Source organism: Panthera pardus, unplaced genomic scaffold (assembly GCF_024362965.1).
Source record: "Panthera pardus isolate Hobbes unplaced genomic scaffold, ASM2436296v1 HiC_scaffold_8, whole genome shotgun sequence".
Lineage (NCBI taxonomy): Eukaryota > Metazoa > Chordata > Mammalia > Carnivora > Felidae > Panthera > Panthera pardus.
In genome coordinates, this window is record NW_026527013.1 from 910,377 (window position 1) to 1,047,988 (window position 137,612).

The following is a 137,612-nucleotide window of genomic DNA, read 5'->3' on the forward strand; positions in this document are numbered from 1 at the left end:
GAGACAGAATCCCAAGCAGGCTCCGCACTGTCAGCGCAGAGCCCGATGCGGGGCTCGAACTCACCAACAGTGAGACCATGACCTGAGCTGAGATCAGGAGTCGGGCGCTTAACCGACCGAGCGGCCCAGGGGCCCCTGTATGCATGTCCTTTATAAGGATGCTCGTCATGAGACTTGGGGTCCGCCTTAACTCAGGGGGAGCCTCAATTATATCTGCAAGATCCTTTATCCAAATACGGTCCATTCGCAGGTTCGGGGCCATGACTCAACCAGTTCAGCCGCGATCCTCACCAGAGCCGAGAGCGTGGAGAACCCGTTTCACACGTGGGGAAACTCCAGGCAGAGCGAACCGGAGCCCCAGGTGTGTGTGGCTGTTCGAGACCCACCCCGGGCCCTGCAGCCCCAGGTGCCGCTGGTCAGCTGGAGGGGCTGACGCGGCCACCACTCCCTGGGGACCTGCCCACGGGGTTCCCCATCCATCTGCCCCTCCTGTTGCCCCACCTGTCTTCCGGAGCCCCCGCCTCCTCCTGGAAGCCCTCCAGGTGGCTCCACCACGCCTTCCTAGCTTTCCTAGCAGGCTCTGTTCTGCAGGCCCCTCCTCACCGCCCACTGAAGCCAGCAGCCCGTGGGCCCCTGGCTCCCAAGCTTGTCTCCAGAGCAGTCCTGGGCCCTCCCTGTCACCGCGTCCCATGCCTCCTACCCCACCCTCCACTCACTCCCGAGCATTCTTCCTCTCCTTGGGAACTCTGGTGGCACCCGCTGACTGCAGATGGTCCGACCCATGGTCCCACAGTCCCGACTCGGGCCAAAGTCAGTCATCTAGTGGCCCCCCTTGCTCCCCACTAGACCTGGAGGGTGAGGGATGGCATGTGCGGCTACAACTCAGACATCCTTTGGGGCTGGGAGGTGTTAGAACCCATGCTGCGAGTGGGGCTCCCAACCTGTCTCTCCTTCTGCAAAATGGGCCGGGAGACCCCCCGCACCCCCCCCCCCGCCCCGAGCCTGGCACCCCTCCCTCCACAGCAGCCAAAGCTGGTCCCATGGTCAGCTGCCCCCTGGAACGTGGGGGCCCTGAACCTCAGGAAAGGGGACCTGGCTGGACCACCTTCTCCGCAGACCCAATGCTCCCGTCTGGAAGCAGACACGGGGCCCGGCTTCTGGAAGAGCGTGGCTTGGACATGGGGTATCCTGAGTCCAGATGCCTTTATCTGGAAGATTAGGGGGTGAAGGGGCCGGATCTGAGCACCCCCGTCCCCCAACCCTCCCCCCCACGCCCACCTGCCCCACACCACGCCAAGGGCTCACAGGTAGCAAAAGGGCTTTATTAAGAAGGCTTTAAAGTCAAAAAATAAAACTCTTGATACAATTTTCTGAACCCTTAAGTCAGCTCAGCAAATATATAATCAGTAATTTAGCTGTGTAAGATGAAAGGTCCGTTACTTTATTTAAAATAAAATATATTTTAGTTCTTAAAATTTATTCCATAAAGTACATATTTCCCTATAAATTCCCTACATATACACAAGAGGTAAAAAGTAAAAGTTTTAAAAAAAACACAATTTAAAAAAATGTAAAAACTGACAACAGAAACCACAGCAGAAGGGTATTAATAATTAAAAACACAAAGTTAGAAATTTCTGGTTGGGACCCTCCCCACCCCCCCCCACCCTTCCAGCCTGTCCCCCGCTGACGTACAAAAGGATAACTGGTGAGCCCCCCCACAGGGAGTAAAAACGTCGCATTCTCCTCCTAGGGGCCTCTGCGGAGGCTGAGGCCGCCTCCCAGGCCAGCAGGTCCCGTCTGAAATCCGCCAAGTCCCAAAGGACAACCGGAAGTTGTAAAAATCGGGTGTGTGTGTGTGTGTGTGTGTGTGTGTATATATATATATATATATTTTTTTAATCTTCGTAAAAAGATCACCCTGGGGGCCGGGGAGTCTTAAATAGAAAGTGCAGGCAGACCTTTTCTCTCTGGTTTATTTTAACCTGTCGACTCAATACTGTTTATTGGTTAAGAACTGTGGTGCCGTCGGGCGGCCGTCTCCACGCCTGGGACCGAGTTAAAGCTCGTCTGTGAACGCTGGCCGCGCCGCCCCCCCGCCGCCCCCGCGCCCGCCGCCCCCCACCCCTGCCCCGGGCCGCTAGGAAAAGATATGAATGGCCTGGGTGGCGGGCGTGCGGCAGGCGGGGCACTCGGGCTCGCTCTTGCCGCAGATGCGGACGGCGCAGTCCATGCAGAAGAGGTTGTGACCGCAGGGCACCAGCGCGGCCATCACCTCGCCCTCGGCGCACACCACGCACTCGCGCGCCAGGGCCGGGGCGGCGGCGGCCGGGGGCTTGCGGCCGCCCTCGGAGGGGCTGGAGTCCAGGGGGGGACACGCCGCGGCCGCGGCGCCGCCGGGCAACGAGGCGGCGGCGGGGAAGGCCGGCAGCGAGCCCGGCGCCGGCCGCCAGCCCAGGGCGCCCACCGGGTCCGCGGCGCCGCCGCGGCGGGCCAGCGGGAGCTCCAGGCCCAGGGCCGCGGGCTCGGGCAGCGTGGGCGAGTGGCGCGGCGAGCCGGTCCCGCTGCTGCGCCGGGCGCCCGGCGCGGGGGGCGCGGGGGCCCCGTTGACGGCCGAGCAGCCGCTGAAGTTGGGCAGCGGCGCGGGCCCGCTCGAAGGGGGCCCAGATGGTGGCCGCGGCGGGCACGGTCAGGTCCAGCGCCAGGAAGTCGAAGCCGAAGTCACAGTCCTCGGGGCGGGCGGCCCCGAGGGGGCCCCCGGGCCGTCGCCGCCGAAGGAGAAGCCCCCGTTGCCCGAGCCGCCGCCGCCGCCGCCGCCTCCGCCGCCACCGCCGCCGGCGCCGCCGGCGCCGGCCGTAGGGGCTGGCGGGGCCCCGCCTCGGGCACTGGCGGCCCCCCGCGGCCCCCCGCATAGAAGGCCTCGGGGCCCCCCCGGCGCGCCCAGGGCCGCGTCGCCGCGGAGACCAGCCGTGGGCGCCGGGGGCCGCCGCCCCGGGTTGGGGGCCTTGGCCCAGAGGCCGGCGGCCGTCCCGAGCAGGTCCAGACACACGTCGGTGCCGTTGGCGTGGAAGTCGCTGTCGGGGCCCGCGTCCGTGAAGGCGCCCGTGCGCAGCGTGATGTGCGCCTCGATCTCCTCGCGCGCCCGGTCCCACGTTCTCCGGGCATGCCCGTCACGGCGAACACGGGCTCCTTGTCCCGCCCCGGCGTCACGATGTAGGTGTGCGTCCGCTGCTGGTGCGCTTGATGGTGGCGCCCTTGGGCCCCACCACCAGCCCCACCACGCGGTAGGGCACGCGCACCTGGATGGTGGTCTGTCCCGGCAGGTGCGGCGGGCCCTGCGCGGCGCCCGGCAGCCCGCCCGCCTTGCTGCGCGTGGCGCGGATCACGGAGAAGTGCTCGGCGGCCGACAGGATCTCGCGTTTGGCCATCTCCACATCCTCCTTGCGGCCGGTCACGATGAAGACGGGCTCCTCCCCGCGCACCGGCGTCTTGATGTAGGTGTTTGTCTTGGCCCGCAGAGCCTTGATCTTGCACCCTGGGGGTGGCGGTGGGGAGAGACAGTTAAGGATGGGGGCCCCTCCCCAGGGCAGCCCTTGGAGGAGCAGCTGCGGGGCCGGCCGGCGCGGTGGGGGCTGGGGGGAGGGCTGGGAGCCCCCACCCCCGCTGCCCTCTCCACCCTGGCCTTTGTCCTCAGACACGCATCTCGGTTTCCCCTCTGGTCCCAGGCTGGAAGGTGGCGGCAGCTTTGGCTAGAAGGCAAGGAGGACCCCACTGCGGGTTGAATGGTGCCCCCCGAAAGTCACGTCTACCCGGTCCGTGTGAACAGGACTGTATTTGGAAAGGTCTCTGCAGGCGTAATTAGTTAACAGGAGGTCGCACGGGAATGGGGTTAGCCCTGAACCCAGTGACAGGTGTCCTTATAAGAGGGACACAAAGACAGCGATTGGGACGAGGCAGCCACAGGCCCGGGGCGCAGGGGACCGGCGGCCACCACCAGAAGCTAGGTGAGCAAGTTCGGGAGACGATCCCCCTCCTCCTGGAGGGAGCGTGGCCCAGCCAACACCTTGCATTCGTATGCCCGCGCTCCGTGGGGGGATTCGTTTCTATTGTTTCAAGCCACCCAGTCTGTTCTGTCAGTCCCAGGGACACTCATGCAGACCCCCGACACGGAGTCCCCATCAACGCCTGGATTTTCTCCTGGCCAGCTGACCCCCCCCCCCCCCCCCCCACGCCAGCCCACAGGGAGCCCAGGTCTCACTCAGTCTCTTGCACCCTCACTCTACCCCGAAGGTCCTGTGGTCCCAGCCCCCGAGGAGATGATGCTCACGGACACAGCACTGCGCTGTCGCAGGCCGGGCGGGGTCCTGACACTGTGGGGGGCACCGGAGTATCGGCGTGCAGCGTGGGCTGAGAGGCCCGGGCTGTGACGGGGTGCCTGTCCAGGCGTCTGACACCCCCCACCTCCTCTCTGGGGGGCCTTCTGAGACATCCTGAGTCTGGGTGACCCTCCCCCCCCCCCCCCCCCCCCCCCCCCCCCCCCCCCCCCCCGGCTCTGGGCGGCAAGAGGGACACGGGGATACTGTTTCAATACAGAGGGCGCCCCGGTGAGGGATAACACTGTTGCCAACTTCTCAGGTAGAAGCTTACAAAGCTGGGGACCAGCGCACCTGCCCTGGAAGGAATCCAAGACGCACCAGACCGGGCGGGGGGGCGGGGGGGGGGAACTGCTCGGCGCGAGGGAACCCTGGGAGGTGGCAGGGTTGTCCCAGGGGCAGCCCCACCCTGAGCCCAAGGACAGCAGGCCCGTCCAGAGCTTTGAGCAAAAGCACAGCCAAGTGAATGGGGTTGGAACCCTCCCGGGGAGGGTGGAGGGTGGGGCGTGGCCCATCCCCTGGGTCCCGAGCCCCCGCCCCCGTGTCCTCCCTCAGTGGCTCACCGCCTCACTGGCATCCCTCCAAAACCCACCCTGACCCGGACCCGTCTCCACTTCTGTCCAGATGGTCCCCTCCCCACGTGGCGGCTGGTGGGTAAGCTTTCAAACCACACGTGTCAGTCCAGACCCTCTCCGGGAGCTCCGCCCACCCTGGCCTCCCTGCCCCCACACGGCCTTTACCCTCCTTAACAGCGTCCTCAGTGCTGCCTGCCTGCACCCCCCTTCTCTGCATCCAGTCACCGCCCAGCACCCCTTCCTCCAGGAAGCCCATACGGACTGCACCAGGGTCCCAGCACGCACTTCTCAGCCTACTTCCTGAGCTCCCCCTGCTGGTGTCCTGTGAGGATCAGCGCACGGGGGTCACAGGGGCCGCTCAAAGGACCGTCCCGTGTCTGTTTCCTCACGGGTAAGAGAAGGGCACAAACTGACCCGGCCTCATGGGTCTGGGGCCACAAGGGCCGCGGACTGGCAGGCGCCCCCAGGCAGGTGCCCAGCCGTCACCTGCGTGTGCACGGCCAGCAGGCCCGTGCAGAGGACAGGGAACAAGGCCGGGAGAAGGGGTGGGGGGTCACCGGAGCCAGGGTGGGAGAGGAAACCGGGGTGGGGGGGCGCCCCCTGCGCAGGGAAGCAGCCTGGTTCCCCTCACACAGAACTGGCACCCATCCTGCCCCCCCCCCCCCCCAAAAAGGTGGCCCTGGACGGAGCCTCCAGCGGCCAAGAGGAGACGCATTTCCGCGGTGACACCATTGGAGCCAAGCCCCACCCTCGCCGAGACCCCAAGAAAATGACAGAGTTTGAGGGGAGGTGGGGCCGCCAGGTCTGGGAAACCGAGGCCCCCGAGCGTGAACCAGCTACCTTCCCGCCCTGGTGGGTACAAGCCAGTGAGGCCAGAGTGGGTGATGGCAGGGACCAAGCCTCCCGCTTGGGGGGAACCCTGGGGCCACCACTTACGGCTGGTCCCGGGCTGAAATGCAGACTCCCGGGCCCTGCCACCCAGGAAGCCACCTCGGGCAGGTGCGCCCGGGGAAAGGGGGTGACCGCCCTGAGGCTGTCTCTGCCCCGCCCCAGCACCTCCCACCTCGCTGCAGTTGGGCCCCCGCCCTCGTATGGGGTTGCCGAGGGTCCCCGTGCAGAGCCAGGTCCCAACCCTCATGTGACCTCATTCTGGGGTCCTGGCCACCCGTGTGCTGCCCCAGGGACCCCACACAGAGACCACAGACAGGCTGGCCCCTGCAAGGACCCCCCGAACCAGGGGAGGACTCCCAGGGTGCCCGGCAGAGGGAACCGTGGGGGCAGAGTTCGGAAGGACAGGGCTGGGACACATCCTCACAATGACCAGTGCGGTGCTGTCCCCAAGGCAGGGCCCAAATGGGCTGCAGTCCTGTGGGGGGAGGCCGTGTCACCGTGGGGCGGTCCATTTGGTGGGCGGGGGGAGCTGGCCCGTGCGGGCGACGCGGGCACGGCAGGCCAGGTCTGCGCTCACCGACACCAGGAACCCCCAACCCAGAGCCAGGGGACCGCCTTCTTTCTGCGCCCCACAGCGGACACACAGAAACAGGGGGGCCTGGGCCCCAGCAGAGCCCCGCAGCGCCCCCAACTGCCAGTAAGAGCGCCGAGGCCCGCAGCGCTGGGGCCGGGCTCGGGGGGGGGGGGGGGGGGGGGGTCGGCGCGGGAGAGCAGTGGGCAAAGCAGGCTTCCCCCCACTGAGGGAGGCCAGCCCGAGAGTGCGGACCCCAGCCTGACGGCAGCAGAGACAGAGGGACCCGGTGTGGCTGAGCACCAGCTCGTCTCTGGTATCACTCACTCCTTCCTGACCCAAACCTCCAGGCAGCTGCCCACGACTTTGACCCAGCCCAGCCCAGCCCAGCCCCACAGGGACACGCCCAGCAAGGGTGCAAGCTAGCCGGAGGCTCTGAGGAGGACCGGGCCCAAGGTCATACCTGGGGCAAGTGGGCACCAGCCCCCCAGGTGACCTTTGCTGACAGGCTGGAGGGAGACCACCCTGACTCTTTGTGGAGTCGCGCTTTTCCTGCCTGTAAAATGGGGTCGTGTCCCCCCCAACCCCGGAGCCGTGGAAGGTAAAGTCCTCTCCTGGGCCCCACCTCTGTTCCCTGCGGCGCAGACCGAGCCCAAGGGACTAAGGTTCAAATCCCAGCCCTGCCGACCCGGCCTTGGCCCGTGTCTGTCCCCCCTGACCCGCAGCTACAGGGAACCTTCTCTGGGGGATCTCTTGAGGCTCAGCGGGGCGGGGCAGGCCGAGGCCCCCAGGCAGGCACCTTGTAGGCGCTGCAACCCGAGGGAGGAGAGCGAACTCTCGGCGTCTGGGGTCGCTTACCCTGTCCCCGGAGGGTGCGGGAACCCACTCTAAGATTGAAAACACAGCTCAGGTGAGGGCCGGGGGAAGGGTCGACCCCAGGCCTGTGCGATGCTGGCCTGGCCACTAGGGGATGGAGTGAGTGGTCCCGGGCCGGTCTTGAGGAGTTCAGGGCCTGCGCTGGTGAGGGCCTGAACAGTAGGAAGGGGCAGGCTTCGTGTCCGGGAACCCACAAGGTGGGGGGCAGATGGGGGAGCGAAGTGGGGGGGGGGGGCAGGACTGGGGCACAGTCTTCCAGGCTGTGCTTGGCAGCTGGGCCGGAGAAGACGGCAGCCACAACTGGTCCTAGAGCCGAGAGATTCAAGGTGCCAGCCAGTCCCGAGGTCACGCTTCCCTACCGGATACCCCGCGTCCCGCTTACGGGACGTACCACACGCCAGCCTGGGGCCACGCTTACAGCCCTCCGGCTTGAGGGGCGCCAGGCGGGCTCTGTCGGTTTAGCGGTTTAGCGTCCGACTCTTGATTTCCGCTCGGGTTATGATGTCACGGCTCGTGAGTGCAAGGCCGGGCACGGAGCTCTGTGCTGACAGGGCAGAGCCTGCTTGGGGTTCTCTCTCCCTCTCGACCCCTGCCCTGCTCAGGTTGGCCCGCGCGCAGCTCTTTCTCTCTCCCTCTCTCAAGATAAACACATAAACTTAAGCACCAAAAGCGCTCTCTAGCTTGGGAACCCTCACAAATCCCCCGAGGGAGGTGCTGTCCCCCCGACCCCAGAGAAGAGGTCCCACCCGCCTCGGGTCACGGGGCCGGCCCAGTCTGCACCCCGACAGCCTGCCTTCCTGTCTGCCACCAGCAAGACCCCAAACGGACACCCAATAAACGGGTGCCAAAACACCACCCAGGAGGTCGGGCGGCAGCTTGGTCCTCTACGACCAAAGGCATAGGTCGGGGCGCTCTCTGCTTGACTCCCAAGAACACTGGTGTGGGCTCGGCCTGTCTGGAAGGACCCCCCAGGTGCCAGGACACGCGCGTTCACGGGGAACATGCCCTCGTGCTCTGGGGTCGTGTCCCCCCAACCAGCCAGCAGATCAGCCTACTGATTTTGGACAACAGCCCCCGGGGCTGGGTTTCCACGTCTGCCCCACCCCCCAGCCCCCAGCACAGGGCAAGGTCTGGTTATACCTCCCAGGACAGGTGTGGGGGACCGGGGCTGGGAAGGGACTGCAATAGGGTGGCAGCGGGAAGCGTCAGGCTGGAGTCCTGCTGTGCTGGCTCCGAGACCCGCCTGTCCCCTCCCCTACCCCCCAACTCCTGGGCCCTCACCCAGGCACGACATCTGCACGGAAAGCAGACTAACTGGGCAAACCACCCTCCCACCCGGAACTCCCAGAGGGCAGCGTGTCGGGGGCGCCCCTGTGGTCCCTCTGCCCCTGGTGGCAAGGTGACAAGTCACCGTGCGATTCAAGCCCCCCCCCCCCCCCAGCTCCTGTTACTGAGCCGGTGCTCCAAGGCCAGCCTGTCCTGCAGCACCATCTCAAACCCCGCCCAGACCCCACCCCACGTTCTAGAACCTGGCCTCCAAGCCGGGAGCGGGGCACAGAGAGGTGCAGGCAGGAGAGAGCTGGGGCTGGGGGCTGCCGGCTGAAAGGGTGGGTGGGCGTGTGTCCAGAGGAGCACTGCCCACCATCCTCCCGCCCGCCCCGCAGCTCCAGGGCCAATGAGCGGCCGCCGGCCTGATGTCACCCTGCAAATCTCAGACTGGCTCTCTAACAAAGAGAACAATGGGGCGGCCACAGGGACTCTCTGACAATGCTGTTACCAGGACCCCCACACCCCGGGGTCTGCTGCCACGGCCTGCCAGGGGAGGGCTACGAGGCTGGACCCCAGGAGGGCTTTTACAGCTGGTCCTTAAGCATGTCCCCAAATCCCCGACTTGGGGCTGACAGTGGGGTGGGGATCCTCATCCTGTCCTCCGGCCCCACACCCCCAGCAGGGCCCCCCAGGCTGGCAAGTGGAGATGTATACCCTCTTTGTACGCCCAACTTCTGTCTCGACCCTGCCTGAGCACCCCCCCCCGCCCCGCCCCCAAGCCCCCCTCAAGCCCCAGCGAGCCCCGCCCCATGCCTGCTTTGGGTGTGGAGCGCCCCACCGCCCAGCCCAGCCTCCTGGTCCTCGGATGCCACCGCTGGCGACCCAGACCTGGGCAGAGGTGCTGCACTGAGGACCTTGACCCGGCTGGGGGCGTCCAGACAAAGGCAGCGGCGGCCGGAGCGCAGAGAGGAGGAGCGCGGGCTGCGCCCAACTTTCTCTCGCGGCCCACGGCAGGACAAAGGCGCACAGGCGGCCACTGAGGCCCGGAGCCCACACGCGGGGCGTGGCCAGGGTCTGGCGTCCGGCCGCGGGCAGGGCTGGGCTGGGGCGACCCCCTCCCCAGGGCGAGCGGCGCGGGGACCCCGGGAAGCAGGGCGCGGCGCCCCAGACGGCGGCCACTCACCCTGGCGACCCACGATCTCGGCGACGTGCTCGGAACTGGGCACGGGCACGCACTCGGTCATGTTCACGCTCTTCTTGCGGCTGCCGATCACGTTCATCTGCTCGGCCAGCAGCGTCGAGGGGCCGAGGGCCGCGGGGTGCGGCGCGAAGCCAGCGAACACGTCGGGCGGCGACGGCCGGGGCGGCGGCGGGCTCACGTCGGGCTCCAGCAGCGGCAGCGAGCCCGGCGCCACCGCCTCGGCCACCGCGGGTGCGCCCGCCTCGGGCCCGTCGGGGGGGCGCGGGCTCGGCCGCCGCCCCGCCGTCCGCGCCGCCCGCCGCCGCCGCCCCGCCGTCCCCGCCGCCCGCGGCCGCCCCCCTCGTCGTCCGGGCCGCCCGCGCCCCCCAGCCCCAGCCCCGAGAGCTGGTCCAGCGCCAGGCGCAGCGCGGCGGCGGCGGCGGCAGCAGCCGCGTCGTCGGGCGCGGCCTCCTCGGCGCCCTCGGGCAGGGGCGGCGGCGGCGGGGGGCGGCGGGGGCGGCGGGGGCGGGGGGGGGCGGGCGCGGCTGGGGTCGCCGCCGCCGCCGTCGGGCTGGCCGGTGGAGCCGGGCATGGCGGCGCTAGCGCTCGGGCCCGCGCCCCTGCCTCTCGGCCGCCGGCCGCCCGCGCCGCCGCCGCCGCCGCCCGCGCCGCCGCCGCGCTCCGCCTCTGAGAGCTGGGCCGCCGGCCCCCGGCATCCAGCGGCGGGGCGGGCGCGGCGGGCGGGGGCGGCGGCGCGGGGCTGCTCGGGCCGCGGGCGGCGGGGCGGCGCGACTCTGCTTGCTGCTCGGCGGCGGGGGCTCGGCGGCGGCGGCGGCGGCGCGGGCGGCGGCGGCGGCGGCGGCGCGGACGCTGCTTCCCTCCCGCCCGCCGCCCTCCTCCGGCCGCCGCCGCCCCGCCCCGTGACGCGCGCGCGGCCAACAATGGGGCGCCGGCAAGGCGCACGCGCGCGCCGGGCGGGGCGCGGTCACGTGGCGGGCGCGGGCGCGGGCGCAGGTAGGTGCCCGCGGGCCGCGGCCCCCTGCGCGCGCGGCTCCTCTCGCTGCCCAGGCCTCGCACGCGCCCGCTGCCCCCCTCCCCGCGCACGCACCCGCCCTTCCCCCAATTCCCCTCCCGACCTCCGGGGGTGCCCCAGCGGGGGGGTGCTGCCAGAGCCCGCGCCTCCGCCACGTGGGTGGCGGTGTTTCCCGACTGGGGGCGCCCTGGCCCGCGGGCTCCCGAGAGCAGCCCGGTGCGCCCACCCCCAAAGCCATCGTGCGCCCGCGGCCCTTCCTGTAGCGGCCCCTCGGGTGCGGGAAGGAGCCCTCCGGCGTCTCCCCGTGCGGTTTCTCACGCTAAATGAGCTGGGGGCAGCCTCCGAGCGGACCCGGCCTGGGCTCCTGCCTGGCTGTGGAACCTCCTCTGGCGGAGGACACAGGTTCCCGAGGTGGGAGAGGGAGCGGCTGGCCCCTTTTGCCTGCCCCCGGCTCTCCCCCCTGACCGGGGTACCCCCCACCCTACCCCATGCAGGGCCTGAGCCACAGCCTCCTCCACCCCCTGTCAATTCTCCCCACACCTCAGACTTCCCTGACAGGCGCCCCTGACACTGCTGCCTGGGTGCCCACGCCTGGAACCTTCCCCACCCTAAAATGTCTTTTTTCCTGACCCCCAGGTTCACATCCAGCCTAAGTGTCTCTCTCAGGGTCCCAGACTTCTCTTTTGTGCACTTGAACACTCATGAGTATTTAATCACTTGTGATAACTTATGTCCAGTGCCCTCCCCATGGGACCAAGTCCCCCTAGCAGTGGGGGGGTGGGGGGGGGGCCTGGAGGGACCTGCAGATGAGCAGATTGGCACTCCCGCTCACCCTCCTGGTCTCCCAGTCACAGGCCTTGTCCCTATCACTCCCACAAAAGTGTCCACTGGCTATAGCCACCCACCCACATGACCTGTGCTGGCCCACTGGGCCAGCCTCAGGTCCCCCTACCCCTCCGTCGCCAGCACTCATCATCAATGCCTTTTCTCGGGGCCAGGCCTTGGCACATGCTGATCCCCCTTCCTGGGGCCCCAGCCAGCGTGGAAGGAGGTGGCCTGTCCTTTTGGCCTGCTGGAGGGGTGGGGAGAAGTCAGACATGTTTCAGCTGGGGGCAGGGACAATAATAGTGGGCGAAAGGAGACTCATTTCGTAGCGACAGGTGGAGAACAGGCCACAGCGTGGCCTGCTCCGGGGCGCACTTCTGGAGGTTATGCACCAACACACACGTTCCTTAACGCACCTCCCGGCCCCATCAGTCCCTGCAGAGAGGGCTTCAGACAAGCTGGGTGCAGGGTGGCTCACGTCCTGGGCTAGGCACTTGTGTGCCCAAGATGGCCGTCTCTTCCCTGCCTCTCTGCTTTCCAGTTTCTGCTCCTAGGCCCCATTCACATGTCCTGTCCTTCCCTCCGGGGGACTTGGGAAGGGAGGCAGCATCTAATGATGGGGGAGAAACAGCTACAGAGTGGCCTGGGGGAAACCGCCCCCAGCTCCTGGCTGCCGCCCGGAGACACCAGTGTACCTGGGGGTAGGGGGTGTGTGCTGGCTCTGCTCACACAGGCAGGCATCCAGCCAACGGGAAGGTGACGAGGACAGAGAACAAGAGAGGGCTTGGGAGTTAGCACAGTAGCTGGCATTAAAACTTCAGCAGGAAGTTAGTTGGAAGACTCAAGTTGGAGAAATCTAGAAATTCAGGCAAAAAGAATTGGGAACTGGAGCGGAGGGGGAGAACAGGAATAAGCCAGGGATTCCAGAGAGAGCAGAGGGGAAGTGGAGGGAGCTGTCCAAGAAATAATGGAAGGGGACGGTGGGGCCAGAGTCTCTGGATAGCCGGGACCCCGCAGCTTGTCCTCGGAAGACTTGTCAAGGGTCCTGGGACTCCTAAATGCTTCCAGGCCATATTATAAATAGCCCGGAAAAAGAAGGCCTAGGTTCCTGGGGAAAGTGGTGGCAAAGCCGAAGGTTTGGGAGGAAGAATCAAGAGGTTTCATGCCAGCCGAGTCCGCACAGATCAGCTTAGCAAGATGCACTCCAGCAGAACGAGGGAGGAAGTTAATGAAGTCACAGGCGCTACCACGGGAAGGGAAGCGAGCAGGAGAGAAAGCCACGGAGGCGCTCCGGGAAGCGGGACTGGGGGATCACCGAGCCACTGGGCTGTGGGGAGGCGGCCACTGGGAGCAAAGACAGCTGCCAATTTGAAAAGGAGGACCTTCCGGCAAACGCGTTCGGAGTCAGAAGAACGGAGGGAGCGGGGGCTCTAGAGTCTTCGAATCAGCATACCATCAGGACGCGTAAACGCTGCCCTGTCTGGTGTTGGCATGGGTGCTCAGCCACGGCCCCGTGGTGATGCACTTTAGAAGTCCTTCTAGAACTGTAAGCCGCTGACCTCCGGGCAGCGTGCACGATGCAGCATTTGGGAGGCAGAAGGCGGTGTCCGCAGTGTGGCTTGAGACACAGCAGGAATAGGACAGAGGGAGGGAGGGGCGGATGTGGATGGTGCCATGGGTGAAAGGTTGCTGGTAAACCCTGGGACAGGCTTTCTGCCCTGTGCTGCTGACGTCCAGGGCGGGGCCTTCTCTGGGGGGTGCTGTCCCGGGCACTGTGGTACGTCCAGCCGCAGCCCTGGCCTCTGCTACTTGATTCCAGGAGCCACCGCCCCCCCCTCCCCCGGTTAGTTTCCTTTGGTCTCAGCAAATTACCGCAAACCAGGTGGCTTCAAACACCAGTTTATTCTCTCCCAGTCCCGGGGCCTAGGAATCCCAGGTCAAGGTATGGCGGGACTGTGGCTGGCGGGCCTCAGCGTGCCGTGGCCGTGGCCGCCTCACCGCAGTCGGCCTCCGTACTCCCGTGGCTTCTCCTTGTGCCTCTGTGTCCACGTCTCTCATGAGGACAGTCAGCGGCCATTGGATTCGGGGCCACCCGCTCCAGTGTGACCGCATCTTGATTCATTACATCTACTTCCAAGCAGGATCCCGTTCACAGGTTCAGGGATCGCAGCATGGACGAATCCTTTGGGGGCACACAGTGCACCCCACAGAACCCCCCCCCCCCCAGGCAGGACGACCGAGAATGTCTGCAGACAGGTCCCCTGGGTGCACGGTCACCCCGCGTGAGAAGCGCTCACCCTTCCGTGCCGACCCGTGTGCGGTCGCTGTAGGCGGTGGGCTCGTGAGGGTCATTGCAGAATTCCCTGGACTCTGTGCTGAGCTGAGCTGAAGTGCCTCCAGTGGGGTGTTGGAATGGAACCATGCGGCAGCGGAGGGGGCGGTTCTGGGGGGCGGCAGGGGCCCCGAGCATCCTTCCTGAGGCTGGTGCCGGCACGTGGGTTTCATTTGTCTATTTGGTGTATTTCAAAACTTTCCATAATAAAAAAAAATATTTTTAAAAGTGGATTTATTTATTTATTTATTTAGAGAGAGAGAGAGCCGGGGGGGGGGGGGGGCGCGCAGGGAGGGGCAGAGAGAGAGGGAGAGACACAATCCCAAACAGGCTCTGTGCTGTCAGCACAGAGCCTGATGCGGGGCTTGAACACACAAACCATGAGACCATGACCCAAGCTGAAGTCCCTTTACCAACTGAGTCACCCAGGTGCCCCCCCAAATATATATATACGTATATATATATATACGTATATATATTGTTTTAAGTTTACTTTTTTTTAAAGTTTATTTATTTTGAGAGAGAGAGAGAGCATGAGCAGGGGAGAGGCAGAGAGAGAGAGAGAGAGAGGGAATCCTAAGCAGGTTCTGCACTGTCAGTGCAGAGCCCCAGGCGGGGCTCGAACTCACCAACTGTGAGATCATGACCTGAGCCGAAACCAAGAGTTGGATACTTAACCAACTAAGCCCCTATTTTTAAGTTTAGAAACTATCCTTTGAGGGGCGCCTGGGCGGCTCAGTCGGTTAAGCATCCGACTTCGGCTCAGGTTATGATCTCTCAGTTCGTGAGTTCGAGCCCCGCATCAGACTCTGTGCCGACAGTCGGAGCCTGGAGCTTGCTTCCGATTCTGTGTCTCCCTCTCTCTCTGTCCCTTCCCCATTCACGCTCTGTCTCTCTCTCTCTCTCAAAAATAAATAAACATTAAAAAAATTTTAAAAAGAAAAAAGAAACTGTCCTTTGAGAGATTCCTTTGGAGAGGTCTGGAAATGAAAACAGCATCCAAATCCCCCACGGTGGGTTGGGGCCCACACCCGCTGCGCCCCGGACGGACCCCGAACACACGACGCTCAGGGAGGGAACCAGACACGAGAGGCCACACGGGGTGTGAGTCCACGTGTGTGAAACGTCCAGAATAGGCTCATCCACGGACAGGAGGGGGGCTCGTGAGGGCCGGGGGACTGGGGGGTGACTGCTGATGGGGACGGGGCCGAGACGGGGTGGGAGTTTGGGGGACCGAGAAGGATAAAACGCAGCATGGAGGAAAATGCCAAAAGAAATCGGCATAACCATTGGAAGAGGTTCTCCTCTGGGGAGCACAGGACCGGGCACGGCTACTTTCCATCAAGAGGATTTTAGGGACATTGACCTCTGCATTTTTAACTATATGCTTTTTTTTTTTTTTTTTTTTTTTTAACAGTTCTTAAAACGTGCTTGGGAAATGCTGTGATAGAGACCCTATTACACCGGCTCCCGGGACCCTTCACCGGGCTTGAGTGGCTTGGCGGGGGGAGCCCGGGTGTGTGCTCCTCCTGCTGTGCTCCCCTTCCAGGGCTGCCCTCCTCCGTGGGCACATTTTGAAAGAAGAAACAGTCAAGGAAAAAAAAGAACATTGCCAAAGAATATAAAACCACAAAACTGGCCTTCCCTGGAGCTTGTATTTTCAGCCTTCTCCCTTATCACGATAATGTGTGCTCACGGCCGGCGATTTGGGACTTAAGGTAACGTTTGTGGATCAAGTGTTGTTTGAGACGGAATTTACGTGCCACGAAACACGCTTTTTTTTTTTTTAAGTTTTTATTTTCGTTCCAGGCAGTTAACATCCAGTGTTATATTAGTTTCAGAAAACACACCCGTTTCTACCGCCAGGTTGATGAACTCCGCCTGCCCAGACCTGCAGCCCAGAGAGTCCCCTCCCGCCCCACTGCCGTCCAGCCCCCGTGGACCAGTCTCTTCCCGAGCGCCACGTCAATAACGGGCTTGCTTTGTGCTGTCTCCTGTAGCAAGTTTCTTGCCCTCAGCCGAAGTTCATTTTTGTCTTTTTTGTTTGTTTTTCAAGATTCCTGGCCCAGCAGCTTCGTGTCCCCTGCAGGCCTCCGGCTCTCCCCTCCCCGATGGCCGTGTAGGCGCCCGCGGTCTCCCTGCAAACTGGCTGGGATCTCATCTCTCTGCACACACTTCAGGTTCCTGAGACCCTGAAATCTTTTTATTGTTAAAACTGAGATAATTCATGTGCATCAAAGTTTGTCCTTCTATTTATTAAAACATATTTTTTGAATGTTTATTTATTTATTTATTTATCTTTGAGAGAGAGAAACAGGCTGCGAGCAGGAGAGAGAGAGGGAGACACGGAATCCACAGGAGGTTCCAGGCTCCGGGCTGTCAGCACAGAGCCTGACGTGGGACTCGACCCCGCGAACCTCCAGACCATGACCTGAGCCGAAGTCGGACGTTCAACCGACTGAGCCACCCAGGCGCCCCGAAGTTTGCCCTTTTAAAGTAGACAGTTCAGTGGCTTTTAGGAAGATCAAGGACTTGTGCAATTATCACCACTGTCAACTTCAGAACATTATCATTACCCAAACAAGACACCCTGTCCCCACTAGCAGCACCCCCCGCCCCCGAACCCCCAAGCCCCTGGCACCCCTGAATCCACTTTCTGTCTCTATGGATTGCCCTCTCCTGACCTTTCACTTAAGCGAGTCCCGCTCTGGCCGTGTTAAGGGCTCTCCGGGCAAACGGAAGCAGTGGGGCCCACGGAGAGATCTCTAAGGGGAGACAAGGGGACTGGCTCACGTGGTTATGGAGGCCAAGAGGCCCACGGCCCGCCGTCCACAAGCGGGAGCCCTGGGAGGGTCGTGACCCGGCCGGAGTCTGGGGGCCTGGTGCCCGCGTGCGCTGCGCAAGACGGCCGTCTCAGCTCAGGAGGAGAAGGCGACACCGTTTTGTTCCATTTGGGCCCCTGGTGGACTGAGCGAGGCCCACGTTGATGAGCGAGATCCCTCTACGCTGCCTGCCGGATCGAATTCTCATCCCTTCCAGACACGTGCGTGGACGCACCCAGAACTAACGTGTCCCAGCTACCTGGGCATCCCTTGGCCTCGGCAAGTTGACGCAAAATTAACATCACGTTTGGGAAAAAAAAAAACCCACGGTGGCCTCTTGTGGCTGGTTCCCTCCCTGAGCGTCGTGTTCAGGGTTGTCCGCGGGGCAGCCGACGTGGGCGGCTTGCGGCCGAGGGACGTGTGCGTGCGTGAACGTGTTTTCTGCATCCATTTATTTGTTGATAGACCCTTGGGTTATTTCCATTTTTTGAGTGCCTTGAGTCTCGACCAAGACTGGCCCAGTCTTACTGGGGATGGGGGTCTGGGCAGCCCCTAGCAAAAGCAAAGAGCCCCTGTTCTAGACTTTTTTTTTTTTTTTTTAAGTAGGCTTCATGCCCAAGGCGGGGCTCAGATCACGACCCTGAAATCAAGACCTGAGCTGAGATCAAGAGTCAGGCACTTCAGGGGCGCCTGGGGGGCTCAGTCAGTTAAGTGGCCGATTCTTGGTTTCAGCTCAGGTCATGATCTCGTGGTTCGTGAGACTGATCCCCACGTTGGGCTCTGCGGTGACAGTATGGAGCCTGCTTGGGATCCTCTCTCTGCTCCTCTCCCCTGCCCTTGTTCTCTCTCAAATAAATAAATATTAAAAAAAAAAAAAAAAAAGTCAGACGCCCAAACCAACTGAGCTACCCAGACGCACCTAAGAGTCTCTGTTATAGAATGTGTGTTAGAAATTTCCAGATGACAGAACGTTCTCCGTCTGCTCTGTCCAGTTCAGTAGCCACCAGCCCCGTGTGTAAGGAAGGGGCTGTTTAATTAGTTGTAGCCACTTTGAACTGAACTGCCATATGTGGCTGGACTGGACCATTCCAGAAATCTGAGCGAGCTGGTCCCTCTGCCCCAGTCCTGCCACCACTTGACTAATAAAATCCCAACTTGTTTTGTTAGGAGCCACTGCCTGAGGTCACCCGAGGCTCCCTTCCTCCTCAAACTCCGTGGGTCCTGAGCTCGACCAGCTCCAGGCCTTGTGCGGCCACTGCCGGCCTCCCTGAGGGACGCGCACACACAAAGGCTGGGCGGCAGGAGTGAGCTTGGACAGAAAGGTGAGATGGCCAAGCCACGGGGCCAGGCCACGCCGCGCTGCAGGCTTCCCGAAAAGACCAGGGATCTTACTTCAGGGTAGGGAGTTCAGAGGCAGAGAGACGGATGGATCCGCGCTGCTGGCTGTGACGACGGAGAGGCCACGGGCCAAGGACGCGGCGCCTCTGGAAGCCGGCGAAGGGGGGAGATGGGGCTCCCTGGGGCCCCGGCCCTGCCCACGCCTGGGTGTTAGGACTTATGGCTCCAGGACTGTCAGGGAATCAGCGTGTGGCGATGCGTCACAGCGGCCCTGGGAGGCTCTCGCGGTTCAGGAAGTTCTATGCCTGCCCCGGACTGGGGACAGCTGGGCACCCGGTGGAGACACGGGGGCGGTTCCGGTCTGCAGGGTGGAGATCCCTGAGCTGATGGCACCCGACAGGTGGCACTGGGAGAGTTTGGAGCCGGACGCATCCTGTGACTTGTGGCCCGGGATCGCCCTCCTCAGTCCTTGCACCACAAGTCTCTCTGGGGACAGGAAAGAATTCAGGAGCGGCCCTCAGGCTTGCAAAGAGCCCCAGCTCAAGGTCAGGATGGGCTCGGGGCTGTGTGGAGGCCCTACTGTGGGGCGGGTAGCATTGCACCCTCGCGCCACCGTCCCAGTCCGCTGTGTGGACGGACACGTCTTCTGTACCCATTCATTTGTGGATGGGCCCTTGCGCAGGCACCCTGGACACCGTTCTCGCTCCTGAGGTCCCGAGGTCAGTGGCCACTCAGGGACTCTCTGGGCCTGGGGTCGGGGAGACGCAAGTTCTCCACCAGGCTGGATGTCTTTCCAGCTGGCGCCCCCTGGCAAGGTGCTACCCTGTGCCGGTTTCCCTTCCGGGAGCTGGGCTCTTCCAGGAGGGCAGGACTGACTGCAGAGCAGAGTGAATGCACGCGGAGACAGCAGGGTGTGGGCGGGAGAGACAGAAGCCCCGTGTTGCAGGAGTGTGGAGCGGAGGGGCTCCGGGCCCAGGCTCCAGCTGCAACACGGGCACGGAAGACCCAGCAGGGGATCCGGGCAGCTGCCACCCTGCTACCCCAGGCAGGGGCCTTATCATGCAGGGCCCCAGTCCCCAGTCCCCTTGGGAGCCGGCCAGGACGCCCCCTACCTGAGCTCCCGGCACAGACCCCCACGCCTGAGACTTGGGCTTTCTCCGGTCCCGGCAGCAGGGGACCTGGGGGCTCTGAGGCAGTCACAGGGACTCCTCTGGGCAGGTGCTCAGCCCTCAGGAAGGCTTCACCAGACTGGCTCTTTCACCAAAAGTGGGAGGAGCTTCTGAGGCCTGGGGGGACTCCGCCCTCCCTGGGAAAGGCCACAGGGGTCCTCGGATTCCCCAGCCCCCGCCCCCCCCCCCCCCCCCCCCCCCCGGGTCTCCAGCCCGTGATAAGGCAACAAACACAAGAGCCAGCGCTGAAGGCCCAGGCGGGGGTCCACCCTCCCTGGACACAAAGGCCCTAGGTATTCAGAATTAAACCAAGGCTGCAAACCACACTCACCGAGATGGCTTTATTCAACGGTTGCCCACCGACAGGGTGCCTCCCGGGCCCCCGCACTCAGGCCCGCACAGGGGCCAGCCCCGGACGTAGCTCCCTCTCAGTGGCCGTGGCCCCCCGGGAAGGGCAGGATGGCTTGCGGCCTCGCGGAGGGACCTTCCCCTCACCCCCCCCCACCCCCCGGCCGGCATCGGCACCACAGCCCATGCGGGGCACCCCGTGGGTGGGTCTCGAGGGTTTGTGCTTTGACTGGGCTTGAGAGATGCTGCCGGTCTGACATCCTCGGAGGCGCAGGTGGCTCCCACCTCCCCCACCCCCTGCATCAGCCAGGGTGACAGCCGCACGGGGCAGCGACCCGGGGCCTTCCCAACAGTCTCAGGCTGTGGGGCAGGGCCGGGCAGGGCCAGGGTGGCTCCCCTCACCCAAGGCACTCAGGGTTGGAGGGGACGGGGATTAAGGACCACAATTCTGACGCCCTGTGTCCAGGGCTCCCCGGAGGCTGCTGCTCGGGGCACCGGGCGCTCAGGGATGCTGGGCCGGAAAACACGCCCCAGGATGGGAACTCGGGAGAGCTTTGGCCCCGAGAGCCGGGAGTCACTGTCCCTGCTGCACGGGGGAGGGAGGAGACAAGGAGGCAGTTGGCCGTGAGCAGTTTCTTTCTGCGGTGGCTGAGCCTCCGGCAGGGCAGGTGTCCACAGTTCACGTCCACGTGCGGCCAACACAAGGCTCGAGCCGTTACGCGGACGTCCCGCCTCATCCGTGTCCCGGGTTTACTGAAGGAAAACGTCTGGGTGGCCCCACTGCCTCCGGATGAACTCCGGGCCATCATGGCTGGGGAGCCATCCCGCACCCCTTTCCGGAAAGGCCGGTGTGCTGGCCCCGGACCATCATCCCTCGTGCAGGGATCGGGGACCAAGACCGTTCCAAAAAACGTTTCTCTGGCCCCTCGAGCACCCTCGCGGGCCGCCTGGGGGCAGCCGTCCTGTGTGAGGCAGCTGTGGGGACGAGGCCAGCCCCGAGTCCGCCGCGGAATGACAGCGACGGCTCCAAGCGGGGGCCTCCCGCGGGCAGGGCCCGGGAGCGGCTGGCACTTCGGGTCTCACGTCCTCTGGAGAGGAGCAAGCGCGGCAGCCCGCCGGGCAGGGACGGTCCTCCAGCCGTGCCCCCGGGGACCCCGGGGAGGGGACACGCCTGGGAAGACCTAGGAGGGGCCCCCTTCCTCCCGGGCCGGGCCCGGCCACGGAGCCCGGTCCAAGCGTGGAGACGGCGGGGTCGGCAGGCGGCTCCCCGCGGGCAGGGCCTCCGCAAGGACGGGGAGAGGGCGCCATCGGCGCCCTGGCGGGGAGCTGCCCTCCGGGGACGCCGGCACAGCCGCCGCCCTGCGTGGGGCACGTCCCTCACCCCTGCGGGCCCTGCCCGCGCGCGAGCTGTGGACCGGGACCCGCCTGGCCGGCGACCTGCTCTACACGTGCTCCGTTTCCTGGTCCTGGTCGGGCTCCTCGTCGTCATCCTCGTCGTCCTCGTCGTCGTCCTCGTCGGCGCCCGTCTTGTCCAGCGGGGCCTCGCCGTCCCGGGCCAGCTCCTCCACGTGCGCCAACATGTCGGCCATGAGCGCCTCCTCCAGCCGCTTGCGCACCTGCTGTACCAGCTCTTCCTGCTTCCTGGGGACACAGGGGCTGCGCTGGCTGCGGCACGTCCCCGCCTCCGGGAAGACGGCGCGAGGCCAGGAGGAGAGCGCGGGCAGGCGTACGTGGGCGGGTCACCTCCGGGGCCCTCTGTCCCGCATCCTGGCGGCGACCTTCGCAGAGCGAGCCGCCCTCCGGCTCAGCTTCCGTGTCCTACGGTCCGTCTCCGCCCGGGCGACCCCGGGGCTGGGGGCTCAAGTCCCCAGACGCGTCCCCCCCCCCCCCCCGCCCCCGTCTGCCTCTGCCCCTCCCAGCGGGCCCCGCAGGCCCAGCCGATGGGTCACCGCCTGTCTGCTTCCCCCTGGGGTCCGGCGCACGGGCACACGGAGTCCCCGAACCGTCGCTCGAGCGGGGTTTGCAAAGAAAAAGCAGACAACGGTGTCTGGTCACCGCACCCGGCCAGAGTGTCACTCGCCCCGTGGCTGATGGGAGTTCTGCAGGCGCACAATTCTAGGTGGAGAACGGCGTTCTCGGTCTTTCGGCTTCCGCTACCACAGCCTAGAAAGCCGTCAGCCCAGACTGTGAGAAGGCCCGCCTCCCCTCCCTCGCCCGAATGTGACCCGGCACGCGTCCGTCCCCGGGCCTGGCAGACGCTGGCCCCGGCCCGTGCCGCACCACGCCGCCGGCCGCCCGTCCCCTCTCCAGACACGACCGAGTCCACTGCCTGACCCTCCCTCGGGACTGAGCTTCTCCCAGGTCTAGAAGTTCTGCTCAGCCGTAAACACCCATCCAGCCTTTCCGGATGGTCGCGTTCTTCCCTTCTACCTCCAACTCCCTGGCAGCGCACTCCTCTGCGGGGCCGCGGGCTATTCCCCAGCGTCACCCCGCGGGGCCCGGGACTCGGCTCGGTCCTGCGGCAGGGCGCCCGCCCACAGGCCGCTCCGCCGCGGTTCCGGCCCCTTCTCTGTGTGGGGCCCACAGAGAGCCCCTACCTGCCCTGACCTCGGCTGTGTGTTCACACCTCGGTTCGAGAGGACACACGTTCCACGCTGCCGGCTCAAACGTCTCGCCGGGACGCCTGCCCAGATGGTTCCAGCAGACGGACGCCTCCCGCCACGAGCCCGCCTGCACCTGGACACCAGCTCGGCTGGGAAACCCTCCCGAGGCGCCCCAGCCCCCGGCCCAGCCTGGACCCGGCCGACATCCCAGGCCCCGGGACGTGTCTGGGGCTCACGGCACTCTCTGCGGCACCCCCCGGCAGGCACCCCGAAGGCCTCACGTGCCCGAGACGGGCGGGCCACACTGTGAGCGTGTCCACCCGGGGGAAGAGCCACTTTCTCTTCCCAAGAACATTCCCAAACGGCAAGGATGCTTCCCGTTCCTTCCGCAGGCCGCCTCTGGTCTGCCCTCGGTCGAAGACTCGCGGAAAAGCTCCCGTGGGTGCTTTCCACACCCGCGCCCTCGCGGTGACCACATCCACTTCGACCCCCAAAGAACGCCGGCGGAACAGCGGGGCCGTGGGGAGACCAGAGCTCTCACACACGGGGGCCACGCCGGCCACAGGCAGGAGCCGGACGGGGGCGCGCACGGGCCGGTACCTGATGTCCTCGTCGGTCACCATGAAGGCCTTGCAGAGAGGCTGGGCCGTGTTCAGCCACACCCCGGGGTTCTTCTCCACGGCGGCCGAGAGCTGCCCAGTGATGGGCATGGTGCTGGTGTGCAGGGCGCTGGCGATGGCCGACAGCAGGGTCTCGTCCGTGCAGCCGGGTCCCACGCCTACCAGGGGGCAGGAGGGCGCTCAGCACCGGGCACCCGAGGCCGCTCTCCCTCAGCCTCTGGTTTCGCTCCCGAGTCTCCCATCACGGGCACACGATCCCTCTCGTGACAGCAGCAGAGGCTGTGACTCACGGTTACAGCGTGCTTGTGTTTTGACGACGCGCGCGAGCAAAATCACACACATCTGGGCCTCTTAGGGACCGCCCCGCAGGACAGCCCTCGTGCCGCACCCCCGCCACACCCACCCCTCCACCCCCGTCCTTCCCCTCCACCCCCCCACCCTGCCCAGCCCCACCCCTCTCCTGGGATTACCCTGCAGGCCTTTGGGGAGGTCCATGGTTTTCACAAGCTCCTCGGCGATGTCGAAGGCGTTCAGGCCACTCAGCTTCTTCTCCCAGAAGAGCTGCCACCGGACAAACAGACGTGAGGCCGGCGGACGGCCAGCTGTGCCCCCACAATAGGCAGCCGTGCCCCGGGGGGAGAGCTGGGGCGCATCCTCGTGGAGGGTGGCAGTCCCGGCGTGACCTCTGACCCCCACACCTGCCAGAGTGCCTCGCTTGGGAACGAGGGTGCTGCTGGCCTCCGCCTGGTCCTCCCGGGGCCGGAGAAGCCCCAACCCGGGAAGCAAGACTTGCCGTCGGCATTGGCAGTCTACGGTTCCCAAAAGATGGCCCAACCCCAGCGGGGCAATGCCCCCCTCACACTGACGTTCAGAAGCGCAACGTCCACCCAGAGCTGAGCTGTGAGGCCCATCAGAGGCCCCGGGCGCAGGGGGACGGACCCAGTCAACCCACCACGACCGGCACCATCGACAGGCAGGGGACGGACCCGGCAGCCCCTGAAGGTGTGTGGAGCTCGTGCCCACAGACGGCACCGGGGACTCTGGGGACAGTGCACTGAGAGGCGTGCTCCAAAGCAGGAGGCAGAGGACAGGTCTCTGAGTGGTTACTTAGTTGGCTACAATCCAAATGCCACCGAGGGCGGTGAAGACGGGGGGCCCCGTGAGCGGCTCCCACAGCCTCCTGCTCCCGCCCAGGCCGCACGCCAGCTACGTACGGGCGTTTGAAAACACGCACAAAAGCACAGGTGATCATGGTTTTTAGAAAGCAGTTATAAGGCGGCACGTGTGCCCCTACAGGACGCAAGCTAGGCTGCCAAACGGCGGCCCGGGAAGTGTGGGGGCAGGAGGCCGGGCCCGTGGGCTCACCTGTCGAGGCTGCTCCACGGCCTTCTGGGGGTCACTCTTCACTTTGTTGCTGGGGTGGTTGGTGATCTTGGTCACCGGCTGCTTGAAAATGGAAGCCGTCTGCCTGACGGGGAGGGCTGTGTTGAGGTCGGGCTTGCCCTGCAGAGACACACAAGCTGACACCGCAGCCCCGGGGGCCTCAGCGAGGGCCCGTCTGGGGGCCTCGGGGAGCAGAGCCCGCGTCTCTCGGTCACCAGCATACCCCGTGGCGTCCACAGATCTGGCCCAGACCCTGCCTACCGGCCGTGCCCCTGTCCTGTCCGTGGGGCGTGGCCCAGAGGGCACCCTGGCTGGCACTGTCCTGTAGCCAGGACCGCAGCTCATCCCCCCCGCCCTCCCGGCCAGGCATCTATTGGAGACTGGAGGACACATAGTGTCACCGGGCGTCGGCCGAACATGTGCTGCTTTCTGGTCCCGCTGCTGGGCTGGGCGACAGACTGTGACAGACACGCCAGATAGCCAGGGGCAGCGGGCCCGTGGCCTCTCCCAGGGACAGAGTGCAGACGACATCTTCCCTTCTTTCTCCTTTTCCGGGGCTTCCAAATTTCCCTCAACAGATAGGACTTTAGCGCGATTCAGGACGAGTGGAAACCTCTCTCTCCCCACCAAAAGCGTTGATTTTTTTAACGTTGTTTCTTAAATTAGGCTTTTCGATAAACCCTAAGCCCAACGGGGGGCTCAGACTCATGACCCTGAGACCTGGACCCCCACGCTCCACCGACTGAGCCAGCCAGGTGCCCCCAACAGTGGCTCTGAACGGCGAGCCCGAGGCCGGGCGCTCACCTTGACCTGGCTGGAGGAGTCGTAGCGGACCCTCTGCCGGCTCCGGCTTGCCTTGCTCATCAGCAGCTTGCCTGTCCGGAAGTCAAAGGTGCTCAGGTCCATGGAGCCGCCCAGGTAGCGGGCCAGCTGCGGCTTGCTCCGGAACTTCTTCCCGCTGGGGCTGCGGGCAGAGAGGGGGTCAGCGGCGGGCAGGCGCGCCGGGCCGACCCCTGCCCCCAGCGCCGCCTCTCGGCCGGGGCCCCCGGCAGACGCCGGCACCGCGGGAGGAACGCACCGACGGGACAAGGCTGGGGCCCAGCCCTGGGAGCCCGGCTGGCGTTTCAGAACTCCCGGAAGCAGGATTAGGCCATGTTCTGGAGAAAAGAGCCCGGGATAGCAGGTGCTCTAACAACAGTCTCCTTCTCGTGGGTACCACGTCGGGGACTGGGGTGTCCTGGGGGTGGGACCCGTCAGGAAACCGGAAGACCAGGTGCCACGAAGCCCCGGCCGTGAAGCTCTGCGCCCTTGCTCACCTTGTGGACGGACCGGGGGCCACCTGCCTGTCTGGGGAGCTACGGACACGGAGCACAGGGCTGCAGTGCCAAGGAGCTACAAAGGGCCCGCACGGGGCCCGGAGGCGTTAGGGACGACAGCTGGGATCGCCGACCGGCGCGGCCACTGTGGACGAGTCAGGCGGCTCCTCCAACGACCGGACGGCAGCCCCACGCCCAACATCTACCGCAGGCCGGGCAAATACACGTCCTCGCAAAACTGCCACCCGGAGGTGTTCGGAGCAGCGGGGTCTGTAGCAGGCACGAAGTGAAAACAGCCCGACTCTCCGTCGATGAACAGACATCATGTGTCCACTGTGCACAGTAATGTCCCTCGGCCGCCAGCAGGAGCGAGGCGCCCACACCCGGTGCCCCGAACGCACGACGCTCAGGGAGGGAACCAGACACGAGAGGCCACGCGGCATGTGAGCCCGCGTGCGTGAAGCGTCCAGAACGGGCTCATCCACGGACGGGAAGGGGGCTCGTGAGGGCCGGGGCTCCTCTTGGGGGCAATGGAACGTTTTAAAGTTGGCCGTGGTGATGGCCGCATGACTGTGATATACCACAATCTATCGGCTTGCACACTTTAAGCAGGTAAGCTGTGCGGTCTGCGGCTCGCCTCTCCCTCAAGCTGCCAGAAGCAGCACTTGTGTGGTACCCAGCAGGCCTGGTGCCTTTCCAAGCACGTCATTGCTGCCAACGCGATGAGCAGTCACTCTCCGTAACAGCTCATCAGTCTGAGATCGGTGAGGGTTTATTTTGTTCATCTCCCCTGCAGAGGCTCTGGGATGAGCCCCTAATTCAAGCAACTGCCTGTCTGCTCCCCGCCCCCGCCACTCTGCTAGGGACAATGGAGGGTCGTGGGACCTGGTACGGCCAGAAGGAAGCCCCTCCTACGACGCCAGGACCCCAGCGTGTGGCCAGCTGCGCTCTGGGAACCCCCACCAGGAGCTCCGCACAGGCAGGGCTGCGGCTGCAGACCGTGCTGTTCCCCTGGGCCTGGCCACGTGTGCCGGGCCCAGGCGCCCAGCACAGAGAGCTCCTGGCGGCCCGGGGTCCCAAGGCTGCTGGGGACCCTCCGGGAAGATTTTCTTTTCTAGGACGCTGTGCTGGTTGATGCGACCAGAGCCTATGGTGCCCAGGGCCGTGGGAGGGAACCTGGGTCAAATACAGCCGCACAGAGGGAGGAGGGGACCCCGCGAAACACTCGCCAGCATCTCTTGGCCTCCAGTCACCTGCGCTTGCTACACGAGAACAGGAACTAGACACAGGGCACAGAGAAGTGGCTGCTTAGAACTGGCGCGTGGCGGCATTGGGCACTGGTGGCTGGGGGGTCTGGGGCTCTCTTGGAGAATGTTCTAAAACCGACTGTGGAGGTTGCCGTACCCATGTGTGAAAACTATTCAGTCGCGCATTTTAAATGGATGATCTATGAGGTGTAGATCCTAATCTCAAAAAAGGTGTTTAAGAAAAAACAAAAGAACAGACAAAAAGTGTGTTAGTAGATTCCAGAGGCTGGGGGAGGCATGGGGGGGGGGGGGGCAAAGCTAACAGGCATAGGCCTCATTTTGGGTGATGGAATGTTCTAGAACTATGTAGTGGTGATGGCTGCACAACTTTGTGAATGTACTGAAAACCACCGAATAGGACACTTTTAAAGGATGGATCAGAGAGAATGTGGATTATGTCCCAACTTTTAACAAAGGTTCTAGATATCTGTATTAACAGAGGAAGACGTCCCTGATATTTTATTGAGAAAAACACACACACACACACACACACACACACACACACACACACCCCTAACAACCCTGGATTTAACAAAACTGCACACACAGGAATAAAAGAGCACAGACCAGGGGCTAGAAGCATGGGGACGGAGTGGGGACGGAGGGCTGCGGGCTGGCCCCTGTCACGTGGCTGGCTGTGGGGACACCAGCCAGCACCGAGCCCAGAGCCTCAGGCCAGAGGAGATGGACGCAGGCCCAAAAGGCAGCCCCCCTTCTCGTCTGTAGAAAGGGCTGCTGTGAGGGTCGCCTGGACCAGAGAGTGGGCACTGACACCCGTGAGGCCCTGACAGCAAAGTGCACCTGCTTACAGCCAACCTCACCCTGCTGCCCAAGGAAGGGGGGGGGGGGGGGAGGCGATGTGCTAAGCACCTTCTGCTCTTCCTGAGCAATGAGATCTTCTGGTGGATTCCTCTCTACTCTACACTCCTCCAAAGAATGAGCCCTGAGGACAGGGTACTAACATCCCACAAACCCTCAGCTTCCTGCCTGGGCAAAACTGTCACGCGGTGAGCTTATTTTCACGATACAGAGGAGACGCGGCTGCGGCCTGATGCTCCCGCCGCCCACCCCCCAATCTCAGCAGAGCCCGGTCTTTGAGCTACAACGATGGGAGTGGTGTGAGGTCACCCCGCCTCTCCTGTGTGACAATCTGGCAAAGCACGCACTCGCTTCCTCCACTCTCTGGACAAGGAAATCGAGACCCACCGATTCCTAGGGACAAGGCTTGGATCCCAATCCAGGCCTGACTCAAAGCCCTTATGTTCTGCCTTCCCTCTGCATTAAGAGATTTCGAAAAGTCCATCCGTGCTCTTGCCTGGTTGCCTGGTTGAGCGGGAGCCCCAACAGGTGAAGAGGCCACAGACACATGTTCCACAAAACATCACGGGTTCCCGATCACATCCCCCCACAAACCTCCTACCCGTCGGGAGGGAAGGTGACACCCACCTGCCTGGTGGGTCATCCAGACCAATGACTTGGGGACGGCGTTGGACCCTACCCCTTCTTCCTCCCCTCAGGCCCACCTCTGGGTTATCCGTCCGGCCCGTTTGGAGCTTTTCCCCACCGCCAGAACCCCAAGCTCAGGTCTAGGGCCTCAGAGTAAGGTCCCATTTGGCCGAGGCCCAAAGAGGCCCACACACAGGCGGGGACGGAGGCAGAGCAATGTTATTCTCAAGGTTTCCGGCCATGCTGACCTCGGCTCGGCCTCCCAGGTTCTCTGCACAGGATGCCCTCTGCCTGGAGAGCTCCTCCCAGCTCCCCTGTCAGTGCTCAGCTCCGCGTCACCTCTTCAGGGAGGCCCTCGCTGAGCTGCCCCAGCCTCAACCCAGCACCCCATTACTGGTCCTCACAGACCCCTGGACTTCTCAGTGTAGGCCACCACCTGTAACTACGGGAGTAACAGGGTGCCAGCGGATGCTGTCACCCAGGGGAAGAAGGTCTCACTCCCAACTGACTGAATGGCCAGGACCCAGCAGGTGCTGCAGAGGGTGTCTGTTAAATTAACAAAGGACTAGAGCTAGAGAGACCCGCTTCTTTGGCCTTTACACCTAAAAAGAAAAGCCGACGCACAAGCATGCTTGGAATTAAACCAAGCAGGTGGTTCCCAAACTGAGACCTCCTCACTAACCCAGCAGGACAGAACCGCAAAGATTCAGGCTTTCTAAACAGTCAGAAAGAGAGTGACGTCGCAGACCGCAGCAGTGGACATGTCCCCAAGAGACGCTGCTTGTGGCTCCACGAGGTCAACGCTGGAAGTCACAGGGTCCCTGCTCTTTTTGGAACCCAGAACCTGAGCGGGTACTGGACGAGCTGCCATTCCTTCCCTGCTCACTTCCCTCACTCCTTCCCAAACGGGGCTGGCAAAGGCCCACGAGGGACTCAAGTGCTGGGTGGACAGCACAGCACTCCCGGCCCTCTAGGCATCACCCGGGCAGTTTCTGGGCCCTTGACCAGTGGCACGACCCCCAGCACCGGCCCGCCTTCGACACGTGGCGGGTGTCCCTCTTTACTTTGTTAGAGACCTGAACGTGCCCACCCAGGATCCTGAAGCCAGGGGGAGACAGCCATCAAAGCTGGCTCAGAAACAAAAGCATCTTCCACCAATCGGAGAGAAAAAACGAGGGAGAAGGAAAACAGCAGGTGGCCAACTGTCTGGGGCTGGGCTGCCAGCCGCCCACTAATTCTTTATTCCGCCGAGAACCTTCCTCGCCATCTCTCCCCGGCCAACGGCAGCCCCTCCTTGCAATCTGGGGGAGAGGTGCTCACGAAGTCTCGCGCCTCCTGTCTTTGAGACTGGAGGGGCCACGACTCACGGGAGCGGCGGTCTCGGAGGGGGCCCGTGGATGGCGGAGGGGCGGCCCCTTCAAACACGCGGCCCCGGGGAGGGCCCCCGCCACCCCGGGAAGGGCCCCGGCCCCCCAGAGCGTCCCCGCCTCGGGCTGCGCGCGCCCCGCCGATCCGAGGGAGAGCCCAGCCCCCACCCCCGCCTCCCAGCGGCGTCTGGCCCGCGCCGGGCGCCCCTCGCCCCGCCAGCGGGCCTGCTGCGGCCGCGGGAACAAAGGCCACCGCCCGCCCGGCGCCGACCCGCGCTCCACGCGGCCGCGGGAAGGGGGGGCACGCACGCGCACTGGACTGGGGCCGCCGCGCGCCGGCACGCACGCACGCACGCACGACGCACGCGCGGGCCCAGGCCGCAGCCCGGGTCGAGGCGCCCAGGCCGCCGCAGAGGCCGCTGGGAGGCGCCCGTTGGGGCCCTGCCCGGCCGGCACGTTCATTCACCTATAGTAAAAGACATCCCTGTGGCCGGCCGACAGCCCCGACCTTCTGGGCACTTCTTCCCTCTCCCAGCCCTGCGGGAGCGCCGGGCACTCCCACCTCTTCCGCTCCATCGCGCCCGGCTCCTCGGCCCGCCGCCGCCGCCGCCGCCGCCCGGACCCCCGCTCGCCGCCGCCGCCTCAGCTGCCTCCGCTGCCGCCGCCGCCGCCACTTGCCGCGGCTGTTCCGGCCCGCGGGCCCCCGCCCTCCGCCCCCAGCCGGGCACGCGCCGGCTTTGCCGCCCTCTCGGCCCCCTCCCCGCGCTCGCCAGCCCCCGCTCGGGGGGCCCGCTCCGCCCACCCGCCCGCGCGGGGCCCCGTGCTGCGCAGGCGCCGCGCGGGTCCCACCCCGCGGCCGCCGGCCCCGCCCCACGGCGGCGGCCCCAATCAGCGCGCGGCCAGGGGTGGGGCCGGCGGCGGCGCGCGGTCCGCCCGCCCCGCCCCGCGCCTGCGCCCTCGGCCCCACGACCTGCCAGCAGCCGGACCGCCCCGCGCCCGCGCGCTGTCCGGTCCTGGGTTCTGCCTCTCGTCCCGTGCCTCCAGGTCCCCGCTCGAATCCCGGGTTACCCGCTCCAGTGTCGGGCCTCCATCCGTCCCACCGTCCCCCTGGTCTCCCAGCCTCCGGGCACCGTCGGTGGCCGCCGCCCTCCACGCCCCAAATCGCTCCCACCGCCTTTCTAACGCCTCCGAATCGAGGAGTCAGCCCCCCTCTCCCGGCTCCACCTTTAGTACGGAGGCCTTCCGTCCCCGGGTCTGGGACCTTCCTACGGAATCTCTCGCCTCCACTTTTGACCCCTCCCCCCAAGCCCTTCCTGGCCGCGGCGAGAGACCCGGTGGATTCCCCCTCTCGGCCCCTCCTGTGGCTGGCCCAGGGCGGGTGTTGAAGGAAAGACGCTTGAACGAGTGGACAGGGCTGTGACCAGTCCCGGGGGAAGGCTGAGTCTCCCGACGGGCCTGACCTGGCGTCCGGTCCCTGTGTGAGAGAGGAGCAGGGCGGGGGGTGGGACCTGCTCGGCTGAGGACGGCGGAGGGCCGGGGTCTTCACTGCCCTGGAGCCCTGTGATCACGCTCGGGTCGGAGCCAGGTCCTCGTCGGGCAGCCCCAGACCACCGCGTGGAGGGCAGGAGTAACTCGTTTGCTTCATGTTTTGAGGTTAAGTGTAGCTTCTGACAGTTCCTTACGCCCCCTTTCTTCCTGCGGTCTCACAGGTAAAAGGGCAAAGCGGTCAGGCTGGCACGCTGAGCGGTCACCGTGCAAAGCTGGTTTGGGCACTGGTTCCTGGCTGGAGAGTTCAGGCCAGGACCCTGGCCTTTGTGGAGGGCAATACTCGTTAACTACAGCGGGTCTTTTTCTCGCTTGTACGATTTTATTTAAGAACTAGTTAAACAAAGGTATGGGTGGTTATTGCAGTCAGTGAACCCACGTGAAGGCACATAAAGGAAAAGGTATGAACGTTCTTGTGTCAGAGGCCCCTGGTACCGCTCCCAGGCCCTGCTTTCTAGTTTTGGGGTGCATATCCAGAAGTGGAATTGCTGGGTTACATTGTAATTCTAGGTTATCTTTAGAACTGTCCAACTGCTTTCCACGGCACCTGCCCCACTTCACATTCCTGCCAGTGATGCATGAAGGCTCCCTATTTTGCCACATCCTTGCTAATGTTATTTTCTGGGTTTTGATAGTACAGTATTGATGGATGTGTACCGTGGGGTCATAAGATTTGACCTTAAGAACCACCATTGAGGGGCGCTGCCCGGCTGGCTCAGTCAGTGGGGCATGTGGCTCTTGATCTCAGGGTTGAGTTAGCCCTACATTGGGTGTGGAGCCTACTTATAAACAGAACAAAAAAACCAAAACACCACCACAATAAAGAAACAGTCAAAAATGCTCCCTAGGTAGCGCCCCTCCACCCTTCTCCTCGGGCATCCAGCCTGTCAGCCCTCGCTTGCTTCTCAGGGAATCTGACCCCCTCAAGCCCAGGCTGTCTCCAGAGCATAGACACGGGGCCTGTGAACATCGTGGGGCCCAAGCCCCTGGGATTGCCCCCTGAAGGGCTGGTCCAGGGCCTTTGTGAGCAGGCACGGAATTTACGGGGAGGGTGGACATGATGGGGGTGCCAGCAGAGAGGAGAGGCTGGGAGCCCTAGGAAGGGGGACGGGCAGTGGTGCTCCCCTCCTGGCTTGCTGGAACTTTGCTCTTTGGAAACGAGCTCCCTTTCCTGGGCTGGCGCAGGCCCCAAGCAGACACCCTCTCCTGCCCATCTACACAAGGCAAGAAACAGAAACCAAACCAGCTGACATGTGAGGAGGCAGGCCTCTCCCTTCAGTACTGTGAACACTGGGGCTGGGTGACTGGGGGCCATCCTGGTCACCACGGAGCGTTGAACAGCATCCCTCACACCACCCAATCGATGCCAGCACGGATGTTCCCAGCCCGCAGTCCCTGAGCTGGTAGGAGGCCTGCCTGGCACTCAGCAGGGGTGTGGCATGGAAAGCTGTGCCAAAGACCTCAAGTCTGCTGTAACTACTATAACCAGTTAAGATGAATGCAAAAACCCGTGGCACACGAAATGCCAACTTGTATTTATTTATAAGTGATCTCTACAGCCAATGTGGGGCTCAGACTCATGACCCTGAGATGAAGAGTCACAAGCTCTACCAACTGAGCCAGCCGGGCATCTCCAAGATGTCAAATTTTTGAAGGATTGAATAGCGCTGTGCTGAGCCATTTTGGAGCCCAAGACAAAATGAAAGAGTTGTGACCCCGCCCCCCTCAGGACTTAAAGTGGTTGGGAAAGCATTAAAACACTGAAAAGTTGTACGGGTGCCTGGGGGGGCTCAGCCGGTCAAGCGGCCGACCCGATTCCAGCTCAGGTTATGATCTTGGGGTTCGGGAGTTTGAGTCTGGCAAAGGGCTCTGTAGTGACAGCATGGGGCCAGCTTGGGATTTTCTCTGTCCCTCCCCTGCTTGCTCTCTAAGTCAAGTTTTAAGAAATACCGAAAAGTTGTATTTTAAAAAAATATTTATTTTTGAGAGCGAGTGAGCGTGTGCAAGCAGGGGAGGGACAGAAAGAGGGAGACGGGGGAACGCTGACAGCAGAGAGCCAGATGTGGGGCTCAAACTCATGAGCCTGAGCCAAAGCCAGACGCTTAACAGACTGAACCACCTGGGTGTCCCTGAAAAGCTGTATTAAAACTCACAGTAATTTGTTTAAATATTGTATTTATAACAGAGTCTGAGTTAGAATTCGACTTCTCTGGCTTTCATGGAAGCAAACTCAGCTATATTTTCATTAAAACCATTAAACATTACAAAAACACACAAAATTGTGGGAATAGGGGCACAAGTTTCTTTCTGCTTCAGGTCATGCTACGACTCAGCACAGCCCTGGGGCTGTGGACTATCCAGCCCCTGCGTCAGTTGGGAACTGTTAAAAAAGCAGAAGCAGAAAAACTTAGCAACTCACTCATCTCAGAGCTGTTCACTTGTGTTTAAGCGACAGACATTATTTATACGTGTGCAGTGACACTGTGACACAGGTGTTGTTATGGCGGCATCGACAGGATTTAACAGACCAGTTAAGTGTTGGTACTAGGCACCCATCTCACAGCCGCAGACATTGTCTGCGGTGCTACGGGCCCCAGGAAAAGGGCCTTGGCTAAAAAAAATGATGTGCAGGGGCGCCTGGGTGGCGCAGTCGGTTAAGCGTCCGACTTCAGCCAGGTCACGATCTCGCGGTCCGTGAGTTCGAGCCCCGCGTCGGGCTCTGGGCTGATGGCTCGGAGCCTGGAGCCTGTTTCCGATTCTGTGTCTCCCTCTCTCTCTGCCCCTCCCCCGTTCATGCTCTGTCTCTCTCTGTCCCAAAAATAAATAAAAAACGTTGAAAAAAAAAAAAAAATGATGTGCAGAAGAGGGGATCACAAACGCCAGTACTTGAGTTGAAACGTCCAGCGGTTCTGAACGTGTCCTCCGCCACGTCGATTCTGTGCTAAAGCTCTAGTCCCGAGTGTGGCTGCTGGAGACGGGCCCCAGGGTGTGTGATGCGGGGAAAGCAAGGTCAGAAGGGTCAGGCCCTGTCCAGATAGGGTTTGCGTCCTCAGAGACTTGCTGTCCCTCCCTCCCTGCACAGGTGCACTGAGGAAAGGCCACGTGAGGACACAGCAAGAAGGCAGCTGGCAGTCTGCAACTCGGGAAGCAGGAACTTCCTAGAAACAAGCCCTGCCAGAACCTGGATCTCAACTTCCAGCCCCCAGAATGGAGAACATTTTTATCCTGTTGCTAGAGCCACCCAGTCTGGTGTTTTGTAAGGGCAGACTAACAGAACAGCTGTGTTCACAAATGTGCACGTATGTGCACACTGCACTGTTTCTAGAATTTTCCAGAACTGGGCAGGAGGGAGAGAACGGACTGTGTGCCACAGGTCCTTCTGTACCTGCTCATTTTTGTGACCTTCATGTGATGGGTTAACATGTCTGCAAGGTCTGAGAGTCTTCCCAAGTTCTCCTCCCTTGGAGTGAGGATTGGATGTGGGCTCGTGCTTCTGACAGGTGTGGACGAGGTGATGACGGAGACACTTCTGGGGAAAGGTCACTAAAGACCCATGGTGTCCACCTGCAGAGATGAAAAGTGGCCCCCAAGGTCCCTACAGGAGGGCACCCACGCGAGCAGCTCCTCCCGCCCCGGTCCAGCCTCGGATGCCTTAACTGCTTCCTCCTGAGCCATCCGGAGCCGGGACCACCCGACTCAGTTACTGCTAAATTCTTGCCCACAGAAACCCAGGGGTAATAGATGTTTGCTGTTTTACACCAAGTTGTGGGGAAATTTCTTAAGGTAGCGATAGGTACGCTTTACAGGTATTACCCATTAAGCATCTTAAGTAACCAACTTCTGCCGGCCATTGAGAAATTTCTAATTTGCAAAATTTTGGAACTGAAAGGACCCCAGGGGTCGGTCACTCAAGCCACCAGGGCTGCGGTGAAGGTTACCAAGTCGCCAGCATGACCACGTCGGGTGGGGGGCGGGTTTCAGAGCACGGTTTAATGCTGTGTGCATTCAAACATGAAAGCTGTTGTCAGAAACAGAGTCCTGAGTCACGCTGGGCTGTTCCAGGCACCACAGGACCTCACGTGGGAGGGGGCAGCACCGCAGACACCTGGAGGGGAGACGGCAGGGTGAGCCCCCGGCTCCTGCTCTTGTAGGAAAGGAGGCGCTGAGTGGTGATGAGGGACAGACGCCACTGTCGGGCTCCAAAATCAAATCCGGTGATGCCGCTTGGCTGCCGCAGGCCCGGGGCCCTTCTGGAAGATGGGGACGTAGGAGGCGCTGCAGCCTGTCATGCGGACTGCAGACTGGCACACAGGCAGGCCAGCAGCGGTGGGTCAGCTCCCCCCTGCCCCGCTTGTAAAATGGGGTATCCCTCCATCACGCCCGGGGCTGGGCCGACCGGGGCGGCATGGTGTGGGATGCGCAGTCAGCCCCCGGGCTGGCCGTGCGGGGGCACTGCCCCTTCCCCGGTCCCACGCCCAGGGGTGCTGGTTGGCAGTTCTGCGTTGGCGGGCAGGAGGTGCGTGCAGGGCCCAGCCCAGAGCTCCACCCTCGGGCAGGATTCAGGATTCTCCAGGGCCAACGGTGCAGGTGAGCCTCCCGGACCTGCCACCCCAGCTCTGGGGGTGTGGAGAAGCAGCCCCACGGAAGCCCCCTCTGCCACGCGGGAACCGCAGGGTTCACCTGCTGACGGCTGCCAAAACTTACCACAGGGATCCGAGGAGGGTCAGTCTCACTAATCGTCCTTCTTAAACTTGCCGTTGATGTAGGGCACCCAGTCCAGAATGAGCCGCCAGTCTGTGGCCCACACCAGCCCCACGGTGCCCACGGCGCCCCACATGCCTGCTGTGGGAATCCTGCCAGAGGACAGCGGGGGTCAGGTCCTGCCCGGGAATCTCCCTCCCAGCTGTATTTCTGGGTCTCTCCCCGTCCCCAGCTGCCACTGATTCAGCGCCCACCCCCCACCCCCCCAGGCCCTGCCCGGTGTGTGCAGACCCTCTGACAGCTCCACGGGGTGGGCACACAGCAGAAGAGCCTGAGTGGCCTTCACTCCCATCTGCTTTTACACTGGGATCTTCTTAAGGTTTTTTTTTTTTGGGGGGGGGGATTTGCTTAAAAAAACTTAAAACCCCAAGCTCATAACCACTCGTCACGATAGCTAATGTCTGCATGCAGGCACCAATTATGAGGTTTACAGTTGACTCATGACGGCCATAGGACTGAGGGGAGTATCAGGGTCTTGGTCTTACAGACGCGGAGCACACAGCACAGGAAGAGCAGGTCACTACCCCAAGGATACTCGGCCACATGGTATAGATCCAGGGCACCGAGCTGAGTCTAGCTCTGACCCACCATGCCCACTCCTCACTATGTCCTGTGATTTGTGGGAGTCCACAGTGGCTCCCACAGTCCCCCCTGATGTTCATGCCTGGTGTACCTCCCCCCTCGGCGCCTGGGCAGGACCCAGTGTCTGGTCTGTAATGAGCGAGGCTCGCAGGGGTGACCTTATGAACACAAGCTTCCGGCACAGGAGCTCTGGCTTGCTCCTGCTCTCTTTGGGGGAAGCCAGCGGCCACCTGGGCTGCCCTACAGAGGAGCCCACATGGCAGAGAACTGAAGGCGCCCCTCCAGCAATCACACACTCGAGCCTGGGAAGACCCCCGAGCAGAGTCTTTGGACGAGACTGCAGCCTCCTGAGACTGTGTGGTGGCTCCAGCCCAGGGGTGCCCGCATCCTTGACCCACACAGACTGGGACAGGATACGTGCTGGTAGTTTGAAGCTGCCCGCTCTGCAGAGCCACTAGCTATGTAGCTATTCCAGGTCCGTCCTCACCTGGCCGGATCGTGGTCAGCCGCGCGCCTGGGACGGTGGGGGTGAGGGCTGGAAGGCCCCCCACCTCGCCAGTGACGACCCCGAGTGCGGCCCACGCCCCCCACCTGGCGCCTCGGTGGGCTCACGGGTTATGGCTGATGTGGGCACAGGTTCTCGGCTCAACTTTTCCTGCCGCCGCCCCACGGCGGCGAGGCTTAGTGATGTCCCAGGAGCCTTCCCTCTAGGGAGGGTGTGCGCCACCCGCCCCGTGTCCCTGGTGTGCCCGCGGGCACCCGAGCCGGGGGTGCTGCAGAGACCCGGCGGCCGTGTGCGCCCAGGCGGAGGTCAGGAGCCTGCCGCTCCGCCGCTCTGCGCCTGTCCCATCTGGGACCCGGCTCCAGAAGGGGTCCCGGTTGGAGACGACGGGGCCCGGGGGCACATGCTCACCAGTTTCTGGCCAGCTCGCGGTAGCGCGGGCCCAGGAACCTGCTCAGCATCGCGGCGCGGTGCGCAGCTCAGGGTGACCCCGGCTGCCTCCCCGTCGTCCTGCGCAAGCGCGGCCGCCGCAGCGCGCAGGCGCACCGGAAGGCCCCGCCCCGGGCGAGTAAAGGCGCTACGCCCGGCGCCCCCGGTTGCTGCGCGCGCGGACCCGGAAGACATTTGCAGCCACTTCCGGGGAGAGTCGGAAGTCGTTACGGAAGCGGCAGAGAGTGGGCAGGGCCGGGAGGAGGGTGCGGTCTCCGCGCCCGCGGTCGGAGTGGCCCCCAGCAGCGCAGCCGCTGGCAACATTTGGCTGGTGATTCTGTGTCTTTGCTGCCAGCCAGAACTTCGTTCCCAATTAAGGAGACGGGCCCCGCGGGGAAGGGGACTTGCCCGGGGTCGCACAGAGGGAAGGGTGACGCTTGAAGCCACGCCTGGAACGGTCGGCGGGACGTAGGCCACATGGCCGCGCCTCCGCAGCCACAGTGCGCGCACCGGAGCTGCCTGCCATTCGGAGGCCGGTGGGCAGCTTCTCGCACGTCGACCTCGCCCTGGCGGCGGAGGGCGGCCCGGCTCCTGGAGCCGCAAGCGTCCGTTCTGTTCGCGGACGGCCCGCCGGGACCGGTGGGTCCCCCGGGCCCGCCTGGGCTCGCCCGCTCCAGTCACTGCCTCTGCGGCCCCGGCACCGAATGCAGGAGGTAAGGACCGGAGCCCCGCCTTGCCCCGCTCAGGGCGGCCGCTCCCCGGTTTCCTGCAAGACGGCAGTTCCCATGAGGGCTGCAGGTCCCGACCCGGCCCTGGCCGCAGCCTGCGGGTGTGGGTCCCGGCAATGACGTGTAGAGACCACGGTCGGGGCTCCGCAGGTGCTCGTTGTTCCTGGATTGGACGTCGTTTCTCGTCTTTACAGTTGCTCTGGGGTTTTGAGCTTGGGATCGCAGGGGATCTGTCGGTTGGTGGAAACTTAAACCGGATATAGAGGCCGTCACGCAGGTTGTTGAGAGAGACACAGAATAACGCTGCCTGAAAAAGTGAGTGGAGATGGGCATAGGGGCCTGAGGGCTGCAGGTCCTGGGTCCAGCCGTTCCTGAAGCCTTGCCTCATTGCTCCTTCTGCCTAATGCACTTCAGCTCATAAGGCAGAATGTTTTTCTTTCAAGTGATACAAACCAAAAACCAGTGTAAGAAAAGAAGGAAGTTTTATGGCATGTTGGATGGCTTCAGGCACGGCTAGATCCAGGAGTCTGGCACTATCATTACGGATCTCTCTTTCTCCATGTCTCAGCTCTTCTGAGAGCTGTCCCTGCTCTTTGGTGAGCTCTCTCTGAGCAGTGGCGTGTGGAAACTCTGGGTTAACGTTCCAGCAGCCCTTGAAGGAAGACAGGTCTTCTTCCCCAGTCATTGCAGGAAACGTTCTGAGGCCTGTTGTCTTTGACCTGCTGTGGAAATGGAGCGGAGGCAGACACTCCTCAGAGGACGTGAGCGGAAGCTGGGGCGGGGAGGACCCCCCAAAAGGGAAGAGCCAGGATTCTGAGAGCCCAAGAGGTGGTAGATAATTAAAAAGTCCTCTCCTTTCTCACATCCTGCTGGTCCTCTGCCGGGGCCTCCAGGACTCCCTGTGGTAGTTCTGTCTGGCCCTTGGGGGAAGCGGGACTCCTTTTCTCGTTTTTATTGCTGTGGCATTCATACAGTTAACCGTTTTATTTTTATTATTATTATTATTATTATTATTATTATTATTATTTTAATGTTTATTTTTGAGAGAGAGACAGAATGCAAGTGGGTCAGGGGCAGAGAGAGGGAGACACGGAATCGGAAGCAGGCTCCAGGCCCTGAGCTGTCAGCACAGAGCCCGACGCGGGGCTCGAACCCACGAACCATGAGATCATGACCTGAGCCTAAGTCAGAGGCTCAACCGACTGAGCCACCCAGGCGCCCCACATACAGTTAACCATTTTAAACTGAATTATTTTGGTGGCATTGAGTGCGTTGACAAAGTTGGGCAACCACTCCCTCTGTCTAGTTGCAGACAGATTTCATCGCGTCCAGAAGAAGCTCCGTTCCGTCCCCATCAGCTGTCACCACCCCCCGCCCCCAGCCCCCGGCCGCCACGAGCCCCCTTCCTGTCCGTGGATGAGCACGTTGTGGATATTTCACATAAACTGAGTTTCACCCCGTGTGGCGTCTCGTGTCTGGTTCCCTCCCTGAGTGTCGTGTGTTCGGGGGTCTGTCCGCGGGGCAGCGGGGGTGGGCGCCTCACTCCTGCTGTGGCCGAGGGACGTGTCCTCATGTGTGTGGTGGACGCGTGTATCTGTTTCCCCGTTGATGGATTTTTTTTTTTTCATTTAAAAATCTTTACCGCTTGATGAGATATACTTGACCTACAAAAACGCACGTCCTGAAAACATACAACGCGATATTGGACCTGTGCGTGCGCACGGAAGCACCGTGGCGGTCAAGGTGCCCTCGAGCCTTCCTCCCGCCCTTCTGGACCCTCTCCCACCCCTCCCAGCCCCAGCAACCACCCTTCTGTCAGTTCACCTGCATCTTCTAGACTTTTCTATGCAGTATGTTCTCCTTGGTGCCTGGCTTCCCCCGTGCGACACGGTGACTTCCGAGTGCTCCGGCTTACCGTGTCTGTCACTGGCGCGTTCCTTCTACCCCTGGTCGTGTTCCGTGGAAGGGTGGACCTGTGTTCACCCACTCACCTGGTCGAGGGCATTTGGGTTGCTCCCGGTCTGGGCGGTTCCAGATGCGGCTGATGAACAGTCATGTCCGGGCCGGGAGGCACGGGTAGGCGTAACTGATGTGCAACATGACCTTAGCGCCGGGGGCACGACAGCGGATTTTTCCGAAGCAGTCACACCTGTTGAGGCTCCTGCCAGAGACGTGTGTGTTCCTGCTGGATTTGGGTATTTTGCTGCTTTGAAAAGGACACCCACGCTGTTTGCCGTGGTCACACTGGGTGGCTCGAGACGACAGACAGGGTTTCCGGGGGTGGTGTCACGGGGCTGCCTCCGCCCGCCTCTTCCAGCCCCTGGGGGCTCCAGGTGCCCCTGGCTCGCAGCTCCTCTTCTCTCTTACGAGGATGCTTGTCACTGGTGGAGGCCCATCCTGCCCCAAGATCCTTAATTACGTCTGCAACAGCCCTTTTTCCAAACAAGGCCACGATCTCAGGCTCCAGGGTTGGACGTGGGCATCTCTTAAAGAGCCGTTGGCGTCACACCGTGGCGTGGGGTGGTCTCCGAGGACAACTAGCGGGGAGGCGCTGTCCCTGTCTTGGTCTGGCACGGGCTGTTCTGCCCTGGCCGGGGTGGGGGAGGGGGCAGCAGGACTGCTGGGGGTTCTGGTCAGGCCCGGGCCGAGTGCGGCCTCCCAAGAGCCGGGAAGGCCTGGGGCTGTCTGGGGCCGGGGCGAAGGCACGCGACAAGAGCACAGTGACCTGCACGCCGCGACTGTTCTCGGGACACCACTGCCGCTGCTAGGTCGTGGCACATCCGTGGCACTGAGTCTCCTGTGGCTGCTCCCTGCCTCTGCAGTTCCTTCCGGCGGGTCAGGCAGTGCTCCTCCCAGAATGCCCACGAGATGGTCCTGGGGTAGGGGAGTGATGTCCATGGAATTGGCCCTGGGGTGGGGGGGGTGACGCCCACGGAGCTGGTCCTGGGGTGGGGGGGTGGTGCCTCACGGAACACTTCATTGTTTTTAATGTTTATTTTTGAGAGAGAGAAGAGACAGACACAGAGCATGAGCAGGAGGAGGGGCAGAGAGAGAGGGAGACACAGAATCGGAAGCAGGCTCCAGGCTCCGAGCTGTCAGCACAGAGCCCGACGCAGGGCTCAAACTCACGAACCGTGAGATCATGACCTGAGCCACTCAGACGCCCCCTTTATCATCTGCTTTTAAACACCTTTTTTGTACAATTCATACACCGTCCAACTTACACAATGTGCATAATCCAGTGGGCTTTGGTATGTTACATTATTTTAAAAATTAATAGGCAGTATCTCAGGGAGTGGCTTTTGCCCCGGTGGGCCAGGCCCAGGCCCAGACCCCCAGGAGCCCTTGTTACAAGTGCAGGTTTCCCACCTGACCTGAGCTTTGGTTCCGGAACCATCATGCTGAGCACCTTTCCTGTCACTCTGTGGCTTTCCTTGTAAGAGGGAATTTGGACGCAGACATGTGCGGAGAGAGAGAAGCCACTAGAAGATGGAGGGAGTGATGTGGCCACAAGCTGAGGGCCACCTGGACCACCAGAGGCTGGACGAGAGGGAGGGCAGGCAGCCCCTCAGCACCTTGTCCTGGGACTTCGCTTCCAGAACGAGAATAAATTCTTCAAGGTTTAGGCCACATCCGTGTGTGTGTGTGTGTGTGTGTGCGCGTGTGTGTGTGTGTGTGTGTGTGTCTGTCACGGCTGCCCCCGGAGGCTCGCACGCCCAGGGCCGCAGCCTCTGTCCCCAGACCCCCAGCGTGGCCACCTGCCATGGGACCCTCCCCTGTTGGTCTGTAAGCGCAGCAGCTGAGAGCCTTGGGGCAGCCAGCATTGTCATAAAATGTCATTTATTGCTACAGTGCTGTTATGTACAGGACAGCTCTCCAGGTCAACTTCAGGGAGGATTGCTTAAAAACATCCCAAGGAATCCAGCCAGCCGTGGTGACATCTAGATAAAATCATTTTTCTCAAAGAGCTTTTGTGTTGTTGTTGTTGAAAACCAGTTACCTTGAGGCACTCAGCACACTTCCCCAGGGTCGTGGGTCTCCCCTCCCCCAAGGCTGCCTTACACGGAATACAAAGTCAGGTAGCGGGGGGGGGGGGGGGGGGGGGGGGGGGGGGGGGGGCAGAGGCTCCTGGGCCCCCACCTGTGACACCAGAAGCAGAGTAGGAGGGGGACTGAGGCAGGTTCCCCGAAAGACACACGAGACCCGCACAGGCCGGGGGTGTCAGCAGGGAGAGTCCCTCGCGAGCCCACGGCTCCTCACTGACCCCTGGCCAGTCTCCATCAGTCTCGGGTGGGGAACCACCCGGCGGGAGGCCCCAGGCAACCTCAGGATGGGAGGTAGCTGCGGAGGTCCTGCCTGGTGCTTCCCTTGCGGGCGCCCAGCTCCTTAGCCTCGGGGAGTCCCAGGGCTCCGGGAGTGCGTCAGGCTGGTGTGCTGCGGTGAACCCTGGGGTCCATACGACCCGTGTGGCTGATCTGCGCCCAGAGATCAGACGGAGGGGCCAATGGTCCTGGCTTCCCTGGGGCTGCAGCGACTCCAAGGACAACGGCTTTCACTCTAAGCCCCGGACGGTCCTGGGCAAGCTGGGAGGAGCTGGTCTGCTGGGTGACACGTGAGACCAGAGTGGGGACTCAGGGAGACCTGGGACCTGGGCCTGGGATGGGGCCACCAAGGGCCGAAGGGGCCCCACCCTCCTGGTCTTATAGGTGAGCAGGTACAAAGCCTGAGTGCTTTCTGGGGTCTGGGGACAGTCACCTGGTGGGTGAGGGCTTCTGTGCGGGCCCTGAGTGGTATGCAGGCCAGGTCCCCAGGTCAGAGGAACCGAGGACGGGGTCTCAGGAGGCCCTTGTAGCACCGGGCTCAGCGGTATGGTCCCTGCGCCCAGAACACTGGTCCCAACAAAATCCAAGTCGGGGAGGCCTGCAGACTGGGAGAGCAGCTTGTGGGGTCCCGGGGAGGGACACGGGGGCCAGCAGGCCGTGGGGAAGCGCCTGGGGACCAAGCTGCTTTCAGGGGCTCCTAGGCAGTCCTCATGGAGGATCACTGCCTCCCTGCAGACACCACCCCCCTTCCAGAGGGAGGGGAGAGGCCCGCCCACCACTTCACAGTCTCACCAAACCAAGGGAACCACCTAGACTCTTAAACACCATCTGGGAGAGCAGCAGCTGGGAGACACTTTGTGCCCGACAGCTCCCGGGGTTTGGGGGGTGGGGGGACCTCAGGTTTACAGTGGTCTTTTCAATACACTTTTAATAATCTGTTGATCGTGAAATGCAACGCTCAGCTCTAGAATCAGCAGCAGAAATAGCAAGAGACATGAGACTTTTATACAAAAAATTTGTTGCTTACAAAACATATGCAAAAAAGCTTAAAAAAAAAAGATCAAAGGCATCCTTGTTGCTAATTTTCCTAATACATTAAAAAAAAAAAAAATCTCCTAACTAACGTCCTTTGTTTTCCTTAAGACAAGGGTTAGGCGTAGGCACGTTCGCCGGCTCGTCCAGAACCGGCCGGTCTGTGCAGCTTCCGCGTCCGGTGAGCGGCAGGTTCGGACTCCCCCGCGTTTTAGACTTAAGGCATTTTTTGTCTCTTCTGACAAAGTGTATATCTTGCTCACTTTCTGGTTTTCTTTACAAATAAAAAACAAAACAAAACTGCCCCTTTGGGCCGGGCCTGGGCTGCAGTTTCAGGATCCGTCAGGTAAGTCCCCAGGTGTCAAGGCCGTGAGACCCGGGGGTGGGGGGCTCAAGGCCGGGGAGGGGCGCCCCCACCCCTGCCCCCTTCCCCCCCGGGGCGGTGCCGGCTCAATGCCGACCACAGGCGCGCACGGGGCGTGGGCCGGTCACTCGTCCCGCTCTGTCCCGCACTCTGTCCCGCGCGGCGCCCTTCTCACATGTGCCCGCCGGGGTTGTGGGGCTCACTCAGGCCCGGGTGGGCCGCCGAAAGCACCATCTGGGGGTCTCCGACCACGCCCGACACCTTCTCCTCTTCTCTGCGCTTCAAGCAGGCCGCTTTGGGGTTCAGGTTACGCTCTGGGGGAGGGAGAACAACGTGGGAGCGCGTCCCCTCCGGAGAGAGCGAGAGGCGAGCGAGCGAGCGCTGGAGGAGGGGGCGGGGGGCGGGGCGTGGCGGGGGGCGGGGCCGCCCGGCCGGGAGCCTACCTCGCACCTGCTGCTCCAGGCCCAGAATGACCTGCACGGCCTGCTGCAGGATGAGCAGCTTGGTCTGCGCCTTGTCCGACTTGAGGTGCATCTGGCACATGCGCCCCAGCTCCCGGAAGGCCTCGTTAATGTCACGGCACGCGCACCCGCTCCCGCGCGTTATTGGCCATGCGCCTCTCCCGGTCCCTCAGGTCTTTCTCCTCCAGGGACAGCACCTCCTCCGTACTGCTGGGTCACAGCACCGGGGCCTCTGTTAGTTACGTGCGGGGCGTGCAGGCAGGCACCTGCTGATGTGTGTGCGCGTGCGTGCTTGTGTGTGTGTGTGTGTGAGCACGTGCGTGCTCACGCCCACAGGAACGTGCTCATTTGTGTGCACAGGGCACACACTCCTGGAGCAGAGACCCTGGGCGTGTGCCTGTCTCTGTGCCCACCCTTGGGGCCGGCTGTAGGCAAGGCTGTGTGTGCGTGTGTGTGTGTGGTTCCTTGCAAAGGAGACCCACGTGTGACTGTTCCCAGAGAGGGGAGGTAGGGCCTGGGGTCCCCATCTGGGGATCTGTGGGGTGCAGGAGGGCATCCCTTGCCCTCTGCCCATTCCACATGCCCAAGGACTGGCCAGGAAGGCAGGGGAGGGAGACCCGGGCCAGGAGGATCCCGGAATGATCTTCCCTGGCCAGAGCAGGCTAGGAGTGCTAGGCCTGAGCTGACCGGACCAGCGTGGGTGGGAGAGGCAGAGAAGACTCTGGCTCAGCAGGCAAAGGCCTGACCCCCGCCTTCTGCCCACACCGGACTCTGGCCACACCAACAGCTGGATGTGGCATGGCCACAGGCGCCCTGTCCACAGGCCCCGACTCTGGGCCGGGAGGGTGGGCTCCCTGGGCCTTCTGCTCTCCCCACTACCGCGAACAGCCCCACCTGACCAAGCAGTGGCTCCGAGTTCCCGAGCACCTGCTGTGGACCGGGCCGCACTCACACGTGACTCTGGAGATCAGACACCTGCCTGCTGGGTCCAAACCCTGGCTCAAGCCCTACAAACTGTGTAGCCATGCGGTTCTGCCCAAGGGACTTCCCTCCGTGCCCTTGTCAGTAGGGTGGGGGCAAATTGCACTTGGGACAGTGCCGCGCTTGGTCCCGCGGAACATGATACAGACACGGCGAAGGCCCGGCTGCGGTGTGCGCCCAAGACGCGGAGGGCCCAGGCCCCTGCATCTGAGCCGCTCCCTGCTGCCCTGTCCTGCTCCTGTGCCGGGGCGCTGCTGCCGTGCCCCCGCCCACCTGCCCTGGGCCTGAGCGGATCCTGCCGGGTGGCGGCGGGTGGGGCTGGCGGCCCCCGGAGCCCAGGACAAGCGCGCAGACCAAACTGACAGGCCTGAGGCTGGCGCACCCCTTGGTCTCCTTTCTTCCCTCAAGTCCCGACTGGGGGGCTTTAGGGGGAGGAAAGACCCCAAGGTCGCAGCCCTGCCATCCGGGGCTTGGGCAGCAAGTGCGAGGTAAGGAGGGGCTGCCGTGGAAGCAAAGGGTCGGGTGGGCAGAGACGGGGGGGGGGGGGGGGGGGGCGAGAGGGCGAGAGGCAGAGAGCAGAGAGCTGGTGCGGGGAACACGGCGGCGGGGGGGGGTGCCCACACCACCATGGAAACACGGAAACCTCAGAGCTGAGGGGACAGCAGGCCGGGTGGGCTAGGGCCCCAGCTCCGGTCCAAGCGACAGCACTGCAGGAAAGAAAGGTTAACGGGCGCGCGGGAACAGAGGGCGCGTTAAGGAAGCAGCTGAGATGGGGAGCCAAGTCCCACGGGGCTCTTTCTGGATCCACACACAAAGCCCTGGGAAACGGGGTGCGGGGACCCCACCTGTAGATGGGGTCTGACGGGCTGACATGGCCCAGAATGTGTCTGCTGGGAGTGACAGTGACCTTTGCCCTGGGGCACAGGGGCCTCAGCCAGAGAGCTACAGGCTTCCCAAGAGGGGGGACGGCTGGGGTGGGCGGGGATCCCCGGGCTCCAGGGACGCAAGTCAAAGCTGCAGTGTCCGGGCCTGCAGGGCTAGGGGTCCGAAGACGGTCCTCCTGTGCCACAGGGGACCGCGGAGCCAGGCTAGGAGGCCCTGGTCAGTAGGGGGGGGGACAGTGACTGGGGGGGGGGGGGGGAGGTCACAGCAAGGCAGGACGGTGGCTGCAGGGGGAGGTCACAGCAGGGCAGGACGGTGGCTGCAGGAGAGGGACAGTCACAGCAGGGGAGGCTGGCTCCAGAAGTGGGGGGAGAGCGAGGGAGGGCAGCAGCGGCGGGGGAGGGGAGGCGGCGCCCCCACTGACCTCGCACCTGCTGCTCCAGGTTCAGGATGACCGACACGGCCTGGTGCAGGATGAGCAGTTTGGTCTGGGGCTTCTCACTGTTGAGGGTGCAGCTGGCACATGCGCCCCAGCTCCTTAAAAGCCTCATTGATGTCTCGGACCCCGCAGCCGCTCCCGAGCGTTATTGGCCACCCGGCGCTCCTTCTCCCGCTCAGCCTTCTGCTCTGGGGGGAGAAGGTCGTCCTCGTCCTCGTCCGGGCTACGGGGGGGAGGGGGGGGGCCCGGGGGCCAGAGGGAGACAGTGAGGCGGGGGGGCAGGCGGGGGCCCGCCGACGGCCTCGCGGTGTGGGCGCCGTGTGCGTGTGCGCGTTGTGCGTGCGTGCGTTGCGTGCGTCCTGCGGGGCGGGGCGGGGCGGGGGCTGAGGGAGGGCTGGCACCTGGTCCGAGTCCGGGGGGGCTTCAACTCCTTCTTCTCCTCTTCCGAGTTGTCAGCCACTGAGGCGTCCTCCTCGTCCTCCTTCTCCTCCCGTTTGATCTCACCGGTACCCGAGACGGCACTGGCGCGCCCGAGCCCTAAGACAGGCCTGGGGTTAGGGTCTGGGGCACCTCCAGGGCCACTTGACCGATCCCTTCTGCCCCTTGTGAGCTGTGGTGAGCTCTCCTGGGAGAGCCAGGCTTTGTTTGCAAAACAACAACAACAACAACAAGAAAAACCAAAAACCCAAAACTCCCCCCAACAAAACCCAATGGAACAGCAATAACAAAAAAACAAAACACACACCCAGAATCAGGTCCCTCCTCAGGCCACAGTCATCAGTTCCAGACAGACCAAGGTCTGGAGGGAGAGGGGATACTCGACAACCTTTAGAAGAAAATGCGTGGAGACTTTGCTATGACTTAGAGGTGGGGGAACTAGTTCCTGAAATACTAAAAGAGCTATTCTCGAACGAAGAAAGAAATTGCTAAACTCAACTCTACCTATTGAGAATTTCCGATTACCAGGATACCCTACCAAAAAAATAAGAAAATATGCCACAAGCAATACTTGTCATGTATAAATCGGTGAAGGCTTGGTCTCCATAATATGTAAAGAGCTCCTACAAACCAATAAAAGGGACCAGCGGCTCAACAGGAAAACAGGGAGGGTTCCCAGTGGGCAATTCCTATACAAGGAAGTGGCCAATGGCACACACTACGGAACTGAGAAAATGCAAATCAGGATCCGATAAGCCATTAAATCGGCGGACTCGGCAGGACCTAACAACTTGGAAGGACTGCCCGTGGGAGGAAGTTGGCAGGGCCAGTTTGGGAAATAATCTGGCATTATCGGAAGGGTACATGCAACCCCCGATCCCCACAACCTGGAATCACACTCAAGAAACTCTTGGGCACAAGCTTCGGAATGTGGCAGAAAGCACCTCACAACAACAGAGTGCGAAACAATGTAACGGTCTACACTAGCGCCAGGGCCCATCCTCAGCCACCAGCAGCAAGGTGGCCCTCCCAGCCAGTGCATCATGCCAGCAGGGTGCCAATTTCACAAAGCCCAACACCGCACGATGAAATCTAGGCTTTGGGGTGCCTGGGTGTCTCAGTCGGCTAAGCGTCCAACTTCAGCTCGGGTTATGATCTCTTGGTTCATGCGATTGAGCCCCGTGTCAGGCTCTGTGCTGACAGCTTGGAGCCTGGAGCCTGCTTGGGATCCTCTCTCCCTCTCTCTGACCCTCCCCCACAAAATCAACAAATTAAAACACACACACACACACACACACACACACACACACACACACACACACAGGGTTTAAAGGCACACAGCAATCTTGAACTTGGAGCTCTGCAACAGGTGAACTGGGAGGGCAGGGCCAGGTGGGGGGGGGGGGGAGGGGAGGACTCGGGGATACAAGATTCAGCTCATGGAATCCCCCCAACACACCACGGACATCGGGGCATCCTAGGCACTGTGAGGGGTCAAGCAGCATCCCTGCCCCCCCCCCCAACTCAATGCTAGGAGCTCCCCAGTTGTGATGACTACACATGTCCCAGATACCATCCAGTGTCCCCTGAGACCCTCGGCATAGAGTTATAAAAATCAAGACATGCAGAGGGGGCGCCTGGGGGGGCTCAGTCGGTTAGGCGTCGACTTCGGCTCAGGTCACGATCTCACGGTTTGTGAGTTTGAGCCCCACGTCGGGCTCTGTGCCGACAGCTCGGAGCCTGGAGCTGCTTCGGATTCGGTGTCTCCCTCTCTCTGCCCCTCCCCCACTCATGCTCTCTCAAAAACGGATAAACCAAAAGAAAAGAGACAGAGAGAAGCTGCCCTAACGTGGGCTGCGTGGCCGCCTCCTGGGGGCTCCAGACAGCAGGTGGCACCATCGTTACCCACATCCTGTTACTGTGTGATGTGGCATTTTCCACAAGGTGGGCATGTGGTGTGTGCACTGCCCAGCAGGCCGGCCCCTGTCTGGGCCTCGGTTTCCCCCACCACAGTGGAGCCAGCGTCAGCATGGGACATGGGGGGGGCGTTGCCCCCCCCGTCCCCCCCCGGGAGGCCTCCGGCCACAGCGGGAACGATGCCTACTGGCCACGGGCCTCCCTCCAGCCGCGCTCAAGGCAGTCACCTGCTCGGTCCTTTCCCTGCAAAGTTCACACCCCACGGCCGCCGGCCACGACCCTGACCCCACGTTGTCCAGCTTGGGGTCCTCATCTCAGGAACCTGTGGTACAGCCGCCCCACCCCCCACCCCCAGCCCTGAACTCCACCAAACGCCGAGGAGGCCTGGATCCCACCCTGAACTCCAGACCCGAATCCCACCACCAACCCCGCATCTGAAATCCTGTGGCCTCTGTGCCTTCCAAATACCCAGAACTCGCCACCCCGCGCCCCACTCCCCACCCCCTCTTCCAGGCCCAGCACAGTCCCCTCCACCCTGGACTTCAGGTGCCACACGGGTCTGTTCTCCTTGCTGCCACCAGAGGGCACCCGTGAGCACCGCGTCTGGCAGGTCCCTGCCCTGCCCACAGCCCTCTAGGGTTCTCCTGGTGCCTCAGGGTTAAAGCCCAGTCCTCCCCCAAGACCCTGTGAGACTTGCCTGGTCCCCTCCCTGACCTCACCCTCTCCTTACCCGCCCTCCCCTTTCTTCCCCTCACTCAACACAGGGCTCCTATCTCTTCAACACACCATCATCCAGCCCCAGGGCCTTTGCACACGCCTCACTCAAGTACCTGTCAGCTTTTGCTCCTGCCTATCTCGGCTCAAACGTCACAATCTCGCACCCCTTCCTCCCCACTTTTGCCCCTTTCCTTTTGCATCGAGTCCACTGTTGATCTTCCCCACTCCAGTGTCACCCCCGCAGGAACAGGCTTTTTTGTTTAACTCTCAGTTCACCCCCCGGCGCCGAGAAGAGCCCCAGGCGCACAACTGACGCTGAATGTGTATGTGCACGTGCCGGGAGCCCCCAACAAGCGAATGTGAGGACATCAGGCTCCACCTCCCTGCAGGAAGGAACAGACAGGCTGACCTGGCTGGCCTCCTGAAGGGCCTCCCAGTGCAAGGCGTGGGGGATGCTGTGTATGGTGGGGGCCCCACCCCGGGGCCTGGCAGAGAGCAGACCCCTGGCCCGGCCCCAGCCTGGCGGCTCTCAGCTCCTCTGCCACCGTTTTCCAGAAGACGAACCCCATTCAGGGGCACACCACCCGCTGACCGGGCCTCGCACAGGACGTCAGGGCACAGCTGACCCCAGGGCGCCGGCCACCCCCTTCCACCGTCCCAGCCGGGACGCGGAGGCTTACCACTGTAGGAGTCTGGTGGCCGAGAGAGGTCGGGGAGGGGGGCCGGGCTGGCTGGGGAGGGCTACGTGGCTGTGCGCGAGGTTGCCGCCGCCTGTGGGCGTGTCTTCCGAGGGGCCGCCTCCCACCTGCAGGCAGGGGAGAGGGCTGGTCAGTCGGCCGGCCCACCTTGCCCCCCCACCCCCGTCCCCCTCAGCCCGCCCTCAGACAGCACTCACCAGGCTGGCGTGTCGCCCACCCAGGGGCAGGACGGGGCCGGGGAAGCCGGAGGCCAGGGCCCCGTGGCCAGGCAGCAGCCCGTGACCATCAGCTGCCGTGCCCACCGCGTGACTGCGCAGCACGTGGATGGCCTCGTCCAGACGGTCCTCTACCTTGTTCTGGAAGGGGGTGCGGGGGGAGCTGGTGAAGGGCCCACACGCGGGGACCCTGCACGGTTCTACTCCGCCGGCCGGGAGGCCACCACCACGGTCCGCCAGCTTTGTTCCTCCCGCCCCACGAGTTCACCATCACCGGGACATCTGTCCTATAAATTCCGCTGGTCACGGGAGACCGAACGGCCCTCCCGGGACATGGTTTCGAAGTCACAGAAGCCGGTCACAGCAGACACGCTGAGCCCCCCTCACGGGCGACCCCTCTATCCCAGGAACAGGTATCCCCACCAACGTCACACCCACGAGGACCATGCCCCCCCCCCCCCCCCCCCGGAGGGCTGGGGCAGGAGGCTCACCAGGCTGTGACGACCCCCATCGTAGCTGGGCGATAAGGCACCGGGGGCTCCTGTTCGGGTCCACTGAGACGTCCCTGGAAGGGGTGGGTGGTGCGTCAACGGGGGCACCCGTGGCTGGGTGCGTAACCAGCCGGATGGGAGCCGGAGGGAGAGACCGGGTGGGGAGGCGGCCAAGGGGACGGTCACGCCCGGGCCGGCCACCCGGGGACCTGATGCCCGCAAGGCTGGTCTAAGGGCCAAGTTGGGAATTCAGCTCCGGCGGGGAGGCCAGGCGGGGCTCCCGGGAACCCACCGTCTCCGAGACCCACACCCCGCCTCCCACGAGGAAGGCAGCCTGGCGGCACACGTGGCAGGAGTCTCAGAAGCCAGAGCAGGGCAGTGGTTGACCCCGGGCCCCTGCACGGGCCGAGGTGAGGCGAGGGCCCCTGGGGCTCCCTGACGCACAGGTGAGGGCCTGCGGGGTTTCTAACAAAACCACCCGGCCTCCCCAAAACTTCACAACGAGCTGATGCCCGGGTATGTCTTCCTGGGAACAGGAGGACCCATCCCCCCCTCGGCAGGGTCAAGCAGAGGGTCGCGCGACTGGTGCCTAACTATCGTGCAGGAGGTGGACGAACACCGACACGTGCGTGACCCAGAGTCCAGCTGGGGGCCCCCGCCTGCCACTCTGGCGGGTGGACCCCGTGCCCCGGCCCTGCGAGATCCCATCTGCCCCTCACGGCTCACACAGCGCGGACTGGCTCAGAGATCACCTCTCGGTCCCAGAGAGACAGCCTCTCTGGGATGCCCGCGGGAACACGAGCTCCGGGGCAGGTGGCCCAGCCAGGGCCGGGGTACCGGATGCAGCCCCCCTCCCCTCCCCAGCACCGCACACAGACCTGCCAGGCCCTGAGGGGAGCCCACGGGGGTCGAGGGGCTGGAAGAGAAGTTATTGCTCGAGTGATCCGGGGAGTAGATCTGCGACAGGGAGGAGAGATGGGGCCACCCGCCGCGTGGTCAGGGGCAGGCTCGGGCTCCCGGCTCGCCGGCCCCGCCTCGCCCGCCACCCCGTCCCACGCCTCACCGAGGCCAATGCCTTCCCGAGGGCGTCCCCAGAGCTGCCGGCCGACGTCCCGCGGGAGCCTGGGGGTGGAGAGGCGAAGCCCCACGTCAGGGACGCGGCGGCCCCGGCACCCAGCCGGCCCCACGCCCGGCTGACGGGGAGCCCCCGTGCGCTGGGTCCTTCCGTGCCCGACACAGGCGCCCTCGCCCGGCACCGGGCAGCCCGGCCTGGGTCTGGGTTCTGGCCTGGCGTCCCGCCACCCGCCTCCACGGAGACTCTGACGCAAAGCAAAGCGGGACCCGCCCTTCCAGAAGCCGTTGCCAGACTCGGCGGGCGCGGCCCAGACGCGGACACGGAGGGCGGGACTGGGAGAGGGAGGCGGCAGGACGAGGCCGTACCCAGGAGGCCGTCGGCCCCGCTGACGGGGGGCGTGTGGCTGGGGGCGCTGCCGTAGGCGGCTGCGGGGGCCAAGGAGAAGGTGGGCACCGCTGGCAGCCGTCCGTTCACCTCCGCTCCGTGCAGCTGGTAGCCCTGGGGGCGGGTCAGGCGGGGTCAGGCGGGGTCCGGCGGGGCGCCCCCTCCCCCCCAGCCCCCCACCACCCAGGCCGTACTCACCATGCGCTCGTGTGGCTGCAGGCCGCCGAAGCCCCCGCCCAGCACGGGCCCGAAGCCCGCCTGGCCCGGGGGATTCCAGAGCTCGGCCGAAGGCTGCAGGCTGCCATCTGCAGGGGGGGGCAGACGGTGAGGCGGGCGGGGGGGGGGGGTGGGCCCCAGCCCCGGCCCCCTCAGGCGAGCCCCCACATACCTGCCGTGTAGAAGGGGGTAGGGTAGGTGCCGCCGGGGGTCTTGGCGGGTGGGTAGGCGGCGGTGTCCCTGCCGTAGTCGTCACCTGAGCTGGACGGGTACACCTGTGGGCGGGCGGGTGCGGTCAGGTGGGGGGGGTGGGGGTGGGGGGAGGAGGACACCCCACCCCTCTGTGCAGCTGACCTTCTCCAGCACTGGAGGCTCTGGTGGCACCCTTACTCCCCTAGTTCCTTCCCCCCCACCCCCACCCCAAGTTCCAGGCTTTGGCACCCGAGGTCTCTGCAGACGGGACCCCCTGCCGAGAATGCTCCCCCCTCCCCCTCCCCCGTCCGGAAGATGCTCCCGGTCCATCAGAGCAGAGTCTGGCTGCGATGCCCCCAGCCCTTCCTTCTTCCTCAGCCCCCTGCACCGGAGCCCCCCAAGGCCACAGCCCTGATCACAGAAGACGTGGGGGCCTCGGAGGCGGGGCCCTGGACTAACACCCGGCCCTTGGTTCCAGAGCACCAAGAAGGCAAAGAAGCCCTAGGGTCGTGCTGACGTCGGAGGGACACTGCCTGAGGCAGAGGCCAGGCTGGCAGGAAAGCCCCGGGTCGGCTGGGAACGCCCGCCCTGGCCCTGGAGCGGAAGTGGGGTCAGTGCCGGTGGGGCGGGCCGGGCCGAGTCAGGCTCAGGGGGCTCTCGGCTCTGATGTCCCAGGAAACCGGGGCGGGGGCTCAGATGGGGAAAGCGGGGGTTGAGGTCTCAAAGGAGCCTGACCCACACCTCCCAGCTGCAGACCAGAGCGCCAACCCTGTGACCCTGACCCCGGGGTCTGGTGCAACCTGCGTCGGCCTATGGGGGCTGTGCCCAGCCTGGGGGGCCCAGGGGCTCCCGGAGGCCGGTGCAGGAGCCAGACACCCCAGCAGATTGCCATTTCTTCCAGGGAGTCCGTTGCCAGAGCGTGGCCCCCTGCCAATCGCCAGGCGGCAGGGCGGGGACTCTCTGAACTGGGCCCCCAGGGTGCCCCCGAGACCCCATCACACTCAACCCAAGGTGCCTTGCCCACAAGCGCCACGTGGCTCTTACAGGAGGAATCCAAGCTAGACCCGAGAAACAACGTCCTGGATTCCTGCATACCAGCTGTCATAGCTACGACCTCCAGCCTGGGGGCCGCCCGCCCCCCCCCCCCCCCCCTGACATGCGGTGGACCCCCAGAGGGACGACCCCGAGCCCGGGAACGTGGCACGTGGGACCCCGCGACTCACCGAAGACGGGAGACCTGGCGGCACCTTCCGGACCTTCTTGGGCTGTGTGTCTGTCAGGAGCAAGGGGAATCGGGGGTCCTCAGGGCGCCTCCTGCCCCACCACGTGCCCAGGTCTCTGCTCCGTCCCTCCCTGCCACCGTCCGGGCTGCCGCCTTTGCAAACTCGCCTACTGCCCAACTCAGGGACCCAAAATCTCTACGTGCAGGGCTCATGCGGCCACTCGGGCACGCAAACCACAGGGACAGCGTGAGCCACCAACACACGTGGCCCAGCCGAGGAGGAACCGGGCCGTGCCCTGCTTCTGGAAACCGGGGTCCTCCTCATGGCCGACTGAGTGCCCGGAGTCTTGCATCTTTGGGTCTCGTGGGTCCTGCCGCCATTTAAAGCATCCCCAAGCACGGTGCCGCGGTGCGGGCCGGTGTCCCCAAGCGTGACAAGGCCACGATGTGGCGGCAGGGAAAACCCGCACCGGGCGGGTCACGGGGCTGCTGGCCCAGAGCCGAGCGCCAAAGGACCAGGAGGAGACCCTGCAGGAGGCACGCCCGGGCAGACGCTCCCAACGCGGGGCCCGAACGCACCCGCTCCTTCCCCGCTACCACCCATCCCTCCAGCCAGGCCCTGCCAGCAGCGGGGGCGGCGGGGTCCCCACTCACCCAGTCCGCTCTCCGCGGCTCTCCGCCGAGGGTGGCCGGCGTAGGAGTAATACTGGGAGCCGCCCTTGGTGCCCGAAGGGGACAGTGGCCCCGGGCTGCTGAGGGCCAGCTCACTGGGCAGGAAGCCAGCCTGGGGGGAACGAGAGGGAGAGGTCATCGTGGGGCGCCGGGCCGGCATCTGGCCCCGCTGCTCAGAGCCGCCCGAGGGGCGCCGGCGGCCCTCAGCAGAGCCCCTTCCTGCCTTGCTCGGCACGGTCCCCTCCCGACACCGGTCCCGTTTGATCTGAGACGCGAGCGACCGTAAGCCTCAGGCTCTTTCCCAAGAGGGAGAAAGAAAAGCCGCCAGCAAACCGCGGCCCTTCCAGGACGCCGGGCGTCGAGGCGTCAGAGAAACCTGGTGGCTTCACTCTGCGCGTTTTTTGTTTTTTTAAAGGTACCCGGCTTCGTTTTGCGTGTGTTAATTTGAAACACACTTCCTTTCCTCAAGGGCAGAAACGACCAGGGTTCGAGCCGGTTCCGCAGCTCAGGTGAGCGGCCGCTCCACGCCTCACCCTTCCTGTCTATACGGCGGGCACTCTGGCTGTGCCCACAGCGCACAGGGCCCAGCAGCCGGCTGGCCCTCAACAGCTGCACCCTGAGGGCACACGGCACGCGGACAGGCGGCACCGACCGGGACAAGGCCCGGCCGCACCGAGCTGGAGGAGTCCCAGGCCAGGGGCCACGCTGGGACACGGGGGCTGGTCACTGCCGCCCTGCCTCTCAGCTAGGTCAGCGTGGTGGGGCTTTCACCTGCGCCGGGGGCTCCCTGGGAGGCTGTGGGAGACCCAGGGCCAGCCTGGGAGGCAGGGGGGCGTGGGGGGAGGGTTGCAGGCCGGCCTCAGCGTCCCCGCCCGCGACCTGGGGGTGGCACATGTCTCTCAGACCCTCCGGCCGTGCACGGTGACCCCTGAAACCATCGTTGCCCTATAGGCTAACTACCCCAGGTCGGGGAGCCACGGGACAGGGGCTGCGGCCTCCCCGGCACCCCCTCGCCCGGTCCACACCCAGCCTGCCAGCCTCCCGGGGTCTGGCCATACTGCAGCCGACCGGCTCTCGGCTCAACCAGGGAACCTCTTGCAGAGGAGAAGAGGTCCGTGACGTGTCTGTTTACAGTCACAGCCCCGGGGGGCGGGGGGGGAGGCGGTGGGGCAGACGTGTGACGGGAGCCCCCTGCTCCACTCTCCACAGCAGCGGACCCAGCAGAGGGGCCCTGGCCCCAGACCTCACCTGACTCAGGCCGCCAACACCCGCATCTCTCCCGAAGGCAGTGTATGCGCTCCGCTCGCTGCCCTTGCCTGGAAGAGAAAAGACTCGCTCAGAGCTGACCCCGGGGACGGCGTGTCCCAACGGCTGACCCACCGCCAGGCATGTGCCTGCACACAGCAGTCACTGGATCAGTGCGCAACACCAAGAGGGTTTTGGAGGAACCCTGGTCCCCCCGTCAGGCTCGGGGACAAGCAGAGGTCTGGACAGACGCCGTCCCAAGATGACCTGCAGAGGATTTGGCGAACCGCTGGGGGCCCCCGCATGTGCTGCCCCCGAGGGGGGACGGCAGGGATCTGCACTTGGCCTCCGTTCTCTCCGTTCACGGTCCCGAGGCATCCACTCCACAGAGTGCTGGGCTCCCAGGGGACAGGCCGGGGTCCCGTGCACCCGCGAGGTTCAGCACCAGGGCCCTGGGCTCCACCCAAGCTCCTGAAGAGCGTGTGGCGGCCCCTGTGTGGGCAGGCAAGGCCCGGACCTGTGGGGACGCAGCCTGCCCAACGGTACCAATGTCAACGGAGGCCTGGACCTACTACTGACCTGGCCTCGCGGAGGCAGAGGCCCAGGCTGATCAGGACCCGAGCCCCTTAAAGCTGATTCAGGCTGAAGCTGGGCGCTGGTGACGACTGAGTGGAGACCGTAACCTGCCTTGACGTGAGTGAGGAATTCAAGTGCTCAGCCGACTACTGGATTTCCTCTCAAGCTACAGGAGAACGTTCCCCAGTTCCTTTATACAGAACTACAATTTCAGCCCAGCTCCTGGAGCAGGTGCTGCTGGGGGGATGCCCCACGGGCTATGTCCCCAGTCCCACCTCCCCAAGACCCAAGAGGCCAGAGGGGGTCTGTCCCGGTCCCGGGAGTAAACGGTGGTGCCCTGGCTCCCGTGCCCCCGGGGTCAGCAGGGCAACAAGGCCACGGCTCTGGGCTTGGCCCAGGAAGGCGGCTTCCCTCCCAGACTCTCAACTCCCCTGCAACAGGAGCGGGTTGGGGTCCGGGCCCTGCGTACAGCAGGCACCAAACAGGGGCTTCCTGGGAGGCAGGACGAGGCTGGAGAGGTGTGGCCACGAGCCCCGGGGGCCCAGAGAAGGGACCTAAAGCTGTGCGCTGGGCCCGCACATCAGGGTGGGAGGACCGCGGCCTCACTGCGGAGCCGGGACCAGGCTGACAGCGACAGCATGAAGCCCAGGGCGGCCTGGGTGCCACGTGCTGGGCCTGGGACACAGCTGGGCTCTGGGCCCTGGTGACCAGGCCTGGCCGTGGGAAACTGCCCACGTCAGGAAGAAGCGGGAGGAAGGAACAGGCAGAAGGGAACCGGGGTCCCGGCAGGTGCACAGGCCACCCGAGGCCACGTGCTGGGCCAGCCTCCACCCTCCCGGTCTGGGAAACGGGCAGACTCCCGCCGCACAGCGTGTCCTCAGACGCTGCCCCCCACTCCCTCCACAGGCGCCGCGCACCCTGTCGTGGGGACGTGCACGGCCACCCGTCCACCCGGGGCCCCGGGGGTCCCAGGGGCCAGTACGGAGGGCTTCTGTGAGCATCCCAATCCCACAGTCGGGACGCCGAGGGGACAGTACCCCCCTGGGTCCCAGCGGAGAGGGACCACCTCCGTGAGTTGCCAGGACCCCCGAGCCCATTCTCCCGTGGGCACCGGGCCATAACCACCTGCGTCCTCTGCGCCAGGAGAGCCCCCTGCAGCACGGTGCCTGGAGTGTGCTGGCCACACCCGGGGGCCACACTCGAGCACGGGGGGAGGGGACCGTGTGGCACACTCACCCGTGAGCCCAGGTCCCAGGAATGTGGACGGAGAGAGGCTGTCGTGGGGCTCAGGGAAGTGCGTGCCTTCGCCGTAGGCCTGTGGAGAGACACGCGGGCGTGAGGGGAAGCAGGCGGCTAGTGAGTGCCCGACTTGGGACTTGAACCCACGTGTCTGAGCCCAAAGCCACAGGAGACCAGGTTGGCACGTGACTTCCCCGTGAGCCTCAGTTTCCCATATTCTCCCCACTCTGGAGAGGAGAAAGCCAGGCCTCAGGCCCCACAGAGGTTCCTTACCCGGCTGGGGTCAAAGGAGGAGCTGTTCTGGTCGCCGGTGCCCCAGGAGCCCGAGCTGGGTCGGTCCTCGAGACCTGCAGGGCAAGAGAAGAGAGTCAGGGTCACCGTCGCCGCCGCTCAACTCTAAACGTGGCTTTGGTCCCCACTGCCTCAGGGACAAGCCCTCATTCGACTCCGCAGGGCTTCTGGGCCCTTCCTGATCCAGCCTGGGCTGAAGCCCATCTGGCCCTACCAACCCCAGCTCTGCCACTATTTAAACTGCTAACGGGACGCCTGGCTGGTTCAGTTGGTCGAGCGTCCGAATCTGGATTTTGGCTCAGGTCGTGACCTTACGGTCCCGGGATCAAACCCGGCGTCGGGCCCTGAGCTGAGCACGGAGCCTGCTTGGGATTCTCTCTCTCTCTCTGCCCCTCTACTGCACCTGTGTGCACATGCGTGTGCTTTCTCTTAAAAATGAAATCTTAAAAAACGAAACAACTGCCACTGGTGGGAAGCGCCCCGGACGTCCTGGCAACTAGCACACCTTCAGACCCACAGTTCAGACTAATTCCACCAGCTAGCTCTGCTGGCAAACTCCTACCCGTCCATCAAGGCCCCAGCCACCATGCCCGCCCCGGGCAGGGCCCTCACTCTCAGAGCCTCCTCCCTCCAGCCCGTACTTTCTCCCTCTGGCCCAGCCCTGACCCCAAGGGACCGGGGCCTCTGCATCAGGCTTAGTCCCTCCTGACCCTGAAGAAAGGTTCACGAGGACATCAGTGAACGGGTGAAGAGTGACAGATAACCTCTGATCTCAGGCGAGCGGGAGTCTCTCCCTTCCCACCACTGACAATTCAGGAGGGGGGGGCCGTTCCTCGGTGGAAACAACAGCACAGCCACCACCGAATGCCTTCCAGACACAGGCCGGCAGCCCCTTAAGGGTGGAGTGGAGCCCCGGTTAGGTCCGGGCAGAGACAAGGGGCTGCTGCCAGCCCGGTGGACCCCCGAGGCCGATGGCGCAGGGGGGTTAGCCAGAGAGACAGAGGACCTGGGTCTGTAGCGGTGGGGTGGGGTGCGGTGGGGCGGGGCGGGACCCTTATCTCCCCTAACACTCCCAGGCACCACCCAGTAGGCACAGACCCTTAAGGACCGGGGCTCTAAAGCTCACTGCCTGACAAACACATGCAGAGAAGTCTGGGGGCCCCCAGACTGGCCCCAGGACCACTCTTTCCACGTGCCTCAGTCTCCCTCCTCTGTAAACAGGAGGAGTATGAACAGACCCTACTCCGCAGGACCCGAGTCAGGCTGGAGGGTGACGGGGTGGAGGTTTGTGCCCAGGCCCTAAGTCTCAGCCAGGAGAACCACCTCAATGGCCCCGGGACCCGACACAGCTGGACTCTGGGGGAGGCTGCAGGAACCCCAGCCCGGATCCTTCCGCCAGCCCACCCACCCTCCCGCGCTCGTCTTTACCAGAAACTCCTTTCAAATTTCATCCTATTGCGGTGCCTTTGTGTTAATCATCTCTCCCCAAGCTGGTGTTTAATTGCTGTTGGATTTGCATAATTATGCATATTAATCCCTCAGCCTAATGAATATTCATATAGCCCACATACGTTTTATTTTCTAATCAAAAAATTCCAACGTGATTGCAGTGGGGGGCTGCCTTAGCTGGGGTGGGGGTGGGGGCACACCCACAGGGGCTCCCGCGGCCCGGGGGTCTATTCAGCGTTTGCCACCAGGTTTGAGGGTCTGTACCTGAGGTCCCGGACCCCTACCTGGGCTCTGGGAACAGAGCGGCCGGTGAGGCAGGGCGACCTTGGGCAAAGTGCCAGCAGCCCGAGCCTCAGTTTCCTTCTGCACCCACTTGCCTGTTACCCACCCCTTCTGGAGCAGCCCTCACCCGCCGGGGCATCCACAACGTGCCCCTGGAGGCAGCAGACCCCACAACAGTGAGCAGGGAGGCCACATCCGAGACCACAGCAGACCACGTCGGAGGAAACAGCCTCGGCACCCACAGCCCAGCCCCCGCGAAGCCCGGCAGCCTGAGGGGCACCCCAGGACCCGTTGCCCAGGGACTTGCACCCACAGAGCCCATGAGCTCCCGGCAGAGGTAATGGGTGTTGTTCTGTCCTTTCTGGAAAAACCCCTCATGGGCCGCTGACCTCCCCTCTTCTAAAGGTGACAAAAACGGGGACGGCCCCTCCCTCCCCCACTGCACGTGATTAATCATACACTTTAATAATCATCATGAATATTCATAACACCCCTCGTTCGTGTTCTAATTAAAACGTACTAATAGAATAAAACGCGGCTGTCAGACTGCAATTTTTTTTATGCCTTTTTTCTTTTAGGCTGCACGGGCCAAGAGGCTGCCTCAGACTAGAGCAGGAGCGGGATGGGACAGAGCTGAGGGTAGGGGTGCCCCGCCAGGGCCACGTCTCGGGCCTGAAGTGCCACTTAACCTGCCTGGGCTGCTCTGAGGACAGGGGACCGGAAGCGCGGGGGGGGGGGCATGGTGGGCCCTTGGCAGACACTGGTCCCACCTGGCGACACGGGGCGGCAACGCTGGTTGGGACCCAGTGGCCCATGGCATGTGCTGGATTCCCCAGAAACTGGGGTGGCATCCTGCAACCCAGGGACCCCCACAAACCCCTTCCGCCTGCTTTTGGTAAATAAAGTTTTACTGACACGTGACCACGCCTGTTTGTTCCTGCAAAGACAGAACAGATTAGCTGCTGGCCCTTTATGGAGAAGCTCAGCCAACCCCAGCAGGAAGGAAGATTCCTGAAGCTGGCTACTCTGTACAAAGAAGCCTGACCCACAGATGTCGGGACCGGGCGCGAGGTTGGGGCGTGGGGCAGGCAAGACCCAGGTGGTCGTCAGCCCAGCTCAGGTGCCCGGGGGGCCCAGTCAGTCAGGCATCCAACTTGGGCTCAGATCACGATCTCATGGTTCCTGAGTTTGAGCCCCGTGTCGGGCTCTGTGATGTCAGCACAGGGCCTGCTTGGGATTCTCTCTCTCCCTCTCTCTCTCTGCCCCTCCCCTGCTTGCGCTCGCTCTCAGATTAAATGAACCTAAAAAAAAAAAGACGCCTTAAGAACCACCACTTGGCAGACGCTCGGGAAATTCGCCCTCTCCAGCTCCCCAGGCGGCCGGTGCACGCTGGGCCCGTCAGCCCCCCTTGGGCCCTTCTGTCTCACCATCAAAACCTTCCCAAGCCGGGGGCTCGTCGGGCAGCACCGAGGGGCTCGTGTGGGGGCAAAACCGACACCAATTTGGATTTGGAGACTGGGGCCGTGCACTCCCACGAGCCAGGGGAGGCCTCTCTTCCTGGGATTTTGGGGGCTAACCCTTCAATTCCTGTGTCATCCTGGAGCTGGAGGAAGGCTGCGAGGGGCGCAGCGGGCCGAGCCCTGAACCCAGGCTCGCTTAGCCTCCACGTTCCCGGCCCTCTGCTTCATCCTTTGCCCTGTTCATCTGCAGGAACGCTTGGTTTTCTGGCTGCATGGTTTCACATTTCAGTAAGGTCTCCAGGGCTGGCCACGACCGGAGGCCACCTAACGCCCCCCACCCCCCTCTGTTCTGGAAAGGAGGAGGCACGGCGTGGAAAACAGCAGCAGCAGGAGAGCCCAGCCGCGTGCACACCCCAGGCACTGACGTTCCAACCAGAGGCACCAGGTTCCGAGCGGCTGGGGGCAGGTGCCCCGAGTGGGGGCAGGAAAGCGGGGCCCCTGCTCACAACCCGTGAGCAAGCAGATCGGAGACAGACAGGGAATTGAGGCCACGCCCCACCCTTTCCAAGACCAGGAGGACCCCCAAGCCAGGGGCTCTGCCCCCCACCCCCGGCCCCAGCAGCCCGCAGCCCTCCTGTGGATCCCACTCGTTATGTGATGCAAGGGGAAACGGGGCCCCCAACTGCAGAAACTGGGCCCCCCGTGGATTTCAGACCCGTGACCGACTCCTAACGGAAGAACCCTCGTCCTGCTTCAGGCTCAAGGGGGACCCATGGTGCATCCGAGTGTGGGGACGGGAGAACCTCCCTAACCTGGGGCCTCCGTGCGGGAAACGGAGACAAAACAGAGACACGCGTGGAACACGGAAGAAAGACCAAGATTCCGGAAGATCCGCAACGTCAGCACCAGCCACGAGGCACCCTCGAGGGAAGGCCGGAGCTGGCGCGGCTCGTGCAGATGAGGTTTCAGGGAGACAGAAAGCCCGCAAAGCGGCAGCGGCGGGAAGGACGCCGCGGGAGGGCAGGAGAGACGGGGCTCGGGGACCACGCACGGAGGGACGTGGCGGGAGACCCACGCCCACAGAGCTGGCCTTCCGCGACACCGGACTCCAAGGCGCAGCCGACCAAGCATTCCTGGGCCCGGACCCCGAGGGCTCGCGGACGACCCCAAACGGGACGGGGACGAGCACCGCACACGCGGTCCTGAGCGCAGAAGACGGGCCAGGGCGGCCCCAGAGACATGGGCGCGGGCAGCCGTCAGCCAGGCGAACCCGCTCGAAGGCAGCGGCTGCCTCCCGGCCTCGCGGGTGGGGAAGCGGGGGCATGAAGAGCCCAAGCGGCAGGGTCGGCGCCCCGACGGCCGGGCAGCCCCACAGGACAGGGCGTCCGGTTTCCCCGCTGGGAACGGGAGCTTTGCCGCGGTATTACATGATAAACCCTGGAACAGCCACCCGCGGGGCCGCAGACGGCGCGACCTCCCAGAGCCAATTCCAGAAGGCACACGCCCGCCAGGAGCACGGCAAGGAGAGAGCACCAGGGCAGGAGGACCCGCGGAGCACAGAGCGGACGCGCCGGGCAGAGCCACCCGCGGGGGTCGGGACGCGCGTGGGGAAGCCTGGCTCCAAGGCGCCTCCCTGGAGAATGGGCCGGATCGCCCACGAAAACCCCACAGAGGGAGTTCCACGGGCCGTGCCTCGCGGCGGCCAGCACGCACACGGGCCCGATCCACGGACGCCGGAGAAGCCGGCGCCGTGCCTGGTCCTGGACGCGAAACGCGTGGAAACCGCGATCGGGCTGCGCGCCACACCTCTAGGCCGCGAAGCAGGACGACAGGGCAGCCGCCGTGGCAAGAACGGGAGGCTCCGGCCACACCCGGCACAGCACCGGCAACCTCGCATTAGGCAGTCGCGGCACGAACACCCGCTCCCTGCCTGGAAGCCAGAGGTCTCCACGGGAGCCTGACGCCACGACCACCTCTTCCAGACAAACGACAAGTGGGTCTAAAGAGTAACGAGACATGCATTTCGGTGGCCAGCGAACGAACGCGCACGCGCACACACACAGCGAGCGGGGGAGGGGAAGAAGTCCGGGGGAGAAGAGCAGTCTGACAGCAGAACCGAGTCCGAAGAAAGGGAGCACGACGAGAGAGGAGGCAGCTTAACCGAGGACGAAGAACGAGAAGGAAGGCCAAGCAGGCTGGGAACCAAGATGTGGCCCGCCTCCCCACACACCACGACCCGTGGCCGCGCGGCTCCTGGAAGGCTAATGCGTCAGCCACCTACAAACGTCTCCGAAGTGAGATCTTCTCCTGAGAAAACGCCACAGTTGACAGGAGGCAGGGACACAACCTCAACAGGCCCATCGCTGCAGGGCCAAACGTGGCTCGAGAAAGCATCCAAGGCAAAGAGGGCGGAGGGTGGTTCCCCAGCGCCCGCGGTCCCGCCCATCGGAGACTGTTCTGGAGCCGGGTCCAGGCACGGGCCCCACGCACCTTGGGGACATGGGCAAAGTGAGGAACGTCCCAGGGGAGAAAAAGGGCCGAGGACAGTGCCAGGACATGGCAGAGGAGGACCGCCGAGGGCCGGACCACGACGCCCTGACCACACTCACGGATGGCCACGTGTGACCAGAAGGAAACGCCCTGAGACTGATAAACACACACACACCCGTGCGCACACGGGAAGACCTATCTCAGAGCCACAGCCTGCATCAGACCCGGCCCCGCTGACAAGCCGACAGCAGGTGCCGGAGGATGGCCCCGCTGCACCCAGAAAACCAAACCCAGGCAAAACTGCAAATCATTAAGGGGTGTTGACCCGGTCGAAGCAAACAACACGGAAACCTCTCCGACACCTCGACGACCCTCACCGGAGGAGCAGGGGCGGGAAAACAAAAGTATACAAGAACCAACCGCCCCATGCTTCGGCTCCCAAGGTTTATTTTCTTCTTTTAATATTTTATTTACTTTATACTTGAGAGAGCATGCGTGTACGAGCGAGACAGGGGCAGAGAGAGAGGGAGACACAGAATCGGAAGCGGGCTCCAGGTTCCGAGCCATCAGCACAGAGCCTGATGCGGGGCTCGAACTCGTAATGCGGGATCGTGACCTGAGCAGAAGTCGGACACTCGACCGACTGAGCCCCCCCACCCCCCCACCCCGGGCGAACCTCCAAGGTTTATTCTTAAAGCCCTAAGGGTCAACACAAAAAACCTACAGGGACGGGGAAGGAACCCGGGAAACAGTGCTGTGGAGACAGCTCCTCCCAGAGTCTCCGTGAGTTTCACAGGGTGGGGTGGGAGCGGGCGCGAAGGGACTATTCCCGAGAGTCTGCGGAGGCACAGCTGAGGGGGGACCGGAGCACCCCGGGAGCACCGGGCGGCCACAGACCGTTCATGGCTGCCCCGCCCGCCCGCACCCGAGGACGCGCCCTTCCAACCACCCTGAGGCGTCCTGGGCCCGAGTCTCCCGCTGACACACAACACGCTTCTCTCCGCTTGATCTGTCCTGGCGAGTGATCCTTCCCCCGAGCACGACTGTGGCCGCGCCCGCGAGTCCACCCCACCTGCGGGTTTGAGCGCCGGCTTTAACCCAACAGGTAGGTTCGAAGGAATTTCGGCCTCTCCACGCGGCCAGACCGTTTCTACTTCCCGGCCTTTTGTCTCCTCGTTTCACTGCCCTGTTACCACAGAACACGGTCTGTGCTCCCGTCTTTCTTTCTCGTTCGTCAGATTTTGCACTGTGACCGGTATGTGGTCAATCTTCATAAAGGGCATGTGGTCCGGATGTCCCGGGCCCGGCCTTTCGAGGGCACGTGCTTCTACCAAGGACAGGCCCTCCTCGGAACTACCCGGAAGCTCTTATGTGCCCTCTGCCAGCCTCTCCATCAGTGGCCCAGGCCCGGGGCCGGGACCGGGACCAGGACCAGGGCTGGGGGGGGGGGGTTGTCATGAGCAGTCCCAAAGGTGAGCCCACGCGTGCACACGGCTGGGAAGCTAGATCACTAACCGCCCACTTTCGCGTGTGTGCTCCACCCAGGACGGCCAGAAGCTTTCCTGCCCTCCCCCAGCGTTCCCACACACTCCTCTGCCTGACCCAGCAAGGAGCAGGCGCCTCCCCGACCCTCACGTCTGCACTGCTGACTGGACCGCGTCATCCAAGGATTTTTCAGAAGTGGCACCCAGGGTAGGACCCCGTAAACGAACAAGATCCGACCACGTAAAAATAGCCGTAGAACACCGAGACACGCTAAAACTCTCCACCGTTAGCGAGCCATAATTAAGAAAAAAGCTGCAGCCCCCGTCACAAAAGACCGACGTCCTTCCCACATAAAGAACTCTGGCAAATCCCAAGAGCAGCACAGGGCAGGGCTAAAGGAAGCTGCCGCGCTGGGCGGTTTCTCGGGACGGTTAATACCCTTGGAGTTTCAGCTTCCCTGTGAGGACTCGCACAGGGTCCAGGCTTTGCGCCCGGAGCGTAGTTCGCAAAAACCACCGAAGGCTGTCGTCACCAACACGCGTCACCGCTGCCGGCGTCCCGCTGGTCGGGCAACAACACAGAAGGAAGTGATGCGGCCGGCAACTTGGACGGGTCTCCGGGGAATCCCGCTCGGCCAAAAAAAAAAAGCCACTCTCAGAAGGTTCCGTGCCGTACGGTTTCGCGTACGCGACGTTCTCAACGTGACAAAACCGTGAGCCGGATGATGGTAAGTCAGCTGTCGCCAGTGCAGTGGGGACAGGCGGTGGGTCAACGGGCCACACGTGGGGTGAGGCGCCCAGGACCCCCACGCACACCTGTGCAGACACGCGCGTGCACAGCACAGGAGACCGGACGACTCCGCGCGGTACCGAGGTCAGCTCCCGCACCGCGGACGAGGTCGCCGCGGGGGGAGAGGGCTGCCCTCGACCTCCGGGACAGGTCTTCGCAAGTTCCTGTCCATCGACGAGGACTTCAAAACAGGTGATGGATTCCCGAAAGGGCTCAAGACAGTAACGGAAAATTCATCAAGTAAGAACTCACGGCCAACACACTTTTGAGAAGTCGGCCAGCCAACCGTCTTTAATCACGTAAACGCCCGCTGAAACGGCGGATTCCTGGTCGCCTACCAGGCCGGAGAGCTTTGAGGACGGTGCCGGCTGAGCGCAGGGTCCCGGACGGACGTTCTCGCCGGGAGCTCACCAGGGACACCTTCGGCAGCCAGTGCTGGCGCAGCCCTCACCGGGACCTGGTGCGCAGCGTCTGTCCCGAGTGCCGGAGACCTACCCTGAGCGCGTGTTCTGTCCCCAAGTGCGCAAAGCAGCAAGCCAGGGAAGCCACGCGGGAACGAGCTGTCCCCTGCCCGGCAGCAAGCACTTCCTGACGCCCCGCGCGGCCGGGCCCCCGGTTTCTGGCGCCAGAGAGCTCTCGCCCCAGGCCTTCCCGCAAGGGGGCCAACACAAGTATTCGCCCTTTCGGCGTTTTCCCACCCGGATCCTAACCAGAAAATTCCACCTCCGGTAGGCTGTTTCCACTTCCCTCTTTTTTCCGAAACACAGACTGCGCGGACGGACCCCCAAACACAGCTGCCGCCGGACTCCTCAACCACTCAGCTTCGACCTGAGCCACATTCACAGGCCTCCCACCAGGCCGGCACCACGGACCGCTGCCACACCAGGACGAGGCGGCAGGACCGGAAGGGGCACGGGGCCGGCGCGCCACCAGCCGCTGGCAGCCCCTGCAAGCACACACCAGGGCCCCCCCCCCCCCCCCCGACAGAGGGGGACCCGCCCCTCTCCCGGGCCTCCAGCGCCAGCAGGGAGAAGCCTCGGTGGGGGCCGGCCCCTGGTCCTCCGGCTCCCCGGTCCCCCCGGTCCTGGGCCCAGAGGGTCCCAAGACACACCCCCATCCCTGTTTACAAAGCACTCACGCCCACAAGCTCACTGAATCATCTGGCCACAGGCAGATGTCCTTTAACAGATGAGAAAACTGAGGCTCAGTCATGCCGCCCACCACAGGTGACACAGCACGTCCTGTGCCTGGGGCGGCAGTGAGGAGCGGCCCTGAAGCTCGGGTCTTGGGGCTCCCCGTCCCACGCCCTGGTGCCCGCTGAAGCGAGGGCTCGGGCCAGAACAACCACACGACACCCATCCAGGGCAGGGGGCGGGGGGAGACGGGGCAAGACCATCCCCGTCCAAAGTGGTCGGGGCAGGGCCAGAGGGCAGGCCAGCCTGGAGGTGCCCCTCGGCTTCGGGGACTCAGGGCTGCTGTCCAAGGAGACACTGAAGAGAAAAGGCAGCGGGGGCAGCGGCCTGGGGGAGGGGAAGGACGAAGGCACGTGCCTGTGCCGTGCATCTCCTCCCAGGAGGCCCCCAGGGCCTGACCGTGTGCCCCCAGCAGAGAAAGGGTAGCACGCCGGCTCCCGGGAGAGGTTTCTAGGGGGAGGGGGCGGGATGGCCTGTGGGGACTTCCGTATCCCAGAGAGGACTCTGTCCAGCCCTGCAGCCACTTCCTCAGGCAGAGGGGAAGGCCAGCACCGGCGGGGGATGGGAGGACACAGCACGATGTCCCTCCCTTCGTTGGGGGGGTGGGGGGGAGGCTGAGCACAAACCACCCTTGAAAACCCCCTCCTCCAGCCAAAGCACACGGGATGCCCCGATGGAATTCACGGACGACTCCAAGAAAGAATCTTCTATTCCAAATCCCAGAGTCACAGAAAGACACAGTCCCGATCCTGAGACCCCAGAAAGATGGCCAAGTTGCCCAAGTCCTCTCATCTCCCTGAAGGGCTCCCCCAAATCCCACCAAACAGGGTAGACTCCTCAACGTGCACAAGGCATCACTCTCTGCCCAGAGCCCTCCATGGCTCCCACCTCCTGGGCAAAAGCCCAAGTCCTCCCGGAGACCCCAAAGGCCCTGAACAACCTGCACCAGCCCCTTCTCTCTTCCTCTAACACGTCAACCCAGATCCTGCCCCAGGACCTTTGCAAGAGCTGTACCCTCTGCCTTGAACCCTTTGGTCTCCGCTCAAACATCACCTCCTTAGAGACTGTCCCCGACCACCTTGGCTTTGAGACAGTCTCCTCCCTGACCCCTCCTGTGTGTTCCTTGAGCAGAAAAGAACCGTCTGTCCCTCCCCGCAACCACGTCAGGGGCCTTCAGTGCCCGGGGAGGGTAACCAATTCATCCAGGTTTGCCAAAGACCTAGTCTGAATACTCAAAATCCCCAATCCCGGGAACACCCCTGGGTCCTCGGCAGGATGGCTGGTCACCCCAGTGTCAGATCCTGTATACGAGAGACTCGTAACACGAGCTTGGAAAAAAAACAGCCAGAAGCTGGGCCTTTCTCTGGACTCACAAGGTGAGCAAGATTTACAAAACCTAGATTCCGTGTCTCGTATCTTCTGGACCTCAGTTTCCCCCTTCAACTGGAGACCCAAGGCCCACTGAGGCCACGGGGACCTGGGAGGCTCCAGTCCTCACCTCACGTGTGCCCCACTGTAACACAGGCCCCCCACCCCCAGCGGCCCGCCCCCAAACACCTCCTCCTCTGGTTCCGAGTCTGAGAGCGGCTCTGGTCCCGCACCCCCGCCCTGTGCTGCCCCGAGGCAGCGGAGTCCTACCTGAGCCTCCAAACTGGGCACCAGCCAGGGGGGTGGGCCGGCCCTTGCCGTTGGCCCCCGGCAACGGGAACATCTGTGGGAAGAGAGAGAGAAGTGAGTGTGGGGGCTGGGCCGTCCACGGGAGACCCCAGGGGAGAGAAGGCAGAAGGCCCACACTGCACGCAGAAAAGGCCCTTCCAGCAAAGCCCGAAGGCACAGCCCGTGCCAGCGACGGAGATCTGGTAGGGTTTCAAAGCTGTCAGGGCGTCCGGCTAGGGGAGCACACGCCTCGATTCGGGGTTGGGAGTTTACTTAAAAGATGACCGTTTAAAAAAAAAAAAACAAAACACCGCCAGAAAAACAAACCCCAAAGCTCTGCTGTCTATGCAGTTTGTTTTGGGGCCGGCGTCACCGATCCCCGCACTTATCTGCCCTTAGAAACGACACCAAGTTTTCCTTAGGTTTCCTCCTGAAGGAGCCGGATCATTCACACTCCACGAGCGTGGGGGCAGCGAGGCGCAGGGGAGCTCAGGCCTTCCCCGAGGCCGGAAGCACCTCCCGTGTGCCCCTGACCCTGAGCAGCACGCAGCCCGGCCACTGGGCGGGAGGAGGGCGGCCTGGGCCAAGTGTCCCCCACATGCCAGATTCTGCACTCAGTGGCTACCCGGGGCCCTCATCACCAGCCTAGGCATCAAGAGAAACTGAGGCCCAAAAGGACAGGAAGCTGGAGGGATGTGGGAAAGGCTGCAGCACCCCCCCCCCACAGGTGACTGAGCGGTTCTCCCTAGCGCCTCCGGCCCCTACCCCACCCCCACCCCGTTTACCCCATCGGCGTTAAGTCCCCGGAGATTAAACAGCTTAGCAAGATGAGCCAGGAAAACCCAACATCAACAAACCCCTTTGCCACACAAAAACAAAACCTGTCCCATCCCTGCACCGAGTCTAGGTTCTCTAGATTCCACCTAGGGCCCGAGTGATTACGAGTGGGTGGAATCAGGGCCAGGGGCTCATCGGGGACCTGCTGATGCTCCCACCTCCCACCCCACCCCACCCACCGGGGGTCAGGGCAGGGGGCCTGCGGGCAGGACTCTCAGGCCAGCACAGCAAGCCTGGGGAGGGCCCCGGTAAGTGGGGTCCTGTCCCCACGCCCCATTCTACAGGAGGGAAACGGAGGCCACGTGCTCACCTGGCCCCGGCGGGCTCAGGAGCAGAGCCTCATGGGAGGCGTGGAGCCTGGCGTGGAGCCTGGCGGGAAGCAGGTTCTCAGTGGGTCTGCGCCCCCTCCTGGGGGCGTGGCTGTGCTCATTCAACTGGCCCAGCCTCCCCAGGGCCCTGTTCTCCCGGAAAAGGCCCCGTTCCACTGGGTAAACTGAGGCCTGCAAGGAGAGATGGGTTGGCCTGAGCCAGGACCGGAAGTCACCCAGCCCCTGGGAGAACGGGGGCCCCACGCCAAGTGTCTGGTTTGTCCTCTAGGGTACCGGGGGCTCCGCGGATGTGGCACTTGCCACCGGGGCACTGGACCCATTCAGCCCTGACAAGGCCCCTCGTACCCTGCAGCCTGCCTTCTCTTCCGTGAGATGGACTCAGGGCCCTGAGCACGTGGGAGGCGGAAACCCCATCACACGAGGGCACCGTGGGCGCACGGGGGCCTCTGCAAGCGTCACCGGACGAGCGATGCCCACGGCATGGCCCCGGCCCCTCATCGGCCTGCTCGGGGGGCACCCGCTGGAACACCGTGGCTCCCACCTTCCTTCCTCCCGTTCTGACGGCCGCCCCTCCCACCACTTCCCGTGACCCGGCCCCGGCGAGCGTTCCCCTCGGAGGTCTTCTCTTCCAGTCTAAACCCGGCTATTTTAAAAAATGTAAATCAACTCAGTTTCTCGGAGGCAGGCGGGAGGGGGCAGCTCCGGACGGACAGAAGGGGAGGTGGGAGATGAGCCGGGGAGTGGCCTCCGTGCTCCGGCCAGGCCTCCCTCCCTGCAACAGCACGGACGGTGCATGGCAATCCAGCTCCCAGGTCCCTCCAGGGTTGGCACAGAACGCCTTGACCCTCAGTCTCAATTTCCTCACCTGCGAAATGGGTTGTGAGCTGGAAACACGTGCGCGCGAGACGTTTGGACCCACCAAGCACAAGGGGCAGGGGAACCAGGGGCTCGGGGCTCCTGGACAGATGAGGCGAAGGGGCCAGGTCTGAACCCATGCCCACCCCCACCCCAGTCTGTTCCAGCCCAATAGTCTGTGACTTGTCAGTTTAACAAAAAAAAAAAAAAAAAGAAAGAAAAAAACTGAACCGCACTCTAGGTTACTCAGCCGGGAAAGCAAAAATAAAACGGGGCTTAAAAATGGCTCAAAAATACCAGTACGGCCCTTCCGGAGCTGCAGCCCCTCTGTCCCGTGGGCTGTGTTTTTCCACAGGATGGCTGGTGTCGTTTCGGTTTGGGGACTTTTGTTTTCGACAGGCCTCAGTGGCCGGGGCCTCGTACTGGCAGAGGAGTAAATTCACACTGAAAGCGCCCTCCCCCAACGTTTCAAATCAGTCTAGCGCTTGCCTGGGAGGTGCGGGAGCGGGACAGATGAATCGTGTGCACACACGCCCGGTGCGGAGTTTCTGAAGAAAACGCTGGCCACCCCGACACTTGGGACAGGTGGCCCACTGCACAGATGGGCAAACGGAGCCCCCTGGTCCTTCACGAGGCGCCCCGGCTCCAGTCACCGAGGGAGCTCTGGCTCCCAGCCTCACCGGGCCCTGCTGAGCTGTGTGACGTCGGGAAGCCAGCACCCCTGGGAAACTCGGTCCGGCCAGGCAGGACACAGGCGTTCCGGGAAGCGTGAGGGAGACTGCCACCCGGGCCTGCCTCCCTGTGACAGCCAGGACAGCGGTGACAGCAGCAGCTCCTGCTACCCTGGGACGCCCACACTCTCCAGATCTCTGACTGCCTGCCCGCTGCTCCCCTCCCGACCGACCATCGCACGAGCCGCCACGCGGATGAATAACCGAGGTCTTAGACCTCCAACACCCGTGTCCCTGCCTCACTCGAAAGGGCCCCCACACCCGTCACCTGGTGCTAGGCACCTTTTTCTTTTTGAGTCCACGCTGGAATAAATAACCCTGATCACACCCGTTTTCCAGATCAGAAGACCAAGGCCGCTGCTTACCCACAACCAATGCACCCCAATTCCCCCAGCCAGCCCCCCGCCAGACCCCTCCGCCCAACCAACTTTGAGGCTCGGCTCTTGACTGCTGGGGTACTTCTGGCGGAAGCTTCTTTCCCAGGAACCCTGGGTGCGCAGACCCACACTGAGGCAGAGGAGGCACCCAGGAAGGCAGGGCCCTGGCTTACCATGCTGAAGTCCAGGAGATCACTGAGCTCCTTGTCCGTGCCCACGGGTGCCATCCTCTGTGGCTGGTTCATTCTCCAGTGGCAATGGTGGGCTCAGGGGGCAGGATGGGCACCTCGGCCCTAGAGACGGCCCTACAAGAGCAGAGGAGACAGACGCACAGAAAAACAGAGAAAAAGAAGAGCTCTGAGTGACCAAAACAAGAGGCAGACAGATGGGGAACGGGGGAGCTATTTAAAAAGCCCTTCCTCTAAAGGCCCCGAGGGCTTGGGTCTTCCCAGAAGGAGCCCCTTCACGACCCTGGGGGTGGGGGCAGGGCAGGCAGGACTGGGTTTGGGCCCCTGGAGACCTCTCCCCAGAGCCCTCAGGGAGTCTGAAGGATGGTGGGGGTGGGGGTCGGGAACCTGCAAACACACACTCCCTAAACTCCCTCCAAGACCACCAGGGAATCAGATTGCAAATTTTAAACTGGATGCAGGGTGGGAGTGGTCCCTTCCCCAGTAGGCCAGAACCCGCCCCTCTCCCCACATCTCTCCTTTCCAACCCCCCCCCCCCACAGGCTTCCCCACCACCTCTCTCCCACACCCGCCAGGGAAGGGGGAGGGGGGCCCAGGCTGCATCCCAGGGGAAATTTTGTGACCCCACCCCCCCAACAAGCAGCTGTCACAGCGTGCTGAAAACCAGGTTACCCCAAACTCAAAAGCAAAAAGAACTCTCGAACAAAAAAAAAGGCAAGGCAGTTTGGTGGGGTGCCCTGTGCAGAGACCTACCTACAAAGCTTCCCTCCACCCTTAACTTCCTACCCCCACACAGAAAAACAACAGAACTCAAAAAAAGAGAAAAAAAAAAAAAAACAATCCTAGGTTGTTTTATTGTCACGACGTATCCGGGAATTATTTTTAAGCAACTTTGAAAACATCCCTTGCCTCCCGCTGGAGGGAGGTGGAGAGGGGGTCCCCCAAACCAGGGTTTCCCCCGCACGGTCCCAGGGGCCTCCGCTCTACAACGGGGGTGGAGAGTCACCTGCCTGGCCCCATCCCCCCCAGAGAAGGGAACGGAATACGTCTCCGTCGTCCCGCGGACAGAGCGCGGGGCCCCTCCGGCTTCGGTGCCGAGCTCCCAGGCTGGGGGCGGCCCCACGGAAACCACGGAGGCTGCGGGGGAGAGGGGGTTCCAAGGTCGAGGGAGACCCAACTCCAGGAGCGGAGGAACCCCCGCTTTGTTTGCCAACCAGGGGCGAGGTGTGAAACGGCCGCCCCGGCGCACCCCCTCCCCCAAGTCCTCCCTCTCTCGCAGGGCGTGTGAAACTGACTTTGTTGAGGAGTACGAAACCGCACTTTTTTGTGGGGTGGTTGAAACCGATTTCAGGGCCGACCCGGGGGAAGGGGGGGGCACTGGAAACTTGTGGGGTGTCGCCGGACCTCGGGGGGCTGGAAACGGGCTCGGGGCGCAGAGGGCCCGGCCGCCGGCCCCAGGGGGAGGCCCCCGCGCCCGCGCGCCCCGCCCGCCGCGCCCCGCCCCCACCCCCCCGCCGCGGCCGGTGCAGGCGCGCGGCCCGGGGGCCTTTGAAGCCGGGCCGCCGCCGCCGCCGCCCCGGGCCGCGCTAACGCGGAGCAGATGTTCGCGGCCCCCGCCCCCCCCCGCCCGGCCCGGCCCGGCCCTCAACCTGCGCCCGCGGGCCGCGCCGCCGCACCTTCCCCGCCAGACAAAAGGCCGCCCCCCCGCCCCCCACCAACTCCGGCGCCGGCGGAGGGGGCCCCGCCGCGGCCCCGCCCGCCGCGCCGCAAACTTTCGCCAAGTGCGGCCCGGCGGGCGGGGGGCGCGCCGCCGAAACTTGGAGAACAATGACGCCCGGCCCGCGGCACGGCGGGGGCGAACTCCCGGACGGCGCCCCCGCCCCAACTTCCCCGGGCCCGCGGCGGCGGCTGGCGGGGGGGGGGGCGGCGGGGGCGGGGGGGGGGGCGACCAACTTCGCACAAAGCCACGGGGCCCGCAGTCCCGGCGTGCTCACCTGCTCGGCGCTGCCCGGCCCGCAGTGCGCGGGGGGCGGCGGCATGAACGGCCCCCCCGGACAAAGGGGCGTCGCGCCGGGCCCCCGAGGGTCGCGCGTGGGCGGCGGCAGCGGCGCGCGTGGCCCGGCCCTCCCCGCGGCCCGCCCCGAGGGGCCCGTGCGCGGCCGGGACGCTGGCGGGGGCGGCGTGTGAGGAGCTCGCGGTGCCCGCCGCCCGCGTCGCTGGGCTCGGTCCGGCCCGCTACGCTCGCGGCCGCCGCCGCTGCCTCATCTTCCTGCGGCGGGAGACATGTTCCGCCCCCCGCCCCGCGCGCTGCCCCGCCCCCGCCAGGCCCCGCCCGCGCCCCGCCCCGCGCCCCGCCCGGCGTCGCTGCGGATCCCTCCGCCGCCGCCGCCCGCTCGGCCCGCGCCGGTCTCCGCGGCTCGCCTTCCAGCGCGCCCGCGGCAGCGGCTGGGGCTCGTGAGGCCCGGGCTCTAGGAGCAGGGGCGCCCGGTCGGGCCTCCAGCAGAAGGCTCGGGGAGGGGGCCGGGACTATCTTCCAGCGCGGAGGCGCACGCAGGATGGAACACAACCGTGACGCAAGTGGGCGGGGACCGTGAGATGGAAAGATAAGACACGGCAGCAGTGGCCAATCGGAGGGCGCGAAACCGTGATTGGCGGGCTCGTCGGCCATTTCTGGGGCTGCCCCGCCCCCTGTCCCGCCTCCGCGGCGTCTAGCGAAGAAGGAGGTGGGACTCTCGGAGCGTTAGGCCTAGAGAACCGGTGGGGGGGGGGGGGGGGGTTGAGGTTTTATTTGTCAGGTTTGCTTTGCCGCCCGCGCGGCCTCTTGGGCTGGGTCGTGTCTCAGTTCCTAGGGCTGGCCCCTGGTGCTGGCTGTTGAGAGCGGGCATCCATGGCCGGAGGACAGGATTTGGACCCATTTTGTTGGTAGAGCAATGGAAGCCAGCTCTGTTTCAGGGTCAGAGAGGCCCACAGGGAACCCGCACTGTGCGTGCCTCTGACTTGCTGGTTGCTTTGGCCTACCTGATTCTCAAGTTTGCTCATCTGTGAAACGGAATCTGGACGCAAGCCTTTTGGTTCTCAGCGGGCTGTGTCTCTTCTGGGGTCTGAAACTCTTCCCGCCTCCAGGGCCAATTCAGCTTTTGAGGACCACAGACCCTTCAGAAAGGGGATGATAAAATTATAAATGAAAATATGACAAGCTCTGGTGACTTCCTGGGTCCCCAGAAAGCCACATTCCCTTCCAGGCCTGGGAAGAAGCCATCATCCTCCTGGCCCACTGGGCTCTCGCCACCAGGGGCCTCTTTGCTGGTTTGGAAGCTGCCAGACTCCTTTTCACCTCCGGGCGGGCCCCGTTGTCCTTGCCCTGCCCTCTGTCTGGCATGTTTTTCCACTCACACCTGGAAACCCCAAATCACCACAGTTCAGTGCTGCTCCCGGCCCAGGAAGAAAAGAGGGGGTCCAGGGTGAGGAGTGAGCGGAGGGCTCAGGGGCCTCCTAGTAAAGGCACAGGCCCCTCACGCTGCACCCCAAGTAGGCTGACCGGCACCCTGATCCTTTCTAGCTCAGAGAAGCTCCCTGTGCTGCATGCCTGGAGAGGGAGGTGTGGGTCTTGGGGTCTGGGTTCGAATTCCTCATTCCTTCCCGCCTCACTGTGACCTTGCGAAAATTGTTGACCCTCTCTGGGCCTCAGTTTCCCCCTCAGGAAAATGGAAGGCACAGCGATGGGTACAGAGTCGGTGCCCACAGCTTGTGCCCGCATCCCTCAGCCTCTCCCCACTGGCGGGCCCGCATCTGTGGCAGGGTAGTGGCCCCCTCAGTCCCCAGCTGTTCCGTGTGGCCCGACTCTGACCCCATGAGTCTGTTCCTACTCCGGCATCCCCCTATCTCGGGGAGTTTCTTGAGGACCAGGCTCGCTCAGGGTACATCAGTTCCCCCTTCCCCAAGAATGCTCAGGGTCTAACCCTTAGCGTTGGGGTTAAGGTTCCTGGAGTGGCCCTCAACACACTCACTGCAGGTGGGGGGGAAGATCCATTCGTGGACCATGCAATTATCGAGCACCAACTGGGTGCCTTTCTTGGTGCTGGGCATTGGGCCACAGTGGTGCCTGTGCCCTGCCCAGCACCTGCCCTCCGAGGCAAGATGGGCCATCAGAGGTCCTCCTTTGGTTCCAAATGTGGCTCTTTCCATCCATATGTTTGGCTGTCAGGTGCTCATGCCTGAGAGATTAAACCCATTGTACAGATGAGGATAGCAAGGCTTAGAAAGCTCCTCCCTGGGGCCCGGTCCACCCTGGGGCTCACACCTGCCAGGAGGCCCTCCCGGCACCCACAAGCCACCATTGTCCTCCCTGGGGAGGCCCAGCATGGGCTGAGTCACTGGGTGGAGCAGTCCACGGGGGCCCCCCACGCTGCCACCTCTGCCCAGCCCCGAGGCCTGGGTGAGCCCTACAAGGCCTTGGCATGAGGACAGGCAGCGGGTAGCTGGTGCCAGGGGCCCCTTGAGGCCAGCCCACAGCCCGCCCACCCCTGCCTGCCTGCCTGTGGCCTTTGTTCTCCTCTGGGCGCTCGCCTGCTGGGCCTGGGCAGGCTGGAGCCGGAGCCCTGCCTCCCCACCTGCTTCCTCCTTCCACCCAAGCCACACCCCAGGCCGGGGACCCCACACTGGGGGAGATAACCCTATTTCTGGTTGGCAAAACTAATGCCAAGAACGGATTGTCACCAGCGAGTGGGGGGATAAGGGACAGAACATAGGCATGGTGGTGGAGACTTCCGGAAGAGACACAGAAGGCATACAAGCCACGGTTGTCCACAGAGAGAATGTAATTGACTTTAGGACTTTGGGGGCATCCTCCCGACATGTGTTTTCATTTGTCTCCAAAGTGGGTACCTTCTCCTGGGGTGTGAGCAGACCCCACCCCCACCCCCCGCCACCACTCCTCCCTGCTGTTCAGAAGCCCTGGCAGGATGGAGGGGCACTGTCACTTAAGCCAGACCCCCGGCCCAGTCACCATCCCCAGCGCACACTCACACAGGGGTGATGACGGCCACAGAGGCTGGGGGCTTCTTCGTCCATTCAGGCCCCTACGGAGGGTCCTGACCCAGGCACGTCCACATGCTCGCCCTGACGCCCCTCCCCCGGGGACCTGGGTCAGGGTTCCTTCCTTCCTTCCTTCGTGCATTCTCCCTGGCTTTGGGAGGGAGGTTGGCGTCCATAGGGCCTGATGGTTGGGCCTGGGGCTGGGGGTCTCCCTGGATATACCTCCCTGGAGGTAGGCAGGAGGAAGGAGCTGCTGGCTATGCTGGATGTAAAGGGGTGGGGGGGCGGGGATATAGCTCTAGCCCCTCCCCAGGCACGACTAATCTGGCTCTGGAAGCTGTAAGGTCAAGGAAGGGAGGGGACCCAGTGACCTGCCCAGCCCCTCTTGGGGAGCCAGGGGGCCAGGGGAGCTGGGAACCGGCTGAGAGCGGCCAGCCCCCCAGCCTCATGCCTCCCATTGCCAGGTATCGGTAAATATCCAGAAGGGGCTCTTTATGTGCCCCACAGGCCCCTGACCTCCCTGGGGTGTGTCCCCGGGGCAGTGACACTTGGGTGTGACCAGAAGGATGAGAAGAGTCAGTGGGGGAACTGCAGGGGCAGAGGCTGGGAGATGGGGCCGTGCGTCATGTCTGTGAGGAGCCCTCAAGGCCCACGGGACCTAAGCCCAGAGAAATGGAAAGCAAAGGAGCCAAGGCCAGAGAGGGGTCGGGCCTTAACGGTGAGGGCACTAGAGAGCCATGGCAGGGATTTGAGCAGAAGAGAGATGTGGTCCCTATGGCTGCCCTGTGGCGGGCGGTTCAAGAGGGGAGGGGTGGAGACAGACATCAGGGGGAGAGAAGGGCTGGCCTGTGGGGGTAATGAGCAGCAGACGGGGGTGGGGGGGGGCTCTTGACGGCGTGGGGGTGAGGACACAGCCACCCATCGGCGCTGGGTGCGGGGCCACCCTCCGAGCAGGGACATCTCGGCGCTGGTGGCAGGAATGACTGGGGCATGGGAAGTTCACGTGCCGTCCGTGCCCAGGCCCCATGGGATGGAGCCAGCGCCCGGCCGGAGGGCTGTGCACCAGGGGCAGCAGGTGAGTGGGTGAATGCATCAGGGCTGAGCCCCAGCCCCGGACTGAACCCCAACCCCGGCGGGGCCCCCGCTGCGGACCAGACCCAACCACACCGAGCCTCTTTCCCCCGGGGCCCCAGCCGCCTCCGAGAGCCGTGCTACCTGCCGAGGGCGGCCCTTCCCCCCTCCTGGCCTGGTGCCTACGGCTCCTGACTCAGGGGCCCCCAGGGCCTGTCCTGCCACATTCCGGGGTGGCCTGTGTAAACACGGGGTGCCTCCTCGGCGGCCCCCATGGGCATTGTTCGTCCTAGTTCCCGGGGACCAGGGCGTGGGCAGGGGACAGGGAGCAGGCCGGATTCCCGCCACCTGCCCACGCACCCACCCACGGGGCGGCCCCACTCACCCCTGCCCCTGGCAGCGAGGGGGCCCTCCTGTCTCTCCCCGGCACGCGAAGGGCAAGCTTCTTCTCCTGGCGTTCTCCAGGTCCCCTGAGCTTCACAGATGAGGCGACGCACACAAGCCCATGGCTCAGCTGGGGAAACTGAGGCTCAGGCCCCAGCCCGAGGCTGGCAAGGCTCACACACCGGGTTCGCCTGCCCCGCCAAGCTGTTCCCCGTGCTTCCTGGCGTCTTCCAGAAATGCGGGGAGGGCATTCCCTGCTGCCAGCACCGCACCACTCCAAGGAGCTTGGGTTTCACCCGGCGCTTCTGGGAAGAAGCCAGGAGGGCAGCGTGGTCTCTCTCGGGGCTCACACGGGCGAGCTGGCCCTCAAAGGCCCAGGATGCTGAGGGTGACCAGGAAGAAGGCGCTGCTGGGTAATTCTGGAGCTGGTGTGGGGACTGCATGCTGCTTCCTGGGTGTGTGCTGAGGGCCACGGGGAGCCCTTGGCGGTTAGCACCCCCCCGCCCTGTACTGGCCACCCTGTCTGGAGCCGGGGCCCCACATGGACTCTTCCCTTACCTGGCTCAGCCCACCCCCCCACCTCACAGCCTCACCAGCCCCCATGCGGCTCCCCAAACAGCTCGTCCTGGCCGTCTGCTCCTCTCATTGTGCCCGGCTAGCTCTTCCTCTCCCTTCAGCTCTCAGCCTGGGTGCCGCCTCCTCCAGGAAGCCTCCCAGAGCAAGCCAGGCCCCACTCCTCTCGTAGGAGTTTTTGCAGTTTCCGGTTATGGTTACTCCTCCGTGGAGTAATCACTGGCTCCCGTGATCACTGGATTAGGGTCCCCCAAGGGCGGGGCGCGAGGCTTTCTTACTCCATGAGGTATGGCGCACGACGGGTGCTCGTGGGTCTGGAGGGTGGCTGTGAAGACAGAGGCAGCGTGGCGTGGGGGGTTCCTGGTTCTTAAGGCCAGGTTTGGGGCCTGGGCGATGGGGTCCAGGGGAGGGAAGGAGCAGATGCCACTGGGCCCAGCTTGCCAACAGATCTGGGTTCAGATTCTGGCTCCGCCATGTTCTGGCTGTATGCCTGGGGCGGAGGCTGCCCCTCCCAGGCCTTGGTTTCCCCTTCCGAAAATCAGGGCTCGGGGAGGTCACCTCCAGGCCCTAACAGCTACTCACACCTCCCTTTCCCTGTGCACACCATACTGCATCTCACTTCGGCCCTGGGCAGTGGTGGCCACTAGAACACCCTTTTTGCAGGTGGGGAAACCGAGGCACAGAGGGATGCGCTCATTTGACCAAAGCCACATGAAGGGTTCAGTGCCCAGGACTGCCCAAGGGAGGGTCCCAGGTGGGTGTCTACTCCTGTTCTACGGGAGGGGCAGGCCAGTGGAGTCACCAGGGTGCTGGCTTTGTATCTGGCACCGTGCCCTAGTTTGTTATGCCCAGCATCTCCTGTACCCAAAGAGTGGGGGGCTGTGATTGGCCCCATCGTGCAGAAGAGGACACTGAGGCCCCCCCAAAGCTGAATTAAACCACACGCGCTCCCTCCTGGCTGGGGCTTGACATTGGCCTGACTGCATGTTTGCAAAGAAAATGTAAAAGGTTGCACAAATAGGTCCCAAGAGGCCCAGGGAGGGAGGCAGGCCCTGGTTCTTCCTCTTGGGGGTGATGACCACCCCTCTGTGGGTTCCCAGGCATCTGGGCCCAGGCCTGGCTCCTACTTGCCCTCGTGTAGACAGGAGTTTTCAAATGGCCAGCAGGGAGTGTCTGAGGCGGGATCTGTGGGCGACAGATGCTTGGACTCACCTGAACTCTCTGTACTCCTAGGACTGGAAGAGTCTCCAAACTGGCAGGCCTCGTGTACCCGTCCCACCTCCTTGCCCTCTTGAGGGGTGGGAAAGGTACAGAGCCAAGATCTATAAAAAGAAAAATCTTCAAATCTGGCTCTATAAAAACTACATGCTTCTGAATCAAACAGACACGCAGCTGAGGTTAGATGAGGTGAGACAGCTGGGGAGAAAAACATTTGTAACACTGTAACAGAGGGATTCATAGCCTTCCTATACAAAGAGTTCCTACAAATCAATAAAAAAAAAACAACCCACAAAACAACCATACAGAAAGCCAGGCAAAGAAATGAACATTAGTTCAGGCAAGAAGAAATACAAATGGCAATTAAGGGACAGCAAAAAAGAAGCTTAAAGTCACTCATGTTGAAAGAAATGCAAACAGATACTCAAACAAGAAAACGCCTACTGTCTTTACAACTGGCAAAGTGGTAGACGATTGGTCACGTCCACTAGTGATGAAGCCAAGTGTGGGGGCTGCGTATTTCAATAAAGAAACTCTAAGGGCGCCTGGGTGGCTCAGTCGGTTGAGCGTCCGACTTTGGCCCAGGTCACGATCTCACAGTTCGTGGGTTCGAGCCTCTCGTCAGGCTCTGTGCCGACGGCTCAGAGCCCGGAGCCTGCTTCTGATTCTGTGTCTCCCTCTCTTTCTGCCCCTCCCTGACTCATGCTCTCTCTCTGTCTCAGAAATAAATAAACATTAAAAGAAAAAATAAAAAAAAAAAAAAAGAAACTCTACATCCCTTTGAACTCCCCCTCCAATTTCAGTCCTAACGCTGATAAATCTGGTAACAATGAGAACACAAGCAGGGATGTGCATTAGAATTGTGGTTTGTGACGGCGAACGCTTGGAAACACTTGGAAACGACCAGGAAGAGAGGACACAGGAGGAGACCACAACGTTACCGGGAATGTCGCCCTTGCCTTACGGCCCATGGGGTCTGCACGCATATCCTGAGCAAGCAAGAGGTCTCAGGTGGACGGCTCGGATGAAATGCAAGTTTGAGACCCACGGCACCATTTTGGGGGTAGAGATTTTGTAAAGGAAAAAAGCATGTATCGAAAAAGTGCAGGAGGAAATGCCCCAGGGCTCAGCGGTTACTCTGGGCGTAGGGGGGGGACTTTCAGTTCTTACTTTATATTTATATTTAAGAAGTGGAATTAGCTGAGAAGTTGGACATCATTTTCTGGGTATGTGTGTGTTGGTATTTTTTAAATGGAAGGAAAGCTCAGTTTTCCGCCTCGCGGCTCAAGTTCTGTAACCCTGCAGAGCCACGGGATGGGGGTGGGTTTCTGCCGGGGGTGTCCCCAACCCCCTCAGTGACAGTGCCCGCTGGGTGCTCCCTGAAGGGGACGGGCCTCCGGCTGCCCTGGGGTCCTCTGGGGGAAAACCCTGGTGCTCCAGGGAGGGTCCCCCCTGCCCCCCCCCCCCCAGGGATCCCAGAAGGAGCAGAGCACAGGGGGCGTTGCAGAGTCCAGCGAGGCCACGCCCCCACAGAACCCGGGGTTCTTGCCAGTTAGAGGGGATTCGTCTGTGCACCACACACCGAGGTCGAGGGGGAGCCTCCCGGTCCCCGGCAGGTGCTGGGGGAGCACAGAGGGGCAGCCCCTTCACTCAGGGCAGGGACAGCCCCTAGCACTGCCCAGGAGGAACTGGGTCATGTGGGGTCATGGATCCTCTCCTGTGAAGGCCACTGGTCTCAGTTTCCCCGTTTGTACCGAGGCCGGAGGGGCGTCGAGTCCCCGCCTCTGAGCCCCGTAGGTCCCCAGCTCTTGGGTTCTCAGGGCCTGGTCTTCCCTCCCCCGCCCGTGTCCATTTCCTCCCACCCCCAGCCGGCCCCGGGGCAGGACAGAACTCCAGGTGCCAGGCTGGCCCGTGACCTCTCTGTGCCTCATGTTTACGAGGTCTGCAAAGTGGTCATGAAGAGCAAGAAACTCACCCACCAGCTCCTAATCCCCCCGGCCTGTGGTCCGGCTGTGCGAGCAACACCGGGGGCCCAGAGCCGAGCACACAGCCCAGCCCGTGCTGGGGCCTGGGCGGCCCGGAGGGGAGAGAAGGATCCAGGGAGGGGAGCGAGTAGAGGCCAGGCACCTACTATGTGCCCTAGGCCTGGTCTCCCTCCAGCGCTTCTCACCGCGGCTCCTGGGGCCTCGCGTCTCATTCCCACCTCAGGGCCTTTGCACAGCTGGTCCCCTGCCAAGAGCACCCGCCTCCCTCAGCCTCCAGCCTGTCATGCGGGGTTAGTGCCTCGTCTCCTTGCATGTGGCGATACCCACAACTCTCTGATTTGCTCGTTCAGCGCCCCCCACCTCCAGTTCCATTGGGACGGGCCCCGGGCCCGGCCTGGGCCTGGCAGACAGCAGGCACTCAATGCATGGGGAGGACGCGGTGGCCCTCATTTCACAGGTGGGGGACCTGGGGCTCAGAGGGACGGCCTGAGGTCAGATAGAGAGTGGTGCCTGGCCGGGGGGGTGGTAGGGTCCCGGGACAGCTGGTGGGGCCCACCGGAGTGGCCTGAAGGCTGCCATGTGCAGGAGGGAGTGGGGAGGGAAGGAAGGGAGGCAGCAGCTGGCTGCTGGCCCTGGGCCAGCTCTGTCCTCGGCTGGGAGGGGCCTCGTGCTGGGGCGGTCTCTGTCTCTCTGTCTCTGTGACTCTCTTTCTGTGTCTTTGTCTCTGGGTGTCTCTGTCCCTGTCTCTCTCCCTCTCCTGTCTCTCTCTCTCTGCCTGCCTCTATCTCTCCATCTCTGTCTATCTCTCCTTTCCTACTCTTGTCCCCTCACCCCCAGCGGTCAGGGCTGAAGGCTGGGCCCTTCACCTCCACCTGCCTTTGTGAGTGGACAGGACCCGTCCCTGCCTCTGGACTCCCCATCATGGTCCCTAGTCTTCCCCACATGGGGAGCCTGGGAGACACTCCTCATGGGCTGGGGGACCCTGAGCAAGTCTCCCCATTGTGAGGCTCAGTTCACCATCTGTAGAATGTTTGTGGCACCTGGGACTGGATGTGCTGGACATGGGTGCTGGCGGGGAGGCGGGGGGAGGGGATCGCAGGCTGAAGGCCCTGGCCCCTCAGGGCTCGCAGCCAGCCTAGGGGAGAGACGATGACGAAGGAGTCACTTTACAGGCATCTGAAGCTGTCCTGGGGGTCAGAACAAGTGGCCAGAGAGGGTCTCAGGGAGGGGCTATGGAGGCTGGCAGTGGTCTTGGTGGGCTCACGGCTAGTGCAAAGGCCCTGAGGCCCAGGGCCATCCTCAGCCAGGCCTCTGGGTCCCTGACTCCAGGCCACACGGTGAGCTGACGTGCTGACCCTGTGCACTTGCTCCCCAGTTAAGGGCCCCCCCCCCCCGGCCAGGCCACGGGGAAGGCGGTGGGCAGGGGCTGCGGCAGAGAGCACTGGGGAGAAGCAGAGAGCTGGGCAGCCCCCCACCAGGACGATCCACGGTCCAGATCTACATCTCCCCAACCCTGCCGGCACAGCCATCCCGCCGAACCTCCAAACCTCGCTGACAACAGAATCCATCACTGCAGAAATATCCTGGGGCCTGCGGCTTAATCACTCTCTGATTTGCATTTTTGCATATTAACGACGGCAGAGCAGCTAATTTTGCCGCAGTATTTTAAAGGTGCAGAAACTCTGGAACTGTGCAGGGGGTGAGGATAGGTCCCTCACTCAGCCTGCGGGCTGTGGGCTCCCAGGGATAGGCTCCCTGCTGGTCAGTGACACCGCTGCCCTGGAGTCACAAGGACCCCACCCCTCAGGAGTCACGGTGTCTTCTGCTCTTGAAATCGGGCATCAGCCTCGGCAGCAGCCAGGGGAACGGGATTCTGAAATTTTCCGCGGGTGGCTGCGTCCTAAGCACCCCGTACTGGGAAAGCTTAGGATCAGAATCTGTCTTAAACCTTTGGATTCTGTCGCAGCCTCTGACGGCGCTAGCATCCAAGGCCTCTCTGCAGCTCCGGCAGAGAGCTGCACCCTACATCTGGCCCTGGCGGGCTCTCAGCTCAGCCCCGGGCGTGCCTTTCAGCTCCCACTGGTTGCCCACCTCTGGGCCTTTGCACATGCTGTTCCGTCACCTGCCGTGCTTTTCCTTTTCCAACATCGTCTCTCCGGAGAGGCCCTCGTGCCACCACGCACGGGTCCAGTCCAGTCACCTACACGTCCCCACCGTGAAGCCGGGAAACTTGACCGGCCAGGCCTGTGCTCTGGGTCACACGGGGTCCTCCCAGTGGCCGCAAGGGTGCTGGGCCGCGGAAGGGCTCCGGGAGTAGGGCTGAGGCCTGAGGTGCGCCCTTGGGCTCGTGCTGCCACCTAGTGGGAGGCCGCGGGTCTTCCGCGGAGCCCACACGGCTCTCGGGGACCCCTGGGAAGCCCCTGGGGAGACGGAGAGACTACCTCGAGGGCTGGACTCCCACGGGCGCGACAGAGGGGCTTCGACGGCGAGGAAGGAAACGGGGGCCGACCCTGCGGCCCCGTCCTCGCCTGACCGCCAGGCGCGCGCGCAGCCCGGCGGGACGCGCAGCACGGCCCGCACCGCGGCCCAAGCCCACCAGGGGGCGCCCGCCGCCCGCGGCAGCCAGGCCCCCCCCCCCACGCGCGTGCCCGTGCTCCGCGTGAGTGACCGAGGACGCGCGCCCTGGCGCTCCCGTGCACGTGCGTGCACATTTGCGTGTCCGCACGTGCGAGGCCCGCTTGTGTTCGTTCGCGGCTCATCCGCTTACCTGCCCTCAGGGCACAGTCCCAGGTGCGCGGCTTCGCGCGCTGCCCAGCGCATCCACGCATGCGCGCGTGCCGGCAAACGTGTCTGTCCGCAGGTTCTGGCATTTTATGCATGTTCACGTCGGTACGTGTCCCAGCTCGGCGTCCCCTCTGGTTAGCGCTGGCCGGCACTTGATCCTCTGCCCCACCGCCTTTCTTTCCTTTGTTGACTGACCCGCCTGTCCTCCCGTGTCGAGCGGTGCTCTCAAGGCACCTCTGGTGTCTGCGCCCGCTGGGCACCCAATAAACCGCTCCGAGGCCCCCAGAGGCATGATTAGGGGGAATCTATGCCCCGCTCCAGCAACCCAGCGGAAGAGGACCAGTTCCGGACGGCCTGCTGAGCGGGGGGGGGGGACGGGGGGGGACCCCCCCTCTTTCATAGCCCACCTGCCTCTCCACTCCTCTGGCGTGGGAGGGGCCTCCTCCCTCCTTACCATTCCCTCTCTACCCCACGAACTCCTATTCATACTGCAGGGTCCTGTGGTATTGACCCTTCGCCTAGGACGCGTTCCCTGGTCTCCCCCCCCCCCCCCCCCCGGGTGTGAACGCTAGGCGGGCAGGGCATCGGCTTCCCCCCCGGCTCACAGACCTGCTGGGTGAGCTCCGTGGTGGGGTGGTGGCTGCTGTAACTGGGCTCCCAGGCCACGTCTGCAGACAATGGTTCATGAAAGGTGACTTCCAAGGATGGGTGAATGCTGGTTCCCAGACCCCACCCTCGTGGCTGTTAACGCTTAAGAGGCTCTGATGTGAAGCCTGTCCCTCCCTCTCTCTGTCCTTCCCTCTGTCTGTCTCTCCTTCCCTCGCTCCCTCTGTCCCTTCTCTTCCTCTCCTCCCTCGCTCTGTCCCTCTGTCACCCCCTGGCCCTGGCCACCCCTCCAGCCCCCGTGGGCCATCTCCTTGGCAACGGTGGCCACAGGGTCAGCCATTCGATCAATCTCCTCTCACCCCGGAGGCCCCAACCCTGGACCCGGAAGGTGACGAGGAAGTGGGGTCAGGCGTGGGTGTCTGGGTGGGGGGAACGCCGTGGGGTTAGCACAGGGGTCACTCAGGCAGAGTGGCGGTGGGGTCAGCAGGGTCAGAGGTCAAGCGAGCCCTGGGCAGGCACTGAAGGTATGACCCTCCCGGGGCGTCCGTTTCCCCAAGGCAGGGGCTCTCTGGCTTACAGCCTCTATGTGGGGTCCAGGCCAGTTCCTCGGAGCCCTCGGGGTGTGTGGGGCATGGCCCCCGGCCAGGCGAGAGCAAGGCCCAGTCCTCACCCCAGTTTACAGCTGGTAACAAGACCACCCCGCCAGGAACCGGTCAGGGCGGAGGCTGGAAACCGGGGCTGCGGACACAGCACGCGGGGCAAGCAGGTTCACATCCCACCCCCTGAGCCGGCTGCCCTCACTGTCCCAGAAGGTTCTGCCATCACTGCCTCTGAGCAGTCCACCATTACTGCTTCTAGCATATTCCATCGTTACTGCTTCTGGAACAGTCCTCCATCATGGCCTCTGGAAGAGTCCACCTTTCCAGTGGTGAGAGGCTCACTGTTCTCGCAAGGCAGGAAGCTGTTAGGGGCCTTTAAGCTTCTCCCTTTCAGAAGCGGGGAGGCAGACAGGCGGGCGGGCAGGGGAAGGTCCCCCAAACACGCCAGGAGGACGTGGCTTTCTCCCGGGTTCTCCACAGCTGCGGGGACAGCTCAGCGGGGCAGCTGGGCGATGTGGGGGCCACAGGGCCCCCCACCTCAGGTCGATCGGCTGGGCCCTGCAGGGACATCGATTGCTAAGTATGTTTGTATAGATCCTGGGACAGGTAGCCTGGGCTTGAAAGGGGAGGGGAGGCAGGGCCAAGGGGGCCCTCTGGGGACCTTGGGGGGCTGAGTGGAGACGCTGGTGGGAGAGGGGGCACCGGCGTGCAGAAGATACCTCATCTGCTCGCTCCCCTTTCTGAGCCGCAGTTTCCCCATCCGGACAAGGGGGAGGGGGTGCAGATGTGGAGGAGGCTTGCAGTGGGTGGGCCTTCTGGGGTCCCCCTTTCCAGAGGAGCCTCCCCCACCCCCCCAGCCGGAGAGGTCAGGCTGCTGGCTCCGGGCCACACAGTCTGGAGGTGGGGGCCGCCGCGCGCTTCGCGGACGCGGGGAGACGGTCTTTCCCCAGAGGCTCCCCCCGCCGCAGGCTCCGCGGGACGCTGGCCCCTCCCCGCCAACGGGGCGGGGCTGCTGGCCCTTTAAGAGCCTCGTTTTGGCGCCGCCTCGGGGTTATCGATCGCAGCCTTGGAAACGCGATTAGATTATCCGGCTGGGAACGGCAGCCTGGCGGGGGCCGCGAGGGGGAAGCGCGAGGCTTCTTGTAAACGGCTCCCCGCAGGGCGCGGGGGGCCCGGTGCCCGTGCTCCCCCGGGAGGGGGCGTGGCTAGGCGGTGCCGGGTCTGCGGGTTCGGCCGCCGAGGCGCGAGAGGGGTCCCCTGTAGCCGGGGGGCCTCGCGTACCCCGCCGCATTTATGGAGTGCCTCCTGTATGCCAGGTGTGTGCGGGGCGCACGAAACCAAGAGTCGCTACATAGAAACACGTAATCCGCTCCATTATTATCATTAAACAGTAATACGGCTCAGGAATGTTCCCTGCGGTCCCGTGGAGCCTCTGCGCGCCGCATTTTTTTGGGGGGGGTCTATGATTCCATTATAGAGACGGGGAAACTGAGGCCGGGCCAGAGAAGCTGAGCCAGAACACGCATGCCCCTGCTCGCTCCCCGGGGGACTTCTCTGGTGAGGTCATGTGGAGAGCGACGTTTTGGGGGGCCAGCCGGACCACCGTCCCTACCCCTTTCTGCACCTGCACTCCGGGAGGGGGCTGGCCCCCGGGGGCGGGCAGGACTGAAGGCACATCGACCCCCAGTGTGGACTGAAGAGGCTGCGAATGGGAAGGGGACGAGTGGAGAGGAACTGACCGTCTTCTGGGTGTGGGGCTGGGGGCGGCCACTGCACCAGGTGTCCAAGCATCAGGAGAAAGCTCCACTCACCAGAGGCGCAGACGCTGGCGGGGGGACCCGCCGTGGGCTGTAAGCCCCGGCCTCCGCCCACACTCACCCCTGCCAGGCTCTCACAGGCCCGGTTCCAAATGCTCCCACGGCGAACGTTTGCTGATCGACTCTACAACCCTACTTAGCTATAACGGTAACAGTGGTTTAAATCGCAGCTGTTTAGCTTTGGCTTTTGATCACGATCCCGGCCTCGTCTGCCTAAAAACCTCTGTAGGTCAGTTGTTCCCAGCATGTACTGAGTGGGCCGTATGCCCCAGTGACCCACTGTGTCCCCACAATGGCCCCGAGGCCGCAAATAGCACCGACCTGGTCTACAGATGGGGGACAGAGACTCAGGAAGGTGGACACACTTGTTCCTGGAACCCAGGAGACGAAATTCCAAGCCTGAGCCAGCTGTGTCTGATTGTCGGGCTGCCTCTGAGGAAAGAGGCGTGATCATGGGTTTGGAAGGCTCTGAATGTGGGGAAACTGAGGCACAGAGTCACGGAGGGGCCTGAGGGCCTCCCAGAGCTTCAAGGAGAAGCCAGGAGGAACTTCCAGGCAGATGGTGACGATTAGCCAGGCTTGGGCCACAACCACACAGTACAACCGGGAGCCTCCTACCAGACCCTGAAGGGGCCTGACCACTGGGGGAGGGGGCAGGGAGGAGGAGTCTCAGCAGCGGGAGGTCCAGGGAGGGGAGCAGGCTCCTGCCCTGCTACAGGGGGTTCCAGACCTGACAGCCAGAAAGGTCCTACACACAGCAGGAGCTTAATAGATGCAGAGCAAAGCCCTGCCCAGGGCTCCCAGGCCTTGGGGGAGGACCAGAGGAGGGGGGAGGGGGCCCAGCCATGCCGGCTCAGAGCGCCCCCTGCCTCCGCACCGGCCCGGGTGGGGCTCCCCCTCCGTCAGGCTGTCTCCCTCTCTCTCTGCCCTCTGCCCCTCTTTTGTGCTGCCACAGCGGAGGGCCCTGCCTCTCCCACTTCTCAGCTCCGCCTCGGCCCCTCCCAAGTCCCACTCAGGAGCCATTAGCCGGGGCCTCTCCAGGTGCCCCCTCCCCCCGGGCCTCTCCAGGTGCCCCCTCCCTCTCCCCTCCCCCCCCCCCCCCCCCCCCCGCCTCTCCAGGTGCCCCCTCCCCCCCAGGGCCTCTCCAGGTGCCCCCTCCCTCCCCCCCCCCCGCCCCCGCCTCTCCAGGTGCCCCCTCCCCCCCAAGGGCCTCTCCAGGTGCCCCCTCCCCCCTCCCCCCCCAGGGCCTCTCCAGGTACCCCCCTCCCCCCTCCCCCCCAGGGCCTCTCCAGGTGCCCCTCCCCCCACAAGGGCCTCTCCAGGAGCCCTCTCCCCCCTCCCCCCCCCAGGGCCTCTCCAGGTGCCCCCCTCCCCCCACAAGGGCCTCTCCAGGTGCCCCCTCCCCACCCAGGACCTCTCCAGGTGCCCCCTCCCCCCTCCCCCCCAGGGCCTCTCCAGGTGCCCCTCCCCCCACAAGGGCCTCTCCAGGAGCCCCCCCCCCTCCCCCCCAGGGCCTCTCCAGGTGCCTCCTCCCCCTCCCCCCAGGGCCTCTCCAGGTACCCCCCTTCCCCCCCAAGGGCCTCTCCAGTTGTCCCCCCTCCCCCCCAAGGCCTCTCCAGGTGCCCCCTCCCCCCACAAGGGCCTCTCCAGGTGCCCCTCCCCCCACAAGGGCTTCATCAGGTGCCCCCACCAAGGGCCTCCTTTGGAGGGGTGCGCCTGCTGCCATCAGGCCTGCCGCAGAGTTTGTGTCCACGCGGGGCCTCCCTATGGGCCAGGCGCCCGTGGTGGGGACAGGAGCACAGGTGAGCCTCACAGTGTCTGGCGTCTCCTCTCCCTTCTGCCACATCCTCCAGGCTGTTCTCCCCCTCACGTCCTGCTAGGGAAACTGAGGCACAGACAAGGCTTTGTCTACGCCAGAGGGGAGACAGAGTTCTTGGCAAAGGGAATAGCAGGGGCCAGGGTCCGGGGCAGGAGGCAGAATGTGGAAGGAAGAAGGAGGCAGCGCTGAGGCCTGGGCCTCTGGGGTCTGCTGGGCTGTGGTGAGGGCTTAGGTCTTTGTCTGGGGCGCACTGGGGAGCCGCAGTGAGGGGGGATGAGGAAGGAACCATGCTTTGACCAGGCCCTCTGGGTGCTGGGGGGGAAGGGACAGTGGGGGCAGGGGGGAGGCAGGGGCCAGGCAGAGCCTGAGCTAGGGCAGAGATAGAGAGACAGGGAGAGATAGGCCAGGTCTGCCTTCCCGCCCAGACCCTGAGCTCCAGGGGGGGGAGCCGGGCGGCCGGGAAGGGGTTCCGGCCAGTGGCCGTGGCCCTGCTGGCCCCTCCGAAGCAGTAATTAAGGGCTCCCGGCGTCCCCCGCGGCATGATGTATGTGCGCCTTAACTAATCATTTATTAGGTCACTGATGTTTCGTCAATATTAATTCATTTATTTAAACAACTCGGCTCCGTAATGAAGATGTTGCCCGAGAGGGGAGGCCGGTGGGTGGCGGGCCTTGGCTGCAGGGAGGGGGCTCAGACCCGGGCCTGGGGGTCTCCAGACCACCCCCCACCCCAAGCTGGGCGCGGGGAGCCAGCTGAGGGTGAAACGTCCCGTCCCCGGAGGTCAGGGTTATGCTGACACCCTCCTGGGCCAAAAGGGAGACTGAGGCCAGACCAGAAGATGAGCGGCCTCGAGGCGCTTGGGCAGCCCGTGAGGATGGGCCGCGGACCCCCGCCCTGCTGCCCTGAAGGCGGATCCCAGCTCGGGGGGGCCACCACCTAAAATGCTTTTTCTTAACCCCTGCTGTGCCCAGTGCCCCCCCCCCCCTGCCTGCTGGGGGATGTGTCCAGGGGGACATTTCAGAACAAAAGTCATCACATCCTTCCTCTGCTCAAGAGCTGCCTGTGTCTCCCCAGGCGAAGAAACAGGAAGCCCTCTGCCTCTGCTGACCTCCCTGACCCCCACCCTGCGTCCCAGGGGCCCCCATCACGTCTCTATCACCACTTGTCTTGGCGAGTTATTTGTTGAAAACCTCTTTGTCATCTGCTTTCCCCACCAGCCTCGCCTCGGGGAGGGAAAGGACACCATCCCAGCGTGTGGGTGACACTCAGCAAACGCCCCCTCCCCCGCAGCAGGCACTTGGGGGGCCCCGGTAATTTCACCGCACTGCTAACGGTTCCTGGCGCACCCGGGGGAGGGGCCCTCCCGAGTCTGCTTCTGGAGGCACCGGCCGGGAGGGCCCCCGTGACCTGACGGCTGAGCGCCAGTCCTTTGCCCGTGGCAGTGACCACTGTGCGGTGCGTCCCTCACAGCCCCTCACTTTGAGGACAACCCGCCTCACCGAGCGAGCCTGGTCTTGGGGTCGGCTTGCGGGGACCCCGCACCGAGACGCCATGACTGCAGTGTCTGAGGTCCCCGAACAGGAGATACGCATCGTGAGGGGTTCCGCGTCCTTCCTCGGATTCTGCCGCGTAACAAATACACGTAGGGGCGTCTGGTGGCGAAGCGGGTGAAGCGTCCGACTCTTGATCTCAGCTCAGATCGTGATCTCTCGTGACGTCGAACCCCGTGGCGGGCAGTGTGGAGCCTGCTTAGGATTCTCTCTCTCTCTCTCTCTCTCTCTCTCTCTCTGCCCCTCCCCTGCTCGCGATCTCTCTCGCTCTCTCTCTAAAGTAAATAAACATAAAAAAATTATCAAATGCATGTAGAAATCAGACACTTACTGGCAAACACAGAAGTGAGGGTGGGAAGCAGGACGCAAAGAGGCCCAGATTCCGGGTCCCCGGGATTCCCGGATGTCAGAATCCCCAGGTAGGAGGATTTGGGAATTTCAGGATTTCGGGAGCTCAGGATACTATGAACTTCGGAGTCTGTTTCTTTATTCTCCCCTGGAGGTAAACACGGACTCTGGAGGGGGGAGGACACTTCTCTCCTGAGGGATCTGGGGCCCCTCTGGCACCAGGGGAGGGGGCAGCACTCGCTTTCCTTCGCGAGGCTTGAGGACTTGATCGGCCGGCGGGCCCGAGGCTGTGGCTACGACGGGTGACTGTGGCTGCGGCCACCGTCGTGACAAGGACGACTGACACCTTCCTCTTGGTACCCGCAGCCACCAACACAATCATCGGACCATCATCGTCCCCTTTGCACAGAAGGGGACACTGAGGCATGGGCGGGTAGGTAGATGACAGAGGTTACACGGATAGCCAATGTCGAGGCCCGGATTCAGACACCGAGTTGGGATTCATGATCTTCGTCTCTCCCCACGCAGGCCATTGTTAACACCTTCATCTACCAGGGCCCTCTCCTGCTCTACAACCTGCCAGGGCTCCCACTGCCCACAGTGTCAGATCCTGGGGCCTCAGTGCACACAGTTCCCTCCACCTGTCCCCCGGCCCTGCAGGCCGAGCTTGGGCCCTGCCCTGGGACCAGGAGTCTTGACTCTGGGGAGCCTCAGCTCACCCCCTCAAAGGGCACGTGCGAGGGGTCCGGGGAGGCCGACCAGCAGCTCTCTCCGCCCACCCGGCTGCAGCCTCTCATCGAGGCTCTGGTCCAGCCTCCCACTGCAGTGCCTGTTGTACAGATGGGGAAACTGAGGCCCAAAAGTTAGCAGGCTTACCTAGCAGGCACTGGTAACAGCGAAGCAGCAATAATAATACCCCCCTATGGGGTTGTTGTGAGGCTTATGCTGGTCGTTCAATCGCCCACCTATACACCCAGGGGCATCGCTCTGGCCACGGGCCCGTGTGGAGCCCCAGCTGCTGACTCCAGGCAGGGCAGAGGCAGAGATGCACACGGGCATTCCCAGCCCTGTGGGGTCAGGGTGGGGTGAGGGGGGAGAGTCAGAGAAGGGCTGAGGGTCTGGCCTGGGCGGGGAGGGCTGCAGGGAGGAGGAGCCTGAGGGAAGACAGAGGGCCGCTAAGAAGAGGGCAGGGAGTTCCTGGCAGCGGGGTCAGCACGTGCAAAGGCCCGGAGGTACGGAGAGGCGCCCCCAGAGATTCCGCTGTGGCAGGAGCAGGCGGGGCTCGGGCCGGTGTTCCAGGGCCTGGTAAGGCTCCACGCTCCTTGGGGAGGGCACAGGGGAGCCACAGAACGTCTCGAGCAGGGGAGGGATGTGCCCCTAATTTGGCCTCCAGATTTATAACTCCACTGGCCGACCACCTGCTGTGTACCAGCCTTTGTCCCCCTCTCACATGTGACGTCACGCCGAGGCCGGAACCGGCGCTGTGGGCCTCAGTCTGTGCACCGAGCGAGGGCCTCCCGCGCCTCGCAGCTGGGGGTTGTCGAAGCTGGTGGGAGTCGGGGGCGGCGGCCGGGGGACGGTGGCAGTTCGGTCCCGGGCCGGGCCGGGGTCTCCCTGACGCCCGCCGGGTAGCGAGCCCCGCGGTGCTGCGGGAGGCGGGCCCAGGGCGTTGAAGCTAACTTCTTCTTAAGCAGACTTAATTAGTGTTCTCGGGTCCCACATAAATTAAGCGTGGCCGGCCACGGAGGCCGGAGCGCCCGATCGATGGGCAGCTGATGACAAGGAACCCGGTCAGGTCGCTCCGCCTGATAACGGCTCACGACGTTATCTTCTCCAAGCAGGCCTGGGGGCCCGAGATCTGGCTGCGCCGCAGCCCCTCTCTGAGCCTCAGTTTCCACATCTGTGAAATGGGGCGAGCCTCCGCGGCTTCTTTGTCCTTTCCCTGATGGGAGCGGTCACGAGAGCCTGGGCTTTGAGCCCCAGAACCTAGTTCAGGCACGTCCTGAGGCACCTCCGTCTCCGAGGGCTGGGATTTGGCGGCTGGACAGCTGTGGCATAGATTATGTGCCTGCTGTATCTGGAGGAGGAGGAGGCCGGGAGAGGCCGGGAATCCTCCAGAAGGTCCTGTGCCCCACACTCTCTCAGGGAAGAGGTCCCCCAAGTCTTTGGGAGTCAGTAGGCTGGAAAAGGTTGGGCGGGGGGTGGGGTCCCGGGTGCGGGCAGCTCACGGGCCATCCCTCTGGACAAACCTCATCTAGCAGATCCCCAGGGGGCCAGGCAGGGGTCTCCACGAGCACTGTGAGTGGGACCGAGACCCGGCATTCGGGCGTGTCTACACAGATATACCAAGAATACCCCCTGGGCGCTGACCCCTGGGCTGGGTGCTGGGAGCAAGGCAGTGACCACATGGGAGCGACCTCTTTCTGTGCTAGAGACAACCCAACGAATGTCCGATTAGAAAAGCGGAGGGTTCAGGGAGGGCTTCTTGGAGGTGGGGACATGGGCTGAGACCTGGAGGAAGAAGGGCTGACGGGGAGGCGTGGCCAAGGGCAAAGCGATGCCACCAGGAAGGGACGAAGAGTGGGGAAGGTACGCAGAGGCCCCAGAAAGGCCTGAAACTTGGAAGGATTCCGGAACCGAGAGGAAAGGAGGGTCCACAGTGGCCTTGGGGGAGCGTGACTAAACAGGGTGCTGATGTCAGCCCACGGGATCGGGGGCGTGGTCTGTGTGGGGGCGTGGCCTGGGCCAAGGTGACCACCAGACAAGGTCTCCCCTCTTTGAGGGCCAGGGCTTAAGTAGCAAATACTCCCCCACAGGGACACCTCTACCCAGAGGCCAGTGGCAGATAGAACTGGACACAGACTGCCTCTGGGCTCGTGGGGCCAAAATGGGGCCCGAGGGAGGGGAGCGGGGCTGGGCAGAGGACCCCAAAGGGGGCTTTGGAGGCTCTGCTTGGGAGGCAGGGAGAACCCCCCCCCCCCCACCAAGGAGAGGGCTTTCAAGGAGGAGAAGGAGCTGGCTAAGTGACAGGAAGACATGTGCAAAGGTCCTGAGGCAGGCACAGCAAAGAGGCTTGTTTGGTGGGGCTGGGGACTGGGAGAGCTCCAGAGATGGGGCGGAGGGGCGCCTGGGCGGCTCGGTCGGTTAAGCGTCTGACTGTTGATCTCGGCTCAGGTCATGATCTCACAGTTCGTGAGTTTGAGCCCCACACAGGCTCTGTGCTGACAGCTCAGAGCCTGCTTGGGATTCTCTCTCTCTCTCGACCTCTGCCGCTCCCCTGCTCGCTCTCTCTGTCTCTCTCAAAATAAACACATAAACTGAAACAGCTTTCAAAGATCAGGTGGAAAGGTAAGGGGTCGGGGCAGGGACGGGGCTTTACCGAGAAGGGAGGGAACACGGGGGCCCCCGCGGGTGGGGAAGAGGCAAGCGCATAGTTTTCCTTTGGAAAAAGCTCTCCTGGTGCCTTTTGGAGGCTGCCAGGGGTGGGAGGGAAGGAAGGAGGAGATCCAGGCGGAAAACAAGGGGCACCACGAGGTAGGGAGAAGCGGCCGGAGCGGGAGGCACAGGTGGTCTGTCCCTGCCCCGCCTGTCACAACCGCCTGAGCCCCGATCGCGGTGGCTCCCGGCTGTTGGGAATTATTTTTCATAAACATACTTCAGGCCCAACCTCTCAGCTGCATGGGGTCTGAGGGCGGCGGGCAGCTCAGCCAGGCCTCAAAGCAAAGTGTTCCGGCCCCGCATCAAACATGCCGCCCGGGGGGGGGCTGGCTCCCCACCCAGGCTGGCCTCGGTTTACTCACCTGTGCAGTGGGCCTTCATACAGACCAGCCGGGAAAAGAAGTCGCTGATGGCGGCTGTGCGGGCAGGGTGCGAATCCTCTTGAGAGCACGGTCTTCCTCTCCGGGCCTCAGTTTCCCCATCTGGGTCCGGTTGAGTACCAGGCAAACAACGACAGTAATAACAGCACCTGGCAGGGGCTGGGAGAAATGCCGGCTTTGCCTGGGGGTCGGGGAGCAGCGCTGCCCCTCCCCTCGATGGCACCCGAGCCTCTCCAAACCCACGTGAATGGCCTGCAGTGGTCTCCCGCTTTTGAGCCTCAGTTTCCCCAACTGTGAGACGGCCACGGCAGACTGGCACGCGTCTCCCTGAGCCGGGAACATTCCCTCGCCCATTCTGAGCACAGCTTCTCCCGCAGCCTGGCGCCCCTCCCCCCGCCATGCTGCTTGCACCCCCGAGGGGCAGGGGACTCACCCCCTCCCCAGAGCCCTTGGGGGTTTGGTATATGTCAGGCCGGGGCCCGGAGACAGACCTGGGGGAGGCAGTTCTGAGAAGAGGTGGAAACAGTTCTCAGAAAGCCCGAGACCCTGAGGGATTCCTTCCTTCTCAGAAACAGCCCCCCACCCCCCCCCCCCCCGCCACCGACTCAGACGTCTGGGCAGAAGTCTGGGTGGGCACGGGCAGGAGACGCCCCTACGTCTCTTCCCCTACGTGACATCGTCCCCCCCAGTCCGCGTCTCCCGCCTCCTGCCTGTCCCCCAGGGGTCCCCCCCTGCCCTGCCACCCACACCCCTCCTCAGTGCCCCTCATCGTCCTGAGTCAGGGCCCCTCCCGGCCTGTCCTGAGTGCCTCTCGTCCCTCCCTGATGACGAGGGCTCATCCCCTTTGCCGCCAGGCCCGTGAATCCCGCGTTCACCTCCATCGGCGCAAACTTGGGGCGCTCCGGCCCCCGCCTCACCCACTGTCCAGGCCGTGGGACCTGAATCCTCTCCTCCCCCAGGCCCGAGGCTGGGGCTGGACACAGGCGGCCCCTCCAGAGTGGGGCATCTGCCTCCCCTCCCGTGAGAAACGGACTCAGCCCAGGGGCCCCCCCAGGTGTGCTGGCCGGTCCTGGAGCAGTGGGGCTGCCTTGACGTCTGGACCGGGAAGCCCCCCCGCCCCCCCAGGCCTGCTCACCCAGGCCTCTGGAGCAGGTGCTTACCCTTGTTCAAATGCTGGCTCCCCTAAGTCCTCACGTGTCCCCAGTCACCCGGCGTCCGCAGAAGCAAGGGGGCCTCTGGGCACCTGGTGGGGCTGAGACGCAGGAGCCCCTGTTAGGGAGAAGGCTCTGGAAGGAGGAGACGGAGCACCCCCTGCCTTCCGCCCAGCCCCACTCGGCTCTCCCACGGGTGACCGGCCCCGAGAACGCCCTCCGCCCTGGTGGCCACATCCCCCTCGGCGGCTGCATGCAAAAAGCGAGGCGACGTGGGCAGGATGGAAAGCTGACCACGAAAGCAAACAATCCGATGCTTTCCAGTGCGTTCGCGTCCCCTCGACCCGATCCCGGAACAGGCCGTGTTTGTCCATCTGTCCGAGGCTGGACACGGCCCCCCCCACCCCCCGGCCGGTGGGGCTGTGAACAAGCGAGCACAGCATTCTGCCCGCGTCCCTGTGTTCGATCCCCGGCACCGATGCCCGGGAGCCGAACCACTGGCTCGCGTGGCGACTATACCTGCCTTTTAGAGGAGCCACCAGACTTTCCACGCCGGCTGCCCCGTCAGGGCCCCCGGGAAAGAATAGCCCCCTGAGAAAATGCGTGTGTGACCCCGAGGCTTGGCGAGGTGGGTCCTCCGCTCGGCCCCACCGTCACGCGGACCTCCACCAAGCCCTGCTTGTCTTTCGCCTCAGTTTCCCCATCTGAGCAGAGGGCTCGCGCCAGGCCTGGGCGTAGCGGCTAGTGCGTTATCTGAAGGATCGGTGTGCCGGAGCCCGTGGTTCGGGAGGACGAGACAGGCTCCTCTCCTCCAGGCCGTGCAGGTTTCGGGTGCGGGACTGTCCTCTGGCTTAGCTGCTTAAGCCACACACGCTGGTTCTCTGACGGCTCTGGGCTCCGAAGTCCCCTCCTCATCCTCAGGGCCAGCAGCCCGGGGTCCGCCCGGCTCTCTGCCTCCCTCTCGTGAGGACGCCGGGCCCCCCCGGGCACCCAGAGTCACCCCCGCCTCAGGGGCCTTGACAAGCTCCCCTCTGCTGCACGAGGGGACATTTCACAGGTCCTGGGATCGGGGATGAATGTCTTCGGGGCCACTGTTCAGCCACCACAGAGGACTGCCTGCCCCTAAACGCCCCTCAGCCCTGCTCCTACCTTGGTCCTAGGACACCGTCATAGCACTTTGATCCCCTGGGACTGGCTGATCTCCAACTTCCTCCGATCACTCACTCACGGAGCGAGCATTTATTGAGCGCCTGCTGTGTACCGGGGCTCTCCAGCAGGGTGGCTTCGTGGGCCTGCGACCTGTGCAGTTGCCCAGGGCTCCATGCTTGGTTTAGCCCTCTGCCGTCACCATCTTGAAATTCTTGGCTAATTTGATCTTGGAACTTGTGTTCGTCAGCAGAGCCCGTTGGGACACGGGAGCGGGACAGAGGCCCAGGTTGCCCACCCTCTACTCCCTGCTTCTCCACACGCACCTGCCCGCTTCTACAGTGTTGGCGGAATGTTCACACGTCCACGCTGTCCACAGTGAAATGAAAACAGCTCGGTTGGTTTTGCACAGCGTCTCGCCCGTTCTGGTAGGAACAGCACGGGGAGGGGCGCACCAGCCACAAGCTACAACGGGTGCAATTTCGGTGACTCCGTACGGACGAATGACACGCTTCTGTTTCTTTGCATCGAAAATCGGCATCGCGGGGCGCCTGGGGGGCTCCGTCGGTTAAGCATCGACTTCGGCTCAGGTCACGATCTCGCGGTCCGTGAGTTCGAGCCCCGCGTCAGGCTCTGGGCTGATGGCTCGGAGCCTGGAGCCTGTTTCCGATTCTGTGTCTCCCCCTCTCTCTGCCCCTCCCCCGTTCATGCTCTGTCTCTCTCTGTCTCAAAAATAAATAAACTTGGGGCGCCTGGGTGGCGCAGTCGGTTAAGCGTCCGACTTCAGCCAGGTCACGATCTCGCGGTCTGTGAGTTCGAGCCCCGCGTCAGGCTCTGGGCTGATGGCTCGGAGCCTGGAGAGCCTGTTTCCGATTCTGTGTCTCCCTCTCTCTCTGACCCTCCCCCGTTCATGCTCTGTCTCTCTCTGTCCCAAAAATAAAAAAACAAAAAACAAACAAAAAAAAATGTTGAAAAATAAACTTAAAAAAAAATTAAAAAAAAAGAGTAAAATCCGCATCGCACAACAGAAATGGTAACGTTCCTGCTGGTGGTTCCGATGTCCGATTTTTCCTTATTGAAGCGACGTGGCATAGCAAATGGAAAAAAAACCACGGCAGGTGGAGACAGAGAGAGACGCCGGAAGACAGAGAAAAGCCTTACATTTTAGCACCTTGAAGGACACGTTTTGCCTTCGGAACATTTTCGCCTTGCGGGAGCCCTGCAAAGTGAGTGGCCGGCCGGGCGGTGTGCACGGGGCGCTGGGGACACTTGTGAGCAGACGCAGCCCAGACGTCCTGGCGGGGGAGACAGACAGGAGATAAATGAATGTTTCAAATGAAAGGTGTGGCGAGAAGGCAGCGTGAGCTGTGGAGAGAGTCCAGGGGCAGGGAGATTGGGGAGGCTCAGGTCACCTGTTGAATCTATGTACTTGTGACACTTAATTTTTAAAAATTTTTTAATTTACTTTTTCTTTTAGAGAGAGAGCATGAGTGGGGGAGAGGGGCAGAGGGGGAGAGAGAGAGAGAGAGAGAGAGGATCTCAAGCAAGCTAAACGCTCAGCATGGACCTGATGTGGGGCTCAATCCCACGACCCTGAAATCAAGGGTCAGACGCTTAACTGACTGGGCCACCCAGGTGCCCCGGGATTTGTGACATTTCTTTGATGCTTACCTGTTATGTACAGTAATATGGCATATCAAGTTGCTTGAGAAGAAGGGCCTGCTTCTTTGTCTCAGGCCAGCCTCCCTGCGAGTTTGAAGTGTGTCCCTACAGGGCCAAGCCCACGGCCTTCTGCCTTCTCAGCAACGGAGGGAAGGATTTCTCCTTCTGGAGCTGACCGAAAAGTCCCAGGGAAGGTTTTGAGTGGCCAGCATGGCTCACACGTCCATGTCTGGACCAATCACCACAGCCAGGAGCAGGAGATACTCCGTGATTGGCTGGCTTGTGTAAGGTACCCATTTCCATGGCTAAGACGTGATGTACAAAGATCACCAAGATCCGTGGTGGAGTGGGTTAGGGCGTGGGAAGGCGGAGGAGGAGGTATGATCAAAGTCTCTGCTTGGGACCCAGATTGGATTCAGAGAGAAGGGGGTTTGGGGGCTGGGGCCGTGAGGGATGAGTAAGAGTTTGCCTAGTTAAGGTGTAGCAGAGGGAAAAGCATCAATGAGAGAGAGAGAGCAGAGCTGTAAAAGGGGGCAGTGTTGGAGACAGGCTAAGCCAAATCCTTGAAAAGCCTTCTATGCCAAGCCAGGGGAGCAGGACCTTTATCCCCGGGCAGTAAGGAGGCACAGAAAAGTTTCAGAGCAGGGGAGGTATGTACCAATTCTCCAAGCGAGAAAGAGCCCCCCGAAGTCAGTGTCGGGTGTTCTAGATCAAGAGTCAGCAAACAGCGACTGGAGGGCCGAATGTGGCCCTTGGCCTGTTCTTATGAATAAAGTTTTATTGCCACAGAGCCACGCCCACTCAGTCATTTATCGTCTCTGGTGTCTTCACTACGAGGACAGAACTGAGTAGTCCTAACAGAGACTGTCTCACTAGGCTGACCCTTGAAGCCTGGTCCAGAGGAGTGAGGACACAGGTAGGAGACCCAAGAGGAGGTGGGGCCGTGGGGGGCTTCAGAGGGAGCATGTTCCAGGGGCACTCGGAAGGCAAGAGGGAGGGCGTTGGAGGGACTGAATGTGGAGGCTGGGGGGTCAGGAGACAGCGTTTCTAGCCGGAAGATGGGTACACAGCAGGGCCGTCACTGACGGGGACCCAGAAGGATGCTGAGGCCAGGTAAGCCAGGTGCGTCACAGGCCTGGGACAAAGGAGGGGCTCTCGGGAGGGCTTGGGGTGGCAGTGCGGGCCTGGAATCTTCCGTGGGGCCTGGTGGCCTGGGTCAAGGCCTCCAGCGAGCCCCGGGGTTGGGGTGGGGTTGCTGCTGGCTATCTTCAGAACGGCCCCACAGTGCTGGAGCTCACTGGCAGCTTACAGGGCCTCCAAGGCCCCACGGCCGGGACGTTCCAGCCTCCTGAGCTACCCTGCATGGAAGGCAGACACCGGACGTGGAAACTTCCTCGAGTGCCCACCCGACTGTCCCCGGGGCCGCTGCAGGGTCCGGAAGGGCCTGAGTTACCAGAGGATGTTCTGTGCCAGGGAGCCCCAAGAGCCATTATCTCCGGGGCTTCCCGGGGAGGCGCCGACTGGGGGGCATTTAAGAGCCGGGGCTGAGGCGTCCGCTGAGACCTGGCGTGGTGGGGGCGAGGCCGCGGCAGGGCTTGCGTCCAGCTCGGCACAGCTCTGGGTAACCGCCACAGGCCTGGAGGCTTCGGCCGCATACGATGGGACCCTCACCTGCCCCGTGATGCTCGGTCCAGCCCCAACTACGCCCTGCAGACGCTCAGGGGGCCCCTGAACTTCTCCCGATGGCCTCCCCTGACCCAGCAACAGAGCACTCAGCCTGCGCCCCCTGGGGCCTCCCCCTGGCTCCCCGTGCCCTGCCTGGCACCGTCCCGGGTGCTCTGAGGATGCCCGGAAGGATGGGCCGTGGGGACCGCAGTCTGATCGATAGCCCCGTCAGCCGCCCGGGGCGGGCGGAAGCCAGACGCGGGTGGCCGCCTGCTGTCTCCCACTCCACCCTCCGGGAAGGCGGATGAGACTCGAGACCCTCTTGAGCGAAGCCGGGCACCCGCCTGCCACCCGGCACCCCTATCTGCCGTGGAAGGACCCAGTTCCTGAATTGCCCCAAAGGGCCGCGCTGCAGGCCTCCACCGAAGCCTTTAATAGCCTGGGCCTAATGTTTTATTGTTGGTTTTAAAAGTGTAATTAGTTCAAGTGTAAACAGAAAAACCTGCTTAATTAAGAATTTTTAAACAGGGGCATAAAGCGCTAGCGGAAACGTTGGCGAACCCCGAGCTGCTTTCATAAAATCGATCGGGAAGAGGCTCCGGGCGCGGGGGCCGGGCAGGGTGGGGGCGCGGGGGGAGCCGGAGAGCCTTCCGGAGGATGCCGTTCGCCCGCCCGGGCGCGGGCCCCGGGGACCCGAGGCTTTACGATCGGGGTCTCGGGACCGGTGCCTAATGATTTTTACGCATTAATGGAGATGACAGTTGGCCAAGACAGGCTGTTTAAGAAGCCTTTATGGGTGGCTTGGAGCCGAGTCCCGCGCCCCCGAGGCCGGCTGGTGGCGGAACCCCCGCCGCGGCCAGGGAGGCACTCACGGGCCTGGGCTCCTTGCGCTGCTTGGCGGGGCGCGCTCCCGATGTGGCGCGTGGGCGCACGCATGCGCACGTTACAGTGGACGGAGGCTCGGTGATCGCGGATCGCGGGGGCCGATCCGGCCCGTCCCCTGCGCGGGTCCACGTCTCTGGGTGTCAAGGGCTTCGACATCCCCCTCCCCCTCCGTGCAGGCAGCGCCCGCCCGCCCTCCCCCAGGGATGGGGCCGTGTCCCCAGTGGCGCTGGAGGATTGGTCCAAATCAGGGCCGCAGAGGAGAGCTGTGAGGTCCGACCCGTGGGGAGTCGTGGCCGGGCCTGTCGCCCATCGCCGGGAGGTCATGAAGGCCTCGAGTTGGGTGCAACAACTCGCCCCACCTGGGAGTTTGGCTGTTGCAAGCACCACGGGGCTTGAGACGCAGGAGAAAAGTTCCAGAGGGCGGAGAGGTGGATGGCACCGCCCCAGTGTAGCCTCGAGCTGGGGGACAGGTGGGCAGGGCGTGGGGCGTGGGCTCTGGCCCAGGCTCAGGTCTGTGCCCCCCCCCTCCCCTCCCCCTCCCCCCCTGCCGCGGTGACTTTCTGAGAATGAGAATAGCGGGCACTGTGAGGGGTTGACAGACGGAGGCCGGCGGTGGGGGCCCCACTTGCAGCCTCCGGGCCTCGCGGTTTGGGGGTGGCCTGGTGGTCCTCTTCACCTCCGCTCCCCCAAGGCCCTCCTCGGGTCTGCCCAGCCCCGCTCCTGAGGACGGGGGTAGGGGGTAGCAGCTGCCTGAAGGAGGTCCTTGCACGCCAGGAGGCGAGCGGAGGACGATGCCACTCTGGCTGCATCCCGGGTGTCGGATCCGGCAGCGCAGGCTCCGGGGCCTGAGCTTGGAGCCACGGAGCCCCCTGGAGACCGGCTGGGAGGGTCCAGGGCCAAGGCCCCCAGAAAGAGACCCTCTGTTTCCGGAGCAAAGACGCCACCTGCAGGGGCCCGGCCCTCCAGTGCCGGCAGTCTGGGCAGGAGGGGGCTCAGTGGACACCTTCTGAGTGATCACAGTGGGTCAGGGGAGGGGGGCCCAGGACCTTGGCCTTCCACTGCCCCACCTCTATTCCTAAAGGACAGAGATGTCCCTATCGTCAGGGGTGCCTGGGCTGTCCCCCGAGGTAGTGGCTGCTCCCAAAGCATCATAACGATTATAATGCAGGAAGGGAGGCTAGCGGCCCGCACTGAGGCCACCGCCTGCAGCCCCGCCTGCTCTCAGCCACAGCAACCACCGCAAATCAATAGCTGGTGAGGCAGCCGGAAGGGGGATTTCTGTCCTCCGATTGGGAGGTGAACGCAGGGGCTGGGTGTGCTGGGTGCCCAGCAGGGCCTCGGGCCGGCAGGCAGGGCCCCGGCCTCGCCTCGCAGCGTTCCGTGGGTCTCTTACTTCGCTGTCTCTGTGCTTCTGTGTCTCTTCTGGCTCTCTCTGTCTCTCTCTCAGAACCTGAACTAGGCCCTGAGATCTCCCTGAGAAAGTGCCCCCCGGGAGCCACATGCCCAGGCCTCCCAGGTGAGCCCATCCCAGGAAGGGGCCGAGCCAGCCACCCCCTCCCCCTCCCCCACGCCACGGTCTGCGGGACCCCACCTTGGCCCTGGTTGTGTCTCCTTTGTCTGCAGCGTTCATTCGAGTCTGAACAAGCTCCCACTATCTTAAAGCCACGAGGCTTCTGCAGAAAACCCAATTCTGGCCAGCAGCTTGGCCACCCTGGTCTGTATCCACCAGGGTCCCCGGCACCACCTGGCTTCCGGAGCACAGCCTGATTGGACCCTGGCCATCTGGGAGGTGGGGTCTATGCTGCGGACCAGCGGCCCCAGCAGCTCCCCTCCTCTGCCACCCCACCCGCTCCCGCCCCTCCCGGTAGGACCCTGGCTCAGTTCTCAACCCCTTGGAGCCTCAGGGCTCTCATCTGCAAAGGGGGAGCGAGCCCCAGGAAATGATTCCAGTTCCCCGAGATGAGCAGGGCTCCCTTCGCAGGTAAGGTGTGAGAAGCAGGGACGGGATTCCAAGGGGACCAACAGTGGAACCAGGGAGAAGACAGCGGCTGCAGGTGAGGCTTGATCCAGTAACGCAGCCTGGTCACCGCATCCCTAAGATGGGAGACAGCAGCCTTTTTCCCCTCCCTGTCGCCCAGCAGAAGAGAGACAGAGATAGAGACAAGGAGAGACAATGAGACACACATCCCTCTCCTCCCTCTAGGCAACTCTAGGATCTCAAGGCCTGAGATCCTGTCTGATTGGATCAGCTTAGGTCACATGGTCACCCACCCACTCCCTGCAGCCCCAGAATGGGCAGCTCTGATTGGCTCTGCCGGCTTGTGATTTCCCTGGGGCTGGAAATCAGGGTGGGGGGCCGTGGGGAGGGATGAGGGAGTTATGGAGGTCTTCAGCCAATGCCCGTGCCCTGGGGTTCCTTCTTCCTGGGCCAGCGGGTGAGGGCGTCAAGGGAGGGGCGGCAGTACCCGAGCAGCTGGGCTGACGGAGCCTGCAGCCCACCCACCCCGGGTGGCTCCTACCTCCCTGCACCCCCAGTCAATACGCCCCTCTTGGAGGCCGCCTTCCCTGACTCCTGCTGCCTCAAGTTCACCAGATGGAAAGCCTCCCTCTGGCCCTGGCCACACCGGGCTGGACACATCCAGTGCTGGCCAGCACCTCCAGGCTGAGGGTCTCCTTAAGGCCTCTCTGGGCTCCCCCATATTGTTCAAGTGCTGTTCAAATAAGTCCCGCCTCCTCCTGCCCCCAGCTGTGACCTGGGGCATGCCCCCTAGCCTCAGTTTCCCCATCTGTAAGGTGTCTCGAGGACCTCACTGATTGGGGAGGATCTGGGCAGTGGAACGGGAGTGCTGTCAGCCAGCACCTGGGCCTGAGAGGGGGGAGAGGGAGAGGGAGAGGAGGAGGGAGGGGGAGGAGGAAGGAGAGGGTGAGGAGGAGGGAGAGGGGGAGAGGGAGAGGGGGAGGGGCGGAGGAGGGAGAGGGGGAGACGGAGAGGAGGAGGGGGAGAGTGGGAGAGAGAGGAGGAGGAGGAAGGAGAAGGGGAGGGGGAGAGGGGAGAGGAGGAGGAGGGGGAGAGGGAGGGGGAGGAGGGGGAGAGGGAGAGGGGGAGGGGGAGGGAGAGGGAGGGGACCGGGTGAGACGTGAACTTCAGAGAAGCCACAATTGTGTAATGCAAGTGCATTCCCTGGGCCCATCTACGGGGCGGCGGGGGTCCTCTCCGGTGGGGTGGCCGGTGGCCGCGGGTGACTAACAAGGGCTTTGGCTCCTCCTAGCTCCCCACCCCCCCAGGGAGGGGGCTGGACCCCCGCAGGGACCAGCGGCACAGGAGGAGGAGCGCCTGGAATCCCAGGAGGGACCCACTTGTACCAAATGCTAATTGTTCAGCTAAATTCACGTGTCACGGGGCCCCCTGATTGTAGCCGGTCACCCTGGAGGAGTCAGGCTCCCCTCTACTCCGTCCTGGCTGACCCCCCCACCCCGACCCAACATCCTCCCTCCGTTGGGCATTTATTAAGCACCTACTGTGGCACCAAGAGGCGCTCCCTGAGGTGGGGGTGGGGCCGGGGGTGCCTGGAGCCGGTGGGGAGGTCACACCGCAGGCTGAGCCGCCCGGGCACAGAGGAGGACTCCCCGGGACAGGTGTGGTCTGAGCCTCCCGGAGGCCCCATGCTGGGCTCCTGCCCTCTCGGGACGGACGGCCCCGGGATGTCTGTGGCCGAATGGAAGCAGGTGGGGGCGGGGGGCAGAGTGTGTGGCCATCAAGGGAAAGCCTATGGATGCAGGTGTGTGTGCGCCCAGGCACGCATGTGAGTTTGAACCTGCGTGTGCAGAAGCACCTGTATCAGTGCCTGGACGCGTCTGCACACGTGCTGCCTGTGTAGACATCTTGCCAGCATGTGCCCCAACGCGGACGTCTATGTGGTGCGGACAGATGTGTGCGAACACCTATGCTTGTGTCGAGGTGTCCGTGTCCCCTAGGTGTGTGTCCCATGGTCCGTGTTCTGGGGCCCGGGGCCTCATCCCTTGGGCCAGTGGCCTGACAGGCTGGGGCTCTAGTCGGAGAGGGAGCGGTCACCCTGGCGGTCGGCGGTGGGCAAGTGGCCCTCGGGGGCCGGGATCGAAGCGGCCTCTCGGGCCGCACCACCCACATGGGGACACCGTGCTGTTGGTCCTAACTGGACAGGGGCCGCCGTGTGGGCACCTGGCCACCACCTCTCCAAAGCCATTTAGTGGACGCCTCGTGTGGGGGTAGCTGAGGGCAGGGGATCCGGACATAGAGAGAGGGACACCGAGAGACCAGGGGCACAGGGGGCACTGACAGACACGTCCAGCGGCGGCTCTCGCGGACTCTGTCCTTGTCAGCTCGGACCCCACCACACCAACCGGAGAAGAGATCCCTGTGGAAAAACAGCAATAAACACAGAACCCCCCGGGGGCACTCATTTCCGAAGGCCGCGTTTTCTCCTTGCTCTGGAAGCCCTCCTGCCCCCTGGTCGGCAGAGATGGGGGTCAGTGTACCCACAGCCGACGGAGGGAGCCCCGCATTTGCGGGCCCATCATGTCCACCCCACACGCCCTTTCTGCGGCAGCAGCGGGAGGGGCACAAACCCCAAGTCAGTTGCGCCACTGTCCCGCTGAGACCCTCGCAGGCTCCCTACTGCCCTTGGAGATCAAATGCAAACTGCTCCCAGGGGCCACGGCACAGCTGTGCCGCATTTTACACTTGGAGACTGGGGCTTGGAATGGAAGAGAGAGGGACTCGGCCAGACTTCCGGGCTCTGGCTCAGCTCGCAACAGAGGCAGCACCAGGCCTGAGATGGTCCGAGAGGGAGGAGGTCGGACACGGGGCAAGGGGCGGGAGAGGAGCTCCTCTCGAGGGGAAGGGCCGGCCAAGGGTCTCCAGGCACACACCCCGATGCCACAGCATCCCGGCGGGAAAGCTCAGGTCACTTACTCCAAGGACAGAGCCTCGTTCGTGTCCCGGTGACTCTTAGGCGTCAAACAAATATGACAGAGCTTAAGTTCTCGTCTCCAGGTGCAAGTCCCAGGGGAAAGGAATCCGGAGGTGCTGAAAAACCGGAGGCAGTAGAGGAGGCCGTGGCCGTGAAGGACCCCGGGCATCAGTGCCTCCCAGCCAGCTGGGCTTTATCCGGACTCCGATTTATCCAGAAACATCACAATCCATTCCTCAGCCTCTGCTTGTTTGTTTGTGTGTTATTTTTTTTATGATTTTATTTATTTTTTAACATTTACTCATTTTTTTTTAATTTTTAAATGTTTATTTAAATTGAGAGAGAGGGAGAGGGAGAGGGAGAGAGAGATCATAAGCAGGGGAAGGGCAGAGAGAGACGGAGACACAGAATCCAAAGCAGGCTCCAGGCTCTGAGCTGTCAGCACAGAGCCCAACACGGGGCTCGAACCCATGAACCGTGAGATCATGATCTGAACCGAAATCAGATGCTTAACCGACTGAGCCACCCGGGCGCCCCTTTACCGTTTTATTTTTAAGTGGGGCCCGAGATCAAGGGTCACACGCTCCATCAATGGAGCCAGCCCAGTGCCCCTCTTAGCCTCCGTTTAAACAGGAGACCTAATCTGTGACTTAGTTTTGTATATTAAAATAATTGGAGCTTTATTCTCATTTCAAAGGTAATATGTTAAGGGGCGCCTGGGTGGCTCAGTTGGTTGGGTGTCCAACTCTTGATTTTGGCTCAGGTTGTGATCCCAGGGTCGTGGGATCGAGCCCTGTGTCAGGCTCTGCGCTGAGCATAGAGCCTGTTAAGCTTCTCTCTCTCTCTCTCTCTCTCTCTCTCTCTCTGCCCTCTCCCCTGCTCATATGCTCTCTCTCTAAAATAATTTTTTTCTAATTTAAAAAAGGTAATATGTTAACATTGTAGATATCTTAGAAGATACTGATAAAAGCAGAGAAAATTAAAAAAAGCACACAGTCCCTCTGTTGTGGATTGAATATGGTGTCCCCTTAAAATCCATATCCACCTGGGACCTCAGAATGTGACCTCATCTGGAAACAAGCTCTTTGCAAATCTCGGGATGAAATCATCCTGGGTTTAGGGTGGACACGAAATCCACAGAGCTGTCCTGGTAGGAGACAGGAAGGGACACAGAGACGCATGGAGAAGGCGACGTGGAGGCAGAGGCAGAGACCGGGCTTGTGGGGCCACAAGCCAAGGTCTGCCGGTGGCACCAGAAGCTGGGAGACAGGGGCCGAGGATGGTTTTTCCTGCAGAGCCTCCAGGAGGAACTGCGATGGTCAACTGGAAGACAGACAGACGTATGGACAGGGACAGAGATGATGAAGAGGCAGCCCAAAGGATGGACAGGTGAGGGGAGAGTGAGTGGATGAGAGGAAGTGTGTGAAGGGGCTCTGCACGGAGTAAGCAATGAAGTGTGAGCTTCCGGTGGGGTTGGGGTAGGGGGTTGGGGAGACCGCGGAGCGGATGAGCGTCTCGGTGGTACGAGAATGGATGAATGAATGAAGCTGTGATGGGCAAGTGAGCACACAGGCATACGGGGTAAGTACGTAAGTACCTACAGCAGTCTGTAAACAAAAGGCTGGGTGGATGGATGGATGGACAGATGGATGGATGGTGGCTGCCTGCCGGGTTGGATGAAGGATGGGTGAATGGATGGGTCTACGGATGGGTGATGGGGGATGCATGAAAGTGTGAATGATAGATGGACAGATGGATGGAAGGATGTATTATGGATGATGGGTGTGTGGAAGGATGGACGGACGGGTGGACGGATGGATGGATGGAAGGATGGATGGATAGAAGGGTACGCGACGGATGATAGATGAATGGATGAACAAATGGATGGATGGGTTGAAGGGAGATGGATGGATGGATGGGTTAATGTTGGATAAATAGATGAGTGGATGGATGAATGGTAGATATGTGATGGATGGAGTGTAGATGGAAGGATGATGGCTGAATGGATGGAGGGGTGAATGGACGGAGGGGTGAATGGACGGGTCTATGGATGGATGGATGGAAGTATGAAAATATGGATGGATGGATGGGTCTACGGATGGATGATGAATGGATGGATAGATAGTAGATACGTGATGGATGGAGTGTAGATGGAAGGATGATGGCTGAATGGATGGATGGATGGATGGACGGGTCTATGGATGGATGGATGGAAGCATGAAAATATGGATGGATGGATGGATGGATGGATGGATCTATGGATGGATGGATGGAAGTATGAAAATATGGATGGATGGATGGATGGATGGATGGATGGATGGATGGACGGGTCTATGGATGGATGGACGGAAGTATGAAAATATGGATGGATGGATGGACGGGTCTATGGATGGATGATGAATGGATGGATAGATAGTAGATACGTGATGGATGGAGTGTAGATGGATGGACGGATGGAGTGAGTGAATGAATGGAAGAATGGACAGATGGATGACCATACAGATGGATGGATGAACATCAGGACAGGTGGGTAGGTGGACAGTTGTCCCCGAGGGTCCAAGTGTAGCAGGGCTACAGGCCATCCCTTCCAGGGCCGTGTTGGCTCACAGGTGCTTCACTTCCAAGACCGGACACGGCCATCTGTGCCCTCTGGGTCCCACAGGCTCACCTTGGGGCGAGGGCATGGGGGGCCCAGAGTCAGCTACGTTACCCACCCCTGCACCACCCTGCCTTCCTTCTCCCCAAGAAGGGCAGTTCCGGGAGCAATAAATGGGGCAAAGATGCAAACAGGTAATTAATCTACGGGGGGGGGGGGGAGTGTTAATACCTCGAAGACACGGGAGACACGCTGTCAGCTCCTACCAATTAGTGGCCTAACCTGTGTGGGTGCTCTCCGTGGCGCCGCTGAGTTGATTACTCTAATTAATTTTGCATCGACCTCATGGATCTGCCGGGAGAGCGCCGACTGGCCCGGGAGACGGACGCTGCCAGCCCGCCCGCGGCCCCCACCGCCGGGCTCCCCCCACCCAGCCACTCGGACTCCCCTCACTGCCCGCTCTGCAAGGTCAAATGCCTCCTCACCTGGCCTTCAAGGCCCCGGGCGGGGGGCACTCCTGTCCCGGCTGAGTCCGGCCAGGCGCCCAGGACACCGGACCGGCCTCACTGGCGGCACAGAGCGGGGAGAGGGCGCGGCTGGGAACCCGCCCCCTCCAGCCGGGGCTGGTCACAGTGGTGGACGGGTGGCCCAGGGCCGACGGGAGACCCCTCGGTGGGCCTCCGCACCACCCACACAGCCTTTGGCGGCTGCCCCGTGGGAAGGAATCCAGGAGGGGGTGTGCCGCGAATCAACTGCCTGTGTCTGGCTGTCTCTACCGTGGTTTCCGGCCACAGCCAGACGCACCTTCCCCCGGGGCACCGGGAACTGGCCTCAAGTGGAGTGGGCGTTAGTTTCCTTCTCCTCCCATAGCAAATCACCACGGACTTAGCAGCGTAAGACCACACGGGCTTATCCTCTGACACTTCTGGAGGTCAGGAGTCTGACACGGGCCTCCCGGGCCGAACACCCAGGCATGGGCAGGGCCGCTCCCCTGGGGCCCCAGGGAGCCCCGTCTCCCCCCTTTTCTGGCTTCCAGAGGCGCCGCATCCTGGGCCCGCGGCCCCTCCTCAACCTCACGGCCGGCAGCGCGGGGTCCGCCCGGCTCTCTGCCTCCCTCTCGTGAGGACGCTGGGCCCCCCGGGCACCCAGGGTCACCCCCCTGGGGGCCTTAATCTCATTCACAAAGTCCCTTCTGCCACTAGGGTTCATACCCAAGGCTGCCAGGGCTGGGGTGGGGGCGTTATTCTGCTGACCACAGAGGGGCATGCTCATACTGGGGCAAGCCAGTCCCCCAACTGTGTGGTCAGAAGCTGGACACGGCCGTGCCTGAATGAACCGTTGAACGTGGGGGTAAACAGAAGGCCAAAGACCGGGAGAGCCCACACATCCAGGAAGAACAACATGGGACCAGCACCCTCCTGTGCAGCACCCCGGGGCTCAGGCGAGAATCGCCACAGGGGACCCTGGCTTACGGCCGAGTGCATCCCCACACACCCGTGAACCCTCCAACCCAGAAGGTTCCCACGCGGCCCCAACCAGTCTACACCCCCTGGAGGCCATCACGGCCCAATCGAGTCCCACTCGTTCTTGAAATTCGTATAAATGGGGCTTATGAGAGCTCTTCTGCTTCCTGTGTGCTCACTGCGTCTGAGAGACAGCTTCTTTGTGGACAGAAGCTCTCGTCCCTCTGGGGTGGAGTTGTCCCCCCCTCCCGGCTCTGGGGACAGTGGACGGGCGGGAGCTGGCGCGGCCAGTCTCCTCAAGTGTTTGAGCCAACTCAGACCCCCACTCGCAGTGGGCGAGGGCCCTCCCTCCTCCACTCCAGGAGGGCTGACCGGCCGTCAGATGCTCAGAAGGAATCTGCTACCACCATTGGACAGCCAGTAGTAGTCGCTTCAGATCTGCCTTCCCTTAAGGGACGGCAAAAATGAGGGCAAGGATGACGAAGGTGAGAAGTGTGCAGCCCCCGGCCCCGAGGTTCGAGCAGCAGACGGGAGCACGGGTGGCAGGGGTATCCAGCCCAGGAAGCCGCACACGGGGGTCCCGCGCGTCCTCCGGGTAAGAAGACACAGGTTCCAGGGGGAAAGAGCGGAAAGAGAAGAGACAAGAGACTAGCATGGGGACGGTCTGGCAGAGGAACAAGGACGGAAGGAGACCCCAACACCGTTCCCTGTGCTGCCGACCGGAACCAGCACCGCGGGGGCGCCTGGAGGGCTCGGCGGGCTGAGCGTCTGACTTCTGCTCAGGTCATGGTCCCGAGGTTCGTGAGTTCGAGCCCCACGTCGGGCTCTGTGCCGACAGCTCGGAGCCTGGAGCCTGTTTCGGAGTCTGTGGCTCCCTCTGTCTCTGCCCCTCCCCTGCTCACACTCTGTCTCCCAAAAACGAATGAACGTTAAAAAAAAAAAAAAAATTAAAAAGCATCAGCGCCGCGGAACACCCAGGGCACGCGGACTGCCGGTTTGCCAGAAGGTTCCAGAAGGCAGAGCAAACGGAGCCGCATTCCACAGACAGCAGAAGAAAACCTTCCTCGGGGAGGAATGGGCCTGGGTCTACACAAGCCCAGAAAAGGGGCTTCCGTCCCTGAGGCAAAAGTAGAGGAAAGCGACCAACGTCAACCTTCCTCCTGGCGGGATCGGTGCGTTTGGAGACTAAAGGGAAGCGAACGGAACGCAGCAGATGAAACAAAGAGCAAAGGAAATCTCAGAAACCGTCACAGCCGAGGAGATAAAGGGGACGCGAGGACCGAAGGCGTGGGCGATTCTGGGGCAGAAAAAGGACATTTCGGGGACTCTAGGAAATTGGAAGACAGCGTGACCCTTGGGTTATTAATTACGTATCCGTATCGGCCCATTAGCTGGGACACCTGTGCGTCATAACCTGAGACGCTAATAACCAGGAACCGGCTACGAGGCTCCAGGAAAGCTCTTCCCCGTCCGGAGTGTGTTTCCTGTAAATCTAACACTGCTCCAAAAAAATAAAGCTCATTAAAACACACAAACAGCCTACAAGAGATAAAAACCAACTTGGTTTCGGATTTCTCCTTGATAACCTCACATTTAAACTTAAAAAATAATTTTTTGAATGTTTATTTATTTTTGAGAGACAGAGCGCGAGCCGGGGAGGGGCAGAGAGAGAGAGAGAGGGACGCAGGATCCTGGCTCTGAGCTGTCAGCACAGAGCCGGACACGGGGCTTGAACCCATCGACCGTGAGATCATGACCGGAGCTGAAATGGGACACTTCACCGATGGAACCCCCCAGGCGCCCCTCACCTCGCATTTTAAAGGCAGTAAGGCCTCCTCACGCACCCACAGAGATGAGTATGTGAGGTTGTGGGTTCATCGACAAGGCGGCGGGGCCGGCGGCGGGGGGGGGGTCCTTCACAACGTGAACACGACACGCGTCAAATATCCTCCAATATTATGTGTCGATGACACCTCGATAAGGCCGGGAAGAAACATTTTTAAAAGGCCGTAAGCAAAACGTTTTCACGGGAAAGCACGGTCCCAGCCAAGTCACCATTCGCTTACGAAGGCAACGGCCACCCGTTGTCAGAGGCAGCTCGGGAAGCCTTTCCTAGAAGATCTGACGAACGCTGTGCAGACAGACAGACGGAAGCAAAATACAGGAATCCCCCAAAGAAGTGAGTGTGATGCACGATTATAGCATTTACACACTACGTTGCGTATGTAGAAGAGTTGGAAATTTGACTGTGATGCAGACGGTAAGCGTGATTTTTGAGAGATGACACGTAACATGCAAACATAATCGTTTAGTGCCGGAAAAGACTGGGACGAAATCCTTGATCAGATCAACACAAAGCGGGAGTTTTAGGGAAGCGACAAAAGGTTAGTAGAGGGTGTTGTTCTATTAATAAAATTACGTCTTTGAAAGACACATGGTGGGGCGCCTGGGTGGCTCGGTCGGTTAAGCGTCCGCCTTCGGCTCAGGTCATGATCTCGCGGTCCGTGGGTTCGAGGCCCGCGTCGGGCTCTGTGCCGACAGCTCGGAGCCTGGAGCCTGTTTCGGATTCTGTGTCTCCCTCTCTCTCTCTCTGCCCCTCCTCCACTCTCACTCTGTCTCTCTGTCTCTCAAAAGAGAATAAATGTTAAAAAAAAAAAAAGGTTTTGTTTTTAAATGTTATTTTAAAACATAAGAGGAAATCTAGATGCCCTTGGGTTTGGAGAGGCCTTTTCAGATGTTACCCCCAGAAGCGCGACCCACGAAAGGCGTGACTGATCCACTAGGCTCCACTAAAACCGACAGCTTGTGCCGTGAGAGACACCGTCAACGGAATAAGAAGAAAAGCCACAGACTGGAGGGAAATATTTGCAACAGACACGTCTGATAAAGGACTGCTGTTCAAAATATGCAAAAAGCATGCGAAAGTCAACAATGAGAAAACAACCTGATTGAAAGGTGGGACGAAGGCCCGAACAGGCACCTCGCCAGCAAAGATGGACAGGTGACAGGTGAGTTCGTGTGGGTCCCGAGGAGACTGCAGATAAAATGACGAGATAGCAGTGCACCTGACCGGAACTGCCAAAAGCCTGACAGTGGGGGTGGGGGACGGGGGGGACCGCTCGGAAGGACGGTGTGTCTGGAAGCTTTGTTGAAACCCCAACCCTGGAAACCAAGATGTCCTTCAACAGGTGCATGGAGAATGGCACAGTGCTCCGCCCAGATGACGGGACAGACGGCTGAAAAGAAACGAGCCATCGAGCCACGCAGAGACACGGAGGAGCCTCAGACGCCCAGCACTCGGTGACGGAAGCCAGGCCGAGGAGGCGACACCCTGTGTGGTTCCAAGTCCAGGATGTTCTGGAAAAGGCAGGACCGCGGCGGGGGGGGGGGGGGGCACGGCTGTCGGGGTGGGGGAGGGTGAATGGGCGGAGCTCAGGGATTTCAGGGCCCCGGGACTGTTCTGCCTGAGGCCACAGTGGTGGGAACGTGACCTCAGGCAATAAAACGCCACGGAAGGCACAGCACCTGCAGTGAATCTGAACGTGGCCGGCAGACTTGGGGAGATAATGACGCATGAAGCAATCTCACCCCGTGTGACAAATGAGCCCCTGATGGAGGGGGCCTGGGTGCGTGGGGACAGCAGGTGCGTGGGAAGGTCGGATCTTCTGCTCAAGTTTTTCAGCAGACCTACAACTGCTCTAAAAAGTAAAGTGGGGTGCCTGGGGGACTCGGTCGGGTAAGCACCCGACTTTGGCTCAGGTCATGATCTCACGGTTCACGAGTTCGAGCCCCGCGTCGGGCTCTGTGTTGACGGCTTGGAGCCTGGAGCCTTCATCTGATTCTGTGTCTCCCTCTCTTTCTGACCCCACCCCCCACTCACTCTGTCTGTCTCTCTCTCTCTCTCTCTGTCCTTCCCCCACTCCTGCTGCCTCTGTCTCTGTCTCTCTCAAAACAAACAAATAAACTTAAAAAGCATGAAATGCCCACAAAACGTGCAACGAATAGGCTGGCACAAAGCTGTCACATAAGGAAACAGTCTCAGAAGTTCGGGACAAAGTGGCCAGAAGCCTCGCATCTCTCCTGGTCCTGGTCAAAGGGGATTAAACAGAAAAGTGAGCCAGACAAGGGTCAGTGTGGTGGAAATAAGGAGGTGGAGCCTATGAGCCCGTCACACTCTGCCAGGACAGCGGACAGAACTTCCCCCGAGACCCGTGGAGGCTGGAAGAGGTGGCTGCCTCCTGGACACAGAGCCCAGCACCTTGCAGAGAGCGGGAGGACCCCGGCCGTGCTGGCCAGCCACGAGGAGCGACGCCAGAAAGAAAAATAAAGTTTTGTGGGGCGCCTGGGTGGCTCAGTCGGTTGGGCGTCCGACTTCAGCTCAGGTCACGATCTCGCGGTCCGTGAGTTCGAGCCCTGCGTCGGGCTCTGGGCTGATGGCTCAGAGCCCAGAGCCTGCTTCCGATTCTGTGTCTCCCTCTCTCTCTGCCCCTCCCCCACTCATACTCTGTCTCTCTCTGTCTCAAAAATAAATAAAACGTTAAAAAAATTAAAAAAAAATAAATAAAATAAAGTTTTGTTCTGGCTTTTGGGGTTTTTTTATAATTGTATGTATATTTTAACATTTATTATTTGAGGGAGAGAGAGAGAGAGAGACAGAGCATGAGCTGGGGAGGGGCAGAGAAAGGGAGACACAGAATCCGAAGCAGGCTCTAGGCTCCGAGCTGTCAGCATAGAGCCCGATGTGGGGCTCGAGCCCACGAACCGCGAGATCATGACCTGAGCCAAAATCGGACACTTAACCGACTGAGCCACCCAGGTGCCCCTAAAAACGACATATTAAAAAGAAGTAACTCTCAGGTCCAAACAATCCCAGAGTGTTTTAGAAACGGGCCCAAGTCCATTGCCCTAAATGCTTTCATTGCTGGAGAAAAAAAACAAACAAAGCAGTAACTGTAAATAAAGTCAGCAGCTCAGGAAGGGAGCGGTAAGCCCAAATCAGAGCTAACGAAGGCAGAGGAGCAAATTAATAGAGATAAAAGCCAAAATTAATGGCTTAGAAAAGGGGAAAACAGCAGAATTAATAAATAAATCCCATGGCTGCTTTTCTGAAAAAAATAAAATAAAATAAATAAAGCGCTTGAAAATAGATGAACAGGCTGGTGTAATCAAGAAAACCAGAGAAAGAAACACAAATGAGAATTAGGGAAAAAAGAGAGTCCGCGAAACCATAAATAGCAAGGGTGTTTAGATGCACCGCGAAAGAACGCCGTGGGCTTCTGCGCTAACGAACTTGAAGACGGGGGTGAAACGGCTGATTTTCTGGGAAAAAAACCTCAGTTACCAAAATCGACCCCCAAAGCAGCAGAGCGAGAAAGGAAAACGCGTGACCGGGCGCAGGCCTAGACGGTGCGGGGGGCTCCTCACAGAATAACTGGAAAGAGGCGTTCCAGCAAAAACTTGTGCACTTGTGTCCACGCAGCCACAGGTGCAGACGACCCACGTGTCCATCGACAGGTGACTGGGTGAACAAAACGTGCGTCATCCGCACACGGGAACATCATTCACCCGCGAGCAGGAGCGAGGCGCCCGCCCCCGCCGCCCCGCGGACGGGCCCCGAACACGCGACGCTCAGGGAGGGAACCGGACACGAGAGGCCACGCAGGGTGTGAGTCCGCGGGTGTGGAACGTCCGGAACGGGCTCATCCGGGGACAGGAGGGGGGCTCGGGGGGGGGGCCGCGGGAGGGGGAGGGAAGGGGGTGATGGCTGATGGGACGGGGCTTCCTGTAGGGGAGATGTGATTCTGTTATTCATAATTAGAAACACATATATTTGGTCTTCGGCTCTGTGCCCGGAACAGAGCTTACAAAACCTTGGAATTTCCTAAGTGTTCAGAGACGTAGAGGAATCTTTTGTTATTCTTAACAGGCCCCTTTCAACCACACCTGACTCCATGTTAATGAGGCAACTTTTGGAAAGCCCCTGAGGAGGGGGTCTAGAGGGTGGGAGATGGGGGGGGGGGAAGGCCAAGGACCAGCGTCCACTCTGCGGGTTCACAGCTGAAGTTCCTTCAAGGTTGAAGAAAGGAGAAATAAACTTGATTCTGCTCAGCCATCCAGAAGCATGGAAAATGAGAAGCGTCCCTGCACTGGGGACACTGTCCTGTCCCTACAGTTCACGTCCACTCAGAAGCTCAGAAAGTCACCTTACTTGGAAGTAGGGTCTTTGCAGGTGTAATAGGCTAAGGGGAGGTCACGCCAGGGTAGGGTGACCCTGAATCCAGTGACTGAGGTCCCTTTAAGGAGGCCACGGGAAAACCCGGACAGCCGCACAGGGGAGACAGCCACGTGAGGACAGAGGTGGAGGTCTGAGTCACCCTGTTACTACCCAAGGAGCCCCCAGGATTGCCAGCGTCCCCAGAAGCTGAAGGACACGGAACAGATTCTCCCTCAGAGCTTCTAGAAGGAAGCGGCCCCCAGAGCCGTGGGGAAATTAATTTCTGTGGTTTTGAGCCACCCAGCTTGTGGTACGTTGTTATGGCCATTCCACGAAATTAATACAGTCCCCTCCCCATTACAGTATTTTACAAAACCGGAAGACCCCAACACCAAACCTGCCAGAAATAAAATGACAAAGAGACCTGCCGGCCCCTCCCATCCCTCAAAGGATGCGGGAGCTCAAAGCTGTTGTCCAGGTGAATCCAGAGATATGTGAAGAAAAAAAAAAAACACCACCATCAAATAAGGCAGAAGTTAGTCAGAATTCGCAAATCCACTCACATACCTCACTGTCTTAATGGCTAGGAGGGAATGAACACAAAGCTTCGTCAGTAGGTGCCACAACCTTGGACAGAAGTTCTAGGTAAGGTGGGGATAGGAGGCTGTGCCCGTCATGCGATAAAGAAACCACATCGGTCAACATCATTATTCATCACGGGAATCTTCATGGCAGTCTGGAAGAAAGAGGTTCTTGAGGACGGCTTCTGCTTTGTTCATTGGTGACCCACACGTGCCTTGAAAAGGGACAAGGTGTCCACGTGGGAGCACAGCTGGACATGAGGTCCACGCAGGACGCTGCATCGAGCGACCATCCCGAAGTCTCTGAAGCCCAGCGCACATGTACAGTGAGTGCTGAACGGGGACATCCACGTCCTTCTGATGGGGTCAGCCCCCTTCCCTTTTCCAGGACGCCTGCTGGTCAATGCCGATTACCCAGAGTAAGTCATCTGCATTGCCAGTGTGCTTTGACCTTCCCCACCGGAAGCGCTAGCCCACTCTATAAGACAGGAAAACAAAATAGTCTGGGTTGATGTTGGACGAGGAGGCAACAGACTGGATTGTATTGTTACAGCCCCAATATGAAACCAATCAACCATCATTATTTTTGGAGGGTGTCATGGTATCATGGAAACACCAAGAAAATTTATGAAGAACCCTTAGTGGGGCACCTGGGTGGCTCAATCGGTTGAGCTTGCGACCTCGGCTCAGGTCATGATCTCACGGTTTGTGGGTTCGAGCCCCTGCATCGGGCTCTGTGCTGACAGCTCGGAGCCTGGAGCCTGCTTCGGATTCTGTGTCTCCTTCTTTCTCTGCCCCTCCCCCGCTAATGCTCTCTCTGTCTCTCAAAAAATAAATAAAAGTTAGGAAAAAAAAAAAAGAACCACCAGCATATTGAAGATGGTTACAAGACAAATACACAAAACCAATAACAGCTTCTTACAGACTGGCAGGAACCAGTGAGAACATATATTACAAAAAATAATAATTTACCCATAACAACAATAGAACAAAAACTCCACAGGCTTTGGGGGAAAAAAAAACAACCACATGTAAGACACATGCAGGGATGTCAAAAAATATCAACTATTGAAGGACAAAAAAAGAGCGTGGAATAAACAGTGAGAGATGCCCCACGCACTGAGTGAAAAGATCCAATGTGAAAATGCCGATTTCCTCTAAATTAATCTATACATTTTTATTTCAATACCAATCAAAATTCCAATCAGTTTTATTTCACAGGGTGAAGGAGAACTGAGCAGAATTATTCTAAAGTTCATGTGGCAGAAAACACACTTGGGGTTGCCTGGATTTTAAGAGCAGTGGAGTGTTGGGGGCACTCACTTTTGCACACACACAGAAATGATGGGTAGCGTGAAATCACAGGAATTAGGAAGTTATGACGTTCCCCTATCACTGGCCAGAAAGCTAACCGAAGTGTGTATCAACCTCACGTTAATGGAGGTGCCTTTTCGTTTTCAGTGGGAGACAGCTGTTGGCACAGCTGGGCACCATTTATAGAGATATTGAAGGGGGCTGTCTACACCTCCCTTACACCGCAGAGAACCCATTCCCGAGGGTCTAAAATCCCTCACGACCATACGGAGCTCGTCGTAAGATGTTCATCGCACGTTCTTTGACTCGTTTCGGTTTTCTGGTTGTTTGTTGTTGCTGTTACTGGAAAGAAGATAAATGTCTGACTCCGTCAAGGTCTCTGCCATCGCACACTGACTGCAAATCGGGCCCAAATCTTCGGACTTTCTTTTGAGGGGACTTTGCCGTGAGGGACGAGGGCTAACGTCCCGCCCCCCCCCCCCCCGGGCTCAACCACGTGACTTGCCGTGGCGCCGGGGACGTTGGGGGCCGTGAGCCAAGCGGAGACCTAACTTGGCCTTAGTGACACAGGGCACCGCGTCCTCACCCCTCACCGCCGTGGCCAGATGCACGCGTTATCCACTGCTGCGTAACAAGCAGCAACAAATTTAGCAGCTTAAAGCAACACCCGCTTATTACCTGGCAAGTTCTGTAGGACAGATTCGGGGCACAGTGCAGCGGACTCCGCCCTCAGCGACTCACAAAGCTGCCGGGGCCTGGTCAGCCGGGCCCCACGCCTTCTGCAGCCTCGTGACCCCTTCCGGGCCACCTGCTGGGTGGCAGAACCCGGCTGCTCACAACCGTGGGGTCTCTGGCGGTGTGCTTCCCCAAGCCCAGCAACCGAGACAGGGTTATGGCTCAGTCGGTTGAGCATCCAACTTCTGCTCATGATCTCGCCGTTCATGAGTTGAGCCCTGCATTGGGCTCTGTGCTGACAGCACAAAGACCGCTTCTGATCCTCTGTCCCCCAATCTCTCTGCCCCTCCCTTGGTCACACTCTCTCTCTCTCTCTCTCAAAAATTAAAAAGAAATTTAAAAAAAGAGTCTGTGCAGGAAAGAGATGGTTCCTGCACACACAGAAATTGAGGTGCGTTTATTAAAGACTATTGTTCAGTTTGTGTGTGTGTGTGTGTGTGTGTGTGTGTTTTAAACAAAGGTTCAGACAACTTGAGAAGCCACAGGGATGGCACACCCTTGAACTTCTCCTGCCCTCCAACCTCCTGCAAGAGCTCCTCGTTGGCCAACCGCTAATGGGAACCAGGGGGCAAGAAGGCACGTGGGCCAGCCTCGCAGGACACAGAGCAGGGGGCAAGGTGAGCCCTGGGGGAGACAGAATTTGTCCAGCATGATGTCTATCATATAAAACAGGCTACATTCCCAACAGGACACCCCCACGCATTACGGAACCGCCGAGAAGAATGGGACTGCCTCACGTGCACGCGGACAGAGAAACCTGCCAGACATTGCCACTATGGAACCAGTAAAGATGTGAAGCAGTGTGCGTGTGAGCTCCTAACTATGCAAGGTCACACATGCCCACATCCTCTCCTTCTCTGGGGAGAGGGAGTGGACGGGGACTTCCGGGCAGCCCAGCACAGACCAGCTGGGACCAGGGGCCACTGAGAACCAGCTGTGTGAGCTTCGGCTGGTGGCTTGATCTCTCTGTGCCTCAGCTTCCAGGTCTGCAAGCTAGCGAACCCACACCACGCGGTTCCTGCGAAGATTACATAATGCCTTGAGCAAGTACTTAGAACAGCACCAGTTCTGTCCAGTAAGTATGCGCATCCAGTAAGTATGCACCTCACTCTTGCTGAATGCGACTTCCGTATTGTCTGGTTTCCTTTATGACAAGCATGCAAGGGGGACGCCTGGGGGGCTCGGTCGGTTGAGCGTCCGACTCTTGGTTTTGGCTCAGGTCATGATCTCCCGGTTCGTGAGATTGAGCCCCAAGTCAGACTCTGCGCTGATAGTGCGGACCCTGCGTGGGATTCTCCCTCCCTCTCTCTCTGCCCCTTCCCCCTCAAATAAATAAATAAATAAACTTAAAAAAAAGAGAATTCTGCCAGAGACGACAAAAGGGACACAAGTAAATCCCAGATGGAATACAATTTTAAACATAAGTGATGAGAGCACAGCCATATTGAAAGGACAAGTGGTAATAGGAGGATGATTGAATGCATGTAATTTGGGGGTGAAGGGACAGTTTTATAGCAAGCAACCGAAGACAAACAGAACATTTAAACAAAAGTAGCAGCAAATGATAAACTTAGAAACATGTTCAAAAGTGAATGGCAAAAGTTAGTTTATAAAGAGATTTTACACATCGTTAAGAACAAACACAGGCACCCCCAATGAAAAATGGGCAAAACACCAGAACAGGCAATTGACGAAGGCAATGACAAATGGCCCAGATGAGACGAGATGATAAAACCAATGTAGGGATCAGCACATCTGAACAGAGGAGCGATACCCTCCCCGGGGCAGATGTGGGTGTTGCTCGTCCCTTGGGACAGGATGCAGAGCACAGCCCTTCAACAAGGGGATCTGGCGATCGTTCTCAGCGGACCTGGTTTCCAGTGAGGACCCTGTACTTTGGGAGGCCATCAGAGAAGATGTAGTTCAGGGATGCTTACCACAGTACTGCTCTTAACGAGAGAACACGGTACCGATTTAAATGATAGGTGGCTGATTAAATAAACCTGGACGTTCAAAAAAGTTAACCGCAGGATCACCGTCTGACCCAGCAAATCACACCCAGGCGGAGGCCCCAGGGAATTGAAGGCAGGCACCCAAATATGCACGTGTTCACACGTGTTCACAGGAGCAGGATTCACAAGAGTCAAAAAGTGGAAATGACAAAGCGTCCATCCACAGTTGGACAGATACATACTCTGTCCACCACGCACGCGCACGCCCCTCGGCCGCCAGCAGGAGCGAGGCGCCCACCCCCGCCGCCCCGCCGATAGACCCCGAACACATGACGCTCAGGGAGGGAACCCGACGCGAGAGGCCACACGGGGTGTGAGTCCACGTGTGTGAAACGTCCAGAACAGGCTGATCCATAGATGGGAAGGGGGCTCGTGGGTGCTGGGGGATGAGGGAGGGAGTGGGGGTGATTCTTACTGGAGACAGAAGGGGCTTCTTTCTGGAGTTTGATGGTGGACGTGTTTGCCTGACTTTGTGACTATGATAGACACCATTTAATTGCATACTTTAAAATGTTTAATTTTACGATACGTGAATTTCATTTCAATCTTTAAAATAAGGAAAAGAGATATAAATAAACCCAGTTATATTGGCAGACTACAGCTATCAAAAATTGTGAAAAAGATGTTTATCTACTGGCCTAAAAATATTCACAACATTACACTAATTGGAAAAAAAAAAAAAAGGCCTCAAAACAGCGTTTCGATTGCCTATTTATAAGATGGGTGTATTCATATCCCCAAGTATATCTGCATGAGAAAAGCCTGAACTATCATGGATCAAAATTCAATGTGGAATCCTCGGGATTCTGGAAAACCTGGCAAAACCCAAACCAAGTCCATTTGCTATGGCACAGTGTTGTGTCTGCGCTTTTTCTGTTCTAACAGACACACAGTGGGGACGTAGGTGCTCACACGAGGGGGGCCCTGTCTTAGCTTTGCAACTTTTCTGTACGTCTAAAATTATTCCAGGGGCGTCTGGGGGGCTCAGTCTGTTAAGCGTCCGACTTTGGCTCTGGTCATGAACTCGCGGTTAGCGAGTTCGAGCCCCGCGTCGGGCTCTGTGCTGACAGCTCAGAGCCTGGAGCCTGCTTCGGATCCTGTGTCTCCCTCTCTCTCTCTCTCTCTCTGCCCCTTCCCCATTCACGCTCTGTCTCTCTGCCTCTCTCAAAAATTAAACATTAAAAAATTTTTTTAATTAATCCAAAATAAAAAAGTTTATGTAAAAAAAAAAAAAAGCCCAGCATTGGCAGTTGTAAGGAAAGAAACGATCAACGGTCACATTTCCTCCGTTAAACTATTCAGTATTTTTGAGTCGTTTCTGACTCTGGTGACATGTTTTTAATCAGAAAAAACTGCTAACCTCCTGGTGCAGGTCGCACAGCATGAAGCCATTTCTGTAAAGTTCTGTAACATTCAGGTACAATTATTTCACACGAGTGTGCACGTTTGCGTGTGAGAAACCTCAGGGCTCCTCTCTGGAATGGCGGGACAGGTCTCTTCTGTTGTGCTGGTGGATCACCTTCATTTTACTGCGGTTTTGCCACCATAGACGGGCGGCGTTTGTGTAATAAAAACTAATAACGAGATTTATTTTTTCTACCCCTGAAACTTCCCCCATGGCCTCGTGAGGATTTGCCCAATGACCTTTCCCAATACCCGCAATAATTGATCCTTAATCAAATATTCAAATGGGCGCTTCGGGGAAAGACACAGTGATTCGGCAACTTTGATGATAAAGAGTATTTCTCTGCCTCGCCCCCCGCCCCCACCCGCCGATACTCACTACCGGGGCCCCCCTTCCCCGTTCCGAACTGCGCCCCGACATTGCCCCCCCGCCCCACTGGAGTCCTGCAAATATCTTTTGGTTTTAAGAGTTCCCCGGGGAAGCCTTGTTCTAAATGAGGTGTAAAAATCTAAGCGGCACAAAAAAAATAGCGCGAGGTTGGAATCAATATTCTCTTCACAGCTGCATCGATTAACAACCATATTCTTCATTTATTAATTATGAAGGGGGTTGCAGTGCGGCCGCCTCCTTCTTTCGCTGTGACATGCCTGCACCCCCCCATCCCTGCTTCGTGGGGCCGCCTCCCCGGCTCTGAGGCCTGTGGAACCCTGGGTTCAACATTCCTTAGCTCCAGGAGAAGAGGAAGCAGGCAGGTGCTTGGCCCCGCGTGCCCGTCCAGCCAGAGCACAGAGCTTGGGAACCCGCTTTGCAGCAAATTATTCTATTTCTTTGCTTTTTTTTTTTTTCTTTTTTTACTGCTTTTGCCCCTGTCTCCCCCACTAGAACACAATCTCCTTGTGGGACCTCACTTGGTGTTTCCCTGCTGCATTTCAACAAAGATTTGCTGAGGGGGAGGGCAGGCAGAGACAGAGGAGAGGGCAGCCCTGGGGCAGAGGAGAGGGCAGGGAGGAGGAGCAGAATCGTAGAGAGAGCTTCAACCGTGGTCAATTCTCGTGGGGTGGCCACGGAAGTCTTGCTGTGACCACCACGAAGCCGGTAGGTGGCTCTGGCTCTGGGCAGTCCTGGCATCTTTTCTCCCTAACTGTGCAGGTTTTGATTTGTGCATCTGTAAAACGGCACCTCCTTCAGATGAGGTGATACCTCGTGTCGGCCCTTGTCTGGGCTGAACCTAGTTCGCCATGTGCAAGTGAAATGTCCTTCGTCTGGGAACTCATGGAGTAGGGCCAGGTCGGAGTCACCTTTATCCCCAGAATGCAGCATCAGGGTGGCCCAGAAATGACCACAGAAAATGTCTGTGGTAGACATGAATGGATAGGTGGGTGGGTGGATAGATGGGTGGGTAGACAGGTGGATGAAAGGGTGAAGGAAACAGTAGATGAAGAAGAGGATGGTTGAATGGCCAGTTGAGTAGAAGGGACGATAGATGAGTGGGTAGATAGGCAGGTACATGAATGTGTGGGTGGGTGGCAAGGTGGATGGATGGGAGAAAGGATGAGTGGATGGCTAAAATGATAGATAAATGGATGCATGAACGGATGGATGTATTGGTGAATGCATGGGTAAATGGATGAGCGGTTTGGGGGTTGCATGGATGGACAGATGGATAGACGGACGGGTGGATGGGTAGATGGATTGATGGATGGATGGATACAAAGATGGGTGAATAGGTATGTAATGTGTAGGAGAATGAATAGATAAATGGATGGATGGATGGATGGATGGATGGGTGGGTGGATGAACGGATGGATGGATGGATGTGTGAGTGGAAAGGTAGATGAATGAATATGTGTGTAATGTGTAGGAGAATGGACGTATAAATGGGTGGATGGGTGGATGAATGGGTAGAAGGATGGATGGGTGAATCAATGAGTAGGTGAGTGAGTGGATGGACGGATGGAGGATGGATGGATGGACGGATGGATGGATGGATGGACGGACGGATGTGTGAGTGGATAGGTAGGTGTATGGGTGGATGAATGGGTAGAAGGATGGATGGGCGATTCAGTGAGTGGATGAGGGGATGGATGGGTAGATGGCTAAAAGGACCAATAAATGGGTGGATGAATGGGTAGAAGGATGGACGGGTGAATCGATGAGTAGGTGAGTGAGGGGATGGATGGATGGGTGAGTCGTTGGGCACGCTGGTGAAAGCGCGCTCCGTTGGCTTGTGTGGGTGGATGGGTGGATGGCTAAGCAGACGTGCCTGGGAGGAAAGGTGTATGGGTGGGTTGGTGAGTGAATCACGTGTAGACGCATGAACACAGGGGTGGGCATGTTGGTAACTGGGAGGGTGCGTGGGCATACAGGTGGATGAGCAAAGCAGCTTTGGCGAGACTGTTTTGCACAGGTTACCTGTGCAGCCTCTGCCTTGTGGAAGTCCCTTTCCAAGTATTAGGTGAGGTGGGAAGTAATCTCATACTGGCTCAGGAGTCAGCAGTGTTGTCTGCAGAAAATGGCCCACGGGGTCCCAGAGGAAAGGGAGGTCTGTGGGAGCGGATCACAGGAAGCAGGAACAGCCACTGGGTTTGGGGCTGGGACCGGGCCTAGGCCTGGAGAAGGGAGCGCAGGGTCCCCAGGAAAGAGACGTTCTTGGAAGGGTAGGGAGCCCAGAGACCCAGCCTCTGCGCTCTCCCAGCCTGGCCTCCTTCCAGAGGGACCTTCTGACGCCTGGGGCGGCCACTCGCCCCCGCCCCCACCTTCCAGGGCTCGCAGTCGCCTCTCCCACCCGATGCGCCCCCACTCTGCCCACGCTGCCCCTCTCCCTCCCCCAGTCCTCTCTGTGCGGGGTGCTGGGGCGCAGAGCCAGGCAGCGGGAACTGTCAGCGCCAGATCGTGGGGAGGGGCGCCTCTGCCCGAGGTCGATGGGAGCGGGGGGCCCAGGCTGTGGTTTACACTGAATCCACGAAAATCACCGAAGCTTGAAAAGTGCTCGATACGCCATCGATCGCTCTCTGCTGATCGGCGCCGCCGCCGCAGCGAGCGGGGAGGAAGGGCGGGCGGCCCCCCATCCCCATCCCCACCCCCCCGCCGGGCCCCACACGGGACGCTGCCCGCGCCCCTGCCCCCGCGGGCTCCAGCCTCAGGGGCCCCGGGAGAACGTCCCCACCGTGCGCGTGCAGGATGGGCCTCGGGGCTCGCAGGGGAGGGACAGCGCCCCCCTGGAAGCCTCTCAGACCCGCGGGGGGGAGGGGGGCGCTGTGCGCTGTGGCCTCGTCTGCAAACCCTCCTCTAGCTGTTTGGGGTGATGTGGAACTAAGAAAACCTGGCTCCTCTACTGCCAGGCTGTGTGGCCTCCAGTGCGTCTCTTAACCTCTCTGGGCCTCAGTTGTGTTCTCTGTGAAATGGGCATTGTCGCACATACCCTGTGGGGGCTTCTTGGCCTCCTTAGCGTTCACCGACTTGCATCCCTGCCTCCTCTCGCTCTCAGCCGGGAGCAGAGTTTCAGCAGAGGGAAGGGCGTGTGCCGGGCCTCAGAGGCTGGACACACCATGGGGCACTCAGCAGACCCCAAGGACAGGTGGCGGTGACCTGTCTTTGAAAGGAGGGTGAGTGGGGAGGAGCGAGGTCTGGTGCGGTGCTCCGCGTGGCTGTGGTTTTTAACCCTGGAGGGAATAGGGAGCCGCGGGGTTTGGAGCCACAGGACTGGATACTGGAGGGGTGTCTTTCCCTCACAGCTCTCCCTGGTCCAGGCCTGGCCTCTTCTGCCCCACCCGCCAGGGCCCTTGGTCCTTCTCCCTCAGGAGTCCCTCCCTGGCTGACCCCACCGGGCTCCCCAGGGACCTTTCAAGTCCAACCTCGTCTGCTCTGAGCCCTCCCGTATCTCCTCACCTCCCGTGGCCCCGCCAGCTACACGTCCAGCCACCGGCCAGCCACCCTGTCCCCACCCAACAGGCCTACGGACCGCTCCCCACCCTCCAAGCTCCCGCCCCAGGGCCCTCCCAGGCGCAGTCTCCCAGACACGCCCGGTCCTGGGGCCTCCTTCTGGCTGTGTCGGGCCTGGGTCCCCCTCCGCAGGGGGTCCCCGGGACCCTAGACCTGTGGGAGGGCCAGCTGCGGGCTGTGAAGGAGGCGGCGGGAGGTGGAAGGAGACCTTTGTGGCAGAGACTGGAAGGGGTTCTGGGGCCACAGGGGCAGAACCTGCCTCCAACAGCTGGGGGTGCCGCCCCCCCCCAGGTCCTCCCGCCTTTGAGCTCAACCCACATCCAGCCGGACCCTCCACGCCCACGGCTCCCAAGCGGGAGAGAGAAAAGGGAAGTGAGGCCGGTGACTTTCCTCTCCAACCACCCCCCCAAACCCCCTCCCGGACTCCTGGGGACTCCTCCCTCACCCACCCTGGAGTCCCAGCCCCCACACCAGGTCCCCCATGTGGCCTCCGCTGGAGCGGGGGCCGCCCCCTCCCACCCCTGTGTCCTTCTCCCCAAAGGTCAGGGAGCTAATTTCATTCCTCTGTATCTCTCACACCTCGATGATTAATAATTGAAGAAAATGTATTTCTTCGGGGGCCCAGGATAAATCAGAAATAACTACAGCATTCGTATACTGCTGGAGGGCTGGGGATGCCCGAGAGGAAGGGAGAGCCAGGAGAGGGGATGTGGGCTTCTGAGCGTCTAGCAGTCATAATACCACTAAAGAACGGTTTCCGAATTGTGATAATGGCACCAACAACAAGAATCATTTAGCGACGACCTGCTCTGCATCGCGGAGGCTCTGTGCTAAGGCTTTTGAGGTTAAGGATCTCCTTGCTTCCATTCTCCAGATGAGGAAACTGAGGCCCAAAGCAAGGGAAGTGATTTGCCCAAGGCCACATGGATGGGAGTCAAACTCAGGCGGGTCCTGTCCCACACCTGGGACTCTGTCCAGGGTCCCTGCTGGCTTCTTCCCTGGAGGTTGGAGCCTCCAGGCTCGGTCCCGTGGGGGGTGGGGTCTGGGATGCTTGACCCCACGTGGGAACTGTCCACTGCCGTGGGACCCGCCACCTGGAAACTGATCAGGTGAAAGTCACTGAGGCACATCCGTGCTCACGGCGGCATGACCCACAGTGGCTAAAAGGTGGAAACACCCCAAGTGTCCATCAGATGGATGAAGGGTGAACACGGCTCACGGCATGAACACACCCCGGAGTATGACCCAACCTCAGGAAGGAAGAACGTCCTCCCACCTGCCACCGCGTGGACGGACCCGGAGGCCACTGTGCGCGGTGACAGAAGCCAGACACAGACGGACGCGTCCTGCGTGACCCCACGCACGGGGGTCCCTAGAGGAGTCCCATCCACAGAGACAGAGAGCAGACGGTGGGAGCCAGGGGTGGGGCGGGGGGCGGGGAGTCCGTGCTTCCTGGGGGCAGGGTCTCAGTCTGGGGAGATGGAAAGTTCTGGAGATGGATGGAGGGTGGGTGCACGACAGCGTGAGTGTGCCACATGCACTTAGAAGGTTAGAAAGGGGGCTTCTGGGTGGCTCAGTTGATTAAGGTCCGACTCTTGATTTCGGCTTAGGTCATGATCTCAAAGTTTGCAAGCTCGAGTTCGGCACTGACGCGTTGAACCTGCTTGGGATTTTCTCTCTCTCTCTCTCTCTCTCTCTCTGCCTCTCCTTACTTGCTCTCTCTCTCTCAAAACTAAGTAAATTTTTTTTTTTAAAAGAAAGTTAAGGAGCGCCTGGGTGGCTCAGTCAGTTGAGCATCCAACTCTTGGTTTTGGGCTCAGGTCACGATCTCACGGTTCGTGAGTTTGAGCCCCACGTAGGGCTCTGCGCTGTCAGTGTGGAACCTGCTTCGGATTCGGTGTCTCCCTCTCTCTCTGCTCCTCAAAATAAATAAACTAAAAAAATTTTTTTTTAATAAAAAGAAAGTGAAAATGGTCCTTTTCATGTTATGTGTATTTTAACCACAATTCAACAAATAAATTCTTTTTTAAAAAAGGGGGTGACCTTCCGATTCACGCTACAGTGTGGACGGACCTTGAAAACATGAACGCTCAGTGAGGCCGCATCGCGTGTGACTACTTTTACGTGAAACGTCCAGAACAGGCAAGTCCTGACGGAAATGGGATAACGGGTGCCAGGGGCTGGGGGACGGGGGTGGGGAGTGCTCATAAGAGGCTCGGTGCTTTGTTTTGGGGAGACGACTGTGTTTGGGACCGGATAATGGTGATGGTTGCACAACACCGCGAATGTCCTAAACACCACTGAACTGAACCCTTTAAAACGGTGAATCCTATGTGGTAAGAATTCACCTCGCTTGCAAAGAACAGTCCGCAAGAGTGAGGCGGTCCGCCCTCATCACTGGGAGTCTGTCCGTGTTTGGGTGATGCTGGTGCCCCGCGGGGCAGTGTGCTTCAAATGCTTTAATCAAGTGTTAGACGCACAGGTTTGGGGGTCTCCATGACCCATGCTTTCATCCCCAGTCGAGGCCAACCTGTCACACTCATCGGACACCATTTTGCCATTTGCCCGAACAAAGCGCACGGGGGCCGGCCTTGCTGCCCGAGCGAGGGGGATTGACAGACAGCCATGTCTCTTCACGGGGAGGCTGCTGGATGCCTATGAAAGTCGATGCGGGAGGAGAGATTTCAATGACGTGGAATTGTGCCCACATGATAAAGTGAAACACACAGACCATGTGACAACTGGAGGGTCACACGAACCCATTTTGTGAAAGCCCCAGGCCTCTGCCAGCATTTTCCCAGGGTCCTGGCCCAGAGTTAGTTGTACCCAACAATTCCTGGGGCCCTGGAGAGGACCACTCTTGCACCCCCTCCCTCTATGCCTGCCTGTAGTGAATTGAACAGTGTCCCCCCACCACACACACACACACACACACACACACACAAAGTCACATCCACCCGGAACCTCAGAATATGGATTTATTTGGAAATACAGTCTGCACGTGTAATCGAGTTAAGATGAGGCCATCCTGCATCAGGGTGACCCCTAAGTCCAACGACTGGTGTCATTATAAGAAGAGAGATGCACAAACACACAGACAGAAGACAGCCGTGGGATGAGACAGAAAGGGATCAGAGTGATGTGTCCATAAGCCAAGGGATGCCAAGAACTGCCAATGACCCCCAGAAGCTGGGAGAGGCTGGAAGGACCTTTCTCTACATGGGTTACTGCCCCTGCTTTTAAAGATGGAGGGCAGGGGTGCCTGGAGGTGGGGGGGGGAGGCCCAGGCGGTTAAGTTTCCGACTTGGTTGTGGCCACACAGCAGGCTGTGGGCGAGATTGGAGGACCTTGGTTGTGACAGGGGATGTGGGGGCTCGGGCGATAAGGTCCTAGGGCACCTCGGCAGACCCTGTGCCTCCTTCCCGTGTGAGGTCGGGTCACCCCTCCTCCCCAGTCTCAGTCCTCACCCATTTGAGGCCGACCAGAGTCTGGCCCAGAATCCAAAGACCTCCCTCTCTGTGCCAGTGCCCAGAAAACCTCTGGGCTTTAAACCCAGAGACCTCAGGGGAATAAGGGCGAGAAAGGGGAGGCAGAGGGAGGGGTGAAAAGACCAAGAGGAGGCGTGGAGGAGAGAAGGGCCTCGTTACTCCTGTGTCCTCGTCTGTCGAATGGGGATAACTTGCCCAACACGCGAGATTTGGAAGAACCACTGGGTTACATACTGCGAAGCACTTAGCACAGCGCCCCGCTCCCTGCAAATGCTCACTAATATCATGCCGAAGATGAATCCGAGGCAGAGAAAAGCGGGAGGAGGGGTGGGGACCCACCTGCCCTGTCGCAGCTGCTGTCTCTGAGCCAGGGACGCCCCCCCCCACCCCAACCCCGGTCTGGGCCTCAGCCTCCCCACCTGACGCCCACTGAGAAACAAAGCGCTTCAAGGCACACTTGCCTGAATCCCGGCAGAGCCCTAGGCGCTGCGTTACAGGTGTGAACCCTGAGGCCCAGAGGGCCAGCCCGCATGCCCCGCGGCCACTCGGCCGGTGGCGTGGGGGGCGGGAGGCCCGCTCGGGCCACGTGGCCCCAGCGTACGCCCCCGGAGGAAGCCGAACGCTCAGCGAGCCCTTGCATGGGACGTGGAAGGATGCTCCGCGCACTGGTCCAGCGGGCAGGAAGCAGCGGACGGGGCGAGCTGCCCTTGCTGTTGTTGTTATTATTACTGAAGGGAGCAGGAGGGGAGGAGGTGGCGGGTGGCGGGGGCACCGGGCCCCTCCCTTAAGCCCTTCTCCGAGCTTATTAAGCGCCTCGGGCCGCGGCGATCGATGGCCACTGGGCGCCGGCTGCAGCTTCCCTCCCGGCCGCGGGCCGCGCATGCGCGCGGGCGCCGGATTGATCGCGGCCGCCTCGCCTCCCTCGCCGCGCCGGCCCCGCCCCTCCTCCCGCCGCGTTGCCCGGCAACCGCGGCTCGGCGCGCTCCCATTGGCCGGCGGCGCGCCGGGGTCCCGGGCGGCGCGTGGTCAGTTGGTCAGCGCGGCCGCGGCGTGGCCGGGGGCCTGGCTGCGGGCGCGGGTCGATGCCGCCTCCCGTCTGACCTTTCCCGGCGCGCGGAGGGGGCTGCGGGCGGGAAGGGGGCCCTGGAGCTTGGAGCAACCGGCCCGCCTTGGAAAAAAGTTTATTGACCCGTTTCTTATCTCGGGGACGCACGGCTTGCGGCGGTGGGGGCGGCTGCATGGCCGGGGCGGGGAGGGGGGACGCGCGAGGGGGCGGCGAGGACCCCTCCCCAGCTCTCCCCGCGCCCCCAGCTCGCCCGGGGCCATGTCTTCCAGCTCTACCCTGCCACCTCCCTGGGCTGGCTGGCCCCCTGCCTGAGCTGGGAAAAGCAAGCCTGGCCCAGGGGCACCCCGAGTCACAGGGACGGGACGTGTGGGCTGGCGGTGGACCCGCTCCCAGGAAGTGCGGCCCAGGGGCTTCGGGATCTCTCTGCCACACCGAGCAGACCACTAGCCCACCTCCGGCCCCGGGAAAGCAGGAACACGTATCCATTCATCCAATGCCCAGGTCCCACACACTCACGGCCTGTAGCCCACAACCCTGTAAGGAGGCACAATGGCTGAAGTTAAAATGCGGTGTTGAAATCAAAGGGCTTGGGGATGCTGTGCGATCTTGTGCCTATACAGCACCCCTCTCTCAGCAGCCCAGGGAGGGGCAAGGCCCTGACTCGGGGTTGCCCACTTCAGAAAACACCGGTGCCCTAAAGCCTTCCAGCTCAGCCGAAAACAAACTGTCCGAATCCCCACCATCTAACTGGGTTTATTATAAAGACAAAGGTGCCGTGTATAAAATGCTGGGGCTCCCTGTGTGGGGGCAAAAATATTTCTTCTCTCCTCGGGGGTGAAAAACAAGACCGAATTTCTCAATGTGAGTGGGCGTGGGTGTGTTTCGTTTAGTGCACTAACAGCTTCCATACGCCTGCCGGGCCGAGTCCAGTGCTGAGAGACTTGTTGAAATGATCTCAGTTAACCGCCCCCCACACACCGCCCATACGGGCGTGACTAGATTCCTAGCACCACTTGGAAGGAGATGGAAGTAGACAGAACTGTTGGCCACAGCCTGGCCCACCCCAAATCGGCTGCGGGCATCTTGCTCAGGGCTCCTGGCCTCGGAGCGGCTCGCCACCCCACCAACGTGTTGCATTTGTTTTATTTTTTCATTTTATTTTCTCTCATTTTGTTTCACTTTCCGCATTATGCGGCACCTGAGGAGTCCCCAGCCCCCTTCCACGGCCTTTGCATTTCTAATTCTTAACAGCTGAGGAAGGCTGCATTGACCGGTGTGGATTGTGTGGGGGTTATTTCTGAAAGCAGAAGCTGGAATTCAATTTTTATTTTAACCTGGTTATTGAGTGGGGAGGGGGAGGTTAGCCAATTCGTGCGCAAGATGAAAAGGCTGGCTTTTATCAAAGGATGAGCTAGTTTGAACATGGCTGCTTGGGTCTGTAACACGCGAAAGGGTCCGTGGAAGCCCTGAATGACCGCGTGCGAGCGTGTCCGAGTGGGGGTGGGGCTCCGTGTGCGTTTCAGCATAGGCGTGTGTGAGCAAATGCACGAGAGTGGGGTTGGGCACGTGTGTGCGTGTGCACGTGTGATGTAAGCGTGCTCACGTTGAAGTGCGAGGGTGAGTGGGTGCGGTGGGGCAGCATCCACGTGTACTCGTGTTAATGTGTGTGTGTGTCCATGAACATGTGAGGGTGCAGGCGAGCGTGTGCCTGTGCGAGTGCATGTGCACGGGTGCCTGCATGTGGGCGCGTGCCGGCGTATATTCGTATGAGCGTGTGTGCATGTGAGGGTGTGTGTGAGAACACAGAGCTGTGCATGTTTGTGCACATGTGCAGTGTGCGTGTGAGTGCGCCTGCCCCCCATGCAAGCTGCTGTGTCCCCGCACGGCTCCCTGTCTTCTCTCCTGCTGTCCCCACCGCAGGGACTGTGCCGTGGCCCCGCCCCTGCTCACCCTGCTCATCTTCCTTCGGGGGCTGCCTTCTCGGGACCCCCTGGATCTGCCAACCGCAGGTGCCTCCCCCGGGAGAACATTCCGCGATTCTGCTTATGCATTCGTTTGGTGAATTTTGGCACTCTCTGGGGGCAGGGGCTGGCATTTCGAGGGCTGCTCAGTCCCCAGGGTCCAGGATGGGACAACACGACAGGCATCGCTGTGCCACGACACCACTGGCCCAGGCCGCACGTTCTCAGCCCACTGGCACCGTTGCCCAGACAACAGGCCTCCCCACCCCGGGCTGTGCCTCCTACCCCATCCAGACACCAGCCCTGCTGGGCGTCAGCTGTCCCAGAACACTGTCCCCATTGGACGTGGCTGGGGGCATGGATTTTCAAAGCCATCTCTCCATCTGGCAGCTTTATTAACCCGATTCGACTGATCGAGTGACTGACGTGTTTGCTTATTGGCTTCTCCTGCCTCTCCAGGGACCTGGGCCAGGTGCCCCCTACCATTTCCACGAGCCCACGGACACCAGGACCCCCTCACAGCCCCATATCACACACACACACACACACACACTCACAATTACAATTATACGCTTGTGGTGATTGGGTCAATTTAAGTGGATCTTTCTGGAAGGCAGTGTGCCAACATCTAACAGGATTAAAAGGGCAAATCCAAGATGCAAGGTTAGTGAGGACAAGAACTTTTACTTATCACCTTCTCTGCTGGGTCCCAAGCACCTTACAGCTATGCCCAGCACATAGTAGGTGCTCAGTAAACAGTAGATGAATCCCCCCGGCCTGTGTGTTCCACCAGAAACTTATCCCACAGGTGTACGCACGGAAGTGTGCTAGGGTTTGTGTAAAAGCATGTTCCCTGCAGCATCCATTGTTCCGGCAAAAATCTGGGAACCACATAGGTAGCCAACAGCAGGATGCTGGTTAAATAAGTCACAGGTGGTCCAACCACAGAGGGCTACGCAGCTGTACCGGAAGGAGATGCCCTCTAGGCGAAGCATCCAGAACCCCAAGAGAGACTGGGTGAGGAGCCTACTGGCCCCAAAGGCGTTGGCGAGTCGTGTCCACACACACCTGGACACGGACGTTTACAGAAGCTTCATAGTTGTCCAAACCCAGACAACCAAGATTCCTTCAGCCCTTGGGTGGACGCGTAGACCGTGGTCCACCCAGACGAGGGCATATTACTCAGCGCTAAGAAGAAGCGAGCCATTGAGCCGCGCAGAGACACGGAGGAGCCTCGGACGCACGTCACTCAGCGACACGAGCCAGACTGAGGAGGCGACACACCGTGTGGTTCCAGGTCCAGGACGTTCTGGAAAAGGCAGGACAAGGGCGTGCGGTTGCCGAGCTGGGGGAGGGGAGGAGCGAGTGGAGCACAGGGGATTGTTAAGGCAGCGACGCCCTCCGTGTGATGCTTCAGTGGTGGATGCACAACGTGGTGCAATGAAAACCCAGAGAAAGCACGAGGCCGAGCGTAAGCTCTCTGTTCGCCCTTGAGGTCCCGGGCGAGTGTGCCGTGGCTGCCGTAACAAAGGGGCGGCTCAGAGCGCGTCCTCTCCCGCCCCCGAGGCCGGAAGCGCAGGGCCGGGGTGTCTGTCCCCGCCCTCCCAGCTTCTGGGGTCCGCTGCCTCATTGAGACACCACCCCATCTCTGCCCTCGTGCTCACGAGTGTCCAAATGTCCCCTTCTCCTACGTATACCAGTCATACCCGACTAGGACCCACCCAAACGGCCTCACCTTAACTTGATTGTATACAAAGACCCTATTTCTAAAACAGGCCACGGGGCACCTGGTGGCCCCACGGTTAAGCGTCCGACGTCAGCTCAGGTCATGATCTCACAGTCCGTGAGTTCGAGCCCCGCGTCGGGCTCTGTGCTGACAGCTCGGAGCCTGGAGCCTGCTTCGGATTCTCTGACTCCTTCTCTCCCTGCCCCTCTGCCTCTCGTGCTCCGTCTCTCTCTCAAAAATAAGTAAACGTTAAAAAAACATTTTAAAAATTTTAATAAAACTATTCTAAAAGGAAGAGTCTATTAAGGGAAAAAAAACAGGTGCCAGAAAGCATGCGGAGAATGTTCACTCTCGGGAATAGAAATGGCAGTCTGTCTGTGTGGGCACACTCATACTTTTACAGGTATGAGGAGACCTTGGTACAGAGGTTTCCATGCAGATGGGAACCGGGCAGAACAGGAGGGGTGAGCAGGGGGGAAGGCTTATTTTACCCTGTAGGATTGTTGCGGTTGGTTTTAAAATTTCACCCCCCTGTGCATATACTGCTTGCTGAAAAACAGAAAATTTAACAAAAAGCATAGAGATCCCTGTTTTGTAACTCAGCTTTCCTGACGTTGGCCGTGACAGGGGAGCCCTGGCTCTCCCGTCTGTCTCCTGCACAGATGACTCTGTCTGAGGCTCTCTCAGCCCCCAAGGCCCCTGTCCCATGGTCTCCTGTCCTCCTGGCTCAACAGCTTTGTGCGGGAAGGAAGTGGGAGCAATTCACATCCACAACTCACTTCCCCTTCATTTATAATGAAATTTATATAATTTCATTATATTTTTATATAATTTATATTTATATAAATTTATATAATTTATATAATTATTTATATAATTATAAATTTATATCATATTTATATAATATATTATATAAATATAATATATAATATAATATATATAAATTATATTATAATTTATATTATAAATTATATAAATTCATATAATTTCATTTATAATGAAAATAGTATCACCAGCTTGTCCCAAAAACAGTGCTTATTTTCATTAAAAAATAATACTAATAATTCAACCACGTCCCAACCCTGCTTCAACCCCTGTCCTGGCAGCCCCTCCTTCAGGCCGTGCCTGATCCAGCCCCTCATAACCCCAGGCTCCTCCAAATGCCAAGGCTGTGCACATGCTGTTCCCACTTCTCTTTACTTAACGCCTGCTCCCCTGATGACTTTCAGGGCAAATGGTCCCTTCTCAGGGAAGCCCCCAGGCCACCCACCCAGCCCCCAGACCCACCCTCAGCTCCTGTTATTCTGGGTCACGCTGTGAGATGAGATCTGCCCCCACCCCAACACTATGAGCTCCCCTGCTCCCTGTGCTGTTTGGGGCCTGGTACACAGTAGGTGCAGTAAAGATCCTGTAATTGCATATGAGAAGAAACCAAGTGGACACGCCACAGCTGTATGTAGCAGGATCACAGCTTGAAGGGTTCTTAGCAGCCGTCTGGAGCCCCCTCCCTGAGCCCCCCAAGCCCAGGGGGAGGGGGAGCAGAGGCCCCTTTAAGGGTCCGGCGCCACCTTCTTTTCTCAGCCACCCGGCACCCACCCACCTGAGAGAGGCTCAAGCAGCCCATTAAGCGATTTTTTTCCTCCACTTACAGCTACCGGCATCGA

General features: G+C 61.5%; 5 protein-coding genes and 1 non-coding gene across 11 annotated transcripts; 1 reads left to right on the top strand and 5 right to left on the bottom strand.

Annotated features, from left to right (window-relative positions):
• Positions 1–1,301: 1,301 nt before the first annotated feature.
• MEX3D (mex-3 RNA binding family member D) lies at positions 1,302–11,778 on the bottom strand. Its single transcript, XM_053897931.1, is given in 12 exon segments — positions 1,302–2,644; positions 2,646–2,749; positions 2,752–2,804; positions 2,858–2,931; positions 2,933–3,157; positions 3,160–3,236; positions 3,239–3,535; positions 9,739–10,027; positions 10,029–10,088; positions 10,090–11,025; positions 11,087–11,154; positions 11,721–11,778. Coding segments are annotated over 12 exon segments (2,745 nt in total). The 3' UTR covers positions 1,302–2,140.
• Positions 11,779–19,576: 7,798 nt separating this feature from the next.
• MBD3 (methyl-CpG binding domain protein 3) lies at positions 19,577–30,401 on the bottom strand. 3 transcript variants are annotated; one of them, XM_019433986.2, is made up of 6 exons: positions 30,207–30,401; positions 25,013–25,172; positions 24,191–24,328; positions 23,296–23,386; positions 22,806–22,983; positions 19,577–21,243 (listed from the first exon to the last, which is right to left on the bottom strand). In XM_019433986.2, the coding sequence occupies exons 1-6, from the start codon at positions 30,218–30,220 to the stop codon at positions 21,045–21,047; spliced, it is 780 nt and encodes a 259-aa protein (XP_019289531.1). In that variant the 5' UTR covers positions 30,221–30,401; the 3' UTR covers positions 19,577–21,044. The 3 variants fall into 3 exon arrangements, with proteins under 3 accessions (XP_019289531.1, XP_019289529.1, XP_053753166.1); XM_019433984.2 differs by having other exon boundaries at positions 30,111–30,235; XM_053897191.1 differs by lacking the exon at positions 30,207–30,401 and adding an exon at positions 25,525–25,712.
• A 4,758-nt stretch (positions 30,402–35,159) lies between these two features.
• On the bottom strand, positions 35,160–37,578 carry LOC109257700 (cytochrome b-c1 complex subunit 10). Of its 2 annotated transcripts, none has more exons than XM_019434015.2 (3): positions 37,446–37,578; positions 35,894–36,042; positions 35,160–35,294 (listed from the first exon to the last, which is right to left on the bottom strand). In XM_019434015.2, exons 1-2 carry the CDS (start codon positions 37,493–37,495, stop codon positions 35,922–35,924), a joined length of 171 nt encoding a protein of 56 aa, XP_019289560.1. In that variant the 5' UTR covers positions 37,496–37,578; the 3' UTR covers positions 35,160–35,294; positions 35,894–35,921. The 2 variants fall into 2 exon arrangements, with proteins under 2 accessions (XP_019289560.1, XP_053754342.1); XM_053898367.1 differs by having other exon boundaries at positions 35,160–35,436; positions 35,890–36,042.
• An 85-nt stretch (positions 37,579–37,663) lies between these two features.
• LOC109257706 (collagen alpha-1(II) chain-like) lies at positions 37,664–54,157 on the top strand. Of its 3 annotated transcripts, none has more exons than XM_053898366.1 (3): positions 37,664–38,176; positions 53,494–53,625; positions 54,062–54,157. In XM_053898366.1, exons 1-3 carry the CDS (start codon positions 37,941–37,943, stop codon positions 54,075–54,077), a joined length of 384 nt encoding a protein of 127 aa, XP_053754341.1. In that variant the 5' UTR covers positions 37,664–37,940; the 3' UTR covers positions 54,078–54,157. The 3 variants fall into 3 exon arrangements, 1 of the variants encoding a protein (XP_053754341.1); XR_008420647.1 differs by lacking the exons at positions 53,494–53,625; positions 54,062–54,157 and adding exons at positions 38,386–38,506; positions 38,760–39,206 and having other exon boundaries at positions 37,666–38,176; XR_002076075.2 differs by lacking the exons at positions 53,494–53,625; positions 54,062–54,157 and adding exons at positions 38,386–38,506; positions 39,498–39,838 and having other exon boundaries at positions 37,668–38,176.
• On the bottom strand, positions 39,324–39,408 carry TRNAL-UAG (transfer RNA leucine (anticodon UAG)). The gene has a single exon. It is a non-coding gene; the product is annotated as a tRNA-Leu (tRNA).
• Positions 44,007–74,695, bottom strand: TCF3 (transcription factor 3). Its single transcript, XM_053898365.1, is given in 22 exon segments — positions 44,007–44,223; positions 46,658–46,742; positions 46,744–46,797; positions 46,799–46,895; positions 47,074–47,209; positions 50,425–50,464; positions 50,466–50,549; positions 50,640–50,798; positions 51,149–51,222; positions 52,027–52,105; positions 52,212–52,270; positions 52,589–52,721; positions 52,806–52,912; positions 52,996–53,098; positions 54,239–54,288; positions 54,892–55,021; positions 56,158–56,225; positions 57,967–58,045; positions 58,243–58,316; positions 69,047–69,119; positions 72,367–72,498; positions 74,376–74,695. Coding segments are annotated over 21 exon segments (1,899 nt in total). The 5' UTR covers positions 72,439–72,498; positions 74,376–74,695; the 3' UTR covers positions 44,007–44,080.
• Between the last annotated feature and the right edge of the window lie 62,917 nt (positions 74,696–137,612).

Bases quoted from the DNA above. Each gene is read 5' to 3' on its own strand.
- MBD3 (XM_019433984.2), bottom strand. From the start codon at position 30,220: ATGGAGCGGAAGAGGTGGGAGTGCCCGGCGCTCCCGCAGGGCTGGGAG. The intron at 24,329-25,012 runs GTGAGCGCCCGG...GTGTCTCTGCAG, and splicing joins ACTCCTCCAGCCAGGTCAAG to GGCAAGCCCGACCTCAACAC. The intron at 23,387-24,190 runs GTGAGCCCACGG...GTCCGGTGGCAG, and splicing joins CCGTGGAGCAGCCTCGACAG to CTCTTCTGGGAGAAGAAGCT.
- LOC109257700 (XM_019434015.2), bottom strand. From the start codon at position 37,495: ATGCTGAGCAGGTTCCTGGGCCCGCGCTACCGCGAGCTGGCCAGAAAC. The intron at 36,043-37,445 runs GTGAGCATGTGC...GTCCTCTGGCAG, and splicing joins CGCGAGCTGGCCAGAAACTG to GATTCCCACAGCAGGCATGT.
- LOC109257706 (XM_053898366.1), top strand. From the start codon at position 37,941: ATGGCCGCGCCTCCGCAGCCACAGTGCGCGCACCGGAGCTGCCTGCCA. The intron at 38,177-53,493 runs GTAAGGACCGGA...CCTTGGTTCCAG, and splicing joins CCCGGCACCGAATGCAGGAG to AGCACCAAGAAGGCAAAGAA.